The 144,179-nt window shown below is 45.3% G+C and overlaps 1 long non-coding RNA gene and 1 pseudogene across 2 annotated transcripts; both read left to right on the top strand.

Moving 5' to 3' along the window:
• Window positions 1-23,385: 23,385 nt before the first annotated feature.
• Window positions 23,386-88,803, top strand: LOC126504698 (uncharacterized). 2 transcript variants are annotated; one of them, XR_007592684.1, is made up of 4 exons: window positions 23,386-23,700; window positions 28,298-28,520; window positions 79,984-80,226; window positions 85,576-88,803. It is a non-coding gene; the product is annotated as an uncharacterized lncRNA (long non-coding RNA). The 2 variants fall into 2 exon arrangements; XR_007592685.1 differs by lacking the exons at window positions 79,984-80,226; window positions 85,576-88,803 and adding an exon at window positions 33,410-36,224.
• A 12,142-nt stretch (window positions 88,804-100,945) lies between these two features.
• On the top strand, window positions 100,946-101,783 carry LOC126504696 (histone H3.3A-like; annotated as a pseudogene).
• Window positions 101,784-144,179: the final 42,396 nt, after the last annotated feature.

Genomic DNA, 144,179 nt, shown 5'->3' with positions numbered 1-144,179 from the left:
CAGGTATACCATACAATCCTACAGGTCAAGCAGTCATAGAAAGATCAAATCGAACTATAAAGGATATGTTGAATAAACAGAAAGGGGTGGAAAACACCCCCAGAAATAGGTTACATAATGCTTTGTTAACCTTGAATTTTCTTAACGCTAATGAGAAGGGGACAACGGCTGCAGAAAGACATTGGATAATGGAAAAGTCTACTGAACTAAATCAACCAGTTTATTTCAAGGATGTGCTGACCTCACAATGGAAGCCAGGAGATGTGCTGCGTTGGGGAAGGGGTTTTGCTCTTATCTCCACAGGTGAGGAACAATTGTGGATACCGTCAAAATTAATAAAGGTTCGGTATGAAGAAGAAAAGCCATTTGGAAAAGATAAATAACAATTCATTCACAAGGATGGCGAGCATACTGATGGTAAGGAATTCAGGTAGGTTGGGGGCAGGGTTTTTTTTTTTTTTTATCTCCACAGGAAAATACTGATCTTCAAAGAATTTAAGGGACCCTGAATATTTAATAACTGATGGATGGAAAATAGTTACGACCCACTAAGACTCAACAGTAACATGAGTAAGTATTGATTATATATATATTTTCTTTTTTCTCTTTGAACGCTTCTTTATAAATATGTAGAGCTGGTTTTGGAGTTGGACTATGGCTCAGTCCCTCTTCAATTCCAAGCCTGTTGATAAGAGATATCTCAGAGTTTCTGTCTCAGATCAGGAGCCATGAAATGGGACAGAATGAGGATAATTATATACTTGATAAACTTTCTTTGCTTTTCCTCATATCTGTGTCTTTCTTTATATGTCAGAATATGTCCTTGTTGTTAATGTTTAAATTTCCCATAACAAGCAACAAATTTCCCTACAGTAATTTTTGAAGTTTCCAGGATGAAGATGGGGCCCCACAACATCAACTCAACCTGGTTTTTATGACGTCATGAATATTTTTTTTCTTTTTCTCTTTTTTACGCGCTAATATGAGACCTGTTTTTTGGTACCAACTGCACAAGACAATTTCGAATGGTGCACATTTTTGACAACACTCTGGCCGGACCTTCTCAAAGTGCTCAGGGACTAGTTATAATTTTCTTAGGTCAAAGGTTAATTTGGGAATTTTACCATCATTTGCTTTCACAGGAGCCCCTAAGGAGAACATCGCCCCCATGTCAGCTTGAAGCAATCTTAGAGGACGACGTCCCCTCTCCCAACAGAGTTTGCCCTCAGGGTTAGGGACATCTTTTAGTGGTTGGTTTGGGGTTGAGGGGATGGGGAGATGTTTTATGGAATTAGGGGTATGTTCGAAAAAAAAAAAAGGGGGGGGGATTAACTGGTTTGATGGGATGATTGGTATTTGTGAGTTACTGTTTTTAGAAAATTGTATTGGTACTGTTTTCTGTATATTGACATATTGAATATTGAATGTGAGTGTTCCTACCTCTATTTTTGTATAAGAATATGCTTATATTGTATTGATACATCTACCATATCACAATGTACATTTCTACCTCTGATACTATTTATGTAATAACATTGTTTACATTTGATATGTAATGACATTGTTTACAGATGAAGATCATTGTCTTCATATATTGCACAGTTGTTTATTGTTTTAGTCTTTAAGTTAGATAGATATTGAGAATTATATAGATTAATAGTCATCTAAGTTTGTCATTTGTAATTAGACTAATCAGGTTCTTTAGATATATAGAGATTATACTCAGTATAGATAGATAATCTTCAACCTCTTTGGAGAGCTGTAGAATATGGCCTTTAATATAACTCAGAGTTTCGTGATAGTGAGACACAATTGCTCCTGGCAACACCGCTCTATTCCCGAGAGAACGTTGAGCACCAAAGACACTCCACTGGGAGCTTGTCTTCTTGGCAGAACTGGCCTTTGGGTTAAGAAAAGCCCATACCTCAACCACTGACAAAGATACAGAGCGTGCATCAATGGATACAACAGGACTGTCATATCCTGCCAAGACAGGGTAAGATAGTTTTGAAAAGTTCCTTGCCTTTAATAATGGTATGTCAGTTATGTTAGGCCTTAGCCAAAGTTGGTTGACTCAACATTGCAAACGAGACTTTGGGTGATTGCTCAGGTAGTCAGTTGTCTTTGTCAATTGTTACACATTTGGATCGTTTGTTAAGTAATATTTATTGCCTTCTCGGATCTTTGATGGAGTTGAAGATTATATAATTGTAGTTACTCTCTACATTATTTAGACTCCTTGAGATAGAATGTTTAGCAAAACTTTTGATTCTCAATATTGTTTGTTATATTTATTTGTTATTATTGTATATAGTTGTATTTGGTTTAGTTCTGTCTTATTTAGACAAAAGGGGGAGATGTAGGGATAAGTCCCACCCCTTAGGGGGCGTGTTCGCCTCAGGCTAAAGTTTTCCTATAAATTTGGCGAGCGTGCTCCCAGCGCTCGCTTCTGCTTTCCTGGTCTCCGCGGGAACGGTGGTTCTGTAAGTCTATTCCTACATTAAAGCTGTCTATATTTTGACAATCTGTCTGCATTCGCTTACGCCGTTACACAGTATTGTACAAGTGTTGACACCAGTGAGAGGCTTATCCAAAGCAACCCCAGGAATCGCCTGCTTCCCATTTTCAGCACCAGCTGAACACCTCCCACTTAATTAAAATGCAGATGTCCGAAAGAGGCCTTAGAAAAAATTGGAAATTTCAATATGGACTATCAATTAATTAGATCTTTTTTTTTCTAGATGGCAAAAAAATATTTCCCTACCGATTAATTGCCTAATTCTCAGGGCTCTAAACTCAGTCTCAGAGTACATTACAAATGCACCATCACTCAATAAATTGCAGCGAATATCAGCAAAATATCTCTGGCTTATTTGAAGACTGGTGCAATGAGGCCAAGAAAGTGACTCAGTAGATTAAGGGGATCTTAGAATGAAGGGTGCTGAGAACAACCTGAACACACACACACACACACACACACACACACACACACACACATGAGCGCGCACATGTTTAACTTTGAGCTATTGCAACTTTGAGAGATTTTTTTTCCCCTCCCATCTGACTTCCTTTGAAAACTCACATAAGCCAAGTTTTCACTGCAGTTGGAAGCGGACTCCGTTAGAAGAAAGAGGCCAAAGGCTGGGGAAGCTGTGACAAATGAAGCTGCTGGGAGAAAAAGCAAACTTTAGCCACTTGGAGAGCAGAGATACAGGAGACTTGTGCAGCTTGGCCAGGCTGGGCCGGCGCAGACTTACATTTTGGTACCGACTCACAACCAACATTTCATGGTGTCTTAGCATTTATGAGGCATTTTCGCTCACACTGCCAATTGGCCTGGGTTCTCATAAATCTCCACTAGAGTGTGTTTGGTACAGACAATTGTAGTGGGATGTAATGTGTATTATTTTTGGCACTCCAGCAGTTTCTCCCCCATCTTCCCTTTTCTAGAAGGTGACTCAGGCCCGACCTATAACAGTACCCATTCACCTGAACCCACAAGGACCTGTCAGCGTGTCCCCCACCCCGGAATTGTGATATATAGTTGCGTAGTTAGGCACCCACCTCATTGCCACTCTAGGGCACAAAACTAACAAAGAGAAGAGCCATAGAGCACCACAGATTAAGAGAACTTGGTGACTCTTTTAGGCCCGGGATCAATCTTTGCCTAAGACCAGATTAAGTTAGGGTGTCTGAGATAGGTGGGCCTGTAAATTCTGCCACTGCCTCAGGTTGCTTGAGTAGAGCACCTGTCATTTGCTTGGAAGAGCCCTGACTGATACCTTTTATACAAGATAGGATTCATCTTCTCAGCTTCTACTTGGACTGAGGCTTGCTGGAGGCTCCCTGAAGACCCTTCTGACAGCTGAACCACTCACTGACAAGAGCTAGCAGCACAGTGGTGAAGGCAGATCCAAGCTTGCCTCACGTCCTTTCGGCTGTGATCCTGTGGGGATGTCTAACGGAGTCCCCAGTTAGTCAGCAGGCAGAGTTCTGTGTTCCTTTTACAATTTGAAAGACGCTCCTGTAGACTAGTAATGGAAGTAGTGGCCGGGAGGCTACCTTACAGACGTGAGTGCAACGGCGAGAATAGCACTGGTAGAGCCCCGGTAGCATCCCCCAAACCACTTGGAGAGATAAGAACCACATTTGACTGAGGAAGCAGACTGGAGTAGATTGTTTTGGGGGCTACTTGGAAGAGGAGTATGCTTTTAAAAGTGAAATACCAAATGTATGCCTCCACACAGTAATATCAAATATGTGTATCCACATGGTAGAAGTCAAACTATTTTGGAAGATTTATCCAAAAAAAGAAAGAAAGAAAGAAAGAAAGAAAGAAAGAAAGAAAGAAAGAAAGAAAGAAAGAAAGAAAGAAGGAAAGAAAATGAAAAAGCAAGAAAGAAAAAAAGCAAGTTCAGAACTACCCACTCGACTTCCTGTTTCAGGGAGACAATGACTTTTAAATTTTTTCATTATTTTTGGTTTTTTAATATACCAGTCTAACCCACATATTGATTTCCCCCCTTGGGTTTTGTCTTAAGAATTTCCATTAAATGACACAGAAGTTCAACCATTGGTCTTACCTGCTCACCTGGGCACTCAGTGCCAACCATTGGTCTTACTTGCTCACCTGGGCACTCAGTGTTTACACCATCTTCTTTTTTACTTTTAGTTGCATTTATTTATTTAGTGTGTGTGTATGAGCACACACACACATGTGCACCTAGTGTACATGTGGAGGGCAGAAGGCAATTTGCAGGAGCTGGTGTTCTTTCACTTGTGGGTTCCAGGGGTAGCACAAACACCTTTCTTTGCCTGCTGAGATATCTTTCCGGCTCTCACCTCTTTTTTTTTTTTTTAATTCACTGGTATATATGAATCATAATTTTTATTTCCTTAGAACATTTCCATACATGTACACAATGTATTTTGAACATATTTATTCCCAATCCCATTTTTTGTGGCCCGTGCTCCTTCTTCTTGATGTAATTTTGTTACAAATTTGGTTGGATCACTACTGTCCTCACTATCACGACTAGATGTAGTCATTTATTGCTGAGCAGGCAGTATTCAGTATTAAAGACGACCGAGATGGCTCTTCCTGTCCTAACTCTAAGGCTGCCTAGGAATATTACACTTAGGTTCTCTTTACTTGCTTAGGCTTTTACGCAGCTCTTCATTTAGCCCTGTGCTCACCCTCAGTTGGCTACAGGGCTTCTCAATAAGGCCAAAACACTGTGTTTTCATTTGATTAGAGACGTGTTTCCCCAAACCCTCATCTGCTAGTCCGGGAGGGCTGCTCTCCGGTCCCACTGCATAGCTGCCCCTGGTATCCTGTCTCACCACTGGCCTAAGGATTCCTTCTGCCTTGTAGTTGAGCTGGGCTCCATGCTTCCCAAGCCCCAAGTTCCCTCTTTCTTGGCTCACTCTCACAGGTAGTGAAATTTCTTTCACTCCAGTAGTTTTCTTTGTTTTGATGAAATACTCATGGTAAAACACTTGCCTTTTAACCGCTCTTCAGGCACTCATTAATTCTGAGATGCCCCATGAACCAAACACCCTGCACAGTTGTCTTGGGGATGCCGGGATTCTCTGTGGATTTGGATGCCAGCTTAAAAACCCACCAGATTTTTCTGTGTAGCTTGGAAGTCACCATATTCCTAGAATAAACTGTGTTATACTTACAAAAGCCGTGTTGACTGAGGAAGGAGGAAAGGGGAAGGCAGGGGATGCCTGGCTCAGAATGACAGACAGCCCGAGATTAGTGGAGAACTCACTACATAATCCAACTACTTAACCATGAAGATGTGCTTAGAGTATTATACGGTGGGAAATAATGCCTTGGCGTGGATTTGTATGAAAGAATTCATGACTCTGAAATGAGACCCATTCATTCGGGAACCAGACTTAGTAGTGTGCTCCCCTCCATGCCTCTTGTTTTAAAGACATCGCTGCATTGCTGTGAGATTTCTTGGAGAACCCCACAAGGAAAACAGGCACAGTTTCAGCTGAGTCAGATACCGGGGCTGAGTCTACCAATTTTCATAGCACAGTGAAATTTCGCAAAGCAAGTGTGATAAAATGTGGATTTCTGGGCCTCATTCTTAATCCAGTGCATCAGCTTCAGGATAGGCTTTAAATCCTGACCCTGATCCCAAAGACTCTAGGAAACCCGATGCCACTAGGGTTCCATAGCCCAGTCAGAGAATCTGGTGTGGCCAGAGTTTTATCCCAGATCTCTGGGGCTGTGTGGATCTGAAATTTTCTCTGGTTACTGTTCACTAGATAGAGGCAGAAAGGCTGAGAACAGCTTTTATTCAGCGGTCAGAGCTTCAAGTCCTAAAGGTGTTTGGTGACTCTTCTTGTGGTGGTTTCTATGGCCAGACATTGACGATGACGGAGTTTTCTGACCTTGATTGGCCTGCTCTCTTTTTCTTGAGGACATTGGGAATTTATGTGCTTCTTCAGAAAGCAAATGCTATCAGGGTAGAATGTTACTTAGAGCCTGGGAATTCAAACCTGAAAGTTAGGAAAAATGAAAAACAAAAACCAAACACAGGTCGACCTTGCTCTTTGACCCAAGCAGTAGAAACTGGTTCTTTCAGAGTCCTGGGTGGCAGTGTGGAGAAGGCAGGGCCAGGTCGTCAGGCTGTGGTGTGCATCACCTGCAACCTGACCCCAAGAGGTCTGTCCCTGTCCACAGAGGCGCAAGCAATGCTGGCTACTGAAAGTAAGCGTTGCAGACCCAGGTTGTTTAGACCCGGGTGTTGATGTCCCAGGCGGTGTAGACCTGGGTGTTGATGTCCTAGGTGATGTAGATCTGAGCCAGCTGGAGAGTCCCGCTCCTTTCGTGTCCTCCCATTGCCCAGGGCGCATGGGGGCAGGGATAGGGGTTCAGGTTCGGTTTTGCACCTTCCCTTCTACACTTTTTCTTCCGCGTTGGCAAGCGCTGTGACTGGGACTTTGCTCTGTGCATGGACACTGCCGGCCGGTGCGTGGGTAGCGACACTGTTCCTCGTCTCCAGAAGATCATTCCCCAGCCGCAGTGATCGCCTTCGTTCCGCCTGCTCTCGCATAGCCAGGCAAGGGTAGCTGTCTGCTTCTCCCAGACCCGGCTTAGGGATCCTCTCTAGAAAACACACCGGAAGAGGGAGCTTTGGGTCACACGAAGGCTTTTGTGTCCCCAAAGGCTCGCCTTCCGCGCACCTGGTTTTAATAAGTGCCTAGGGAGAAATATAGCCAGGACCCTGATGCCTCTCTAAGAAATTCTGTCCACTGAAGCAAGAGACTTGCGCCGGACTGAACGCGTGTAGACTCACTCACCGAGCTGGCACTTTTCCACTTTCATTGTTGCCTAGAATGAGTGTAGATTCCAGCAATGTTAGAAATGGGATCTAAGCAGCAATTAAACACTGACGAGGAGACTGCGCAGTTGTGCACGATGTATCCACCCCTCCTCCAGTTCTAATAATACAAAAAGGCGCGTTGAAAACCAGCCAACCAACCGAACAAACCCGACTAGCTGCCCCTTCCTGTACTCCCCCTCCTTAAGCGGGGGCACATTTACATAGTTGCAATTAGAAGCACTCTGCATTTCCGTTCCAAATTCTGCAACTAGGGGCCTAAATTACAGCCTCATAGAAGAAAAGTCTTCTTAGAAGTTCTGAGAAGATCTCTCAATGAGGAGCTGACTGGAAATCAGAGGGTTTATACGGCTTTTAGCCTATATCATAAAAAGTTTAAAGGAGACCGGACGGGAAAGGCTTTCAGAACGAGCCTTATGAGATGTATCCATTATCAGTTCCATATATAGGCACACGCATGTCTGTTGCACCCGTGCTGAAGGCCAAGGGGAAATTCCTATTTAGCTCCTTGACCTTTGCAAGCTTAAGGAAGTAACTCCCACCCTACTATGTGCTAGAGTTTTGAGACCATTAAATGTTCATACGCGTTTCCTAAACCCTTAGTCAGCATTTAATGCAGAGGCCTCTTGTTTTCTATCTGTTCCCGCTGTCTGGGATGCGTTTCCCTTGCTTTTGTTCGCTTAGCAGCTCCTTATTCCGATCTCGCATACCCGTTTCCCCGGCCTCATGAAGCAACATTTGAAGCTCCGTCCACCGTTTGAAGTGAATCAAATGGATTCATTTGATTATTGCCTTTCTCCTCAAAAATTATAAATATGCGAATAAATGAAAATGGAGGTTTCTGGAGAAATAAACAAGTTTTATTTGATCTATTTCTTTGTTCTGTTGGAGAACATCTCCACTCCCGCTGTCTGACAGGGTGGACTTTAGTCAACACAGAAGGCTTTGCAGTGCTGAGCGTAAGCTGGGGGGGGAACCACTTCCGTTCTCCGTCCTCTGTCTTGCCCTTTTCACCTGGGTAGCTCAGGCGTGAGTGCGTTTCCACCGGGGTAGCGTAGGCGTGATTGCCCTTTCATCTGCTGGCCTTTCTTCGCAAGCCACCCACAACCTTCTGTTCTCACTCCAGGAACTGGAACCTGGGGCGATTTCTGCTGGTTCTAGACTTTGGACTAAGGAGTAACTGGGGCTCTCCCCCACAGTCTTGAGGACAGCCGGGCACACCGGTCCCGCGACCCTTTAGCACCTCCTGCATTGGCTGTTCACGGGAAGCTCCGAGGTTGGTGCATGGTGGGAGCTGCTTGTCCTGTTGGTGCTGGACTCCAGGTGCAGGGAATAATTAACGGAGCTTGCGCTGTTGAAGTGGAGGCTTTCCTTGTGGGCTGGGCTATAAGGCAGTCTGGCCTGCTTGCTGGCAGAGACCCTGATTCCTGTTGGCTCCGAGGAACCAAAGACTGAAGGTAGGGAAAGAAAGCTCGGAATTTCCCATGGTTCTTCTTGGACTGATGGTTGTTGAGAGCCCCTGGAAGGTACTGATGTGAAGTGTCTGATCCCTGAAGCAGCTCAGGGCTTCTAGGGTCTTCCAGGGCCCCTAGCCAAAGTCTTCTGTCAAGTCGGTGTTTGCAGATAACAGCGCTGAAGGAACCAGATGTTCTGGGAAATGCCAGTAGCCGGCTAGGGAAAAGCTGTTTCCAGTCTGTCCTGCCCAGCGCCCAGCATATGGTGGCTGTTTAATAAATGCTCCTTGAAGCAGGAGACGTGTTTCCAGCCTGGCTCTGTCAGTGTTCTGCTAACATCAGATTTCATAATACAGACCCTGGAGGCTAACGGCCTGGTTCACAGCCTGATCACGTCACTTCCAAGCTGTGTCTGTGGGCGGATGTCCGTAGCGGTGGTGGAGCCCCCAGGGTGCACCGTGAGTAACAGAAGGTGTATCTTATAAGAAGCACTCAGAAGAGCCCAAGGCTCATGGGAATAGAGTCAGTCACCAAAAATAAGCACAGAGTATAGAGAAGGTGAGAGTTACCTCATGAGAGAGGGGAATGGGATCAGGAAGATCTCATGAGATATTTAAAAGACAAAAATGTTGTTTTCATAAACGAGTAAGAGCCTTCATTGTGTTGGGGTCTCATAAATGTTATAGATGTTTGTAAATGTTTTAGCATTTGCTCAACGTGTAGTAAAAATGCAAAAAACAAACAAACAAAAAGAAGAACATGGGATGTACTCACTCATATTTGGTTTCTAGCCATAAATAAAGGACATTGAGCCTATAATTCGGGTTCTTAGAGACGCTAAATAAGAAGGAGAGCCCAAAGAAAACCATATAGGCATCCTCCTGAACATTAACCTTCATCAGGCGATGAAAGGAGACAAGAGACAGAGACAGAGAGACCCACAGTGGCGCACCAGACTGAAATCTCAAGGTGCAAATCAGGAGCAGAAGGAGAGAGAGCACTAGCAAGGAACTCAGGACCGCGAGGGGTGCACCCACACACTGAGACAATGGGGGATGTTCTATAGGGAACTCACCAAGGCCAGCTGGCCTGGGTCTGAAAAAGCCTGGGTTAAAAGCGGTCTCGCTGAACATAGCAGACAATGAGGACTACTGAGACCTCAAGAACAATGGCAATGGGTTTTTGATCCTACTGCCCCTATTGGTTTTGTGGGAGCCTAGGCAGTTTGGATGCTCCTCACCTTTCTAGACCTGGATGGAGGTGGGTGGTCCTTGGACTTCCCACAGGGCAGGGAACCCTGATTGCTCTTTGGGCTGACGAGGGAGGGGGACTTGATTGGGGGAGGGGGAGGGAAAGGGGAGGTGGCGGTGGGGAAGAGACAGAAATCTTTAATAAATAAATAAATAAACAAACAAACAAACAAATAAACCAAACAAACAAAAAACCCCGGCCCTCTCCAGTGTCATATGCTGCCTTTTAGAACTCCTAAGACCACGGAGGCATTAAACTGTGCAACCTGTCTTATTCTTGCAAGACCCTGTAAGGATGTGCTATCTTACTTCCTTTTAATGGGTGAGAAACCAGGTTTGGTATGTAGCTTGTTCAACCACAGGATTTCCCTGAACTTTTCAAGAGCATGTATCCTCCGGCGTGTAAACCCAGCTCTCTGATACAGTGTTACAGACGAGGCCTCCTGGTAAGGAGTCAGCCTAGAGCTCTACCCTTGCAGGCTGTTCTCTTCCGCAGCTGGAGTCAGGATGCCTCCCACCAGAAAGACCAAGACCAGGATGCTGGCGCTGGGTGTCAAGGCTGCAATCTGCCTTTTCTTCCTGTTGTTCTAGACTCCAGGTCCTCATGGGTTTATAGCTTATGGAGAGAGTACAGTGTCCGCTTTGGAAGGCAGGCGAGTGAGGATTTCACATGTGTGTGTGTGTGTGTGTGTGTGTGTGTGTAGGGTTGGACTTTCCTGGTACTTCTTTCTTCTAAAAGAATCAGGCTTCTCCTTTAAAGGCCTGGAGAAGGTGGAGGCCCTCTTTCTATTTATTATAGGTGCTCGGCGGCTATTCCTGTTTGGACACTGGTTCTTTAAAGCAGGCCCCTTCTATTTAGAAACATCATGTGTGATATTGAACACCAGGGCTGGGCAAGCACTCTAGGGGACTTTCAAGGTCACAATTCTAGGAAAATCAAAGGCTCCCTGTATCCCAAAGACATCCTTGTGATTGTAAAAACACTAACAAAATAAACTGGCTCTAAAATCTACCCTTAAAACAGACCTTAGGTGCTCAGTGGGAATGAGAAAGCCAACATTGGTACCACAATCACCATCAGGGCTGTCCATCTCACAAACGCCCTCCATCTTCCAAAGCTGAAACTCTGAACTTATTAAACAGTAACTTCCCATTACCTCCTTCCTCCAGTCATGGACATTCTATTTCTATGCATAATTTGACTAATCTGTATATCTTTATGAACCTTACAAACACATATGCTTTTGTACCTGGCTGATTTCATTTAGCATATTGTTTCATGGTTCGGCTGTGTTATATACCAGATCCTCATTTTTAAGACTGGGCCCGGCTCCACTCTGTAGATACACCATTTGATAGACACTTGGACTTTGCCTTTCCTGTGATCTTAAGCCTGTACCAGCCTTCCAGACACGATGGAGCGTCTTTGTGGATCTGGGTTAATTAGATCTGGGTTGATAGAAAAATGTCAAACTCTCTCCCTAAACCAAGACGTCGAATTGAGTCCGTAAGTTTTTAATTCCATCTTGAAGTTGCCAGGGGTGGCTGCAGTGGTGTACTTGATTGAGACGTTGTGGGAGGAGCTAGGCAGTGATATCTGGCAGAATGCCCACTTCATTCTGGAGGGAAAAGGGCTGTCTTAGGGGGCAGCAGTTCCATGCTGGGGCCCTGTGAAGTCCAGGTCTTGGCAAGGCCTCAGGTATGTGGGTCCAGAGGTTGAAGAGTTAGTTAGACTGGTTGGAAATCCAGGCCTGGACTCCACAGAGGAGGATTTCCTTTGCTTTCCAGAAACATCCTGATTGAGGGCTGCTGTTGGGTCTTAGCTGAATGGAGCAGAGATTGGGAAAAGGCTTTGGCAGAACAGGGTGGCGAAGTGGGAGAGTCATGTAATAACCCTCAAATACCACTTCCCTCAGTGTGCCTTCCCACCAGCTACTTTTGAAGCTCATAGATATTTGATGCCTTGGAGGCTGTTTTAGAAGTAGGCATTTGCTTTTTTTTTATTAGGGGAGACTAGTCTTGTGTTCTGTACCCATGGGTTCCCGCACTGTATTGAGGTACTGCAGGCATGGCAGTAAACACTCAGAGGTGCCGACAGGTCTTTACAATGTTGGAGGAAAACAGCTGCACTCAGCATCTCCACGTGGGATGCCCATGAACTATTGGCCCGAGTAGTTCATAGTTTCAAAGTGAGGTTGTGCTGCATGCCTGTCTATGACGTCATATCTTTGGGATGCTGGGTTTTCAGTGGTTGCCTGATAAGCATCGAGTTTCTTGTAAAAATCAGAGGAACAAGAACCAGAGCAATGGAGGTGACATCGGGGAGTTTCCTGTAGTTTTGATTGGCATAGTGGTTACATGGATATGTGCAAGTATATTAAAGTTCCTCAGACTATAAAAAGGGGAAGAAAAAAAAAAGAAAGAAAAACCAGAGTAGTAGTATTGTGGATTTTTCAGTGCCCAGTAGGTAATTGTGATGAGCAAAGACTAAAATAAAAATACTACTTTGAAACTTTTATATGTACCAATTTTTCAAACAGCTCCTAAATTGTTAGGACATTGATACTTAATTCATTGACTTAACAGTTAGAACCATTCTTTCACCCCAGGGCTTTCATAAAAATTATTGACATAGTAAAGAAAGCTTGGGAACCTCTGCTTTATTCTATCAGAAAATACTCCAAATATTGCATTTACATTTAAGTGTATCTGTCACGGGATTGGAGATAAGATGGCAAGAGAAATCACTTTGCTTAGAGACTTCCTAAAGTAAATAGCTCTGGTGGTTGTGTTAATAGTAAGTTTGACACATGTTTGAATTGCTAGGGAAGGGAGACTCAGTGAGGGATTGTCAAGTCATGCCTGTGAGCATGTCGGTCACACCTGTGAGCATGTCGGTCACACCTGTGATCATGTTGGTCACACCTGTGAGCATGGTGATCAGTCTGTCAGCATGTCCATTATGCCTGTGAGCACTGTAGGTCACACCTGTAAACATGTAGGTCACGCCTATGACCATGTTGGTTACACCTGTGAGCATGTCGGTTACACCTGTGAACATGTCAGTTACATCTGTAAACATGTCCGTGGAACCTTGGCTCTGTTGCACCTGGACATCTCTGAAACCATGTGCTGTAATCTGAGCATGAGACAAATCAAACTTCCTCTACCCAGGTACTTTGTCAGGGTATTTCATCCCGACAGCAGGACAGGAAGCTGAGACCCATATCCACCCTGCGACTTTCTCTGGTCACAGAAGGACTACAGATTGCCTGTATAAAAGCGAAAAGAGACAACATGGACAGAAAGTGTCTCTGTGGTCTGCTCCATCTACCAATGAGATAACTGCTACACCTTGGTGGATATTTTTCAGAGTTTTTCTTTTTTCTGTGAAAAAAAATTAATAAAAGTTTACCAAACTTGGTTGTTAATTTAAAAAATTTTTCTGTCTTAGAGTCATCTTCCCTGTCAAAATGTGTACAGTCATAATCATATGTAACAAATATGCATACTTGAGGTAAATAATTTCTGGGAAGAAAAGACCCATTTCTTCAATCTTTGTTACTGATTGGAGGCTGATTTCACCAACAGTGGCTCGACTCTGCCCCCTTGTGACTAGATGCAATAGTCAACCTTTTCTCTGTGACTTGTGTGAGGTAGGACTTGTGTTCTGACTCGGAGAGTATTGAATGGAACCTTTTCAGGAGTTTGTAGTTGATAAGGAGACATGTGGCATCTATAAATATGTAAATAACTAAAATAAAACGAAAGCAATCAGTGTCACGAGAGCCGCGGTTATAGTTCCATATTGTCCCGACGAGGCTAAAGGCAGGTCTCACAGCAGCAGGAACAGCGGTAGCAGACATTACTGATGGCTGAAGACCCAGGCAGTGCTCTTTGCATTTTTCATTGAAAGAATTTATCTCTTCTAGGTCTTTAGATACTGGTAGGACTGGGGGCCAGAGGGCTGAGAGGATGCTGGGATGGAGGGAAGGACAGTGCTCCATGGAGAGACCTGCTTGTGAGAGAGCAAGGCCGTCTGTATCTGTGGAGAAACGAGCAGGCCTTCCAGATTGCTAGAGGGCAGAGTGAGCAATGGCGTCAAAAGACCTTAAATCTCCTGCTAAAATCATGACCTTAATTCTCTTGACGGGCAGCGAGAATCAGAGATCCGAGCTTTTTGGTGGGCAGTTATGGGATCAGAACTGGGCTTTAGAAGAACACATGTAAGCAGTGTGAAAGACGGGAGCGTCAAACAGAGGACCGAGTTAGGAGTGTACGGCGTGGGCCAGCTGGGCTATCACACAGCTCTGAAGAGGGAAGGGGGATGAAGCTGAAGTTGGTCAGGATGTCAGTGACGACAGTTTGATTGTTCCAGGAAAGCCGCAGTAGCGTTGGGTGAGCTTGAGCGGAGGTCTGATAGCCCAGTGGGCTTGCTTTACCTCAGCTATACCGAACCTTCACCGGTGGTCACGTGCCGCCTTTTCTCTAAGAAAATCGCTGCTTCAAGGGCACCGCGTAGAACACATTGTTTAGCCTCCTGTGTGGGATTTCGCTCCAGAGATCTGGACCCATGGCAGCCAATCTAATCTGTAAGAACAGGCAGGACATTCGATCCCTGCCGAAAGGTCACGGAGGGACCCGGCTCTGCTGCTCTTTCTCGGCTGGGAGATGGCAGCTGGGAAAAGGAGCCACAATGTTGCTCCTTTCCTGGCGTAGATAGCAGCAGGCGTTTCACTGGCCAGGAACAAGCAGGATTTCGATTCCAAGGGTGGCAGAGAACTGGCCGTGTGGTAGAGGAAGGCGTGGCAGCCGTTTTGAGCCATTTTAAAAGATGGCATAGTTTTCCAGGACGATTGGAGTTCCGCAAGCCCTCCAAAACCGTATTGCTTCAGGCTTAATCTACAAATGCTTCTTAATATGCCAAACACCTAGAGTAGCCATGCTCAAAGCAAGACCTGTTCTTTCCCAGAACCTTCTTGATGCCTTCAGCCAGGCCCCAAGGATGTGGCTGACCCTGATGGAATGCAAACTAGATACACAAATCTCTGCCAAGCTGGGAATGAATGCGATCTTTCTCCTAGTTCTTTGTGGTCTGTCTTCACTAAGTCCGTGTGAACATGTCCTCAGAGTATGAGCAGCAATGATGTGCATGGAACTGACTCTACCCATCTGTCTCCCTCCATAACCATCAAACTTTTCTGCCTCAGTGGTCCTTTCAAATGCTGCTCCTGGAGAAACTGCCTTGAGTTATAACCCGTTTAAAAGAGAACCGAGTTGGACGAGCAAGGATATATTGGGTACTTCTAGGGCATCTAGGGTCTAGGATTCATGAGGATTTTCATGGCTTTCACCTCTGAACGTCAGAGAATGTTTTCCCGCGCCTGGGCCAAGAGGTGTGACTGGACACCACACAGAAGAAAGCGAGTTTCGAGTTTGTGGATCACTGATTACCACGCTTGAGTTATCGCCAACTTTGCCAGAGTCGTAACTCAACGCTGATTTGGCATTAGCGTACAGCGGTATCATATTTCAGGCCCTATCAGATCTGAGTTGGGTACTTCATCACTTTTTAACTGTTTAGATGATGCTCCTGTTAACTAGGCTCTACGCTTTAACATCAACAGGCAGAAGCTTGGGATGGTTCACGTCTAGTTGAGTTTTCATGGCTAATTGGGCACACATGTACTAAATTTGCCCCTCTACTTGGAAGTGAAGGATTTTACTAAATATGAGCTTTTTTTTTTTGCAATACCAGGCAGCCCATTTTCATTCGCTTAAGCAGTCTTCGAGACGTGAACCATTTTTCAGCATTATATCTTAACGTGTTAACTGTTCTGCTTTCACAGAGCAGATTTCTTTCAGTGGCTTAAATGAGAATTCACAGAAATCATAGCCTTTTAATTAAAAGCAATCCATTTCCATGCCAGATACTCCGGATAATCCCCGGTGACCCACAGAGGAACACATTTCTGGGCTAGAAGTGTGCATGTGGGACCCGACCCTTCAGAAGCCTGGCACAAGTCCTGACGGAGGCTGTGAAACAGGAAAGAGACAAATAGAAAGCACATCAGGGGCAGTTTTCAACTTAAATGATTTGGGTAGTAAAATCATTTTCTTCATCACAGGATGGCTTGATGGAAGTGCTGAGGTTGCTACATCTAACGCTTATTTGTCCACCCGACTTCCACCCACTCTTTACAGACAGCCCTGGAAAGCTGGGTGTTTTGAACCTGAAACTAGCACAAGTCATTTCTCAAACTACAAGGGGTCTGTCAACTCGAACAAAAGATTCAGATGGTTTTGTTTTAACTGGAAGGATTCTTGAAAATTCTTGATGTCCTGTCATGACAGAGGCAGCTGTTGGGCAATCAAATATTGCCTGGGTGAAACAAGAAGACACAGGACACCAGAAGGTGGATGATGTCTATCTTTAACTCCGGCCTGGCTCTTTACTAGCTAGCTGCCAGGCATATTCTCCCCGTTTCTGTTTCTTCAGTTGTTCTGACAGTGACTCTATGCACTCTAACCAACTCACAGAGCTCTCCCGAGGACCCTAAGGAGTGTGTGGGTGGCTCTCTTTCATTATTTGCATCTCTTTATTTTTCCATTTTTAACAGTTAAAAAAATTAAAGCATCATACAAATCGAAGTGTGTGCATGTGTGTGTGTGTGTGTGTGTGTGTGTGTGTGTGTACCTGTGCATGTGAGTGTGGAGGCCAGAGGTCAACTTGAGGTTATCTTCTTTAGTTGGCTCTCTCTCCAGACCTTACCTTTGCAAGACGGGGTCCACTGCTAAACCCAGAGCTCACTGATTTGTTTAGAGCACCTTGAGCAGGCTCTGGGCCAAAAATAAAACTGACCTGAGCTGAGTGCTCAGGTCCTCCTTGAGCAGCAAGCAGATGGCAAATTGACTTGGAGTAATAATGTGCAGATAAAGACTAAGTTTTTATTCCTTATGGCAGTGTCCTCAACCTTCCTAATGCTGTGACCCTTTAAAACAGTTCCTCATGATTTGGGGACCCCTACTGTAACATTATTTTCGTTGCTACTTAATAACTGTAACTTTGCTGCTGTTATGAATTATAATGTAAATATGTGTGTCTTCCGACCCCTTCCACAAAGAGTCGTGGCCCAGCTGAGAACTACTGGCCTACAACCTTGTTTCATTGGTGAGTTAGTACTTTGGGTAAGGAAATACTTTGTGGGTACTGACTGACTTAAGTGAAGGCTTCTCTTTGCTCTACTTTTCCTTTTTCCTCCAGAGAATTGGGCCAAAAATAAAACTGACCATGTAGCTTGTGATTGTTTGGGAGTTTCAGCCAGGTGCCATGTGCTGGGATCCATCCAAGTCTGAGCTGTGTGCATGGATGCAGTCTATTCTGATAAGGGTGCATGCAGGATGTTTGGGGGGATTTTTCCTGTGATAATTGGGTTGGCTACTGGAACCCCTCTTGTAAACACATCTCAAAGCCAGAGACACTGCCCTTTCTCCTGTCTCTGCTTCCCACTGCCCCAATGTCTCATTCTGCTACCTCGCTGATCTCGCAATAACCCAGGAAGCCAAGAGGGAGAATCTTCCTGTGTAGGAAGGGGGAGAAATTGCCCAATTCTGCCTTTCTTTCAAGAAAGGGAGGTGGAATTTAGGTTCCTCTCCTCTATATCTGCATGGTCAGTGGTCAGTAGATATGAGCCCTGGGTATTAGCGCTTAGATGAGAATTGAGACGACTTCACAGTGCAGCTTGGCCTGCAGGGGAGAGGGGCGGTGACTCTCAAATTCACCAAGACTGACTGAACTACCAAACCATAAATGGTGGTGACCTGGAGGTGGAGTGCCTGAGACTCACTATTGCAGCGGACGGGGACATTTGACAGCGCACAATCAAAAGTAGTGTAGCTGAGTGTGGAACAGGGGAGAGATGCTGCGGTGGGCTTTCTGTCTTCATTTTCTTTGGCCACAAGCAAGTTAGGTTTTACCCATGACGATCAGACTTCAAGACATGATCACTTGAGACCAAAAGAGGGCTTCCTCCCAACCCATCGCCCTTGTTCCCTGAGATACGTAAACTGAAGTTCAGCCTGGAGAAGTGATGAACCCCAGGTCACAGAACTGTGAGTGGCAAGGTTAAGAGCCAGGTCATTTAATTTAGCACCTCATTCTAAAGAGATGGATAGACCTGGTTTCATGAATCTGAGGTGCGTTTTATTGAGCACCTACTGGACACAGTGAACAGTCTATTTACTTTCTTCCTTTTCCTTCCTTCCCTTCCCTACCTTTCCCTCTCCCCTCCTCCCAACCCCTCCCCTTCCCTCCCCTTCCCTTCCCTTCTCTTCCCCTTCCTACAACCCCTCCCCTCCCCTCCCCTTCTCTTCTCTTCCCCTCCCTGTTTCCTCCTTCCCTTCCCTTCTTTTCCTTTCTTTTCCCTTCCCTTCCCTTCCCTTCCCTTCCCTTCCCTTCCCTTCCCTTCCCTTCCCTTCCCTTCCCTTCCCTTTCCTTCCCTTTCCTTGGCTTCCCTTCTTTTTTTCTCTTTTCTTTTCCTGAAAGGTTAATGCAGTCATGACATCCATTTGGGGCCTTAACTGCCGGAAAACCTAACAGCCAGCAAGGGCTTTCTTGGGTTACCCTAGCAAGAGATCTCTGCAAGTCAAACACTATTAACTTTAACGAAGCAGCTTTGATGGCCTGGAAGAGACAGCCGACACCGTATTTCCTTAACAATAAAGCACTCTGACAGATGAAAACAAACAGGCTCGAGATAACGTATAGCGTTTCAGGGACCAGGCAGGGCAGGACCAATAATGAGCAAAGACGGATGTGAGCGGTGTTCCTCTGTCTGCCCTGGAAACTTGTAAAAGGTGGGGCTGTCCCAGCCCCACTGCCTGGGAGGAATTTCAGAAGACACCCAGTTTCATGAAGGGGCTACGGGAGACTCTTCACGGTAGCCACTGGATCTGAGTCCTTTCCCAGGTCTGGAGCTCTTGGTGCACCAGAATGTGACCACGCCTGCTGCTGTCTTCCCTGTGGACTGAGCTTCTCAGCTCTGGAAACTGTCCAGGGACTTGGGACTGCCATGCAATGGAGCTGCCGGGACTTAACTCTGTTTTGACAATTCCTAATGCCGAACTTGGCCGAACCCAGACACAAGAACAGCAGAGCCAGTCGGGGCTAGGCTTAGTGCTAATGCCCCTCGGAGGCTGCAGAGGGAGGCGGTGTACAGACCACCACACTTGATCATTAACTATTAAATGCATACTTCAGCTACACTATGATGACTGGGAATTAAAGAAATTGTTTTGTTTCAATTCCCTATCAATCCAGGTCAATTACAAATGCCCCTATTATATGCTTTCCTTGGGGACGTTTTTTGAGTGTGTGGGAGGGGAAAGAATAGTACAATTGTGCTTTTGAACTTTTGTGCATGTGTTTTGTTTTGAACGCCACAGCCTTTTTTCAGAGGCAGTTTTTCTACGGCTCTACTGGGGAGCCTGAGATCACATGTGTAATAGGCACCAGTCATGACTGAGTGGATTTCAAGGCCCTGGAGGGTGTGTGTGTGTGAGAGAGAGAGAGGTGGGGGGATGGAGAGACAGAGGCAGATAGGGGGTGGCGGAGGAATGGATCATGACGACAGAGCAAGAGCCCATCCCAAACTGCTGGCAGAAGTGCACTGGTAATTCCAAGACCCTTATTTAACCAAAGAGCCGTGGTTTCGACTCAGAGCCTTTAGCAAGATGCTCTGTAAGTTGTTCACTCTCCTGCTTTCCTAAGGGTCTTATGCAAACATTTCATTGAAATTTTACCTTTTAAAAGTTTATTTACTGTGTGTGCACCTGTGTGTGCATGTGCACAGGCCCGTGTGAGCCACAGTGTGTATGTACATCTTGGGGCATCTTCCAGAAGTCAATTCTCTCCTTTCACTGTGCATTCTGGGGTTTGAACTCGGGCCGCCATGCTTGTATGGCAAGCACTTTTACTCAGTGAGCCCTCCCACTGCCTCTTACTTTATCCTTAAAAGACACCCTATACCAGCATCATGGGTGCTGTGGTTACTGCCTCTGTGTGACCAGTTGGGAAATGGAACTATTGAAACATTGGTTTACTCCCTGTAGTAAAAGGAGGAGCGGGCTGCGCCCCACCTCCCGAAAGGGGCGTGTGCCCTTTGTTCTGTCCCACCTGGCAAGCTTACACCCGAAATAATTACACAGAAACTGTATTCATTTAAACACTGCCTGGCCCATTAGCTCTAGCCTCTTATTGGCTAACTCTCACATCTGATTCAACCCATTTCTAATAATCTAATAATAATAATCTAATAATCTAATAATATCACCATGAGCATGTGGCTTATCAGGAAAGATTCAGCATGTCTGACCTGGCAACTTCATGGCAGGCGGCTCTCTCTGCCTCTGCTTTCTGCCTCCCAGAATTCAATTCTATAGTCTCCACCCATCTAAGAGCTGCCCTATCAAAGGCCAAGACAGTTTTCTTTATTCAACCAATGAAAGCAACACATAGAAAGAAGACCCTCCTACACCACTCCCTGCGGTCACACAGCTCGTAACTGCTGTCCCCAGAGTCTACGCTTGGCCTGCTGCACTCTGCTGCTCTGGGTTTGTGCTGGGAGCGCGTGACCAGAGATCAACAGCGGGAGGAAGTGAGGCCTTGAATCAACCAGACTTAGGACAACAAGACAGGAACGACACGTACTGTGCATACTAGCTCCTGTGCTGGTGTCTGTCCACATGATCTCACGTCACCTTGACAGGCTCAGGCGTTCTGATCTGCCTGCCATCACTAACATACATCTAGAAAGAGCTGTTTAGTGTCTCTGAGCCTCAATTTCCTTATCAGTGAAAGGTGACAGTCATAATTCCTTCAAAAGAAGGTTGTGAAGATGAACAAGATAATGCAGGGAGAAAGCCTGTTCTCTAGAGGGAACTCCAGGAAAACGACCACTTTATTATGATGAGGTAAGCTATTGCTATCTTTTCTTTATGGACAAGAAAACAGAGCTCAGAGAAACTGGTCAAGCCCACGTAGCAAATGGAGAAACTGAATTCACTCACATACCTCAGCCACCTCACTGTTTTCAGTCCCTGGGACCCTGCTCTTAGCCGGGAGCAGTGACCCTCCCAAGTGGGTCACAGGTAGGCACTGACTAAAATGTTCAGCCAGTCAAACCTCCAACTGCGTGATAAGGAGATGTTGGGACACATCTTAGAAACCGTGATGTGAATTTTGACATCGGATCCTTTCCAGGGCTACTACTCATTGGTAAGATGTCTGTCCCAAGGTGGTGGCAGGAAGCCACCACACCCAGTCAACCATGCCATCCCCAGACTGAAGAGCAGGTAGCTGCAGGGCGCGGCACAGTGCTCCGTCAGTTCCAGGAGTGTGCCAGCATTTGAGGAGGAAGCAGGCTTTGTATCAGTGGGTTTTGTTCTGCGCTCATGCAAAGCAGGCTAGGCTAAGCTAGGAGGCTGGGCAGGTTGTGTGTGTTAAATGCATTTTCAGCGGGCACTTTAAGTCTATGACGGATTTTTCAGGATGTAACCTCATAGCCAGCTGAAGAGTTTCTGTATCTAATTCAGAGTTCTTATATGGATTACCCCACTATGTCACCCAGCCTCTTGGTGACTCTTGGAAGCCAGTTTACCAACGCTGCTCTCATCTTCGATCAGGTTAGGAATGCGGGGCTTGGGGAGCCTCAGCTTAGGCTGCTATGTGGAAGTTTTCATTGTGCTTGGCTTGGGATAACTCCTGAGTTTGAAAGTAAAGCAGACATTCCCATTGCCCCTTCCCACACCTTTGACTGATACCAGAGTTCTATCTGATGTGTAATTAGCTACAGTTTTGGGTTCAGGTCTCCAGATAGGGCCAGGGGCGGGTGACGACTCAGGGGGCGTGTTCTCTCAAGAACATGTTCTCCTATTGCAATCTGAGGATGCCTTTCAGAGGCCAGAGGAGATGCCTGTCATAAATGTCAGCCCAGGACCAATTCCCAGGGACTCATTGGGATTTCCACACTCTCAGAGTTGTCCTCAAGCTGCTTTGACCCTGGCTGCCCCAGGCTGACACCTGCTGACATTGAGCATGTGAACGTGGGCTGAGAAGGAGGGCGTGTTAGGCTCAGGGTGACTGCTGCTGTTTCCCGTCTTTTCTTACCTGCCACCTGTCCATGCAGGTGAAGTCACAGGACTGTTGAAGGAGGGAGGCGCCGCAGGAGAAAACATTCCCTGGCTGTGAGTAGATCATGGTTAGGGCAGAGGGGAAAACTCTCCTGGGTTTGTTTTTTGAGACAGGAGGAACTGGGAATGCTTGGTATCTGAGCGTCACTCTGCCTCTTCCCATTCTGCACGGAGCAGCCCCTTTCTTGTGTGTGCTGTGATCAGCAGTGACCACGAGCCTGGCTTACACATTTCTCATCCTTCAAAGGCCTTGGCTGATTGGTTTTATGTGGGTTTTGGTGCAGGGGACAGTCATGGACTTTCTGCTCCTTCTGTCAGGGTGATTACTGATGGCTCCTGGCAGTGGCAGGAAGCTGGGCTGAGTTAGCAATTACTAATGGCAAAACCATCTCAAATCACTGCCCTCTAGTGGTTCACTGGAAAACATCCACATAATAGGGCTGGGCTGAGAGGCATTCAAATGCAGACTGGATTTAAACAGGGTGAGTAAAACACTAGGATGCCTGTTAAGGAGGTGACTCAGTGGGTAGAAGTGCTTGATATGCAAACATGAGGACCTGAGTCCAAATCTCTGGAACCCACATAAAAAGCCTGTAACCCCAGTACTCTGGGGGCAGAGACTTAAGGTCACGGGATCTTGATGGGTGGCAGCCTAGCTCCAGGTTTAGTGAAAATGTGCCACACATATATCCCAATCTCCCCCCGTCTGGTTCTCCCTCTGTCTCTCACATACACTAAAATTTCAGAAAGAGCAGGATGGCGGGAGAACAGAACCCCTAATTTTTACAAAAGAGCATCTCCCTTTTAAAGAGCATCTTGTATTTGTTCTTTGACAATTTCATACATGTATACAACATATCCTGCACGTACCCACCCTGACCCCTTCCTCTGATTCTCTTCAGTTCACTCCCTCCTGCTTTAATGCCCCCCCTTTTTGTTACCCACTGAGTCCAGTTCTATTGTCTGCTGGAATGTTGGCTGACCTTGGGCAAGTCTGATGGAGTACCCCTATCTACTCCGTCCCTTCTCCCTGCCCATTGGTGAACTTGGACACCGTCTAGAGTCCCATTCAGCCTGTTCTCATAAAAGGCAAACCAACACAGACCCCCCCTCCCACCCCTCCCACCCTCCACGCCCCCCCCAAAACCAAACTGTGCTCTAGGCTATATGTTCTTCCTCAGACTGTGCCTCTAAAGCCCCTTGACTGTTGCTGCTGTTTGTTCTGCCTCCTGGTGACACAGTCCGCGAGGCCTGCTACAAGCCTCTTTTCCCTACAAAGCATCCCCTGGGCACTGGCATTCCTCACTCTGTAACCAGGATTCTGTTTGGGGAAGAGGATCACTCTTACGGTATGGAGATGAAAAAGCCGTTCATGGTCTATGCACCTTAAGATCTGGCTTTCCCCCATTTCTTCACAGTGAGGACAGATCTTAATTTAACACGGTAAGTTGAACTGTGTGCTCCCTTCCTCGAGATTTTAACTTTACCCTTAAGTTGACTCTTGCCTACTCTGTGACCTTGTGCCCCAATTTTTCCGTTTACTTCCTGGACTGCTTTTGAAGGGTCTATAAATCTCCTCTTAGGCCAGCCCTTTTCTTGAGATGAATAATATTTGTATTCTTGTCGTGCAACACGGTTTTACAACGATGCCAATTTATTATCTTCTGGCAGTCTAGACTTTCGCCATGTTTTGCTTTCATTTTTCTTTTTCAGCACTGAACACACAACTAGTCTTTCTCTTAGCCTTCGTCACGATGATCACTTTAAAGAATGAACTTTTCCCTTCCTAAGGCATACCCAGAAAATGGCACGTGTGAAGGTCTCAGTGAGCTGACCCAGTCTGATATGGGCTCAGAGCAGAACAGGGCTCAGTTGGGGACTATCACATGGAGGGACAGCCAGAGGGGAGACAGGGACCCCCATGAATAGGTTGTCTCCTGGTTCTTCGGTTGGGGTGAGCAGGTTTACTGCCCCCAGCCCCAATGTAGGACCCTGCCTTAATTGAAATCACATACTTTAATGATCTCATGATCACTGACTTCCTTCCAGGGACTTTCAGGCTGCGTGCGGAAAAGTCAGTGAGGCAGAAACCAGCTTCAGTGACCTTGTCCCCGAAGCCACGGGGATTCCGCATTGAGCAGAAGGAGGGCGAAGCAGATAGGGTTTTTCTTCAATGTTATCTTCTAAGCACTTAGCTTCTCCTAGGAGCCCAGTTCCCATGGTACCGTTCCTCCCCTTTATGAAACATCTGATGCTTTGTGCCCATTGTTTGCTCGTATCTTTATAAACTCACTCTGGGGCTGGTGCTCTCTGTTGGAGGTCTTTGAGTTCTGATGATTGATGACCTTCCACAGTGGCAGTTCATCCAGTCCTTGCTAGGGACTCGGTAGAATTTACACATTAGGGTCTTACTCATGAAGTGTCCAGGGCATGGCCCATGTTGACTGTGGGTAGGGGCAGCAAGTGACACAGACAGGCCCCTGAAGCCAGGTGACCTCCTAGTGTGACTAAAAGTCAGATATGCTATTTAAACCTTGAAGTATTTTTTTTTGTATTTATTTATTTATTTACACAATATTCTGTCTGTATCCTGCAGGCCAGAAGAGGGCACCAGACCTCATTACAGATGGTTGTGAGCCACCATGTGGTTGCTGGGAATTGAACTCAGGACCTTTGGAAGAGCAGGCAGTGCTCTTAACCGCTGAGCCATCTCTCCAGCCCCAAACCTTGAAGTATTTTAAAATGGAAATAGGAAGTGTAGCCTGAGGATTGAGGTGCTGCCCATAAAGTCTTTAGCAATACTGTTCCATGAATGTTAGTTATTACAGTTATGGGGATGGAAGATTCATCTAGAGGATCAGTGTGGGCACGCAGAAAAGACTGAGTTGGGCCCCCTACCTCATGCATAGCTGTGTGTTCTGGAAACCTCACAGGATCACCTCAGCTCAAACTTAAGGTTGTCAGGAGGCCTGTATTAGATACGAGGTATCCTAGATGTGGCACATGGAACTTGACATGTTAGCCAGTTCCCCATGCTCTTAGGTCTTCTGTGGTGTTAGATCGTGACTCTAGGAAGTCTTTTAATCAAGTTTCCTTCGCACAAGGCACACATTAAAAAAAAAAAAGAGTCCTCTTGAGTGGGTCCTTCCACCAAGGGCATGCCAAACATTTAGTGCTTCCTTTCAAGGCTGAGAAGGTGTTATTTATTTATTTGTTTTATATATATACATATGTCTATGTATATATATATATGTTTTTATATATGTATATATGTTGTATATTTTATATATATATATACTTATACATGTTATTAACAACCATCAGTTGTTATTTTCCTTCCTATTGCAAGGATAAAATATACTGACAAAAGAATCTTAAGGGAGAGGAGACTTATTTTGGCTTACAGTTCAAGGTACAGTTCATAACGGTTGAGAATTCATAGTGGCAGGAGCGTGAGGTCTCTGGTCTAATTGCATCCAGTCGGGAAGCGAAGAATGATGGACATTAGTACTCGGCTCACTTCAACAGCTGCAGCCCAGGATCCTAGCTTAGGGAATGCTGCCACCACAGTGGTTCCCAACATCGACAAACCCAATCAAGATTATCCTTTGCAGGCCTCTCAGAGGTTTGTCTCATCCAGTTGGTCACCGAGATTAATCCTTACAGTAGGTGGAGTACTTGCAGTTTAAGTTTGGGGACCTGAGTTCAAGTCCCCAGAGCCCACAGAAAGGCAGGTGCTGTAGTGAGCATTTGTATCCTCAGTGTTTCTATGGGGAGTTGGGAGGTGGAGATAGGAGACTCTTGGGAAGCTCAGGGACCAACAGGAGACTCTGTCTCAAGGTGAACGGAAAGAGAGAAGAGATGACTGGATTGTCCTCTGACATCCACAAAGTCACATGACCTGTAGGGTCCACACAACTATTGTGGCACTCAGGTACCAGCTCACATTCTTGGTCTGCTCCTGTCTCTCTCCTGCTTCCCCCAACAAGTTTTAAAACAGAACCTCAAACAAAAAGTGCAATTCCTTTCCAAGATCAAAACTCCAGACCAAAACACAGATTTACACTGTGGATTGTAAATATTGCTGGCTTTTTTTTTTTTTCAACGTTAAACAAATGCACTCATTGTTGCAAAACAATATATGGAAAGTTCTCCTAGTCTGCCCCCTGTAGGATAAAATGTCCCAGTGGGAAGTGGTGCACAACGCTGGTGAAGTTCTTCTGGGACACCAAGTAAGTACTTTGGATGTCCACAACCTCCTTGGAAAGGTGCCATTGCTGTGGTCCTTCCAGGTGTCTTGGTCTCAGAGTCTGCTGGACTGTTGGGCAGACTTCTTCGGGCTTGAGTTCCCTAGAGGATTCTGTTTCTTTTGTAAAGGAAGAAGGAAGCTTCTGGCTGTTGCTTTCCTATGAGTGGTGAGACCAGAGAAGGAGCCCAGTGTGGTGGCAGCTCTGGGAGAGCTCATTGAGTCAGGCAGATCCGGGAGGAGTGGCGACACCCTTCCTGGTGTGAGCGGCGGCCTGCGGCCTGCTCGCTGCACACACACACACACACACACACACACACACACGCTTGATTTACAGTCCCAGTCGGACAGCATCTGAGTCTAATTCCCTGGGTATATGAAAGTTCAGGAGATCTCCACCAAGTTAGCCATTCAGGGGTGCACTTTACCAGAAGCAGATGGGGAAAATAAAACACTTTAGTTTATGAGTATTTTTCTATTCAGGGGAAGGAGAAAGAACAAAAAGAGTTGCCAAATTGATTCTTGTCAAGCGCTAATTAAATATTATTCATGATTAATTTTGATGTTGATGTATTCAGTGTTTTAACAGTGTCGTAAATATCTGGAAGAATGAAATAACTCACTTCGTGTGGTGTAATAAATCATACACACTTCTGTCCCCATGTGGCCTCCTGAGCCAGCCTGATTATTGTTTTTAAAAATAATACACTTGCTAGTGACTTTTCTGGAATGTTCTTCGTGAATGTGAGGAAATAATTTCCTAATCACTCTTTGAAGTCGCCATTTTATCTGCTTAAAGCACTTTTATAATTATAAGAAAATTAAAAGCTTATTGCTTAGTGATGTATCATTAACAGGTGTAGATAAGGTAAGGTCTACTTTTGAAAATCCAGGTGGGTTTGAGGAGAGGCAGGTGGGTGAGGATATAGACGAAACAAGACCAGCCTTGGATGACTGATTCTTGAAGCCTGGTGATAGACGCATGGGAATTTATTGCAATATTCCCTACTTTGATGCATCCTGTAATTATCTGTACTATATATTTGAAAAGCCTTTTGTGAGGATGAGCTCAGGGATTTTCATTGAAAAAATATGGCAACTAGCCCTCATTGAAAGCATCTATTATTAATCATGTTCGAATATGTAGTGGTTCCAGCCTGGGGTTGGTGACTAATGGCGGCGATGAAAACAGTGACAGTAGCTCCTATTTAATTGGATGTCACCAGTGGGCAGTGCCTACAGCAGATCTTTTACATTCTCACGTATTCTCTAAGGCCTGTGGGGTAGCTGAGGGGTAGAGCGCTTGCCTAGCATGACCAAGGCTGCGGGTTCAATCCCTGGTACTGGGAAAATGAAAGGCTGTGATGTAGGCTATATGTAGGTTAAATATTTTGTTCTTACCTTGAAGATGAGAAAACAGAAACTTAGGGAGATTAAATTGTTTGATAAAAGGCAGTCGCTCCGTGGCAAAGTGAGGTCTCTGATGTTCCAAGGTGAATCCTTTCATTTTCATTGAAAAAGGAACTACGTTTACTGACATGGTCGGGCTGCAGTCATTCATTCGAATAATTTGAAGAGGAAGGCGATTTAGAGATGTTATAGTCCAGAGATGCTAAGTCGCTGCCATGCCTGCTCTTGCCCCATGCCTGCGGTGGTAGATTCTACTAATTAAATGTGACACTCACACTGATTCAAGATTCCCTTCAACATAGTGCCTGGATAACTCAGCTAGAGACTCGGAGCTGGCACCTGGCAAAAATCAACCTCTCATTTCTCTTTCATTTTTCTTCACAGCAAACAAGACAATTGAGTCCCAGAAAAAGCCACAACTCTCTCAAGGTCCATGGACGGTCGTTAACAAAGTTCTCACTGCTCTTGATGACAGGTTCTGGGCCGCTTCTGTCTGCGTCTTCTTCCGTATGCTCACGTACATTAACAGAAGCTGCTCGGAACAATGTGGCATCAATATTGGGTATTTATTGCCCAGCTCTCATCTTCTAGCTGTGGCTCAAACCAGGTCAGTTCTCAGAAACATCTGCTGGTTTCCTAAAACAGCAACAGAGCCCGAGGCTGAATTTAGTCAGACAGCTGCATTCACAGGCCCCAAAGCCCCTAGCAACAGAAGTCTACAGTCCCTAGTCACTCTCCTTAGGGACACATGTGGAAGGCTCTATTCTGTCCAGTCAGGAAGGATGACATAAAGCAGACAGCCATTGCAGTCCCTCACCAGCCTCACCGTCCCCCCACACTGGTGGACTTGGGGAGCACTCAGCTGACCCCAGTAGTCCTTCTCCCAAAGGACGTTTAGACTCAGACTCCTCACAGGGTCGTAGGCCCCGTCTTCTGTTCTGAAGATGTTTGGGTCCTTGGATAACTTTGACCCACATTATTTACCTTGGCAGCAGAAATCCTACCTACAGAATGTGTGCTTTACCTAACTAAATCTTAAGTTCTTTGGAGATTTTTGTGGCTAGGGTTCTGTCTTCCCCAAGAGACCCAGAAACAAGGCAAGAATTTCCAGTGGAATTTGTGTGTGTGTATGTTTTATTTAAATACATCTGTGAATTGAGCAGCTAATAGAAACCCATGTAATTTATGTGACAAGTGACAGGTAGTGTGAAAATAACTTACCCATGTCCTGTTATGAATTTGCACCATTATGCTAGGTACCGTCATATGTCACCAGCAGACCATTAAGATGGAGTCGACAGTATTTTCTTAGGTAAAGGGGTCATTATTTTTGCTGTTTGTTCCTAATTTCTTAATTGTCAGTGAAGACCATTAGGGCCAAGGATTATTTCACACGAAGACACAGATCGAATGTGTGGGAGGCAGAGTGACCTCGTGAGTGCTGATAAAAACCTGCTAATGCGAAGAACCTGCTAGCGTGCCATGAGCTCCAGGCTGGGATCTGCGTGTGCGCCTGTGGTTGGCGTGTCAGTAAGATACGTGCATGTGGCGTGTGGAGAATGGGGAGACCAGCAGTGGGTAGTCGGTCTCTGGAGGGACTCGACTTCCCTGTGAGGGTGTGCGTGCCAGCGAGAGAGGCTGGATGGCTTGGAGTGGTTCACAGCTCTTCTGGTTTCTTTTCTAAGCTATGCAGCAATGGGAGATGGTCGAGTCAGGAAAGTGCCTGCTGTACAGACATTCGGACCCCAGTTAAGGTCTCTGTGTCCCTGGAGCTCACTGACCATCCAGACTCACCAAATGGGGAGCTCTTGTTTGAGTAAAAGATCCATCTCCCAAAAAACAAGTGGAGAACAAAGGAAGAACTCACCTGGTGTCACTTTCAGAATCTGAACTTGTGTCTGCATGAATTGTATACATACACACACACCACATACCATACACATGACACACACAGTGCACACACCACACACACTACACCATGCATACACACATACCACACACACACCCCACATTACACTACATACATACACACACCACACACACTACACATACGCCACACAATACTATATCTACACACCACACTCACATACACACTGCACACATACCACACCACACACACATACACCATGCACACACACTGCATACATACCACACACACTACACATACACACCTACCACATACATACCATATACACTACACATACATGTGCACACCACAAACACACACCACAGATATACACCATATACACACTACACATATACCACACACACCACATACACATGCATACCACGCACACCACACAAACCACACACACACTACACACATACTACATACACACTACACACACATACACCACACACACCATACACATGCATACCGCACACACCACACACACACGCACACACACACTACAGCCCCCCTCACAAGACAGCAGGTGAGTTTATAGCATTAATAACCTTCCTAAGAGAATGAGAACTGCATAAAGCCTCCCAGAGCAGCCGACTTAAAGCAGAATCAGTTCCAGTTCCTCCTGGAATTCTTACTGCGTCTAGACATCAAGGCTGGAAGGTGGCTCAGGTCATCTTGGCCTCTCCAGTACAGATGTGTATGGTGAGGGCACCTACAAAAAACAAAGAGGAAGTGGCTGCAGCTTATTTCTTAACTCACGGAAGCCCTCCCGTTGCTGCTATGACTTACATCCCGTGCTTTGTAAAGACACGGCATCTCCAGTCATTTCTAGTTAGTGTGTGTGGGGTGTGGAGGCCAGGGCGCAAGCCCAGGCAACGTTTCTCAGGTACTGCTCACTTATTTACTTTTTTTATTCTTTGAGATAGGGCCTCTCATCAGCCTGAAACTTGCTGAGTAGGCTGGCTAACCAATATCTGCCCTTTTTCCTCCCCAGCGCTGGGATTACAAACACAGGCCACCATGTCAACTTCTGTATGTGGGTTGGAGATTGATCCTAAGTCCCCCCTTGCAAGCACTTTCCTAATAGAGTTATCCTGATCTCTCTTAACATGGAAAAGCTGGCTTCTTTAGAAGAGCCACCATTATTCAGAAGGACAATTTGACTGTAAAAGGAAACCACGTGTCACTTCTTTTCCATCCTACTTAGGATCTTTGGGGTGGTGTGACATGTATACAGCACAGGGAGAGGATCACATGATGAGGTGAGAACTCTGGAAGCCATTCTTAGAGAAAGGGAAGAAGCAGGCCAAAAGGGAGTCAGAGACAGCGGCCTAAGTCTAGACCCAGAGAGGTAAAGAACGTAGTTGGTTTCAGGGAGGTGGTAATGGCGCTGCCTGTGTATGCCGGGCACTGTGACCATATAGCAGTGACCAGGACAGATAGACAGCTGTTTGGTCAGGGTACAGCACTGGGTGGGGGAAGAAATGGGAGAGTAGGGCCAACCCATGGAAGGTTTGAAAGGCCTTACTGAAGAGTTCACCCTTGGCAGCTTGCTTACAGAAGGGTAGTTCCCAAGCTCTGTGGATACAGCTGCCAGTCTGATGAAAACGCAGCATTAGAGCACCTGAAACATGCCTGAGCCAGCAGCCCGAGGTGGGCTCAAGGCTTTCTGGAAGAGTCAACTGCTTTACGGATAGAAGATAAAGAGAGTCCATGAGCACACACAGTATCTTTCCTGATAAATATAGCTATTTAAAACTATGATAACACACCCTGCCATCTGCTCCAGCCTTGAAACAAAAAAAAAAAAAATCTACTTCTCTTGCCCATTCTAGAAGTCAGGCACTCTTTCCTATTTTATTTACTTATTTTTAAAAGATTTATCTATTTTTACACACACACACACACACACAGGTATTTTGTCTGTATGTACTTCTTCACACCAGAAGAAGGCATATGATCCCATGGGACTGCAGTTATAGATGGTTGTGAGCCACCGAGTGGGTGCTGAGAATTGAACCCAGGACCTGCAGGAGAGCAGCCAGCGCTCTTAACCACTGGGCCATCTCTTCAGTCCCAGGTCTTCCAATTTTTTTAAACCTTGCACTTGGTGCTGTCCACTTGAAGAGTTAAAAATGAAAAGAGACTATCTGGTAGACCTCTTTGGACTGCCCAAAGTCAAGATGTAGCATTGCTGCTGGCTAACTGATGACCACGTGTCTCTACGCCTGTCCTTCTCTGCTGTAAGTGGAGGAATGACAGACCTCCTTAGAAGAATTGGGGGGGTGGGAGACTTAATTGAAAGAAGGTGGCAACACTCTCGGTAAGATGGGGACAGCCAGCTGCACGGAACCCTGGAGGGGCTGAGGGTGGCCTTCCAGGTTGGCAGCCGTGGTAACGGCCACCACAGTGCCCAAGGGGTTTCCCAAGCTCCCTCTGAGTTCCGCAGTCACTGACAAGGTAGGGCAGGGTGGTGGGCAGGGAGAGAGCTGCTCAGCTTTCCCAGATTCTGGTTCTGGTTTCTTGGCGTCACTGGGAACAACTGTGTCCTTGTCTCCTTTCTTTCTGCTCTTGGGGATGGAGCGATCAATGGGCTCCGTGGAGCCGTCATAGAGGGCAGAGGAGCAAGAGTTCAGCAAGGGGGGACACACATTTTCCTGCTTCACTTGGACTAGTGCCAAGCCCTTCTGTTAAAAGTCAGGGGGTTTGTTGAAGTCCATTGCAAAGCTGCTGGTTGGCTCCAACTTGACAGCGACGTGGGAAGGCAGGGGTTGGGGGGGGGGCTTGTGTGAAGAAAGCCATTTTTGGGGCTCCAGGAAAGTGTCGAGGGGCTTGCACTCACTAAAAACAATGAAATCGCCCTCTTCTCTAGCAGAGGCCTCTGTGGGCGTGTCTGTGCCACGTAGCTCTCAAGGTCAAGGTTGGGGCATGTGCAGGTGCTGCTTGAGGATGTGATGGACACAGTTGCGCTTGGCCACAAAGATGGTGTCGCATTCCTTGCGCTCAAAGGGCTTGAGACCTTTGTGGCAGGCACCCAGGCCTCGGCTGCAGTGTGTACGCACGTGCATGCGCAGTGCGCGGTAGTGCTTTAGATCCTCACCGCACAGCCTGCGCACGTCTCTTGGGGGCAGAAGGCACTGACCAGCTCCGCCGCACTGATGCCCATATTCTGTTCTTTTCGATGTCCTTCCAGCTGGCCTTGAGGTGCTTCTCGCAGGGGTGCCGCTCACTGCTGCCTTTGACTGTGAATGGGTAGTGAGTGGCAGGCAGATCTCCATTGTTAATGTGAAGTTGACTTCCGAAATATCTAATCAGGTTTGTTTCATTCTCCTAGCGCATATTTTTTTTTAAAGATCAAGATAAATTATCAATTTTTTTTTTTTGCTATAGAAAGATGAGACACACTGTGCAGTAAATCTCTGAGAATTCTTTCCACACAATTATCAATGAGAACTTGACAAACACGGTGGAGCCCCTGAATGGATTAAGGAAGAAGTTACCTTTGGGTGATAGGAGCCCTGACTGTTCCCTCTGGTTAGAAGTAAAGCTAGGGTTAGGTCCCTTAACATCTATCTGTCCATCCTCAGATTTCCTTTGTGAAAGCAGAAGCCGGCTAGAAATGGCTGTCACAGAATGAAGATCCGGTTACCCATTGGACACTGACTGTGGCCCTGGGCTGGGGTATAAGATGATGGCCTTGTAAGATGATACCTCACACCGGAACCTAAGGAACCGTGATGTGGGGCTGCGAGACGGATGTCACACCGGAACCTGAGGAACAGTGACGTGGGGCTGAGAGAGACTTGCATCTAAAATTTTGTTTAAAAACATTGACTTCCATTAGACGTAGGAAATGAGGACGATTATAGTACAAGGTGTGGAGCCTTCTGGGTAAGAGGCCCAATATTTTTGACTTTTTAAAACAACGTTTAGACCTAACCAGCTGGTGAAGGGTTGAAAAACAACTTTTTTTTTTTTTTTTTTTTTTTTTTTTTGGTTTTTCGAGACAGGGTTTCTCTGTGGCTTTGGAGCCTGTCCTGGAACTAGCTCTGTAGACCAGGCTGGTCTCAAACTCACAGAGATCCGCCTGCCTCTGCCTCCCAAGTGCTTGGATTAAAGGCGTGCACTACCATCGCCCGGCAAAAAACAACTTCTTTTCACAACAGCTCAAGCTGACAAAAGACTCATTGAAAACCATTGCTGCGCAGATAAAATCTGAGCTCTCCTGGCAACACTGGCATCTGTGGCATTCTCGTTGGTAGCTGTGTTTCGAAGCCCTTGTTCTTGTCCAATAATATGAGATAAAGGTTGCATATTGGTCTTTTTCCCCCGGATTATTCCCTTTAGCTCCCATAGCACCTTACAGGGTATGGCTACCGCTACCGGTGTCTTACAGACCAAACAACAACAACTTCCAAAGTCAGCTGTAAGGGGTGAGGGAACCACCTGCTCAGCATTCCGATGCAACGGTCTGGCCAAGGGGCATGGAATGCTGGCATTCTAGAAAATATGACTTGAAACTAAAACAACATGACACTTAGGGGCCAGGGACATGGCTCAGTTGACAAACTGTTCTCCGAGTTCAGATTTCCCAGCCTGCAACCCCAGAGCTGGGAGAGCGGAGACAGCAGGCTCCCCAGAGTTGGGGTTAGTCAGTCTCGTCCAATTGGTGAACTCCAGGTTCAGCGAGAGAGCTCGGCCTCTCAAATAAGATGGAGAGCAATGGACAAAGCCCAAAGACACCCATTGCCAACCTCTGGCTTCTGCATGCCGGTGCGCACCTCACACCGGCAGCGCCTTATCTCCTGCTCGCGTAAGGGTCCGCCTTCCTTTATAGCAAGGGTTGGTGGGAGCACGGTGCCCGGTCTATAAACGCTGTGGAACATTGCCTGCAGTTCCTCTCCCACCTGTCCCCGTGCCTCCTGCCCTCCCTCTACACTCCTAGAAGGCCCTTCTTGCCACCTTGCCATCTACCCTCCTCGAGAGACGCCCGTCTTTAAAGGAAACAAATCCAGAAAGTGCATGGATTCTTTCTTGTTTGTTTGGGGTCTTCAGGCTCCAGCTCCTCTTTGGAAATGGGTCTCCCAAGGCTGCGGTGACACCTCTCTGGGACCAGACTTGCTCTATCAATTCTTTATTAAGACCAGCTATTTTTTATTTATAATGCCTGCGGGTTCATTAAAAATGGCACTTTCTGTAGGGGATACCAGCAAAGCTTTTAGCCAGTTTTTTAAAATCAGGTTGTTAGAGTGGATATGAATATTTTAACAGCGAGGAAGAACGGAGCTTCCGACGAACTTAATCAGTTCTGGAATCTAAGTGACAGCCTTAACGGGGGTGCCGAGGAATTCAGTACAATCCGTCCTGATAGTGGAGTAAAGAATACAATTTAATGGACCAGGGAGCTTTCTAGAAGGGCCACAGGGGATTCTTTGGGCTCCAGGACCCTCTTTTCCAGCATAGCCCCAGGCAGCGTCCAGATCCAGTTTCCAGGAAGCCAGGAGAGTGTATTTGCAGAATCTCTTTTTTAACATTTATGGAATTCTTTTCCCCAGCTGCCGTGCTTGTTAAATTATGTACAAAACCATGGATAAACCAGCTCACAGCTGCCCATCACCAGAGTGTTTGTACCTTCAATCTTGATTTAACAATTGTAGAGTTTTTCAATGTAGTTTAAACAATGTCCACTTGGAGGCGCTTTATGATTGAAGTTAAAATCTCTCTCTCTCTCTCTCTCTCTCTCTCTCTCTCTCTCTCTCTCTCTCTCTCTCTCTCTCTCTCTGTAATTTCTCCCTCTAGTTTCTGAAGTTGTTCTTGCCTTTTAAAAAAAGCTTCTTCCCTCCCAGCTGAAATAGTTTATAGATGAAAATAAATAGGAGTAGCTCTGACTTCCTGCTGTTCCTTGCCCGAGTGTTTGCCACACCGACGCAGACTGCAATGCATAGTTAAATAAATGTACATCCCAAAGCACCAGGAAAAGAGACCCTCCCTTGAAGTTTTACTAATATGGCCAATGGCAAAAAAAAAAAAGGATAAAAATCATAAAACCAGATGTCTGAGCAGGAAATTGGAGCATAGTGTTTCCCAGGGTGCCCCGCGTGTAACCCCCCATCCCCCTTTCTCTCTGAAATAGGTGGGCACAGAGGTCTGATGAAGGGCAGTCCACTGCTGCCTGGGCACACGTCCAGATTCCAGATGGTCTTCGGGGTCTACCCACATCTGGACAGTTTTGACATCAAAGGAAGCGAGTTTGGGTTCCTAATTGCTGGAGAACATGGCCACACTATGGATGCTTTATTAACCTATTCTACTATAGAATAAGAGGGAATCAATTATGATCCCAAGATCATATACAAGAGCTACTGTTGGTGCCTACCTGCCCTCAGAGAGGGAGAGAGCAACTGTCCGTGCCCACCCGCTGAGAGAGAGAGAGAGAGAGAGAGAGAGAGAGAGAGAGAGAGAGAGAGAGAGAGAGAGAGNGAGAGAGAGAGAGAGAGAGAGAGAGAGAGAGAGAGAGAGAGAGAGAGAGAGAGAGAGAGGGAGAGACCCTAGGGGAGTAATCACAGAGGAAGGTAGCCCGGCTGTTGTGTACAGCCCGACCTCATCTTGTTTTCTTGAGTTGTGACTGGCAGGGATTTCTTGCTTTTCTCTTCACATGACTCCTCTTTTGTCCTTCACGTAGGGTAATGTCGGTTTTTAAAACTTCTGATTACCCAGGAGTAAGGCAACATGGCCCAGACTTGCCACTGCACGTGAGCATTGGGATGATACCTAATTACCACGCACGCCATACTCTGGCTCTGTGCTGAGCACTTCCGACACCTTGTCCCTTCTACTCTTCTGGAAGTCCCTACTGGGCAGGTTAGATTGGCCTCATGAAGAAATGAGAACATGAGGAAGTTGACATTTGTTCTTCGGTGCCACAGCATTGTGCAACACTAGGGGGCGCCTTTGACACTGCGTGTTGTGTGATCACATTGTGGCTTTGACCAGGGTGACACTGAAGGAGGTGGCAGAGCTGAGGGTTTTTTAATACTGCAAAGCGTGAGTACTTTCCGTGGCTCGATGTAGTCCTGGGCTTCCTTCTTTCGTCTCTACTCTGATGTTTCCCTGTCCATCCCCTGTTCTGTCCCTCATTCCCCACCCTCCAAACTTGCCCACTCATTTCAAGGAAGGTATTAACTATTCTAGAGACGATCTTGAAATATACCTGGAGGCACTTTAACCTAGAATGCTTGCTCTTGCTTTGTAAGTTCATTCGCACTGTGAGATTTAAGAGTGGGGTGCTTGTAACATAAAAAAATACATTTCTGCAAGCATGCAGCCACAATCCGGATTTCATACCTTACCATATTTGCTTCAAATTCCTTTCATCCTCTTAAATCTTTTATTTATTGTGTGTGTGTGCTTGCATGTGTGTGCGCATACATGTGCATACCTGTGTGTGCATATGTGTTTGTGCATGTGTGCCTGTGTGTAGTCAGGAGGAGGGAGGATGCAGAGGTCAGAGGACGCTCATAGGAGTCAGTCATCTCCTTCCAGCAGGTACGTTCCATCTCTGAACTCGGGTCGCCGGGCTCGGCAGCGAGTGCTCTTTCCTGGCCAGCCATCTTGCCAGCTCTCCTCTTCTCCTTTATAAAGAAAGAGAACAGAATCAACGCCCTGCATCTCCCTCCTTTCTTCAGCCTGAAGATGATGCATTTTGCACAGGTTCCCACGCCTTTGTGTGCTTGTCTGCGCTTACTGTATCTGCTCTCTATATGTTAGGATTTCCTCTTGGGGCTCGCAGGTTGGCCTTTGCTGTTGGCCCGCTGCTGCAGCGTGTCTTTCTCCTTCCACAGGATGCTTTTCGAGACTTTCACATGTTGACACATGTAAACAGGTCCTACCATGAAGTCATAGAAGCCTGGAGGGACACACATTGTTGGGGGCAGGGGTGGTTGGGTGGGAAGGACCTCATGACCCTTTTGGCCAAGGGAAAGAGAATATGGTTTTAAAGATAGGAGCGAGGCACACAATCAGAATGCGGATGAGTGTGTGTGTGTGTGTGTGTGTGTGTGTATGCTCACGCACGCAAGCGTGCACGTGTGTATCTGTGTGTGTGCAACACTTGCGTTTGTGTACATGCTCCCTCTGCAGAGGGAGGGAAGGGCAGAGGGAGCAGCGTGTGCAGAGGCCTGGTGACTGGAGAGGATGCTGCGTGTTGTGGGCACTATGAGAGGTACATACACTCAGAAGGTGGAATTTTAGGAGTGGGATGATTAGAAACGAGGCCGGGAACAGCGCCGGGCACTTGGCTATCATGATTATTTGTTGAATCAATGAACGAATAAAAGCTTTCAGTGTTAGAGAGGCAGTCATGAGGCAAGCCTTTAATTAGCTGGAATGCTCAAGGCATTGTTGCTTGTAATTAGCAGGGCTCCCCAAACCTCTGGTTCCAGGCGTGGTCCCTGAGCGTTTGAGGGGACACGTGAGTCGCACTTCATCTCAGCCCAGCTCAACACTCCACTCCGTTCAGTCTTTCAGAAGGGAGGCGCTTTCACGGCTTCTAGGCAAACACGGGACCATCAGAGGTCATTCCCGAAGACCGGACAGTTGATGGGGCTGGGGCAGAAGAGCGAGTCGGATGAATTTGAGTCTAAGACACATGTTGTAACGTAGCTGTTCTTAGGTGGGGTTTGCTTTCAGGAAAATTCTCTTTTGAATTAATTTTCGCATTCTTCCAGTTCAGTCGCCTCATGTTTTTTTTTTTACCAAACAGATCTGTGTTTGCGCTGGAGATCAGGGCATTTGGCTCCTTAAGCTGCCCCAGCAGTTGCTAGTGTGTGTGCTGTTCAGTGGAGGTTGAGACGGGAGAAGTGAATGCCTGACAAACAGAATAACTAGTGGTACCTTAATTTTTACAGTGTGTGTGAGTGTGTGTGTGTGTGTGCGCGCGCGCGCATGCACATGTGTGTATGATGTGTTACTGTGTCTGCTTGAAAAGTCATAGTCATGAGGCTGCGGACAAAGTCTGCCTTAATCATGTCCAAGGCTAGCTCCACAAATGCTGGCTCTTCCAGGCTAGCTCACTCCCCGGCTAACCTAAGTCTTACAACCCATAGCTAATATCTCACAGCAGTTCAAACACGCAGTCTCAAGCAGCTTTAATAGTAGCCGTTCTTCATGTGTAAAATACCCATCCCGGCACTTGCTGGTGCAGCCAGGCCTCTGGGAATCCTCGAGGTTCTTTTCCTTTCCCAAACGCTGGCATCTGTGGCCCTGCTGGGGCGGGGAGAAGGCAGAAATGGGGATCCTACTGCAGCAGTGGGGGTAGTTTCCTTTATCCCAGTCTAGCAACTACTGTGGGCTTGGGGACGGAGGAGAGGATGTTCATGGACGAACTGACAATCCAGTCTTTGGATCAATCAGGGAGAGTTGCCGGGGGGCGGGGGAGCGCAGAGATGTATTTTACCATCTTGGATTCAGATTTATAAAGTGTTTTTCTATGGAAACCCTGTTGCAAATGATATTTATATTTCAGAGTCACCCACAAAATTGTATTTGGCTAAGATTATAATGACGGGAGAAACAGACGACAAGTCTGTGAAGGGCTGTGTTTGTCAGTGTCTTTCCACTCTGTGGGCCTCTGCCCACCAGACAAGAAAGACTAACAGTGTGGGCCCATCCTGGCTGACGCTGGGTTAGGCTTCATGGTCCTCGGTTTGCTTCTGTAACCACGATATCGCCACCCCTCTGTCTGTTCGTCCTTACTGCTCCATCCGGAATTGACTACTTCCGGTTCTCTGGCCATAGGGAGTTCAGCTTCGTGAAGAAAGGAAGACACTAGTTGTGAGAACGGCCTGCTCATAACAGGTTCACTTAGGAAGAATAAGACTGCCTGCCCCACCCCCAAGTAATCTAGAATCATTCAGGGGCCCTTGGGTGGTTCTCCTGGGATGTGTATATTCAAAAATCATTTCAGAAGTTTATGACCTGCGCAGTACTGGAAAGCTCGGAACTGGGTCATCTGGCTTCCCGGACCCCACTCTGTCTGCAGCTGATGGCTGCCTGCTGTGCAGACCGTGTCGTTTTTCTAACACAAGGCTGCAAGCAGATCCAGACATGGGAGGGGACTTCCAACAAGAGAAGCTTGCTCTCTGCACACTCTTTCTTATCTTTAAAAAAAAAAAAATGTGTCTCGTTTCCATTAATGTAGCTGTCTCCACAATTCCCTTCACCCAGGGCTTCAGCCTTCCTTCCGGTCTTAATGAAGCGCGCAGGTGTGATGCATTGGTGCACGAGCGCTTTCTTTTCGGAAAAATGTGCTCTAAAGTTAAATGATCCACTTACAGGAACAACCGCAGCCCCGGAATCCGTGGGATGGGAACCGTAGCGCTGTGTGCAGTTCTGTTTTGGTGACGCTGACGAGTGGTCCTCCGCCCTCGGGGAATGTTGGGTCCTCGTTAGCAGTAAGAACAGTAGTTTCTAGGTCATGAAGGGAATGGGTGGTGAGGGAGAAGATGGAACATGACAGAGAGAGAGAGAGAGAGAGAGAGAGAGAGAGAGAGAGAGAGAGAGAGAGAGAGAGAGAGAGAGAGAGAGCGTTGCTGGTGGCTTTCTGTTGTAAGTCACATAGATGGTGATATTGAGTGTGAACTCCACAGCTTGTCTCAGAAGTGGAGGTTTTAAAATGTTTTTCCTTCAAAATGACCTCATTACCATGCAATCATTTGAATAAATTAAATTGGCCAACAAAACAAAACAAAAGAAACCACTTCCTGGCTAAGGGAAGTAAACCAAGCAACAATAAAAGGTACAAGGAATGACGACCGCTAAGTCACTTGACCTCAGGGTGTCTCTTCACAGTATTACTGTAATAATGGTGGATTACTATCTTCAGGTACTATTTTGGTATGCATTTTCAGTCCTTTATATAAGCGGTTTCTAAAGACAACTCAAAGCCCCCATTGCTCCCGTGTGCCTCCAGGGACCCTCCCAAGATTTCCGTAGGACCCCAGGAACACGTGCAGATTTGCTCACTGCGCGGACAGGCTGCGTGACTGCACCCGCGTGCTGGGCTAAGCATTGTGGCATTCAATCTGGGACCCGTGAGGTAAAATGAGGGGGTATGTACGCCTCTTTCAAACTTGAGGCTGCACAAGACAGCCCCTCACCTTCTGTTAGAAACCGTCAGAAGTGTGGCTGTGAGGCCTTGCTCATTTAGAGGATCTGAGGGGTGGGCCCCTTTCTTTCTCGCCCTCCTCGCCCTCTGACTGGCTGCTGTAGTTTGCGTGGAGTAATTGAGCAAGTGAAATACCAAACGTATGAAGGGTGGCATTATCAAAGGGAATGAACGAACGCTTACCTAGCAGAACTATGAGACATGGAAAAATAGGGAGACAAGTTAATGATCTAGAAATTGTATAGCCTTGCTGGCTTAGAATCGCAGCAAATGGAACACACGGCACTGGGTCATTTTTTGCATTGATATGAAAAGAAAATGAGTTGATTTTACAAATAAATGGAGTTTGTGTTTCTATTTGTTATTCATGACTGTAATGTTTACTTCTCCTGGAATAGAAATATGTCACCTAAATATTAAATATAGGGAAAGATTTTTTTCTGCTATTAATGAAGAATTTTTCTTTGCATGCTGGGCCTTCATGTACTTTAACACATATGTTCTGCGTGTCCTTTAATTTGCTGTGACTTTATCTGATGAGGCAGCGAATAGAGATTTCAGAAGGAGGAGAGGAGGAGGAAGAGGAGGAAGAATCGGTGAAGGGCAAACACGAGAAGATTATTTGCTGGAGGAGGGTTAGAATTTTGGATCAAGGCCTTGCATCAAATGCACGTTATTTCCCGTAGCTTTATGGTACATGCATGGTATTTCCAATTCCCTGTTTTCAGATTTAGAGTAATGCAGAATTTTTTTAAACTTGCTATTAGAAATATACTCTGATTATTGATCATGGTGGGCACTTCTTTTCTTTTCTGTTGTCTCCCCATGGTCTCTTCTGATGGTCTGCCTAGTCCTTATAGGCACCCCACCCCCACTCTCAGTTCATGTGACCCAAAGCTGGCCTTTCCGAGTTCCCAGTCATTGAGTGAGCAGCGGGCTTGTGTCTGAGGTTAAGACCGTCCATGTAGATGATAAGACTTTTGAGACAGAGGATCCTTAAGATCATGGAGTTACTAAGCCAGAGGATGAGCGGTGAGGCTGCTGAAGGCCATCTTGCTGCCATGGGCTGGTGGCCTACATCTGAAGTTAGGGTGTGGGGATCTAGCTCAGGGGCAAAGCGCTTACTAGCAAGTACAAGACCCTGACTTCACTTCTGAGCACCGGAAAACAGAACAGACCAACACAAAACACTGCAGGCCGCTCAGAGAAAAAGTGGATGAGGAAGCCGGGCTGTGGTGATGCACGCCTTTAATCCTAGCACTTGGGAGGCAGAGGCAGGCAGATCTCTGTGGGTTTGAGGCCAGCATGGTCTACAAGAGCTAGTTCCAGGACAGGCTCCAAAAGCTACAGAAAATCCCCTATCTCCAAATACCAAAAAAAAAAAAAAAAGAAAAAAAAGAAAAAAGAAAAGAAAGAAAGAAAGAAAGAAAGAAAGAAAGAAAGAAAGAAAGAAAGAAAGAAAGAAAATTGGACCAGGAACGCAGCGAGGTTCCTGACAACACGGCCTGAATGTCCGCACCCAAAGTCAGATTCAATCTATCAATCTTGCTCTCTCCTTCAAGTTATTCCAGCTCGTTTCTTCTTCCTATGGTTGAAAGAGTCCTTAGCTAATATGAGCACCCTCATTTTTTTCCCAGAAAGCATTTTTTCAGCGCGCAGATCATTCATAATAACTGCTTCAAAGGCTTTCATGCAAAATCTTAGCTAAAGTACCTAAAATGGGGGAAGCGTCATGCCTAAGCAGAAAAGGCAGGTGTTCATGTCAAGTTAGACTTGAAAGGATACCCTGACTCAGTCTCCCACCCAGTAAAGGGCTATTCCCCCCACCCCATGTGCCAATGATCACTCTAGAAACAAATCACTTCATTTCCTCAAGGATGTCAAGCTACTACATCCTTGTCTGGCTTTCAGAATAGACTTGGAGTTCCAGCATCATCCTCCACAATGCCTGGGAGCTCACCGCTTCCTAAACTCCCAAGTCTCAGAAGCGTTGCATTTCGTGGCGTTGAAACGTGGTTGAGTTGTGCCTTGGACTTGGTCCTAATTGTGCTCAGAGTCATGCAGACCAGAGCATGTCCCGCTATAAGATGATGTTTCTGAGACCACAGGGTCTCCCCCTCTTCTCTGCTCTGAGGGGAACAACCTGGCTCCTCTTCTCACCCTTCACAGAGTGGGGGTATCTGGATGGCTGGTGGTGGCTCTCACCTCAAGTGCTTTCTTAGAAAATTCCCCTTTTAGCTGTAGCGAGAACTGAGTTCCTTTGCTCTCCCTAAATAATTTAACTGAATTACAATTTAGGGCTTTCATTGCCCACATTTCTGCTTTGGGAGGAGATAAATTCTTGCTGTGAACCAGTACTGTCGTTTCTTTCTCTTATATCTTTTTTGATGGCCAAACGCTGTATTAGGAGTTCGTATCTGCATCCCACCGTGTTATTTAGCTCATGTGTTTTGTGCCTCGTTAGCATCTTCATTGTACAGAAGGATAAAAGAGAGAAGGATAAAAAAAAAAAATCAGTCACCTTTGCCTGGGCTCCTGAAAGAGCCCATTGACTAAATAAGAATATCCATTTTATCAGGTAAAAATGGCACCAGGTGATGATAAGAAAGATGAAAAGATTGGCAGAAGCATCCATAAAGTGTGGAGCGAGGCAGAACTGCTGTTAAAACTCTGTAAAACCCAAGCAGGTCTAGATTTACTTCCACCTTCTCCAGGTCTGGCTGCCGCTCTCCATGGTGCCTCCTTCTCGTGCACTGTCTGCCTTCCAGACAGAAGGCAGGAAGGACAACCTGCTGTTTACCCAGCCAGAGGCCCCTGGGAGTCTCTTCTGGGAGTTTACCCAGCACGTATACAACATTGGATGGGACCAGCCACGAGGAATTCTGGGCTGTGACGTTTTGTTCTGGATACCAGTGTAACCAGCCAGAACTGAAAATTTTATGAAAGAGGGGAACGGGGAGAAACCACCAACCACGTCTGTGGAAAGTATCACTGGAATATTTTCTTCCTGGCCCCAGAAAAAGAATAATCGTAAGACCTCCTGCTTAGTTTGGACATCGTCTGTCCTTGTTTTTAGATGAACTTTAGGCTCTGTTATGCTTTCATGCCAGAGTTGAAATGCAGTCCCGGTCCTTCCTGTCTCCCTCTTGGCTGCTGACAGTCGGGGTTCATCTGATAGATTTTGCAGGAACAAAGAGGAGAGCTACTGCAACCCAGGACATTTGTGAATTCAACTGAACCTTCTTATTAATCAACAGGAATAAGTTCCGGTCTTTCCCTCCTTAACAGCAGCTGTGATGATAATTAAACTTCGTATAATTTTTATATGGACAGTCCCTGCGTAGTGGAGTTCTGATATGCACAAATTTTAGTTAAATAAAGCAGACCTCTACAAAACATTTTAAATTTCAGTTACCATGAGTCTCATCCCTGAACGTGCCACTACTAGCTCTTCAGGCTGCAACCGGCCGTGTAACTATAAAATGCATATTGTATTCAGTGACTGAATGGGTCACTTCCTCCACAGGCCTTGGAAATGGTCACCATGCCTCTGTTACTCAGGAGATAAACAGAACAGAATGTGCCCCTCCTTCTTTCCCAGTGATAGATTCAAGTGGTGCTTTATATGTGGAAAATTGAATAAGGTAAGTATGTGGGCGGAGGGAGGAGAAGGAGGAAGAGGGGGAGAGGAAAAGAAATTACAAAAAGAAAATGAAAATCACGCTTTTCTCCTAACTTAAAAAACAACAACAAAAAAAAAAAAAGAAAAGGGAAAATGCTCAAAATGAAGTAATAATTGAACATAAATGGAGTTCTAGAATACTTGGAGAAGTTTCCTCCAATCTGAAACATTCCACCCTGCAGGGAACTTCCTTAAGCCTCAGGAGATAAACAATACTCAGAATGATTAGGAAGTAAATGCTCATAAGTCTCAGGAAGGAACCAAAACTTAAAATTCATAAGACCCTACCATCACCACCGCACCCCCAGCAGTAGCCGCACAAGCACTAACAACTGCGGCAGAGAAGAGACTCCCCAATGAACTGAGATGCCCGAAAGTCCTGTAGGGAGCCCCAGGGAGCTGGGTGGGGTTTTTAATGGTCCATCTGCCTTTGAATCACCCATGCTCCTCCTGTAAGTAACCCCAATAAACTCTCTGAGTCACTAAGCTAGACTTTGGCAAAATTTTCACTTTGATTTGGTGAACATATGTTTGTTCTTGAATCCCCAGGAAAAATCACACAACCTAGAAGAAATCACAGGCCATGGGAATATTGACACTACTGCCTTTTGGGAGCCCTATGGTCAGGTCATAAGAGCATAGTCAAGGCAAATTTATTGGTACCAGTGAAGAAACTGGTGGTAATGAAAGAAAAAGACTATTCTAACTGAAAACAACTTTGGCAAAATTCTTCACAACAAGGAATTTTTGGAGCTATCTCATGACTTTGAAAGGGATAGGACACAAACGTAGGTCTCTGACAACCTGCCAAGGCACGGAAGAAAGGTGTCACGCAGCATGGTGTCTTGCTCCACGGTGTAAGTTATGAGGACAAGAAGGCAGTCAATCTCCTCAATCTCCAAGCTAGATAAAAGCTTACAACTGACTCAGGTGTTCTCTCCACAATGCTTATAACATAAAATGAGCAAGCAGTTCTAAGTTTTTGTTTTTCTATATATTTAAGATCAAGAAAAATTTAAAGTTTTGACCCTTCTTTTAAAAGTCAATGAATAATTACGGTATTTACCATTAATTCTTAATAGTTTTACACTTTCTACTTAGATGTCCATTTTTGCAGCCTTAAACACAGTAGAAAGTGAAGATTATGATGATTTAAAATTCAAAGTAATTTTGTAACTTGGAGCAGATAGCATTACTTTCATTATGATTTGGTAAACGAAACTCCCAGCAATTATTTATGTTCAAAATATACAGCTAAAAACCTAGTAGGGTTTGAATCAAGGTGGTTTTAGTGTGAATTCTTTACTCCTTATAACCTGTTACCTCGATACCAACACATTTCCCAATTAGTGCCAGAGAGATGTAAGATATACATGAGGAGAATGTCCTAAATGCTGAGTTCTCAGAGGTCTGCTGCGTCTTATGTCATATGCCGAGGACGGGCAGAGTTTTTATGTAGCACGCAGCAAAAACCCAGTCCAACATGGCAGATTGCTATGGAACGATTTCCCGTGAATAGTTTTTCTTTGAATTCACTGTTTCTGGGGATCCGAGAGTTCCTGAATCCTGCTTCCTATTTTCCTACCTCTTGATGAACCTGGGTTGGCTTTACCTTGTCACTAACCCATATAATGCAGTAGAAGGGAGCTGGCCCATTTTACACTCTTCCTCTCGGTGAATGTTTTTCCACTTGGGTGAATTGGGGTTCTCCACGTCATTGTGTTTTGGATTCTTAAGGAACAAACTGCTCACTTCAGTAGGAAAGGGGATCCACTGGACAGATTTTTTTTTTTTTTTTTTTTAAGATCTGAGGCGAAGCTGAAGAACAGAAGGCCTCCAGCAGGAAGTACTCAACAGTCTTAGCTGGTACCAACCCAGACAGGGTGATTCTCAGACTGTCTCCTGTTCTTAGGCTATGTGGCTAGAGGTGTTCTGGGGGGAGTGGGTCTATCATGAGATTCACGAGATGAGACCTAGGCAGAAGAAACCTCCAGGTTCCCATAAAAATTTGGGGCACTTACTTCCACCAGCAGATCACACACAGATTTGCTTCCAGAAGAAGGCAAAGTGCTGTAAAGGGGAGGACAGTGACTGCTGATGTCTCCGGAATAGCAGCTGCGCACCAGAGGAGCTTCTCTTCTCTGATGAAGATTTTAACACACACTGCACGCCACACAAATACACACACACAAATGTACGTACACATCATACCACATATATAACACACAAACACATACCACACCATACCACATATACGAACAATGCAAACACACACACACACACACACACCACATACACATCACCAAATTTCATAGTAAATAAACTGTGAGAAATCAATGGAGCTTTGTAGTTACAGATGAGCCATCTAATTCAATATATGACAGACCTGGCATCTTTGTCTCAGGGAAGGATGAAAGTTAAGAGGACTTCAGGACTAAGACCTTCCTTTATAGATGAGATGAACCGGAAAAGGGTGAGTTGAAGTCAGGACAAAACCAATGGTAGAACATGGAGCTTCATTAGGAAAACAATCCCATCATGTTAGCTGGATCTGGACGGGATGAGAAGATGGATGTAGTGTGTTGGAAACATGTGTTCTTTCCTTTGGGGGTATCCTGTCATATGCTGGTATGAAGGTTCATTGAGGTACCTCCCCAACTATGTACATTGACCTCCACATCTTCTCTTCAGGTCTCTGGTAGAGCATCTCTTTTCTGGCCCTGAATGCATTCAAGGGTATGTGCCAGACACTGAAAAAATGGGGGTAACTCTCTCAAGTCTAGGGCAATACTCTATCGGTACTCAAACTCTCTTAGAACATCAACATAGCACCATGGCGATCTATTTTCCCTTTCCTGAGTTTTAAGGGTAACTGCATGGAGTGGTCTTTTCACCTTGTCAGCACTGCCAGGTCCTGCTCTCCCAGTCTCCTGCTAGACGGTTACCTAGATCAGACCCTATCCAGAGTGGTCATGGCACCTGAGAGGAAGTAGCCCGTTATAAATGCTGACATTCTGTAGGAGCATGGCCAGATCCCAGAGAAAACACCTTGTTATTAATGAAGATCCATTAGAAGAGATCAAAACAAGGGAACAATGGGAAAGAACGCATTACATTAAAACAACCAGGTAGGGCGTGAGAGATGGCTCTGTGGGTAGGAGCACTTGCAGAGGACCCAGTCTCGGTTTCCAGCACCCACATGAGGTGGCTCATGACCTGGAATTTGAGTTCCAAGGGGACTTGAGTCCCTCCTCTACCTCCAAGGTCACATGCATTAACACCTTCCACATGCATATAATTGTTGTCTGAGGTTTTCTGTCCTTCCCGGTTCCCATAGTCATTAGGTCCCAAAGAAAATCACACAGGAGGTCTATATTAATGATAAACTGATTGACCCATTAGCTCAGGCTTCTTATTAACTCATATAACTTATATTAACCCATTATTCTTATCTACGTTAGCCACATGGCTCAGTACCTTTTTCAGCAGAGCAGGTCATATCCTGCTTCTTTGGTGTCTGGACAGAACTGGGGAGGAATGGGCTTCCTCCTTCCCAGAATTCTCCTGTTCTCATTGCTCTGCCTCTACTTCCTGTCTGGTTTTCCTGCCTATACTTCCTGCCTGGCTAGTGGCCAATCAGCGTTTATTTAAAACATAATTGACAAAATACAGAATTGTCCAGCACCATATAATTAAAAAATAAATCTTTATAAGACAACAGAGTCAGTAGGAAGTACTACAGTGTACCAGATGTAGCTGTGTTTTAATGCTACAAGCAAGTTTTCCAAGGAGTACCAGGAAAACAGCAATGTGGGCATCTCTCGCCTAGTTCTGATCTCTTTAGCGACTCAGTACTATGGGATTGGCTGCTGCTCTATGGATCTTCTGGTTTTTACTCCTCACATCCCAGGGTTTTCTGTTCTAGTAGTAAATTATGTTTTCCATTCTTAAAGACACGTTGGCAAGTAAATAATTTCCCTCTTTCCAGTCTTTTTACACATTACTAGGTATTTTAAAAATTGCTAATAACCTACTTTTTTGTTCATTATGTATCCCTTATTTTAAACTGTGGGTAAACGTTAAAAATCCAGGGAGGGGACCTAGAGTGGGTAATATAAGGTGACTAGAAAGGAAGCGGAAGTGTGCAAAAGGACACGAGGTACACAAAAGAGGAGGAAGATCTGGGGGAAGGGTCATGAAGGAGAGACAACAAGAGGTTGTAGGATTGGGGGAGGAAAACAGAGAAAGACACTTGGTTCAAATAGGTCACAGTGGGGGCTGGAGAGATGGCTCGGTGTTTAAGATAACTGGCTGCTCTTCCAGAGGTCCTAAGTTCAATTCCCAGCACCCACATGGTGGCTAACAACCATCTGTAATGAGATCTGTTATCTTCTTCTGTCGTGGAGACCATTGTATACATAATAAATAAATAATTTAAAAAGTCATGGTGGTATATAACACAGGATTTAAAAAATAAAAACATTTTAAAAAGTGATCTGTGTATTGAAGTCCAACTTTTCTCACTGTAAGGCTTGCTGTATGTAGGCTGTTTTAATAATGTTAAATAAAAGCGGGATTCATGACTTAAAAGGGTCCATCCCGGGAAATACGGGAATCACAGCTGTCAACAGGGACTGCTTTGTGGAGGTTTTTTTTTTTTTCCCTGTGTTTTTTGAAAGACATGGGTTTTGATGTCCCTGCCATGGTTTTGCCTCCTTTAGCAATAATAGCCAGGGTTGCCGTTATTTAGATAGTAGAGACTGCAGAATGGATGTTGGCTTCAAGGTAAAGGTTTTGGCAGATCCGGCACCATCTCACTGGTTACAAAGCCCTCCTGGAAGGCGCGCAATTATTCAGCTTGCACAGCACAATTAAGTAAACAATTCATCTGGCTCTCTATTGATCCTCCTGTGCAGAGGGACGGAGTGGCTTGGGAGATTGCGAGTGGGAGCCGGAGCCTTTTCCCTGGATGTAGGTGGTTTGGAGCGGTTTGTTAGGGTAGTGACCGCAGAGTGCCTCCATCTGACGGCTGGGCAGTGACCCGTGGGAAACAGACCCGGATTTGGAGGCCCATGGAGAGGCAGTTACATCTCCGCATCCAGGATCCCAGCTGGCAGAAATATGTGAGGATTATACTGATCTGATTCCATTCAGTTGGCTCTTCAGTGAAAGTCATATCCTCTTCTTAGCAAAGGGAGCTCCCGTGTGTCGCTTCACGGGCTCCGAGGGAAGGCCTGTTGCACGTTACCTCTTTAGCACACCTAGTTTACCTACTAGGACTTACTGGTTTTAGATATCGTTAGATTAGTGTTCTCTCCATTTTCACTCCCAATTGTGACTGCCATTGCTACTGTATCTGTTCAGGGCAAATGGCTTGAGGAAATCTGGAACTTGATAATGGGATTCTCTCTTCTGTTGGTAGAAAATCATGGTGCAGACTGTTGTCTTAGGTGGGATGAAGTTTCTTGTAAATAAAGCAACTGTGCTTATAGATTGAAAAGCCATTCAGGGGACGGGAGAGATGATGGTTCTGTGGCCTGCTCTTCTAGAGGACCTGGTTTCAGTTCCCAGCTCCCACATAGTGGCTCACAACCATTTGTAACTCCAGTTCCAAAGAATCTAATGCCCTCATCTAGCCTCCACTGGCATTACGCATATGTGTGGTGTACAGACATACATGTAGGCAAAATACCCATATGTAAAAGTTAAAAATAAATAAATCTTTTAAAAAGAGTGTTTTCCAGGCTGTGGTATTTCTTGACCTGAGTATGGGATACTATGCTGACTGACCCCTTGGTCTCCTTCAAACACTTGTTTTTTTAAATCCTAAAACAGGATTTAACAATCATTTCTTTATGTTCTCTCTCTCACACGCACCCACTCATGCATGCACACATGCACACGAATTTGCTATTTTTTTCTAGTTAGAAAAAGTAATCTGGACACAAACTTCAGATAAATACTTTTCCAAAATTTATTAAAGATGTATGTGTGATTATACACACACACACACACACATATTCCTAGGCTATCATAGTGAGCAGTGAACTTATAATATTTCAATATGTTGCCACCTACTAGGAATTCTTTGAAGATTCAACACTGTTGCAATTTGGGCACATAAAGAAATCTTATTAAAATGGCTAATAGAGTCTGGAAGACAGCTTATTGGATGTACAGCTTGCTGTGTGCAGTGAGGAATATAATCTACATCCTAGTACCAAGTTGTGCACAGGTGTGGTGGTCACACAGGTGTAGCAATGCACAGGTGTGCTGGTTGCACAGTTGTGGCATTGCACAGGTGTGGTGGTTGCCTTTTATCCCGGAGCTTGGGAAACAAAGACAGAGAATTCCTGGAGCAAGCTAATTTTCTAGTCTATGTCTCGGTAAATAAAATGGCGAGGGATTGAATAAGACAACTGACATTAAACACACAGACATACCACACACATACATGTGGCAGTGTGAAAGAAAATAGCCCCTAAAGAGAGTGGCATTATTAGGAGGTGTGGTCTTCTTGGAGGAAGTGTGTCACTGTTGAGGCAGGCTTTGAGGTCTCATATATGCTCAAGATAGCACCTCGTGTCTCAGACCACTTCCTGTTGCCTACACAAGATGTAGAACTCTCAGCTACCTCTCCAGTACCGTGTCTGCCTGCACACTGCCATGTTCCACCATAAAGATAATGAATTGAACCTCTGAACTGCAAGCAAGCCCCCACAATTTAATGTTTTCCTTTATAAAACTTTCTCTGGTCATGGTGTCTCTTCACAGCGATAGAAACCCTAACTAAGACACAGGTGCAATGGATAATAAGTTCCTCTTTAGAACTCGAGAGGCCATAGCAGGCCCAGGGTTTGGGGAGTCTAGGCTCTTCTGTGCACCAGCCCATATATCTCTGATATTTAGTTTAGGTCTAAGTGTTTTCCTGAGGATTGGACATTGTGATAACTAATACCTGAAATACCCCTTGAAGGCTTGTAGACCGAGGGTTCAGCCCTCAGGATGGCACTATTAGGAGGCAGCAGAAAATTCCAAGGTGAGGCCTAGTGGAAGATTTAGAGCACTTGGGACATGGCTTTCAAGGGAACGGGGAGATGGCATTGCTTTCTTTTGGTTTTTGCTTCCCAAATGAGGCAAGCAGATTTGCCTACCCATATGCCATACTGCAGCATCTCATCGCAGGCCCAAGGGTAATATGGGAGCCACTGACTAGGTTCTCCAGAATGGATCCCAAACAACCCTGCCTCTGTCATGTTGACTACGGTAGGTGTAGGACCTACCAACATACGTGCCTCTTGTACGGACACCACCAGGGTCTGAGGTCTCTGAATTCTGATTTGCTGCTGGTGAGTAATGTTTTTTTTTCAGATGGCTGCTACCTCTGATTTTTATAAGGGCTTGGGGGTCCTCACCTTTCCATGGCAAGTACTTTATCTACCGAGCCAACTCCCCAGCCTGGCACTACTGTTTCTGCTCTTCCCTTTGCACTGCAAGTGTGCTACTGGGGAGGTGAGCAACCAATTAGCTAATCAGTGGGGGGTGGGGGGGGCGGGGAGAGGGGAGGCTTATGTGGCTCCAGCTGTGGTGCATCTGCCTGTGTTTGTAGAGGATGAAAGAGGTGGTTGCTCTCTAGGGAAGTCCACGATTGGCTGATGGTGAGCAATGCCCCCAGAGTATCACCTCAGGTCGATGTGGGCCCACAGTAGAGTCCAGGGGTTGGTGTGGGCTGTGAAGGTAGGACGGGAAGAAGTGTTGGCTGGTGAACTAAACGGCTATATGGTGGCTTTTTAGTAGTGAGGGGGTTTCTGTAAAAGCAATATTCACCTACTTGGAGTTAGACATGATGCTTTTTTTTTTTATTCTAGGGATGGTCATAGTGAGCTGGAGAGATGGCTCTGTGGGTAAAACTGCTTTGTGTCAAAGTTGACCACTGAGTTCATGGAATCATACAGTGGAAAAAGAACCAATTCTTGTGTGTCCTCTGACCACCATACACACACACACACACACACACACACACACATTCAATATGATCATGGGCTTTTCTTTTCTTAGGGATTCCCATGGCAGCAGAATATTATGCTAAAAAATATTTCTAGAATCCCTTTGCTTTCTCTGTAGAAAGCTCAATTGCACCGGAGAAGGACAATTGTGGCATGGTAGACTTGACTTTTCCTCTTTCCCTTTCCCTCTTCTGTCACGTCTGCTAGTTCCTTGTCTGTGGGCAGAGTTCCTGCATGTAAGTCCAGAGGTGATGTGGAAAGGTGGAGATGGTGACTGCCTCCCTTTACCTGAAACAATGAAATGCCAAGGGCATCCTTGTGCTCTCACTCGGTTAGGGTTCATTACCTAAACTGCAAGGTGTCACTTACATAGCAAACTGAGCACAAGAGTTAAACTGGATCTTTCTGTTGACAAGAACATTTCCCATCCCCTCAGAAACTCGCCAGTGGGTTGCAGGAACCCAGTGGGATATTTCCTCAGCTCTTTTGGATCAGGGCTATGCTGAGTCTCTTTGCAAACTATTTTAGAAGAGTCTTGTCGGGGATTATAGACTGATTCGCCGATTTACAGGGACGCTGATTTGACTTTTATCTCCTGATATCGGCAATAAATGTTTTTATTTCACTTAGTGGAAGAAGCCTGTGTCAGCTTAATCTCTGTGGCACCCAGCTTTTGGGCAGTCATGTATTTTACAGCGAGGGGTGCAGCAAGTGTTTTGGAAGGTATTACCCAAATTGAGCTAGTCATTTGGATATGAGAATGTGAGATCAAGTCAGAGGAGTAACTAGTCTTTCCTAATGTCACATTCGCAAGGGCCCAGCCCAGGCCCCAGCATATGGGACTCGGGAGATGGCTCGGCAGGTAAAGGTGCATGGCTTTCAATCTCTAAGGCTTGAGTTCAGTCTCCAGGACCCGCACAGTAGAAGGACAGAACAGATTTCCCAAAGCTGCCCTCTAATCGCAAGTTAACCGTGGCACGCCTCTGGGGGTGGGGGTGGGGGGGTGCATGTTGGCAGCTATCTTAAAGCAATCAAAATTAATCCTGCCTTTAAAATAGACATACAGCTTCAACTAGCACAGGCTTCCCATAATTTTAGGAAAAACTGGGTAGTTTTCAAGCCAGATTGTTTTTTTCGGTATGAATATGTGTGAAGTTGGCCTTCTGACATATGCAAATGTATTTATAAAGCTTGGAGATAGAAGTCTGTATGAAAGTCTGGTCTTCCTGGGGGCCGGAATATAGTCGAGCATGTTCCTGTGAGATGAGGCCCAATTTGAAAGACATATTTTACATAGATTTCCTTCTGAATTTGTGTCAAAATGGCTTGGTAAAGGGGAGTTAAAGGTAAATGTTGGTAGATTGAGGAGCAGGCAGCCTCTGGTACTGAAATGTCATTTGAAATGGGAGCATTCGGGCTAAAATATGATGTTTTACATTTCTCTTTTCACCTATTACCTCTTTCTGAATTCATAGTCTGTACATTTTTTTTTTATGTTGAAAAGGAGCTGGGATTGGATTTCTAGCATGCGGTGGAGAGGCTTGCTCAATGAGATCTGTAGACTTAGGAGATGGAAGTATTTACGTTTTAATACAGATTTCATTGTTATTTACAGCTTAGTCATGTGGCGCCACTATGAACTAAATAATGGGATTGTTTAAACTGAATTAGAGCTTATTTTGAGTCTAAGTTTGTTTATTTATGGCAAAATAATTTGAGATTAAAATTCCCTTTCCTTGTGGCCCTCCCCACCCCATCTCCCCTTGTCTTTCCCTCCATCTCTATCAGGCGCTCTTGAAAGAATTCAAACAAAAATTTACCCTTCAGTGTGCGCTAGATGGCCACGAATCTTTTCCCAGGGGTTGGAGGAAGGAGGGGAAGCAGTAAAATCGCTGTCGGTGCACACCATCTCTCTGCCCACTCACTCGCATCTGTGCCTCTTGGCAGACCTGCCTTTGAACAGGAACTCTTGCCTTGGTTTTGCTTTTACCAAGCTGTTTAATTCCAGCTGACCAGCTTTTCTGAGTCACACCGTTCTTATGTGTCCAGGTGGCAGGAGATGATCAGCAAGACCTTTCCTTGGTCCTCTCTATACGCTACAGTTTCCCGGGCCTCTCTGGGAACTTTTTACCAGAGTTCATTTCCTACACAACTTATTACTAGTGGACAGTTGCGTCTGTGTCTGACAGAATGGGGGCCAAAAGTAGATACTAGGCTATGAAGGGTTTTTCTCTAGGAAATTGAGAAGCTGCTTTCACAGTGCCGGAGAGGTCACACTGAAGTCTGCTGCTTTCCAGGGTCTTCACGTAGACACACAGAAGTTGTGTGTGTCTGTCTCTTCGCTTTCTCCCTTCTAGTTCTCCACTCTGTTCTTGCAGGCCCAGGCAGCCTCACCTTCATTTACTCACTCAGTCATTCTTGTGTCCCTGGACAGTGACTTGACCAAGCAGGCCATCGTCATCCATAAGTCAAGTTCCCTACCTGCTGGCATGTGCTCTCCACTTTCTGCAGGATAGCAGAGTTATCTCTTGATTACTGCTCCCACTTTACCCTGTGTTCCAGTTGTAGCCTCCTTCAGATCCCTCTGGCATGCCAAACTGTCCCTTTTACCAGGAAGCACTGGGCTCTCTCTCTGGAACAAGTCTTCTCTGGCTTTCACTTGCATAGGACTTTCTCTTTCTGCATACCTCACCTTCCTGTCACCTTTCCAGAGAGATCACGTGGACCAAGCAATTCTCCCCCTCTTTCTTTCTCCCTCGATGAGTTTCTATTTCTTTGGCACCCACTTAAGGTTGTCAAGTATGAAGATAACCCTTTGTAAGATTCAGTTGTGCCAGGATGGAGCCCCCTTCGTTATAAGTGAGCTTCACTCAGCTCAGTAATCCTCGTGGCCTGAGTCACAACTAGGTTAAACTGCTCTACAGTTAATTGACACAGTGGTTGGGAGAAGCATTTCACCAGTTGAAGATAGACTAGATAACTCTAGATTTTCTATGTTTCTGTTTGATACATGTCCTGTTAGTAGAAATGCCTCCCCCCCCCCCCGTTTCTCTTCTTCTTTTTTTCTCAGAGAAATTAAAATTTAGCTGAGGAGTTCATACTGGTTAGTTTGTGTCAACGTGATCCAAGCTAGGGTCATCTGGGAAGAGAGAGCCTCAACTGAGAAAATGCCTTCCTAAGATGGTCCTGTAGGCGAGCCTGTAGAGCCATTTTCTTGATCAGTGGTTGATGCGGGAGGGTCCAAACCACTGTGGGTGGTGCTATCCTTAGGCCCGTTGCCCTAGGAGGGATAAGAAAGCTACCAGAGCCTAGGGAACAAGCCAGGAAGCAGCACACCTCCCTGGTCTCTGCTTTAGTTCCTGCCCCAGGGTCCTCCTTTGAATCCTTGCCTCAATGCCTTTCCTGATGGACTGTGAGCTATAAGATGAGATAAGCCCTTTTCTCCCAAGCTGCTTTTGGCCATGGTGTTTATCATAGAAACAGAAAACTAATACAGTGCTGACATATGCTGAGCATTGGGAGAGAGGTGTCTAATTTGTGCCTTTGTCTGTCATCAATGGTCCTGGTTGAGCTGTATTTGGGTTTGAATAGCCTTCCTCTCCCCAATTCTGACTTATTGAAATATAAGACAAAAGAAGAAGGCACGTGAAGACCAAAATAGCTCAACTCTCATTAGTAAAGCTGATATTAGACAATGCGTGCTACATCTGCAGGCAAGTGAATTTGCTCATCACGCTCCAACCTGCAAAAATGTTCCTAAAATAGTTCCCAACAGCAAATGCTGGAGTTGTTTTAATTAGAAAAGAACAATGGCTGTCTTAATCTTTATTCTCCATGTGTCTCCACTTGAGGCAGAGGAGCTTGGGCCTGGCCTTGTGAAATTCTCCAATACAATTTAGTTATCTATCTATCTAGTTATTATTATGATTATGATTATTATTATATAACTTTATTATATAAAGCTATTTATCGTGTGTGTGTGTATGTGTGTGTGGCCTCAGTCTATATGAATCCTGTAAATAATTGCATGAATGGAACCATTTGCTACACTGAATGTGTTCATTTAACTTTAAAACAGAAATACCAGGGAATGAGAATTATTTTGTAGCTTCATTTGATTTTCTCCTCCCTTTCTTCCTCCTCCACCCCTCCCTTTAGAAACAACATGTGCCACTGTGTGCTTTCTGAGGTAGGTGCCTTTCCAGATGAGCCTCCTGATGGTACCGCGTATAAAGCCCCTTTGCTTTGAGTGGAGGCCGGACTGGTGGCTTGCTGTCAGCAAACACTATATGGAGAAGGTGCTAGATCTTACTTTGAGATGACATGAAAACTACGGTGTCTGTCTTGGACTCCCTCCTCCTCTTTCTGTGTGACAGAATCCAACTGCAGCACTGTGACCTTCCCTGTCAAGAAACCCCCGTGGCAAAGACCTTAGGCCTCCAATGTAACAGCTCCAGAGAAACTTGAGTGACCTCAGAAGTGGAGTCTTCCAACTCAAGTCTTTAGATAAGTCTTTAACTCCTTCCTAAGTTTGTTTCACTTTCTTGAGAGACCTCCCAACTAAGCTCTCTGCACACTCCCCTTCTTGTGAAAACTGAGTTTTAAATTGCAAATTTTTAGGATATTTTGCATTTACAACGACAACTAGTTTTTATTTAAAGATGTAATAATACACCCGACCAGCACTTAATAGGACAAGAGATGGGGGAATGGAGAGGCGGCTCTCAGAACTGTCCTGCTGTGTCCTTTGCAATATTTAGAGGCTAAAACCCACCAGAACATTTGCTGGGCTGCGTAGGAATCACAATTTCATGTTGTCTTGAAGGAGAATGAGGTCTTTGAGGAAGGAGGCAGACAACTATGGAGGGGCAATTATTTTCCTTTCAATAGTATTTACTGTTAAGTACACATACCTGGATCAATTGTTGCTCCTTATAAGAGGAGCGGCATGTGAGGATCTCAATAATTGCAGGGCACATTATTAGAAAAAAAATATTGACACTGAAGCTTGTAGAAGATGACCCTACAGAAATGAGGCCCAGAACATCTGAAAAAGATGACTAAGCAAGTTCAGTGGTTTCAAAACGGTGAGGTCATCAAATTGACGGCCTGGGCTAGTTTCTACAACCTTCAGCCATTGCTGTGTGTTTTGAGTATTATAGCAGCATGTGAAGAGGCCAAGAGAACCTCATTGCCATTGTCGCTAGACCCGAGGATAAGACGATGCACCGAAGGAAGGGGAAACAGAGAGGGTGGGAGCATACGCTGGAGTCAATGGGCAGGATCTGAATTTAGTGTCCACCAGGCTAGTCTAGTGTAGTGCGGCACATTGCTTAACCCTCTGGTTCCAAGTTTCCTTAATTTAAGATCACAACAGTATACTTATGGGGAAGAATACGTACCCATGTAAAGACATATCACAGACTAGGCTGGGTGGCTCACTCTTATCATCCCTGTACTTAGGAGGCTGAGGCAAGAGGTGGGCATCTTGGGATGTACAGCAAGACCCTGTCACAAAAAACAAGCGAACAAATAGATTAAAAATATGCCATGATACTTGGCATATAATGGAAGATTAGCTATTATTAAGCATTCAGTTATAGCACAAATACTGAACATTGTGCACACATATAGCAATATATGACTTAGTAAATGCTTCTTTGCACCCGTTCTCCAACTCTCTAAAACCTAGCCCCTTGTATTTTCTGAGTTATTTTATAGCCCGGTGGGCAACAAGGCCAGGAGACCGTGGCTGTCGTTCATACTTGTTGCTTGTGGAGACTCAAATTTTAACAGAGTGAGCTGCTGCCATTGATTTTGCCCAACATCTTCCTACATGACCCCCTGTCTGAAGCAGCCATGTTCATGTCCTTACAGCTTGGGAAGAAAAAGAAGTTCAGTGTGTCCAGGAAGGTTTGCAATGTCTTCAAAATGACCATGGGGCCAGCCGTTTGGCAAAGGCGGCCTTCTTGGCCTCTTGATCTTTCATTTTGTGGAAAGGCATTCAACTAGATTCTTCTGAAAACCCTGGAACAAATAACTCACCCAAGAGCAGAGAAAGCCTGCCATTTGGAGAATTGCACATCAAAAATATATTAGGACAGAGCAAAAAAAAATTAATCCACGCAAAGTAATGGAAGCACTGGGTACTTTTAATTTTTCAGTGGCCCCGAGGCACCATTATGTGCTTTTTTTCTGGGGAATCTCTCATCATGCAGCTATTGGGGGAAAGGGAGCACTCTGGCCCCTTTCCTGGGAGCAGTCCAATGCAGTATGGATATTAATTAAATTTATTAAACAAATAACACAGCAACTCAGGGAAGCAGGGGTCCATCTGCCAGCGCCGCAGACAGATCTCTGCAGAGACGTGGACTGAATGGTAGTTAAAACCAAGTTGCCTAGCTCAGCAGATGGGCTCTTGTCTCCAGTGGGGGAGATTTGGTGGCGGTCCAACAACTCTTTTCCCCCTCCAGGTTTTTGTTCCTTGCAACTGTGATTGAAGAAGCCCTTCTCTGTCTTTTCCCAGCCCGAGCCTCCCTCCCACCCACCCCTCCCCTCTTTGTTTATGTGAGCAATGTTTAAATCTGAGTGATTTGTTCGAAAAGCAAGTCCCGGCTGATCTCATTTTGTGTACTGCCGCAAAGCTCATGCAGAAAATAATTAGGAAGATGTAATCCCATTGACTTTACATCCACTGTGTGCACTGCTGCAGCCCAGCCTCATGTCCCGGAATAAAGACTCTGAGCCACTTTGGATTTGCCCAGAATCCCCATCCTCTGCCCTGGGAAGATTTTATGGTTCTGAGGTGTAGAGGTGTATTAGTTGTAAAGTGGCTCCTTATACTCCTTTCTGACCTCTGTGACTTTTAAACTCTGTATGAATGTGTTTTGTAGAAATACACCCTTCCATTTTCGGTCCCCATGTCTGCAGAAAAGATGGTGAACGTGAAGCCTGTCTGTACTGCCTTTAGTTGCTTGGTGCTTCTCAGAATTTCATATGATTTTAACTCAAAGTCCATTCAGACAGAACTTAGGTTAATATAAACCTCCAAATCCCTCCTTCTGTCTCCTCAAACTACTGCCAAGAGCATTTTACAGAAGATCGCTTTACCTGGGACCAATGCCTCCCACAGGGAGCCTCACAAACCTTCTGATGAATCTGTGTGTCCTATTGATGGCAAAACTTTGGGCTAAATAGGTACCCACCTTGGACTGAGTCCTGAAATACCCTTACCTTAGAGAGATAGATCTGTTTCTGGCCAATCTAACAGTGGACATATTTGCCAGACATAAGAAAGTCTTACAATCCAAATGGTCTCCCTCCCTCTCCAGCAAACCCACTGTGTTCTGCCAGCAGAGGCCTCGGCTGTTACAGAACCCAGAGATAAGAGTGGATGGATCCAGAATTATGACTTTTCCCAAGGTGTGTTGAGCCTTAGGGAAATAGAGGCAAACCTACAGTTCTGATTCTAAGGACTAACAGGTGACCCCGTTTCACTGCAGCACAGCAGAGCCTTAGCTGGCAATCCTGTCCAGATGGTCGGTTCTGGGCTGGGAAGATGGTCAGCAAGAAATCTCTGTGGGTGTGGAGGCTGCCTGTAATTCCAACCTCAGAAGGCTGAGACAGGATCCTCAACAAGACTAGCCATATCCACAAGCTCCGGGTTTGATTGAGAGACCCTGCCTCAAGGCAAAAGAGGGGAAAGATTCATTGAGGGTGATTCTTGACATCAACCTAGGGTTTCCACATGCAAGTTCACATATATGAAAAAAAATGCTTTCCACGAACACACACACACACACACACACACACACAGAGAGAGAGAGAGAGAGAGAGAGAGAGAGAGAGAGAGAATGATCAGCTGATTTCTGCTGTAATAAACATCATCTTTCCTTGAAGTTGGTCTATGCTTTCAAAACCCAACTCAAAAACCGAATTTCGCTGGGTTTTAGCTGCTGTTGGCGTTGCCTCCCTGAGTGAGAGTCCAGCAACCCCCCCTCCAGGGAAACCATGGCAATATTAATAACGTGAACTTTCAGAACCCAGTGGTCCTCCCATAGGAGCCCTGCCCTAGGTTATTGTTGCTAAGAGACAACATTGTTCCTCAGTTTTTGTTTTTTGTTATTGTTTTTTTTTTTTTAATGGAATTGAAAGGGGCTCTGCTCGAAAGATGGCCATGGGGTAACTGCTGAAAAATATCTGTTTACCTCAGAAGCATAGGTGAGCTGCCAATTTATTTCTCTAATTTGTTGAAGGGCAGGATCTGCAGGGGGGCGGAGCGTGGAGTACATTTGGAATTCATAGGCTATTTACCACACTGTCTGCCCTGCTTCTCCTTCCGCCCTGCAGTACCTGCTTTAATTTTGCTCTCTGATTTAAATCACAATCTAGTTGCTCTGGCATCTCAATTTAGGGGAAGATTGGACGTTGTTTTTCAAAAGGGAATTTGCAAGCATTTCACTCTTGTCTGAAAACAGAGTGAGGCTTCTTTTCCAAGCGTAAGCTCAGAAATTGCATGTAAATCTTGGGGGGGTTTATTTGTAGCAGAATGTTTCCAACCCTCATGTTCACACATTAGTGTTAATGAATAAAACAGAGAAGGCAGGCAGACACACACGGCAGACAGTGTGCGTCTTTCAGACTGGCTCCCAGTGCGAACCTGTCTGCTTGAGCACATTGTGTTGACGTTAGGGCTTCACAGGCTTCATTGTGAGTTTTGTAGGCAACATGGCGATGTGGGACCAAAAGCGCTAAAAAAGCTTCTGATCTCAAACAAAAGTTAATACTACTTTGTAGGAAATCAGAGAGTACTTTTGAAAATTCAGTTCGTTTTTAAATTTGCTCAAAAGGGTAAGCTGCGTTTTTAGACGTTATCTTTACTTTTGCTTCCAGGGCTCAGGTGCAAATTCTCTCTCTCTCTCTCTCTCTCTCTCTCTCTCTCTCTCTCTCTCTCTCTCTCTGTGTGTGTGTGTGTGTGTGTGTGTGTGTATGTGCTCACACAAGTATGTTCAGATTCAAGTCAACCTTTGTGTCATCCCTCAGGTGCCATTTGCCTTATTATTATTATTATTAATTTAAGACAGCGTCTCTCATTGGTTAGGTTGGCTGGCCAGCTCCTAGGGGTCCACCTATCTCTGCCTTTCTAGTAAGCACGCTGCCACAACCAGTTTTTTTACATGAGTTCTGAGAATTTTCTTCAGGTCCTCACGATTGCCCGGCAAGCCCTTTATTGACCGAGCCACCCCTCAGCTCTCCAGTGGAGACTTTTGAAAATACTCAGACTAAAGGTTTCTCTGCACTGTTACTTCCCGGGTGAACGTTTTTGCAAGGAACCATGGTAGGGAACGCCTTTACTGGCCGTCTCCAGGATTAGACACTACAGCTCCTCAGCACATACATCTGTGACCCAGGAGAGAGACTAAGACCCAGGCTCACCAGATTGTAATGGAAAATACCGGCATTTTACAGCCCGGATCCTGAGACAAAGCAGAAAACCTGTTCTCAGATCCATGGTTTTAGCACAGTGCTATTTGGTCAGTGTTTTTCAACATTTTCTCTCATGTGTTGGGATCTCTTATTTTGCAGTGCTTTGGAAAATTGCCTTCAGTTCTTTGAATTTACTCCTCTGGAGCCAAATTGATTGAGAGGTGCAGGCCTGCCCACTTGCCTTCCTTCCTCTTCCTCCTCTGATACCTCGTCTTTCTGTTTTTCTTTGTGTGTGTGTGCGTGTGTGTATATATGAGCATGGTATAAGTGTGTGTGTGGTATACAAACATGCGCATGTGCACAGAGGCCAGATGAGGCCTGGTATGTGTGAGTGTGGTAAACATGTGTGTGTGTGTGCGCACAGATGTAGCAGCTTTCTTGTCTGACTATCTTTGGGCCACCAGCTCTCAATAATGACCCAGAGACATATTATTAATCATGAAATCTCTCCAAGTCTAGACTCAAAGTAGGGCACATGCACAGTTCACAGTAAATATCAAATCTTTGTTTGGGGTTACCTACAGTTTCTATTAATGGGCTCCTTGGCAGAACACAGTAACTTGCTGATAGTGCAGAATCAGCTCTCTTTGATTCTGGGAAATGTGACATATTTTGTTTTCTTCACAAACAAAATAAAACAACAAGGTTCAAATCTGTTCACAGAAAGCCCTAGAGTAATTTTTTAGTGTTTTAGAAATGAACATTTCTTTTGAAAATGAATTATTAATGAGCTTGAATGTTCTGATGTTTCAACTTTATTGCAGTGGGGTTTGATCCTTTTCCCTTTCAAAACAAATTTGTTACTATGGAAGTTGGTCCTAAAAATATAACTAAGGGAGAAATGTTTAAAAAAATTATGAAACCTTGGCCTTAGCTTAGGCTTTTTCCCAACGGACTCTTATAACTTAGTTAATCCATATTTTTTAATTTATGTTCTGCCATGTGGCTCTGTTGTCTCTTCTTAGTACAGCACATCAGTTTTGCTCTGACTCAGCTGGTGAAATCACGCACCTAGATTCCTCCTCCTCTTCCTCTTTCTCCCTGGAAACATTGCCTATCCTCTCCTGCCTAGTTATTGGCCATTCAGCTCTTTATTAAGCTAATCAGACTGCGTCTTAGGCAGAGACATATGTGTATAGTGTAAACAAATATTCCGCAACACACAGAGGCCAGATAAGGCCTGGTATACGTGTGTGTGATATACACACATGCATGTGTACACAGAAGTCAGATGAGGCCTGGTATACATGTGTGATATACACACATGTGCGTGTACACAGAGGCCAGTTGAGGCCATCTGGTGTCTTGGTTTGTCACTGTGCCTCTTCCTTTGAAACAGGTTCTCTTGTGGAACCTGGAGCTCAGCTGTCTGCAAGCCCCAGAGACTCTCGGGCCTCCACCCTTCACAGAACTGGGATTCAGACATTTAAGCACCTTGTTTATTTATTTTGTGTGTGTAGGAAGCACACATGGTCAAGACATCAGAGGACAGCTTAGGAGACGTGCTCTCTTCTTCCACTATGTGGGCCGCGGGATTGAACTCAGGTCACCCGGCCACCTCCCCAGGCCTTGCCATGGTTCGTTTGTTATTATTCTCTAGTTGCTTTAAACTCAAATGTAGAGTCATCTAGCAGGAAGAATTTTTATAAGCTAGGTGGCCTAGTTCCTCCCCAAGCCCACAGAGACTGTGTCTCTCAGTTACTTGAAACAGCAGAGCTGGCCCTCATGGTGGCGGTTTGTTTTGGTGATCTAAACCAGGGCACTGCACATATAATCGGCCACTCAGCTACATCCCCAGCCCTTGGGTTTTTTGAGGCAGGGTCTTCATGTGTAGCCAAGACTGCTTCTGAACTATTGTCTCCCCTTGTCCCTATCTCTCAAGTGCTGGGATTATAGGTGTGGAAATGGTCACTCAACTTGCAAATCTATTTCTTAGTTTATTTGTTTGTTTTTGTTTTCCAGTGAGGCCAACAGTTAGTTTTGATGGGAATTATCAGGAAGTTAAGGAGAGCCAGGAAACATGGATATCCTGAGTGCTGTCAGGAAATTTAAAATGTAATAGACTTACCAAAAAAGGGAGCACATACCTGTCACCCCATCATTTGAGAGACAAAAGAGGGTTAGGACTTCAATGCCAGCCTCAGCTATGTAGTTAGTTTAAGGCCAACTAGGGCTATATGAGATTTGTTTATTTTTAATTTTTTTTATTTTTTAGTAATTTTTTGTTAATTTTTAAAAAATGTATCTATTTATTTTAAGCATTTATTTTCTTGTGTGTGTGTGTGTGTGTGTGTGTGTGTGTGTGTGTGCCTGCACAACTGTATACCAGAGGATAACTTTGGAAGTTGACTTTCTTCCTTTACCCTGTGAGTTCTGGGATCAAACTCAGGTCGTAAGACTCAGTGGTCATCCCCTTTACCTACTGAGCCATCAGACAAGCCCTGGATTGAAAAATTTTAATTTGTGAGTTTTAAAAATGTTCTATATCAGTGTTTTCTTTGTATTGATGAGCTTCAACTTCAGATTGAGGAATCTCAGAGTTCGCTGCCAGAGGTTGTGATGCAGACATGATGGTTGGTTTCACTGTTATTACTGCTTCCCTTTCTATACAGTCTCTTCAAACTCACGCAGCTAGCGGTAACTAGCTGCAGCTGCTCGAGCACTTACCATCACTAACCCTCAAGTAAGCATTTTAAATACATCATGACATTTAGTTTTCACAGCATATTAATATTCTCATTTTAAAGATGAAGAAATTTATGCTCAGGCATGTTAAATAACTTGCTGAAAATCCCATCTAATTAATTGAAACTAATCTAATCTAAAATCATATCTAACAGCGAGGCTTGGATTTGAAACCCAGACAGCCAACTCTAGAATGCTTGTATTAAGTCTCTCTACTCTCGGGTCACCCTACACACACAAATTTGTGATTTATAACTTGTTTAGATCTGACTGGAAGCAGCAGATTCTCAAGTGAAAGTGAACATAAAATAGCATAGTTTAAACCAAATAAATTGATCGATCATGTGGGGGGCCTTTTGGGGTTTTGGGAACTGCCCTGGTAACTTTTCTAGCTTTGTACTTTCTAAGTCAAGCTCACCAGTTCCTTTAACTCTTCATTCACTGTTGGAGGAATGCTGAGCTCTGGACAAAGAAGTCTTTGTGGGAAGGAGCCTTTCTTAATACTGTTGTATGTCTGGTGCTGAACAGCTTGGTGTCAAGGATGTACTGAATAACTGGACCGTAGATGGGGCTGAATGAGGAGGCTGTAGGAGGGGGAGCAGGCAGAGGAGATGGGGCTGAATGAGCAGTCTGGAGGAGGGGGTGCAGGCTCATGCAGATCAAATATGAACTTTTATGGAGAGAGGACTGGGCTTTCTCTTCCTGTGTAGCGTGGAAGCTGAGGTGGGGAGGGGGCTGGGCTTCCTGTGTGCCATGGGAACCATTTTTGATTCTGTTGGATGCTCTTCATCATCCCAGGAACTCTAGTTTCTAGGCTTTTGCCGTAATGACCACTTGGAATTAAAGCAGTACCCACTGAGACTGTCCTGGTGTGTCTCCAAGTGAGATACACAGAGCAGAGACTGCCTTGTCATGTTTATGGCAAAGATTCTCACTTCCACTCATAGCTGAAGACTGTTTGCCTTAGGCAGTCACAAGTACCATAATGTATGTAGTATTTTTCTCATCAGTGAAGACTTTCATTCTTATCAGAAATTCCCCACTCTGTTTTTGTGCAGCTGACAATGCAATTTGTACCTACATTCAAAACTGTACTTTGACCGCTCCTGTTTGTAGTGGGGAAGCAGGTTCAGGGTGGCTAAGTGACTTTCTCTCTCTTGACCTTAATTTTCTTTACCTCTCTTGTAGCCTCTTCATTTTGTGATTGTACCTAAGCATCAGGGTTTTGTCCCTTCTTTTACTTGTTGATCTCATTGTGTTCTTGAATAGATGGTCCTGTTGATCTCATTGTGTTCTTGACTAGATGGTCCTGGGTAACTTATTAAAAAAAGAAACTTATTTCTCACTGTCCTGGAGGTTAAGAATTCAAAGATCAAGGCCCCACTAGGTTTAGCATCTGCTAAGAGCCTGGTGCCCTGCATGCTGCATCCTCTAGAAGAGTGATGTGAACATTGTTCCTAATTCGATTCAAAAATAGAAAAGCAAAGAGAGGGGGCCCACTTATAAAAACCAGGCATTAAACCCAGCCTCTCTGATGGAGCTCTTGTGACCTAAACATCTCCTCAAGGTCCCAACTCCCCCCCGTCCCCAGAACTGATATTTTTAAACACCAATAAAGCCCACTCGTTATAGCAATCATGATAATCTCTTATAATGCACAGATTCCAAGGATTCCCATGTTCCATTTTATAGTGACTGTAGTTTGTAAAGCTTTTCCATTTTCTTCTTATATCAAACAGGCCGAATGGGGAATATCAGAGAGGAGACTAAGCTGGAAAAGCTAAACACTCAAAGACGAAAGCAAAAACAAAACAACCAAAAGATGCAACGTGTTTTCTCCCTTACATGTAGTCATCAAAAGAGTAACTAACAGCCAGCCACGAGCCAGCCATGGTGGTCCTAGTGCTTGGAAGGTGGAGGCAGGAGGATTTGAAGCTTAAGATCATCCTTGGCCACATTTAAGGGCAGCCTGGGCAACATGAGACCCTTGTCCCAAACAAACAAATAAACATAGAACAACTGATAGGTGTGCCAGCTATCCAGACCGGGAATCACAGCAGGTCGGGGGCCACTGTGCTCTCTGGATCATGCTCTTCGAATCTTGTGTGAGTGTGATGATGGCTGAATTGGAACTGGGACTTAGAGCCTGCTAGGCAATATTCCAATACAGAGTCCCAACTGCTCTTAAACTTTCTTCTGCTTTACTTTAATTTTTTACAATTTTGCACAATTATTATTAATTATTACATGTTGATATAATGTACTTTGATCATATTGTCCCATGCTCTTATCCCTTCCCTCTCCTGCTGAAACCTCTCTTTTCCTAACAAGTCCTCCTCCTCCTCCCATCCCCTTTGTATATGTCTCATTACACAGAATTATGGTTGCCTATGCAAGCATGGTGGGAGGTTATGTGCTGGATCAAGTGCCATTTACCAGACTGAGGAGTATGACCCATGCGCTACTACCTTAACTACTCTGTGAAGGATGGGCCTCATGAACACCACTCTGTTCCATGACAGAATGCTGGCAGGCCCAGCCTTGTGCAGTCTTCTACAGGGAGTCACCGCTGCTGTGAGATCAAGGGAACAACAGCCGTGTCATGTCCAGACAGCAGCATTTCCCAGGGCTCTTCTCCACCCTCCAGCTCACACATTCTTTCTGCCCCTCCTTCTGCGATGTTCCATTGGCTTTCAAGGACTTGATTACTTTGTTGTTGTTGCTGTGATAAAATATTCGACAGAAGCAATTCATGAAGGAAGAGTTGATTTTGGATCACAGTGACAGTCCATCACTCCTAACAGCAGGAGCTTAAAGCAGCGGTCATATTGCCTCCACAGCCAAGAATAAGGGAGCCATAAACTTGTTCTCAGATAACTTTCTTCTTTAGACACAATCCAGGCTCCCAGCCCAGGGAATGGTGCCACCCACAGTGGGCTGTGTCCTCCTACTTCAGTTAGTCTAACCAAGGTAACTCCCCACAGGCATGCCAAGAGACCCTTCTTCCATGTGATTCTAGATCTTGACCAGTTGCCAATTAAGACTGACCATTGCAGGGGTGATAGGCCCCACTTAGGACTGAGTGTGTAAGAGTCATGTATTCTCTGTATGAGCCTGAAAAAATGAAGTTGGAAGACTCACTCTCTTCTTTTTCTTATTTTTTAAACTATCTTTTCTCATTTTACATACTAATCCCAGTTCCCACTCCCACCCCTACTCCTTCTTCCACCTCTCCCCCCCTCCCCGCATCCACTCCTCAGAGAGGGTAAAGCTTCCCATGGAGAGTCAAAGAAGTCTAGCACATTGCTTTGAGGAAGCCCAAGGCCCTCCCTACTATATCTAGGCTGAGCAAGGTATCCACCCAAAGAAAATGGGTTCTAAAAAGCCAGTACAACAGTAGGGATAAATCCTGGTCCCACTGCCCCACAGTCTACACCAGCTATACAACTGTCACCCATATTCAGAGGGCCTAGTTCGGTCCTATACTCTTTCTTTCTGTCAGGCCAGAGTTGATGAGCTCCCATTAACTCAGTAAACTGGTTCAGTGGGTGTCCCCATCATGGTCTTGACCTCTTTGCGTGTATTCTCACTTCTCCCACTCTTTAACTGGACTTTAGGAACCCAGCTTATTGCTCTGCTGTGGGTCTCTGACTCTGCTTCCATCAGTTGCTGGATGAAGGTTCTATTGTGACATTTAAGACAGTCATCAATCTGACTACAGGGCAAGGTGGAGGCCTCACTTCTTGAATATAAGCAGTGCCACAGCTATAGAAAACAGCATGGAGGCTCCTCAGAAAGCACAAGCAGAGCCGTGACTCCTTGCAGTAAGTCTACTACGAGGCATGTGTCCATAGGAACTGAATCCACAAGGTGAAGAGATGTCTTGACCCAAGCTAGAGTCATCTCAGAAGAGGGAGCTTCAATTGAGAAAAGGCCCAAATCTGGCCTGTAAGCAAATCTGTGGGGGCCTTTTCTTGATTAATCGTTAATATAGAAGGGCCTGGTCTCCTGTGAGAGGTGCCATCCCTGGGCACATGGTCTTGAAATGTATAAGAAATCAGTCTGAGCAAGCCACGAGAAACACGCCACGAGGAGCAAGCCACAAACAGCAAGCCAGTAATCAGGACTTTTCCATGACTCTCCTTCAGTTCCTGCCTTGAGTTCCTGTCCTTATTTCCTTTAGAGATAGATTAGAAAGTGTAAGGTGAAATAAAGCCTTCCATCCCCAATCTAGTTTTGGTCAGTATGTTTCATCAACAGAAATGTAGCTAGGACAATGAATATATATTTGTGTGTGTTATACACATATACGTACATATGTGTAATATATATGTATGTATATATTCACAGTGTGAGTGTATTCATTGTATATTTGCATCCCTATATATTCATTGTTCTAGTTATGTTTCTGTTAAAAAAACACTGGCCAAAATGAGAATATATATGTGTGTGTGTGACTAATATTTATATATGAATATTATTCAGTCATAAAGGAAATACATTTTGTCATTTGCAGCTACATAGAAATATGTTCCTAAATATGGAAGCTAATATGTTGGTCTGATAGAAGTAGAGGATCGAGCAGAGGTTAGCAGAGCCTGGGCAGGATGGGCCGGGAGAGAAAGAAGATGATGATAATAGTGCAAATCTTGATTGTTTCTAACACACAAAAAAGCTTGCAGTGATGAATATGCCTTCCGCCCCATCTAAGCATCCCATAGTGCACACCTGTATTAAGGTGTAACACTGGGTCTCATAAGTACGTACAATTATGTGCCAATTAAAACATGACTCTAGTTCTTAATACTTCTTGAATGGCAATTAAATTTCAATGGGAGTATGGCAAGGACGAGCATTCAGACCATAGCAGAGGGGAGTTTACGATCCTCCTCTCTGGGTGGGGGTATTTGTAAAATACAACAAACTTCAATGGGTATCTCATATAAAACATTTACACTGAAGTGATTTCCTTTTATCTCACCTTGGTGGACTACGTGTCCAACTACAGGAAGAGAGAGCAGGGAAAAGACCCTGACAGGAGCCGAGTCTAGAAGCTCAGTTGTCCTCATTCTTGTTTAGAGTCGTTGACATCCTAAGAAAATCGTGAAAAGACATCTAAGTGTAATACTTATGCACAGATGCAAGAGCACTATGCGGGACGCTTTGCTGTCAGGAACGAGGAACCAGGCCTTGTAAGGCATCAGCAATTCCTTCTGCTATTGTTTGTCCTGAAAAGGCAACTGCTTTAAAATATCTATTCCGTGCTCTGAGATTCCAGGCAACTGCTCAGAAAATGTCTGAAAATTTTCATACTGGTGATCAGTGGCCTAGTTATTTTTTTATTCTTTTTTTATTTTATTTGTTTATTTTAGACAAGGTTTCTCTGTGGCTTTGGAGCCTGTCCTGGAACTAGCTCTTGTACACAAGGCTGACCTCGAATTCTCAGAGATCCGCCTGCCTCTGCCTCCAGAGTGCTGGGATTAAAGGGGTGTGCCACCACCGCCCAGCTAGTTCTTTATACCACACAGGACAGGGCAATGGACCCATGTATGGCTGAGCATCCCGAAAATGTCGGGAAGCTAAAATGAAGTGTTGTAGTACTATGAAAAAGGTTTATCTGTGCACCCCGCAGCACGGTACAAGAAACAGAGCGCGGTTCTTGGCTGGCCCTTCTCTCCCCTGGGCAGGCTTTTCAACACATGAAGTCACTTTTGCCTTTGTCTAGGAAGATAAACATCTGAGAGAACCTTAGGGAGCAGCTAGCAGGTTGTCATTGGCCAGGACCTTGTTTCACCTTTCCTATAAATCCATGTAGCTGAGAGTTTTGCTCCTAGATTAGAGTGACTTGCTGAGCAAGTCCTGACTCGCACCATAGCTGTGGCCCTTTTTGGTTTCACAACTGTGTCCTTGTCCCTGCTTTGAACTGCAGCATGACCACGTTTTGATTCAGTTCTCTCAAATTTCATTCCTTCAACTTGCTTATTTGAATTGATTTAAATTTTGGCTATGTTTACCTATATTGAGGTCTGTAACCTATCTTGAGGTCACAGCCTTGCTCTAACACTCACTGAAATACTCATTGACTCATCATTGGTCTTTGGAACGCCTGGTAGGATCAAAGAATGCTGTAAAACAGAAGAAATTCTGGTTTCCTGCTCCCAGAAAGCCTCTGTCTGTAGGAGGAAATAGGAAATAATAAAACAGCTATTAACACAGGGAGGTACTAAGGAGTTAGACGGGATGAGTGAGACCTCAGCTAGTCTAATGGTCCTGTAACAAAGCAAGAATCATCACTCCTGAATGTAATGATAAACTTCTGTTCTTGTTTTTGTATTTTGAGATGAATTCTTCCTATGTAGCCCAAGCTAGCCCTGGGTCCTCTGTGATCTTCCCTCCCTCCCCCCCTTCTAGAGACGTGATTAAAATAAATGTGTAATTTAAAAATACTGATAAGTTATGTGTTAGTGGCTAACATATGACTTAATCCAACACCATCACAGAGAAATCTGATGTACTAGGGAATGGTACTCTAGATAGTAGTGTTTTAAATTGGACATGATCTCAGGAAATCAGATTCATACATTATGTTACCTACTCCTAAGCACATGACAAATGCCTTTAAAATGAAAGCTTAAGAAATCAAAAACCCATAGACTGAGAACACGAAGCACAGAAGAAGCCCCCAGCAAGTGAGCAACAGAGCAGGCTGAATTTTCTCTACTTCTTTCACAATGTATTTGTCTGCTACACTGTGGGGGCCAAAGAATGGTAAAAATCATCAGCAGATTCGTCAATAAATTGACCCAAATAATTCGAATTTATCTGGAAGACTTTTACATGGGGACGTGGAGCCACGCCAGCCATGATGGACTCTAACATGAACACTGTATCTTGATGCAATTTGTAGGATTTAGCCGAACTGCAGAATGTTCTCCTGGTAGACACTGCTTACTGCCTGCCCAGCAACCACTCATTACTCCATGCTCAAATGGCACGGGATGTGATGGGAGGACAGAAAGGTCCTCAGAACGCCTGTGTGTCTAGTGTTCATCAATGCCAACCTTGGCCTTGAATTCTGGTAGTGTGCCAGGCATTGTGCCAGGTGTGTTCCACACCCCATCTCCCAGTACACTCACAACCACAGCCAATGCTGTTCGCCCCACACCTTACTCATTTACGAAGTTGAAAGAAGTGAAGACTTTCATCCATGTTCTCTTGGAGAGAAGGGGTGCGGTTAGGGTTTGAACTTCTGATACTTCTCCACCCAAGTTCTTAACGTCAGGTCTGGAGAGGTGGCTCAGTGGTTAAGAGCACTTGCTTCTCTTCCAGAAGTCCTCGTTCTCAACACCCACATCAGGTGCCTCCCAATCATCTGAAACGCTAGTGCTGGAGGGTCTGCTGTGCATTCTCTCTCTCTCTCTTTCTCTCTCTTTCTCTCTCTCTCTCNTCTCTCTCTCTCTCTCTCTCTCTCTCTCTCTCTCTCTCTCTCTTTCTCTCTCTCTCTCTCTCACACACACACATTCATATAGTACATATACATAGGCACATACACATAGGTACACATACATAAACATAAGATTAAAATATTGTTTTTTAAGTCCTTAACCTCCAAACTTTGCACGTTGCTTAAACTTGGTTAATGAAGGACAACCATTTTCCTTCTCAACAAAGCTAAGGGCAGTTTGAGTTACCAGAAGACACACATAGATGTTTTCCTTTAGTGCCTGTATTAGATAAAATACTTGAGAAAAACACCTTTATGGGGGAGGGAGGTACTGGGTTCACGGTTTCGAGGGTGTCAGTCCATCATGGCGGTAGGGTGTGGTAGAGCAGAACAGTTCATATCGTGCCTGACGAGGAAGCAGAGAAAGCAATGCCAGTCCTCAGGGTGCTAGCTTTCTTGTAGCTTCCTTTTTAACCTCCGTGGGATGCCCACCCCTGGGAGGGTGTTGCTCTCACCTAGAATGTGTCTTCCTCTGGAGTTAATTTTTTCTAGAAACACCCTTCCAGACATATCCAGATAGATGTGGCACCAATCTCTTATGTGATTCTAAATCTGTTAAATAGAAAGTGAGGATTGAACATCATGGTATCTAAAGGTTGTGGACATCATCTGTGAGCTCTCTTAGGCAGCACGCACTGAATGAACTCAAGAGCAGACTTCTGTCTTATTATTTTGCTGTTCATTCAAATGAACCTTAATAAAACTCCATGTACTCATTTAAATACTGGCTTCCCAGTAGGGAAAGCAGGGAAGTGGGTTATGTTTAATTAATTCTCCCTGCTCCTCTGTGGTGGGAATTTGGGTCACATGAGCATAATTTGTGCACCAAAGATCCAGAATAATTCTCTGAAGTTCTAGTTTCAAGTAAGTATATTTTATAGTAAAAATGGGCAGAGAGATTTTGAGAGGCAGAGAAACAGGAAGTTTGCTGTGAGACTTTGTCTCCTAGGAACGTCAGAAGCTACACCCATAAAGTCTCACCAACATGGCTGCCTGACATGAACTGAACAAAGGCAACTCTAGGCATGCTAACATGGATGCTGGGCAGGGGTGGGGCAAGCCTTGGAGGCCTTGCCTCTGATAAAGCTGCAGGTAACAACGGGATGCTGAGAGCCAGAGAAAGTGTCTTCCCTAGAGAAGGGCTCTGAGGGTTTGTGGGAAGCTTTGGAAGGAGCAAAGGGAAGGGGGAAGTGATGTATTTATATTATAATCTCAACAAATAAAAAAAATAATTTCCAAAATGAATTTATAAAAGAAATTAATGGAATGACTAATTCTTTGGGTCATAATCACACTTAAAAATAGGCAAAAGTTCAGATTTGTGTGTTAAAGCTTTTTTCCTGGAATAGAAATCAGATATTTTGGGGACATGGCCTTAGTTAGTTCATGCTCTTTCAAGATACTCTTATAGTCGATTAACACTGTAAACCCATACCAAGCCAGCTGATATTCCCAAAAACTACCAGGCTGTTTCCCTGGCTGAATAGGGTGGGATCTAACAGGAACCACTTGGCCTTCTCTCTGGCCTTAGTCTGGTTCCCACCTTGACCGGAAGTCATCTGCCTCTTGGTTTCTACCTGTACAAGAGTGACAGGGATACATTGTACATGCATGTTCATCCTAGCTTCCCAAAAGGGGCGCACCCCCACCCCCACGATCCATATTTCCTCCTCCATTAGCAAACCCAGAGAGCGGTCGGTATTGGGAACTTCCACTGTGAGCTGAGCGTGGCCTCTGTTTATTTAACAGTTCCGGTTCCATCTAAGTGTAAAACACACTGGTGGGGACCTTTTAATTTTTCTGTTAGATTTTTAATTCAACTATAAAGACAATTCAAGTGAGAAACTTGAGCTCGCTGATTTTGTTCCTTGAGTCATTGCCCTGTAATTAGCTGAGCTGGGTTTTAAATGCAGCGAGAGAACATCTTTCTTGTCTGTTTATGTCAGGAAAAAATGGCTAATGAGCACTTATCAAAATGATGAACATTTTTTCATTAGATTAAGTAACATCAAAACAGATTTATAATGTACTATTATGTTTCAGCTTGGAAGAAATTGGGTAAAATAGCTCGTATCTTCACAGCTGCCCAAGAATGTCTCTGCAAGGTGGTATCTGCCTCCCCCCACTCCCCTCGCCACCCTGCACTTAGACTTCAGCCAAGTGCCCGGCAGTCATAACTTTCTGTGTGGCCAAGTATCTTAAAGGCACATTCTCCAAGGGTCTGGAATGACCTTAACATTATCTGTAGCATGCACATAGCTGTGAAGCAGGTGTCATCTCTGGTTGTCATTGCATTATGTCACTGTTCCTTGTGACTTGATAATACAGACCTATTTGATAGCATTTTAGGAATGACTTCTCTTCTTCTTCCCACCAGCATGGGTCAGAATTCCACCCAGAACACTCAGTATCTGCCTTCTTTTCTTCTGAGGTTTTTTTGAATTGCATTGCTGTTGTTTTAACAAAAGATACAACGATGAAGTCTGAATTCTTAAGAAAATTTATAGCAAACATGCAGACTTTTAAGAACCTTCTCAGTAAGCATGGTGGTGTACACTTTTAATCCCAGCACTTGGGAGGCAGGGACAGATGGATTTCTGTGAGTTCAAGGCCAGCCTGGTCTACAAGACAAGTTCCAGGACAGCCAGGGCTGTTAATACAGAGAAATCCTGTCTCGAAAAACGAAGCAACACCCAAAAGATCCTTCTTACTTAAAAACCCATTTTATTTTTATTTGGATCTCTCTCTCTGTGTGCACATGGGTAGAGGTGTTGGAGATCAGAGTGGGTATTGGGTCCTATAGAACTGGAGCTACAGGAAGTTGCGAGCCATTCACTGTGGGTGCTGAGAACAGAACTCTGGGCCTCTGCAACAGCAGCAAGTGCTCCTAATCGCTAAGCCATCTCGCCAGCCCCCGGAACTTTCTCATTTTAAGTGTATCTTGGATGACAGACTATTATTGTCTTCCACTCCACACCACAAGTTTGGGTGGGTTTATAGTAGCCTGTGAGCATGTTTACGGAGATCATCTTGACTGATGACTGATGTGAGAGAACCCAGCTCACTGTGAGTGACGCTATCCTTGGGCAGACGGCTCTGGGGTGAATACGTCAGAGAGAAGAAGCCCGTAAGCAGCATTTCTTGGGAGTGTAGAGCCTTGTATGTTCCTCGACAGAAGCTTGACCTGCTGGTGACTCCGGAGACTCAGTGATGGATGGTGACCTGGAATTAAGCTAAGAAAATCTTCACCCCTTCAAGTATTTTCTGGTCAGTGTTTCGTCAACCCCACAGAGAGACGAACTAGGACCCACGTGTGCTGTTTGATTCATTCCTACATATCTAATGAGCTTGGTTTTCGGCATTCTTGGTCACATGTCAGTATGCTAACGAAGGTGATACTGTTCTGAAGTCCCTGCTTTGTCTGCCTTTTGAGAAGTGTCTTCCCTGGGTGTACAGTGCTAGCTTTGCTACCATTTACATCCTTGAAAGGTATCATTCTTTGTCTTCTGCTCTCATTGGCTAAGTCTTCTTGTCATTGCGTTGAAGGCCTTTTACTTTATCCTTGATGTTTATGTGATCCAGACTGTGCCACTAGGAGCCCCCAAGGAGCGCCTATGAGCTTTTGCAAAGACCAGCCGTGTTCTTTGAACATTTCTGAACGTTTCGGCATAACAGTGTTCCGTGATCATCTTTTACTCTCTCTGCTCTCCTCATACTAGGAGCTGTCATGTCTTCAAAGCCTCTGGTTCCTAGGCGGTGGGCTATAATGGTACTTAGAAATTGAAATTTGGACATTAGGTGCTGTTGGCCAGCCCCTGTATCTGTACTCAGTACATCTAGGATTGATGAGACTATCTTTAAAATCGCCGCCCCCCTCACAAATTGAATCTAATGCTAGACAGTTACTTTTTGTCTTTCTCTTTTATGTCTAATTTTAAAAGATTATTTTTGTTTATGTGTATATGTGTGGGTTTATGTGAAAGAGTGCCATGTGGTTTGTACAGGTGGCTGTGGAGGCCAGAAGATAATGCCAAGCAGAGTCTATGGAGCTGGAGTTACAGGCAGTCGTGAACTGGTCAATGTGGGTGCTGGGAATTGAACCTGGGTCCTCTGAAAGTGCAGTGGATGCTCTTAACCACCAAGCCATATCCCCAGCCTCAGTATTTTTAAGTCCTTTCTCTAGGTGAGGAACCTGGTTCATACTACTCTCACTGTTTTTACTCATTTAGGTTTAGATTTGTAAGAGACTGATTCATAAGTATTAGCTCTATTGCTATAAAAAAATTAATAATCTTAATGTTCAATATTTGTTAACTGATCATTTTGCCCCTAGACTGAGAGTGATTAGCCAAAGTGTTGGTCTGCTTTGGGTGATTCTTTTTACTTGAGAAACCATTGAGTTCATTTGTTTCTGTTTATATTTCATTTTGGATTTTGCATTCTCCTCTACTGTTAATATCATCATTATCCCCAAACCAAAACCGTCCCCAAAACACAGCAGAAACATATATTGCCTTCCTTCCCCCTGCCACCTCTATGCTAATGTGCTTTCCTGAGCTTTTGTTTGTAGGTATAAGTAAGTAAAGAAATGCATTTGCGTCTTATCGCCCCACAGCTCCTTTTAAATATAAAAAGAACATTTTATAGCTGCTCTTTCGCACATTTGTTTTCAGAGCTAGGAATAAACAGGTCCTAGACATCATCAATACCACAACTTTCTCACACTGGCGTGTTTTCTTTGTCTATGCTGATGGCTTTCGTGGGGACATTTTCATACATGAATATCATATACTTTGACATTCTCCTTCTCCCCTCTCGTTATTACCTTTCGTTCCCCCGGTCTCCCTTGTACTTTCATGTGCTATATGCATGTTTTATGTATCTATATCAAATCTACGATTCCAAAAAGCCTTGCGGTATTTGTCTTTCTGAATCTGGTTTATTTCTCTTGGCTTGATAATCTCCAGTTGCATTCGTTTTCCTGCAATAGATGTGATTTCATTCTTCTTTATGGTTGAATACAACACATTTCTGTATCCGTCCATCCTTTCGCAGACACCCAGGCTGATTCTGTGGCTTGCCTACCATGAATAGAGCTGCAGGAAACACTGGTGAGAAGCAGCCCCGTGGTCTGTTGACCAGAATTCTTTGGGCCTATTCTCAGGAGTGGTATAGCTGCTTCTCCCCGTCCCCTCCCCCATATAATGATTTCTACAATGTAAAATTACAATGTGAGCAAATTACTAATTTACATTCCTCCCAGTGTTGTGTATAGGGTTCTCTTATCTCTACATATTTCCCAATGTTTGTTCTTAATTTTCTTAATGGTAGTCATCAGACGGAAGAGAGAGAAAAAAATCTGGGTGTGGTTTTAGTTTGCATTTCCCTAATGGCTACAGTTGCTGAAGCGTGTTTTCATATGCTTATTGGCCATTTGTACTTTCTCTTTTGAGAACTGTCTGTTCATCCATTACCCCTCTTATTAACTGGATTATTTGGTTACTTGGTAGGTAGTCTCTTTAAGTCTTTTATGTTGCATGCATTTTTGAGTCAGTTTATAAATGTGTATTGTTCACTGTGTGAAGAGCTTATCCAACTCAATATGCAGCCAAGGATGACCTTGAACTTCTGATCCTCCTGCTTCCATCTCTTACTACTAAGATGCCCAGCATGCCTGATTATGCCACCCTAGTCATGGAACCCAGGGCTTTGTATATGCTAGGCAGACACTCTTCCAACTGAGCTTTTCAGTTGGGGTCTTAAAAATCTTTTTATCGTGGGAGTTGTCAAGGTTCTTCATGCACTCTGACTACTCTGTCTTTTCACCCACTAGCTTTTGTCCTACTCCTTGAAAGCTGATTTCTGTACCATTAGCACCATAAGAATCTTATTTTCGTCTTCAAGTTTCAACCTCATGACCATTGTGCTTCCTGCTGGGATCTTTCCCATCTCACTCAAGAAGCTCATGCCCCACTGAGTGTCTTAAAAGGAATGGTGTTTAGTCTCCTCCCTCTGAAGCTTGTACTCCTTCTGGATGCTGCTGGTTCTTCCATACTTGTTTATTATAGAATAGCAGGAACAGCACAGATTTGTCCAGGGCTCAGTGGTAGAGCGTTTTCAGAGCATGGTTAAGGTTCAGGGTTCTGTCCCTTGAACAGCAAGGAATGAACAAACAAGCAAATGAACACCACAAGTTCTAGCTTGCAGTTAGATCCTGAGGAAACAATTGGTGGCTAGTGAGTACCTCCCAAAGATGTACCACTGTGCCCCTGTGGTTTTTAAAGCCTACCTTGCCTGTGCTTCCTAATAGCTTCCCACGGCTGTTCTGTGACAGCTTCTCACGTACACAGAAGGTTGTTCTGGTCTGGGTTACTCCATCTTTGCTAGGAGTCGCAGTCATCTTTCCACTTAGCACATTTCATTAAATTTATATGGAAATGAGAGAACACAGTCAAATTGACAAAGCATTTTACAATTGACAGGGAAATTGGCTTGCTCATGCATTGCTAGGGAGGGGACAAATTGGTACCGTCTTTCCAGAGGGTATTAATTTATATCAAAATCCTTAACAATTCATTTGTCCTTTGGCCCAGCAATTTTGCTTGTAGGAATTTATCCTAAGGAAATAATGGTGAATACGCATAAAGATTTATTTAGAAAGATTTCCATCTCATGACCCAAACTGGAATCAAACACTAAATACGCATTCATGTGGGAAGTGATAAATCCTGGTGCATCAATGCAATGAGATATAATGGAATTTAATGCTACCACAGAGGCAGATGAATATGTAAACACATTAGTGGCCTATTGTTCAGTAGAGAGCTCAAAACAACACATACAGTGGGATCCCGTTTTAAAATGTACACTCAGATTTACAAGACTGAAATAACACTCGATAGCACTCATGGAAATGTTTGTTAATAACGGGTATTGGTGCATTTTTTCCTCTTCTAAAAGTGCATTGAGTGTTTTTCTGGAATATATAATTTCTTTAGAAATTGATGATGCTTTTCTTTTCAAAACGTATAGTCATCAGATCCTCTTGATAGTTGTGAGTATTTTATTTTATACTGATGGCCTAAGCTGTGTTTTTATACTCTCTTGAGTACTTTATAGACTTTATTAGATTTTTATATTATTAAAAATACTTTGTAGAACAAAAGAATTCCATACAAGCACAATTAAAACCCCTTCTTTTAAAATTCCCATAAAGGTGTTGCCTGTTTCTGCATCGTGTGATTAAACCTTTTTAGTAAAGAGCCCTTAATTAAAAAAAAATTCACATTTATTTGTGTGTGTGCCACACTGCCCCTGTGGATGTCAGAGGACAACTTTGGGGGAATCCATTTTTATACTCTTTTTCTACCCTGTGGGTTCAGAGGATCAAACACTGCTTGCCAGCCTTGGCATCAAGCACCTCTACCCATTGAGCCATCCTACCAGCCCTAGGAGTCCTTTAAGTAAGTAGCTAGAGTTTATGATAAGGGTTTGGATGATCACGGTAGAGTCATTTCCTAAGAAAGAAAACCAGCATCCTTTTCAAACTAGTGCTCAAAATTGTATGCAGTTGCTGAAAACTAAGATGAGATTTCTCACAGACATTCGTAGCATGGTTGCTTTTTTCCTTGAAGGGATTCTGAATCAGCACTCACTATGATTCCTCGGCTGTGGAGACTACTTCCTAGGAATGTCACCCCTTCCCTGGCTACGTCCTCAGCCAACCAGAGAGCCGAGGATCGCCATCGGCAGCTGGAGGCCTATGGGGACTTCTTGCCCATTCAGAGCAGGTGACAGGACAATGACCAGAATGGCCACGTGAACAATTCTGTGTACTACAGCTTCTTCGACACTCTCCTCGGCAGCTACCTGACCAGGTAGGCACGCATCTCCCTTTGCCCTTGCTGGATGCCCTTGCTTGGGCCTTGGAGTAGAGCGTTCCTCCATATAGACCTCTGCCGCGGAGCAGCCTGGATACTGGGCTCCTCAAAGGAGAACAGAAGGCTGGACATGTGGGCAAGGAGTCTGTTGCTTTGCCTCTCCCGGGGTCTCAGGTGTTCACATATCTCGGTACTCTTTGCACTAACCTGTCAGCAAATGTGTTTATTGAAGCTCAAATAAACACCTACATAACAAACCACATGATGTTCAGATGCTGGGCAACTCGAGTAGATATTAACATCAACCCTCAAGGCCTTTGTGTGAGAGAAGCAGCTGTCTCCCCACAGAGGATGCGTGGTAGTGGGGAGGAGAGATGTAAAAGTTGTTTATTCTATCCTCTGGATGCCTTGACCACTTGATTGCCATCTGAGCAGCATGCTTGCTAGAGTGGTTAGTAGATTTTTGGTCAATTTAATTGTCTACCGGAGACACTCTGTCCTACAGAGAAAACTACATAAACTCTATCTTCATCTTGCAGTGACCTATACGGTTTTGGAAAAAAATTGTTCAACCTTATTGAGTCTTCTATACAAAGAACTCACCTTTATGGTGAGCTTGCACTTTGCACGGCACTGAGATGCATCTCACTCAGTTTCTCATTTGCTCTTACCATGAGAGAGAGTAACAAGAATGCCAACGTACAGCCTGAACCTGCTGGCCCGTGTCCTTTGGAGGCACACTGGGACACATCACCAGCACTGCTGGGCTTCATGTCTTTCTTTGGCTCACAGAACTACTTTTTTTTTTATTAAAAATTTCCACCTCCTCCCCACCTCCCATTTCCACCCCTTCCCCCATCCCCCTGCCCTTACCTTCCCTCTCCAGTCCAAAGAGCAGTCAGGGTTCTCTGCCCTATGGGAAGTCCAAGGTCCTCCCCCTCTCCATCCAGGTCTAGGAAGGTGAGCATCCAAACAGGCTAGGCTCCCACAAAGCCAGTACATGAAGTAGGATCAAAACCCAGTGCTATTGTCCTTGGCTTCTCAATCAGCCCTCATTGTCCACCACATTCAGAGAGTCTGGTTTTATCCCATGCTTTTTCATTCCCAGTCCAGCTGGCCTTGGTGAGCTCCAATTAGACCAGCCCCACCGACTCAGTGGGTGGGCGTACCCCTCTCGGTCCTGACTTAGGTGAACCCAAAGAAAAACATATAGTTATCCTCCTGGATATTGGAAGTAGATAAGATTGCCAGACAAAAATTGGGAACTTGGGGATGGGGTGGGATGGGGGTAAGGGGAGACGGGGAAAGAAAAGTGAGAAGGGGAGGATGGGGAGAGCTTGGGGGAATGGGATGGTTGGGATGGAGGAAGGGTAGATATGGGAGCAGGGAAGTATATATCTTAATTAAGGGATCCATTTTAGGTTTGGCAAGAGACTTGACTCTAGAGGGGTTCCCGGGTGTCCATGGAGATGTCTTCAGCTAGTTTCTTGGGCATCTGAGGAGAGGGAGCCTGAAATGGCCCGATCCTATAGCCAAACTGATGAATATCTTGCATTTCACCATAGGACCTTCATCTGGCGATGGATGGAGATAGAGACAGAGACCCACATTGGAGCACCGGATTGAGCTCCCAAAATCCAAATGAAAAGCAGTAGGAGGGAGAACATGAGCAGAACTACTTTTATAGGCAGACAAGACGTGCTGACCCTTCCTGAGAGCAGGCTTTTGCTATGGGCTGGTGAGACTGGTGTATGGGCACCCCCAACTTTCTCCCCTTCTGACTGCGATAACTTTGAGATGCACAGTTTACATAGACCCCCCAGGATTCTCCACTAGGATTGAACTCCAGCCACATATGTTGATAGTCTTTTTAAAAAATGGAGGTAAATACATGTAACAACAAATTCAGTATTTCAGCCATTGAGAGATTTTTATTTTTAGTTAAGGTATGTGGTTGTGTGTGGGTATGTGCATGTGAGTGCAGGGCCATTGGAGGCCAGTAGAGGGCACCAGATCCCCTGGAGCTGGATTCACAGGGCTGAGAAGCCAACTTGGGTCTTTTGCAAGAGCAGTATGTTCTCTTAACTGCTGTGACATCTCTCTAGGCCTCCATTTCAAACATTTTAAAGTATAAGCAGGTCAGTGAGCTTTAGCATATTTACAATGTGTAACCAGCACATCAAATTACAGAATATTTCCATCACTCCCCCAGAGGAACCCCATACCTTTTAGCAGGCTCACCTGCTGGCAACCATTAATCTGCATCCTGTCTCTCTCGATTTGCCTCTTTTGGACTTTGCACAGGAGTGGGATGGCATGAGTGACTTTGGCACGGGGTTCGCCAGGTTCATCTGTTTGTAGTCTCCCCCAGTACGTCATTCCTGCAGACCAGGACGTGTGATGCGCCACACTTTGTTCATTCACTCATCAGGGGACAGATACTTAGAATGTTCACATTTGGGGGCTAATATGAGCAATACTGCTATTAACATTTGGCGTGGATTGTTTTGTGTGCAGGCATTTTCCAGTTCTTTTGGATACATACATAAGTGGAATTTCTAGGTGGCATGCCAACTCCTTGTGTGATGAGTTGAGGAGCATCCAATGTGTCTGTATTCACTTTGTGTGAGCAGGGCATGAAGGTTCTGGGTTCTCCACTTCATCACCAGTGATTGCTATTACTGATTTTTAAACTAGCAGCCACCCTATTGTATGTGAGCGGCTGTCACATTCCCATTGGTCCCTGGTTTCCGATGACTACTGATACCAAGCACCTGAGCTTGGACAGACCTTCCTTGGGAACATATCTGTTCAAATCTTTTGCTTCCTTTAGTTGGGTGTTTTTGTTGTTGTTGTTGTTGCTTTTTTATATTTTTGGAGGGTTTGTAACAGTTCCATATATATATGTATATATACCATATATTAACATATATCCTCATATATATATGTGTGTGTGATTTGTAAACTTTCTTTCACACTGGGTTTTCTTTTCACTTTTTTTTCTCTTATGATTTACAAATGTTTTAAGTTGAATGAACTGGAGAGAAGCAGTTCATTTTAGAGCAGCCAATGCTGTGCTGGCTGCTTTCTGTCCCACCTCCTTCCTCACTTTAAAGGAGCTTAATCTGTCAAGGGCTCCCATTCAGATCGCAGAGCTCCATGCTAGGAAACTCAGGTTTCTTCTCTTAGCAAGAGGGTATACAGAATAACTTTCTTTTAGAGTCTCTCTCTCTCTCTCTCTCTCTCTCTCTCTCTCTCTCTCTCTCTCTCTCTCGTGTGTGTGTGTTGTTTAGTGTTTGTGTTTATGCACACGTGGAGGTCATAGGCCATCATGTTGGGTGTCTTCCTCAATTTCTTCCCAAACCTTATTATTTGAAACGGAACCTCTCACTGAACCTAGAGTTCATCAATTTCTCTAGACAATTCAACCAACTAGCCCCTGGGATGTTTCTTTCTTAGCTCCACCATGTTGGGATTGCAGCATGTGCCACCATGCCTGGTGGTTTTACATAGGTGCTGGGATATGAACGTGGGTCCCATACTTACCTAGCAAGTACTAAGCTGAGCAGCTTCCCACCCTGGTAAACTGTCTCTTTTCTAGTACAGACTTGTACACTACACTTTAAAAACCCACAGCAAATGGCAAAGACATTATTTGAGGTAATTTGTAATGTCCTATCATTTGTCAAATAGGGAAATTTGATGGCTATTTTCCAACTTGCTCAAGGCCACACACTCTTTCTTAGGAAGAGTCAGCCTTAGGCCTTTCTGGGGTTGCTGTCTGGGTCACCTCACTGTAATTGTGACTTAGCAACATTTAGCTACTGTGACTTTTAAATGTCTCCCATTTAAAGAGGGGCATCTGGAAGGGTCTCCTGCAGTTAATGAGGGTGATGTCCTTGTCTAGTGGAGACTGTGTCTGTGTGACCCCAATTTGTTACAACAGGAACCCCAAGATAGTCCCAGCTAGTTCTGGAGGTAAGGATTCAGATCTGTAGCTTGTAAGGGAGAATTTCTGCCGGAATAATGCCTTGTCTCAGGTAGAACCTTAGGTGTTTGTATTTATTTATTTATTTATTTATTAAAAATTTCTGTCTCCTCTCTGCTTCCCACTCCTCTCCCCCTCTCTCCCCTCCCCTCCCCCTCCTTCTCCAGTCCAAAGAGCAGTCAGGGTTCCCTGCCCTGTGGGAAGTCCAAGGTCCTTCCCCCTCCATCCATGTCTAGGAAGGTGAGCATCCAAACAGGCTAGGCTCCCACAAAGCCAGTACATGAAGTAGGATCAAAACCCAGTGCCATTGTCCTTGGCTTCTCATCAGCCCTCATTGTCTGCCATGTTCAGAGAGTCCGGTTTTATCCCATGCTTTTTCATTCCCAGTCCAGCTGGCCTTGGTGAGCTCCCATTAGATCAGCCCCACCGACTCAGTGGGTGGGTGCCCCCCTCGCGGTCCTGACATCCTTGCTCATGTTCTCCCTCCTTCTGCTCCTCATTTGGACCTTAGGTGTTTTTAAACACTGATTTTCCATTGGTGGCAGGACCCTGACTGTTGGACCTAGGGACGTTTCCGCCCCTGCTTTAGTAAAGAAGATGGATTCACCTTTAAATACTTAGTAAGAGGAGGAGCTGGGAGATAATCCAGTCAGTAACGTGCTCGCGGCCGAATGAGGGTGAGGACCTGAGTTCAGATCCCCAGCACCCATGTAAAAAGTTGCGCCCATACATGTGCCCGCACGCACAAACACCATCTCCTAAGGGAACACGACACTTTCATAGGATGCACATAGGCTGACCATTGGGAGCAATGCCAGCACCGCATGGCAGAGGGACCAAGAGAAAAGGCTGACACTGCTTCATTTTTCAAGTACCAGGCACGGCATCAAGCCTGGCCGCTGCGCAGCCTTCTCTGTAGATGTTCCAAGGGTAGTGAGCACTGCGCATGCGTGGGACGCTCAAGGCCTTCTCAGCAACATCTTTGCCTGAAACATGCCTTCAGGAGGCGGCTTCCTCCGAGAGAGCGGGTCAGGGAGTTGTGGAGGGTTTGCCTGGAAGAGGGAGGCCGCAGTTTGCCCATCACTTTGACACACGGAAGGGGTTAAGTCATTCTTGAACAGTTTATCGCTCATCAATTGTAATTAAATGTGTTTATATTAAATTATGTTTTGTAATTAATGTAAAATCCTTTAGCCTATGCCGTTATTAGAACCAGATGCTGAAGTACCAACAATATTTCAACATGACTGTACTGCCTCGCCAGCTGTCTGACTGTAATTACTTTAATCTCAGCTTGTTATCTAATTATCACCTTTGTAAAGGGAAAAGTACTCTCTAATGCTTCCTGATTGTTTCAGATGCTGATGAAGAGCGGGGAACAGCTGTCAGAGATCGGGCCCTGCTTACCACAGCGGAGGAACTTATCCTGAAGTGTGTTCAGGGCCAAACGGTGGAGGAGGCGTGCCAGGCTAGAACTGGGGACTGGCCAGTGAGGGGAGACAGGTGGTGTACAACCCTGTGGGTGAACTGTGAGGTGACACCCGCTTCTTCCACCGGTGCCTGGGGGACAGGGGCTCAGTTGTTAGAGACTCCGGACCTTGTTGGCGATGGTTTTACTGTCCTGAGGACCGACCACACGAGTTAAGTGTGGGTGATCCCTCAAGGGGGCATTTGACAATATGCATATACTTGGTATTTGTTGACTGTTCACCCTAAAACACAGTCACTTGTGAGTTGGGTGGGGTGATGAAGTGCTTGCAGGGCAAGCAAGCTCAAGGACTAGGAGCTGAAATACTTAAAAGCCCAGCAAGGCTGACAGCTTCCCCTGCCAGAATCTAGCCATCCCTGAGCTCCAGGTTCAGTGAGAGACACTGCATCAAAAGATAAGATGGAGAGTGATGGGGAAGAGCTGAGGTTGACCTCTGACCTCCACACGTGTGTACACACACACACACACACACAGAGAGAGAAAGAGAGAGATCATTTGCATTTTCTCCACTTCTATCTTATCCTTGACAGTCAAATCTGAAGCAATTTAAATGGAACATTTGAAGCTAACAACTTGACTGTTAGGAAGTCCCCCAAAACCAGCCAGGAGACCAAGTTCTGTATGTAAAAGCAAAGAGCATTTATTTTTTTTTCTTGCTACTTTATGCCAGTTTCCTGGTTTCTTGATCCTTGTTCCAGAAACTTCTATTGTTTACAAAGCTGATTCTAACCTAACAGTACAATTTTTTTTTCTTTTTTTTTTCCTTTCTTTCTTTCAAGAGCATTTATTTTATGCAAGTTTGCAAACTCAGTCTCTCCGCATGCCCAACATATTGGAATAAACAGCGAGCCCCGAGCTCAGTTAGAGTTGGTTTTTTTTTTTAATAGTAGTAAAGGTGGGGGTGAGGGGTTTCTGAGGTTCAGGGCCTCTGATTGGCTGACATTTGTGTAGGGATGTCCTGGTGAGTGTGTGCCGGCAGGTGATCCTATCTACAACTCAGAGTCCTACTCTGGCAGGTGGTAATGGTTGGAAGTAAAGAACTTCCTTTGGGTGGTCTGTTTCTACTTAGCTCCTACATTGACATTGTCAATTTGTTTTCTAAACTCTGTTTAAGCTTTGCCCTTTAGCCTATGGTGTTATTAGAACTGAGGCTGAAATGTACTTGTGCATTAGTTACTCTTAGACAGTTTCATCAAACCGTCCGAGAGTGTGAGTATGGGCAGGGAAGCCGGGAAGCCCCTGAGCTTCAATGCTCTTGGTTTTGGAGTCTTCTCTAGTAGTTGTATGTCAGCCCCAGCTGAGGCAACCCATCTCTTCCTAAGAGACCCTTACAGCAGGGTCCCCTAGGGCGTCTCCATCTCTGGGAGCTGCACCATGAGAGTTAGACAGGAATTGGTGAGGTGTGTGAGGATGAGGCAGAGTGAAGTGGACCAAGCTAACAAGGAGTTAGACCCTTAAGAGTTAGACTCTCATTGCTGAGATGAGGTTAGACCACTAGCCCAGGTGGACTAGGTCAGGAATAGGAGACTTTTTTAATAGGTGGCCTCTCATCTTAAAAGGGGGGGGAGAAGGGAGAATAGGAGACAATAAAGGAGAAGAACACATCCCAAAGAGTCCAGGACAGACCCCTGCGCGGAGAAGAGCGCAGAACGAGAGGAGCATGGGGTGCCGGCTGCTGTGGTGGTGCCTCAGCTTTTATCAGATACACCTGCGCCAATAGCCCTGTGGTCTCAGCCTCAGGGTTTTTAATTCATCCTAAAGATTGTTTTGTAGCGCCATATGACAAGTGTGATGGCTGACTGTACTGTCCACTAAGTGCAGAGATGGTCAGCGCAGATGTCCCAAAGCCAGAGTAGATGGATGGTCGGAGGAGTCGGCAATTCCTGAAGCGTCTTTTCTAACAGCTACGGACGTGACATCTGGAATGTGTCAATAAGGACCAGGCAGGAAAACACGATCCTCTCAACATGGAGATTTGATGATATAGGTGTTGGAAGGAGTCAAAGAGCAAGAGGAGCTAGCAGTACTGTGCGGGGATTAGCATCTATAGTGTTCTTGTGTTTAGGGCTGGAGACTGATACAGAGTGGCCAGGAGTATGGAGGACGGGAGCCCAGATGGTGCTGAGATACTGGAGCACCAAGGACAAGGAAACTGCCACAGGTTCAGTCTGGGTGGGATGGAGAAACCTGTAAAAGCTGTTGTAAGGCCTGTGGCAGAAGGGTAGCAGACAGAGCTCGGAGAAGGAAGAGTTCATTAGGAAAGGAAAAGCCTTGTCTCCAATCCTCCTGCCTTCTAACCATCCAGGATCGCCCGCCCAGGAAACCAAATGGGAAGAATCTAGAAAAAGAGTCATGTTCTGGGACTCCCAGAGTCAAGGCAGAGCATGGAGAGGTGGGACCCAGGCTTGGGATCCGCAGGAGGATGACAGCCCAGTGGCACAAGGTGGTTTTGCATCCTGCAGTCTCCTTTGCAGCACATAACACCTCCAGAGAGTGTCGTTAGTCACAGGGAGCATGTCTCTCCTTCCTTGGCTAGACTCCTGCCTCTGCTCATTCTCCAGGCTAAGCTCACCCTTGCCTGACTGTTTCACTTTGTTCAGACTTCTCCTTACCTTTCTCCAGGCTGGGACAGGGGAAGGAGGAGGAACAGGCAACTTGTTGACTTAATCTGAACCTGTTTGCTTTGTGTTTTTCCTAGCATGGTGTGTGGATTGATTATATCTATATTTTATTTTACTTGTTAGCAGAATGTAAACAAACAGAAGAAAATCTGCTTTATTTCGCCTACGGGGAGCCGCCTTGCTTCACCGAGAGACAGCATGACCGCTCTAGGCGGGCCATCTGCTCCCTGCTCTTTCGTTAGCTTTGTGGCTCAAAGAACATGTTCTCTGCCTCAGTTTCCTCACTGGATTAAAAGAGTCAAGAAGAGTGAGCTTCACTGGTGATGACCAGTGTTTTTTGGTGATGAAGCAGAGTCCGACCACATCCTAACTTGTCTTTTGACTCAGGGGAATTGAATGGCTTACTGTTCTGTTACAACCTGAGAGATACGGGGAAGGGGGAGGGAGGGCTAGGGATGTTTGAGTGAGCCGCTCATCTTTCTGAGTCTTTCAGTAGGGAGATGAGTGGATGAACATGAAGCCTAGCTGGAATAGAGTTTGCAGATCCCGTTACTGTGGCTGCAGACACAGTGAGTCATCAGAGTGGAGACCATAATAATCGCCATCGTTTAGACTGTGATCTGTCCCCCAAAGATCCATCTGTTTGATCTTAAAAGGGGTGAGGTGCTGGGACCTTTAAAAGGAGGAGTCCAACATGCTCTCTCCCACTTCCTGGCTTGGCATATGCTCCAGTTTGACATGGTGCCCCCCACCATGATTTCCCCACCAGAGCTGATAATGTCATCCTGCCATGACCCGACTCTCCAGAACTGTGAGCTAAATGAAACTATTTCCTTATAAAGCTACTCAGCCTTGAGTAATTCATCACAGCACCGAAAATGGGCTAATTAACATAGCCCCACTAGATTATATACCCCACCTCTTGGTGTAGTCTTTAGAGAGCCCCAGAAGGCAACAGTTCCCCGACACTGAATCCTGTAGCTTTGGTATCATGTTCAGAAGCCACCCACATAGCATCCGATGCAGAAAACAAGAAATCCACCCTGGAGAAGCCAGCACACCCCACGACAGGCACCAGAATGATGCGCTTGAAGGTGGGTAAATATGAGGGGAGTAGAAGACAAGAACACGGCAGCGTACAGAGGGGTGGCCGTGGGATCCTGGGATGCCCAGCAGTGAAGAGCATGGCTTTGATATCCCCGTGGTTCATGAGAAGAAAATCAACATGACAAACTCAGTCCTTCACTGTAAGATATGTGTCATGCTCTACTGATTCTCTTTGTTATACCATCTTTGGGTCTTGATCAAGAGAAAGAACACACAGGTTGTGTGGTGGTTAATTTTTAATTGTCATCTTGACACAGCCGAGAGCCCCCGGGGATGAGATCCTTGACTGAAGAATTGTCTGGATCAGGTTGACCTATGAGTGGGACTGAGAAGGGTTGATTTGATTGTACATGACTTGATTGTAGGAAAATCCAGCCTACTGTGGGTGTCCCAGTTCCCTAGGCAGGGGTCTTGAGCAGTGTGAGAGAGGGGAAGAGTGCATGGACCCGCTTCTCTCTGCTTCAGCTACTGTGATGTGAGTAGCTTCCAAGTCTTTGCACTGTGACTCCCTGCAGTGATGGGCGGCTGCCTGGAACTGTGAGCTGGAACAAACCCGTTCTCCCTATGTTCTTCTTTGTCAGGATGATTTTTTTTAGTTTTTTTTTTTTTTAATTTTTATTTTACATACCAACAATAGTTCCCCCTCCCTCCCCTCCTGCCACTTTTCCTCCCCCCACCCACCCAACCCCATCTCCTCCTCAGAAAGGGCAAGGCCTCCCACGGGGAGTCAACAAAGTCTGGCATACCAAGTTGAAGCAGAAAGCAAGCCCCTTCCCACTGAATCAAGGCTGAGCAAGGTTTCCCTCCATAGGGAATGGGCTCCCAAAAGCCAGTTCATGCACTAGGGATAAATCCTGGTCCCACTGCCAGTAGCCCCATAGACTGCCCAAGCCACAGAACTGCCACCCACATTCAGAGGGCCTAGTTCAGTCCTATTCATGTTCCTCAGCTGTCAGTCCAGAGTCATTGAGCTCCCACTAGCTCGGGTCAGCTGTCTCTGTGGGTGTCCCCATCATGATCTTGACCCCTTTGCTCATATAATTCCTCCTCCCTCTCTTTGACTGAACTCCAGGAGCCCAGTGCTTAGCTGTAGATCTCTGTATCTGCTTCCATCAGTTACTGGATGAAGGTTCTATGATGACAATTAAGGCGGTCATCAATCTGATTACAGTGCGAGGCCAGTTCAGGCATCCTCTATACTATTGCTAGGAGTCTTAGCTGGGGTCATCCTTGTGGATTCCTGGGAATTTCCCTGGCACCATAATGCTTATCTCTCTCAAGATATCTCTTTCCTTCCTCTCCCTCTCTGTCCCTCCCCCCAACTCAACCATCCTATTCCCTCATGTTCTCCTCCCCACTCCCCTTCGCAATCCCACTCCGTGCCCCCAATTGCCAGGTTGTTTTATTATAGCAACAGAAATGACAGGAGGACAAATAGACCTAACAGAAATGCTTCCTGTTGCCTCACGGCCTACTAATTCCTTCATCTTCCCTTCCTTGCCTGCAATAGGATGTGATGCGTAGGTCCACAAACGCCACAGCCTTCCTTAAACTCCAGCTGCTAGAACATTCTAGCTCCTGATCTTTAGCGGTGTGGCTCATTCCAGCCTTTTGTGACCTCCCAGCTGCCTTTCCTCAAAGACGATTTTGCCCAGTTTCGCCTTTGCACAGGACTTTAGATTTTCCAAATCTGGGATCCACATACTCTTTACATCAATCACAAAGAAACTGGCTATCTCAGACCCCATTCCGACAAGGAAATTTGAGCATGTCCAGCCAGCTTTGTCTTGTCGCTTCCCTGCTTCTTCCACTTCATCAGCACATGTCAATGCTTCAGCTAATGCAGTAGGGATTCTTCCATGGAATTCTTATGTGTCTTGCAATTTTTCCTGAAGTGTTGGTACACCGTCCTAATCTGAGCATCTCTAGGACGGCTGGAACGGTGGTGTCTCAGCCCAGATTCTGGCCCCCAGCCTTCCAAACCCAGCAGAGATGAGACGCAATCGCCTGGTAGGTGGTTTGCTGTGGGTCAAAGGTGAGGACCTATGAGAGGTTTGAGATCGCAGGTATGAGCGCCAACCTGATGTGAGCTGCAAGAGTGCAAGCAAGAAATGGGGCGTCCCCTGGGGGTCTCCAAGCAGCCTGCAGAGTGCTTTCCTTGGTCAAGACTGGCTTTCGAAACATTCCCTTCTTTTGTTCCTCCGACCTTTTAGCCTCCAGCTCTCAAAGAGAATTTGTGCCTCAAGGACATGAGGATGTGAGACTCTCTAAGCAGTCTGAGAGATACCCTGGGCTGGAGGCAAAGGCTTTTCTCTACCTCTAAAGCGAGGTGCCTGTGACAGCTCAGGCCAAGCAGAGCAGGCTGGCTGCCAGCCTCAGTGACAAAATATCAGGAGAGATGGACCACAAGTGATCCTCGCCAGTGCCAGTGCTGCTGAGGTGGAGATGGGGGATGACTGGGGACTGATGGCTCGGCAGTGTGGCTGAGTCTATGAGCTCTAGGATCCTGTCTACGGTGGAAAGTGATGGAGAGAGACGCTCAATGTCAACTGTGATCTTCACATACAGACACACCTACAGACGAGCACACCTGCTAGCACACACACACACACACACACACACACACACACACACACCTCTCTACGGTGGGAAGAGATGGAGAGAGACGCTCAATGTCAACTGTGATCTTCATATGTAGGTTCACACACACACAGACGAGCACACCCATTCACACACACACACACACCATAAAATGGAAATGCTGGTAGAGCTTCCCGTGAGCTGCTTAGAAGAGGGTCAATGTGTCATGCTCAAATGTCTGTTAACAACATGTACTAAGTAGCCCATCCCCACTAAAGGGTTTACCAAAAGGGCTTTCACAGTTCATACCTGTATCCCTTTTTTTAAAGATATATTCATTCCAAAATGAACTTAGCATAGATTGCCAAATATAACTCATTTAAGCAAATGTTTTTTTATTAGAAATAGAAAAGCAAGAAAGTAGAAAATAAGGGAAGTAACAGAAGAAACTCATGCAATGCTGTTTCTGTGATGGAGTATGGCATTGATCTCTGGACTTTCAAACAACAGAGAAAATGGGGGGAACCAGATGGAACCTCACGACTGTCACCTTGTTAAAAAGAAATTATTTCTTCCAAAGAACTAGATTTCCCCCCTTTATTTAGATTCTAATAGAAACATAAAGGAAATGTATGGCAGAATTTTGAATGCTATAACCAGAAGAACATAAGGATCAGGAGTGCCCTTTGTCTGTCTGGTACCCAACCACTGTCTGGTGCAGGTGAGCTCCTGGTGAACTCCACAGAGCCAGGACCCTGCCTCAGATGACTGGGGACAGATGTGTCAGGTTAGGCACTGGGGATCTTTGAGAACTGGGAAGCAGATGTGAGGACTTAAAATACCGTCCTGACCCTACTGAGCCTCTTCTAGTTCTTTCCAGGATTCTCTTTACTGTTTGTCCACCCCAGACTTAGCTAGCAAATTCTTTATGTCGCCCCTGCTACGGGAACAAGTCAGAGCCAGGCTACTTTCCTGTGGACCTCAGCTAGGGTGGGGTGACTTTGGGATCCTGCAGAGAGGACAGTGTGTCACAAGGCACCATCTCTATGTCTCCTGCTAAGCAGTGTCTCCACCCCTCCCTGCAGAAACACACTTCCCCATCAGTGCACCTGTGTCTCGGGGGCTGAGTTAACATGAAGGTACCACCCGATGTGAAAGTCTCAGTTAAAATACTGTGATCTGCCTCCCTGAGCCCAGGGAAATCTCATTACATATAACGTAATCCCATTGGCGAGTGCATTCTGACCCACAGACTGCAGAACCTCCGGATAGCGTTAGCCTGGGAAGTCGGGCTGTCAGATTAATACATGGTGTGAAAATTGGGGCCGGAGGTCACCAGCCTCCTGATACACAAATCTCCCTCTGAGAATCTCATTTCAGTCAGACTATCAGTTAGATTAGAGAGACCCTAATTATCCCACTGAAATTAAATTACCTTATGTTAGGGCGATATAATGAACAGCCATAAAAAGGATATACACAACCAATCATCTGATTATTCACAGCAAGACCAGAGCATACACTAAAAGGACCTTGCTGATTATTGCCAGCTAGTCCCTGTCACACACAAAAAGGGCAAGCGCCAGAGGAGAATGGGATTCGGTGCTGGCTCAGCCTTGGGCTGCTCTTGGGTCCTTTCCTATCTTTCTGGGACAGGTGTTAGACTCCCGTTGTACTCAGGCTGACCTGCTAAGAGGTTCTTCCTAGAGTCATCCCCATGGGTCCCAAAGAAGGTAAGAGGGATGCGCTACCTACTGCTTTTTGGATTTTATTTAGCCATCTCTCCCGGGGCCTCATAGCTTACAGCAGGAGCATCCATCGCCCTGAATGTCTTCAGCCTTGTGATCTTCACAGTGGAATCAAGTGAATGGCTGTGTGGCTAGGATATTTGTCCTCCACACAAATGCTCACCTCTACCGGTTTGTTAAAGGCAACAGCACTAGGTGCTGCAATGGATTATCCCCAGAGCTCAGTGACTTCCCACAGTGGAAACTTATTTCTTGTTCAGCTCCAGGTCAATGGGTGCCGGCAAGAGCACACTGCTCCTCTGATCCCTGCAGTAACTCAACAAGCTCCCCCAGAGCTCGGCACCATTGGGTGAGGTTTCTCTTTGTCTGGCTGATCCTTCATGTGGCGGGGCTGGTCTGTGCTGTGAATGATATATGGCTCCCTTGGTCTCAAGCAGTAGACGCTAGCGGCACTTCTTCTCTTGTGAGACATCCAGAAATGTCTCCAGACATTGACAGTGGTCCCCAGGACAGGGGAATGGAATGCCCTGGTGCAGAGCCAGTGCCTAAATCCTTGAGAGTCTTCTTCATTCATAGGGAGGGAGGAAAGACAGCGAGGGGGATTTGACAGAGAAATGAGACCTGTGTTCCCACCCACCCTCTGCTGGGCAGAAGTCACGTGGCCTCCTCTAAGTGAAAAAGTACCCAGGGAATTATGTCCCCAAAGGGAAAATGAAGCTGTGTGCTGATCAAGTACCATGATATCATGCAAGAAGAAGCTAGGATTCATAGGCACCTGAGAGCTGATTCTTCCCTTTACCGGTTACAACTTGGCCCTGCTAGCTACAAATGGGTGAGGGTGACCACCTGGCCCTGGCTTTTTATCTGTCCATCTCCTTTCACCCTTGTATTTAAGGTGCCCTGCCTTCAGTTTGAGCAAAGTCCTGCTGTGTAGCTAAGGCCCGTAACCTATGGGGCTGGAGAGATGGCTCAACAGTTAGGTCTGCATGCCGCTCTGGCAGAAGACCCAAGCTCATTTCCCAGCACCTATATTGGGAAGCTCGCAACTGTTTGTAACTTCAGCTCCAGGGGAATCTGATACCCTCTTCTGGCATCTACTGGCACATGGATGGTATCATACGCACATACCACACACAGACACATAAGCACACACATGCTTTAAAAGATAAAATGAACCTTAAAACAAAACAAAACAAAACCCTCCAAACCAGTCCATGCTGATGTGGTCCAAGGACACTCGTGGGTTCATATGCAGCTCCTGCAGGAGTGTAATTAAGGCTGTGTAGAATGTTTAAAGTCGCAATCAGAGGGGAAGGTGGGCTTGTGAGCTCCTCTGGTAGTTGGAGGGCAAGGGGCAGAGAGGCTCTGGTGGGCCATACCGACATAGAGGAAACACTGATACCAGTGTAAAGTTTCGTGTTATGTGTGATCTTGGGAAGATATGGACTTCCCAATGATTGTCAAATAGCAGAATGAGAAGCTACTTTTAAGTGAATAAATTGCCACAAAATGTGAAGTCTTTTCCAGGGTTGTCCTCAGACAGGTGGGTTCTTTGAGTGGCCAGGCCTCAGCCATACCAACCAAACATAGTGCAGAAGCGCTGATTGGATGCTAAATTGTGGGATTTTTTAAAAAATGTCCATTCTTTTTTTTTGTTGTTTGTTTTGTTTTTCGAGACAGGGTTTCTCTGTAGCTTTGGTGCCTGTCCTGGAACTAGCTCTTGTAGACCAGGCTGGCCTCGAACTCCCAGAGATCCGCCTGCCTCTGCCTCCCGAGTGCTGGGATTAAAGGCGTGCGCCACCACCGCCCGGCTAAAAAGCCCATTCTTAAGCTTCTCTCATAGGCAGAAGGAAGGTATGAAGGTAGAAAAAGTGGGTGCTGACAACCCCAATGCTGGAGCTGGTACTGTGACTCTGAATATTGTCAGTGCTGTTGTCTGGGTTGGTGGATGGGCCATTTGCCAGACAGGTTGGTCTTAGGGTGTGCCCTGGCTGCCCAATGTACTCCTCTGGTGACGTCACTCCTTAAAATGGGAACTGTTACTGTGCAAGAGGGAAGAAGACCGGTGACCTGAATGACCAACTTGCTTGCATCATTAGCTCTGTGATTCTGGGTTGTGGGACAGGCACTGTTTTCAACACCTTGCTTCTTTTAGTTTTTAAATAGGTTTTGGCAAGCCACTCATGGTCCTCCAAAACGGCATCCATGATGCAGCCAGAGGGATGTTGCACAGTCTCCTCCTCCTGTACATTTCCCATGGCATAAAATTTACATATAAGGACAAAATTCCTTTGTTCTCCCTGTGAAGCCTAGCTTCAGGCTTTCGGAATTACAAAGCTTCCTCTGTCTCAGTGATTCTCAACCTTCCTAGTGGTGCAACCCTGTAATACAGCTCCTCACGTGGTGGTGACCCCCAACCCTAACGTGAGTTGCTAAATCATAACTGTAAGTTTGCTACTGTTATGAATCATCACGTAAGCATCTGATGTGCTAGATATGTGATATGAGATCCCCAAAGGGGCTGTAACCCACGGGTGAGAAATGCCACTCTATCTGTTTCTGTTCTACATGTTACTCCCGTCTCTACAGGGCTTTGTCTATGCTATGCCCTCAGTTTCCAGTATGCTTTCTCTGTCCTGCATTTCCCAGTTCTTAGCTCGAGGATGTCTTCCACAGGTACCGACCATGCCTAACCCTCCTCTGTACTTCCTGAGACCTCATGAACGAGAACAAGTCATTTTCACATTCCTTGTGTTAGCTAAATTCATAGATCTGGCTTCCGCGGTTTGACCTTAAGCAACCCAAGAGCATGACTGATAGCCACACATGGTATTGTGTAGTGCCTGGCTCCTAGCAGCTGCTGATACATTATTTCTGGCCACCATGAGAATGTTTTTGCTATCTGGCATTCAGCATGCCTCCATCTGTGTTTTTGTCATTTCTTCTGAAAATCTTGCATGGTTTAGAACCCTAAAGTTTTTTTAATCAAAATGTGTATACTTGGGTGTTGTATAACTTCCTGGGAACATGTTAACAATTACCTATTTAAGGTCCTACACAGCACCAACTCCTGGGCAAAAACTGACTGCATCTAAGTCTAGTTTGGCAAACCAATGAGATGGTTGGGGTGACTTCTAGGAGCACAGGCAATGCAGCCCCAGCCTTGGTGATGACTCACAAAGGCGCCCTGCTCAACTTCAAGTCGAGCTCCTGGAAGAGTCTCCGTGCTCTGGCGATTGCAAACTGCTCTGCTCAGATAACCTTGTGGAGGGGCTTCCAAGTCTAGTACTTTCTAAGTTTCCTGAGTTGTGTAACTGCAGTAGCTTCCTAAGTCTTAAGACTCTCTCTCCTCCCTCCACGACAGAGTGCTCCCTCTTGGAGACCAGTGTGCAGCTGGTAACCCGAGGGAGTAGCTGCAGGACAAGACAGATTGTAGGTAGATAACGGCGGATGGAGGAAGAGAAGACATTACTCTTGGGGCAGTGACTATGGTGTCTCTCTGTGCTGAGATGTGTCAGTCGGGTGTCTGAGCCCCAGGAGTGCTTTAGCCTCTTAGGATTCATGGCGTGTGCCACTTTTCAGCCTTCAACAGAGTGAGGTATGAAGTCATTTTCAAAGCAGCATCTATGAAATTCCATTACACGGGGCTTTTCAATTTGAGGGGAAAGACCTTTGCTGAAACTCATTTGCAGCTGCTTTAATCACAGAGTGCAGACGGCGGGCACAGGCTGTCCTCATTGCTGTGGCTGAGAGGGTTCAGCCTGGTCCTGTAGACAAGCTCCTGCCCCCACCTCTTTCCTGCCTCCTTCTCTACTTATTGTGCATCCCCCTTGTTCTTGCAATTCTTTTTTTAGATGAAAAGTAATTATTTCCATCCCTCCTAGTAACTGCAAATGTCTTGCACTCAAAAATCCTTTGAAGACACTGCTGTAAATCAGAGCAAGCTAGGTGCATTTCAGATTATCTTGGGATGTCTCACCGGCCTCTCCTGCCTCTCTGGGCTCTCCTGGGTTCTTTTGTTCCCTTCACCCACTGATACCACTGGGCTTTTCTGGACTCAAAGAAGGGCAGCTAGGAACCACAGAAAGTAAAGAATATTTAGTTGGAAATCAAAGAAGTAAGTTTAATCTTACTTCTCCTATTTTCTAAATTTAGTCCCTTGACAATTTTAAAAAATGAATCCTCTGTGTGTGTGTGTGCGTGCGTGCACACACACCCCCGCACATGCACAAACAAAACAGCAAGCTAAGGAAGTGCATGTGTGCCAGTAAGTTGTGTTTCTCTATGGTCCTGCTTCAGTCTGCCTTAAATTCCTGCCCTAGCTCCCCTCCATGGTGGACTGTAAACTGTAGGAAACAATAAACTGTTTCCTCCACATGTTGCTTTTGGTCATGGTGTAATCTCAGCAACAGAAAGCCAAGTAGTTCACACCTGTAACCCTAGCACTAGGAGGCAGAGACAGGAGAGTCCTAGGAGATCACAGGCCAGCTAGTCTGCCTTTGGGGTCTATGGAAAGCCTCTGTGTCAAAAGATAAGGTGGAGATTTACAGAAAACACACATAACCAACCTCTGGCACTCATGCAAACACACACACATGCTCAAAATTAATTTTTAACTTACCTGCAGGCCAAGCTGATTGAAGTAATTTTTCATCCGAAGTTTGCTTTTTCCAGATGATTCTTGTTTGTGTCAAGTTGACAGAAAAAGAAAGAAAGAGAGAGAGAGAGAGAGAGAGAGAGAGAGAGAGAAAGAAAGAAAGAAAGAAAGAAAGAAAGAAAGAAAGAGAGAGAATCAATGCAAGGTGCATGTCACTGTGCCCTGCTTTTAGGTGTTTAGGATCCAGGTACTGTAAGACTTGGGTAACAAGAACGTTACCTGTTGAGCCATCTCTCTGCTCTGACGGCTTCATGAAGCTTTTTAGAGCATCCCATCTATGAGCTATTTTTGAGATAAAAATTATTACTGCTTACACTGGAGATCACGTGGGTTTAAAAGACAGAGAAGGTAAAGTGTGAGAAAGCATTTAGGTTTCACTCAAAGGTCTGGTTGTTAGGGGCTGGTGGTATCAGTTTACCCAGGGATATTCATTGAGAAGCAGTTGTCTCAGTCAAACTACAGCTGCTTGAAATCCTTTGGGGAGAAGGTCTGTGGTCCCTGAGATTGCCTGTGAAGAAAGGAAGGTTTGGGAAGAATGGGGTAACTGACTAAGCCATGTTGCGTTTTCCATTGTTAGCACAGACTTATCAGATAACCTTTGGTTTCCTTGGAGGGAAGAAAGAGATGCTGAGATGTGGTGACAAGTAGGTTATAGCTGGGAAGTTCTGGGGCGGGGCTTCAGGGCCAGGTGATTGTGGAAGGTGAACCAAGTAAAAACCAAAAGCAATGTGATAGTTTAGCAATAAAACACAGTGTGCAGTCGACAGAAGTCTTAATTATTTTTTTAATATATAAAGACCAGAAAGACAAAGGCATATGGAAAAAAAATTGTGTTCAAGTGGAGAGGCTGAATAATACAAGAGAAAGCTTCATTGCTAGAGAGGGTTTCCTGAAGGGAAGGAGAGATGGGATCCAAAGCAAAGTAGACTTCACCTGGGAGCACAAGGATGCCGTGGGTACCTCCTTCCACCCTCCAGTCAGGTCGGCCTTTGAATTCTTCTGTCCTGGAGTTCTTCTTGCTTTTTGGAGAGTTAATTGCTTGGGGTACTTTATTTTATGCATTAAGGTATATGTGCACACGCACCTCACATTCGTGTGTGTGTGAGTGTGCGTGTGTGCGTGTGTGTGTGTACATGAGGGGGTGAGTGGGGGTAAGGAGGAGAGATCCACCACAGACTTGGAATAAAATAGTCTCAATTTAAACCCCAGCTACTATGTTTGTCAGATAGCTAGCCTTTGGGAAAATGAATACAAACCATGTTTACAGCATCCATTTCCTCTGAAAATGGGGACATGCATAGACTAACAACCACGGGGGCTCCTGGGAGGATCGAATTAGAGAAAGCATGGAATGGAAATCACGGTTCCTAGCAGGTAGTAGGTGCTCGATAAATTGCAGCTACCAAGATTCTCTGCTTAATAATTAACAGCCTAATCGTCATTGTGATCACCTCCACCATCCTCCAAGAACCTTTATTGATTAAATTAAAATGCTCAAACAATTCCAAAGGTACTTTTGCATTTCAAAGTACATCTCCATTTGAAGCCAGCACGTCCTTTCCTTTCCAGCCTGGCCAGGCGGCTTGGAGTCTAGAGGGGAAGTTGTGGGTGCTGCTTTTCAATGGAAAGCCACCTGTCCATCCTTTTGTGTTCTCCTCAGAGAAATCTGTTGTTCCGGGAGGGTTTCCCCTCACATGGCAATCCGGCCGCCCAAACGAAGCCAGGTTTCTTTCTGTCTGCCTGTACACTGGTTCCAGGGATCAGCACAGAGGTCGAACAGCTTGTCTCCAGCAGGGGATGGCGGAGTGTCCTGCTGGTGGGCCCTTCGAGAACAACACCGTCTGTTTCCGAGCCGCTCCATGAACGTGTGCTCACGTGTGCGCACACCTGTGCAGTCGCAGCCTTTCCTCAGGGTCCGATTGGAACCTCGCCTCTCAACGTGAGATGCTGCATAGCTCTGTGTCACAGAGGCAGACTGGATTCTCCCCCCCACCTCCGCCACCCCGGTCTGGCCTGTCTTGGGACTCTTCAGTTTTCTCAAAAAGGTTGCAAGCAGCAGCAGGTTAGAATTCCAGAGACTCAGTAAGGCACTCATAGCTGCAAAGTTTGGGCAGCCCTAACCCAGAAGGCCTACTGGTATGGAGAATATATGTGCAGATATTGTCAGCTGTCCGTCTCAGCTCTAACCCACGGTGACTGTCACTTTGGACAAGTCGTGGCTCTGAGTTCCAGCTTCTGTCTGTCATGTAAGCACTGGTGTATGGCCAGTGGCTAGTGAGTCACTGGTGGGGTGTGTATGGAGTGCCCTGAACTAGCACAGCCTGTGTTGATTCACCTGGATGCTGTGCAGGGCAGGACCAGTGGGGAGCTCTGTCAACTCCCTGAAGCCTTAGTTCTCCGAGGTTCGGTTTTTTCGTTTGGAAAGTGGGATTTAACACTGGGTAAGATTGCTATGAAAACCAAGTGAAGAATTGTGTTCGCAGCCGTCGCCGCGCCGCCGCCGCTCTCTAACGCCAGCGCCGCCTCTCGCTTGCCGACGTACAGCCTGAACCTGCTGGCCCGTGTCCTTTGGAGGCACACTGGGACACATCACCAGCACTGCTGGGCTTCATGTCTTTCTTTGGCTCACAGCCGAAGGAGAAGGGGGGTAAGTAAGGAGGTGCCCATACCATGGCTCGTACAAAGCAGACTGCCCGTAAATCCACCGGTGGTAAAGCACCCAGGAAACAACTGGCTACAAAAGCCGCTCGCAAGAGTGCGCCCTCTACTGGAGGGGTGAAGAAACCTCATCGTTACAGGCCTGGTACTGTGGCACTCCGTGAAATCAGACGCTATCAGAAATCCACTGAACTTCTGATCCGCAAACTCCCCTTCCAGCGTCTGGTGCGAGAAATTGCTCAGGATTTCAAAACAGAGTGCAGCTATTGGTGCTTTGCAGGAGGCAAGTGAGGCCTATCTGGTTGGCCTTTTTGAAGATACCAACTTGTGTGCTATCCATGCCAAACGTGTAACAATTATGCCAAAAGATATCCAGCTAGCACGCCGCATACGTGGAGAACGTGCTTAAGAGTCCACTATGAGGGGAAACATTTCATTCTCAAAAAAATTTTTTCCTCTTCTTCCTGTTATCAGTAGTTCTGAATGTTAGATATTTTTTCCATGGGGTCAAAAGGTACCTAAGTATATGATTGCGAGTGGAAAAATAGGGGCAGAAATCAGGTATTGGCAGTTTTCCATTTTCATTTGTGTGTGAATTTTTAATACAAATGCAAGATGTAAAGCATTAATGCAAGCAAAATGTTTCAGTGAACACATTTCAACAGTTCAACTTTATAAAAATTATAAATAAACCTGTTAAAATTTTCTGGACAATGCCAGCATTTGGATTTTTTTTAAATAAGTAAATTTCTTATTGACGGCAACTAAATGGTGTTTGTAGCATTTTTATCATACAGTAGATTCCATCATTCACTATACTTTTCTAACTGAGTTGTCCTACATGCAAGTACATGTTTTTAATGTTGTCTGTCCTCTGTGCTGTTCCTGTAAGTTTGCTATTAAAATACATTAAACTAAAAAAAAAAAAAGAAAACCAAGTGAAGAGATGCATAAACTTCCTCACATGTAGAAGGAAGTCAACCAACAACAGTTCCTCTGTCCCCTTAGGAGAGAGATTTGTTGGGGTGGGGAGGGGCAGTTATGCACATACAGGGTGTATCTGCTGACCGTAGGGCAGTTATGAACATACAGGGTGTATCTGCTGACCGCAGGGCAGTTATGCACATACAGGGTGTATCTGCTGACCGTAGGGCAGTTATGAACATACAGGGTGTATCTGCTGACCGTAGGGCAGTTATGAACATACAGGGTATATCTGCTGACCGTAGGGCAGTTATGAACATACAGGGTGTATCTGCTGACCGTATGCACTGACTTCTGGGAGTAGGAAGCCTGGAGTGATTATTGTTCATCTTGACAATAGATTAGGAACACTTCCACTCTGGGGCTATTCTGGGATTCAGGTAGGAACATGTTTGCCATCCCAGGCAGGCCTTGAGGGAGGCTCCTCTTTGATTGTGCCACAGGTCCCTGAATCGTCCCTGGTCACCTCTACAATAATCAGAGTGGGACTGGACGTTAAGTGAATGAGGCGTCAAATAAAAGCCTCATGAACGAAGAGAAAAGGTTCTATCCCTTTCCCTTCTGTTGCACCCAGGACACACCCCCACACAGACACTTCTGTCCCTCTATGCCTGCTGTCTAGATTTCGAGAATTTTCATTAGGCTCTGGGCAAGCTAATCCTTGGCAATGCAAAACTATTAGGTATATGCTCAAAAGGAAATCCATTTCATGCTAGTATTTGTGAACAAGTGATTTCCGGTCGCCTTTTCTGCCCAGTGGAGGCTGGAGACTGGGGAAGTGAGCGCTCAGCCTGGTCTCACCATGCCCTCCTGCGCAGCCGCTGTTTCCAGCAAGACTCCTAGGAGCCCAGACTTCCTGGCGGAGTCTCTTCCCAGTGCTAACTCTGAGCCGACTGAGCAGCTCCATGGTCACTGAGGCCCACTTAGTGGGATGATTCTGGATACTTGAGTTATGTCCACTATCCTGGACACATGCAGAAGGGTAATACAGACAACATGTCTTCAAAGAATGAGAGGGAGGTGGCACCTTTGACGGCGATACCCTCACTCGATCCTTCCCATCCCATGACAAGGTAGCCAAATGTTATTGCTAGTAAAAGGACATATGAAGAGTAAATTTTCTATCAATACTTATATCTTGACAATAATAAGCTGAGCCAAAAACTCCTGCTTGGTTTAGTACTACTCAGTATGCAGTACTTACTTAGCACTGGTGCTGATACATAGCGTTTAGTGCTTTTTCTCAGAGGACTTAGTATTAAGCCCCTACTTGGCACTAAGACCCGAGTAGGGATCCAGGGAGATGGCTTGTGGGTTAACAGTGTTTGTTGCTTTTCCAGGGTAACCAAGTTTGATTCTTAGCATCTATGTTAGGGTGGCTCACAATTGACAGTAACTCCAGCTCTAGAGGTAATCGATGTTTCTAGCGTCCACTGGCACCTACGCTTATGTGCATATACCCACACAGAGACACGGGCACAACTAATTAAAATATTTTTTAAAGATCTATTTAAATGCTTAGTAAGTCTAGATAGGTTAATGAATGGAGGCCTTCTGTTGGTCAGGGTTCTCAGAGAAATTGAACCAATAAGATAGATAAATAGATGGGTTGGTGGAATAGGCTCATGTAATTATGGAGCTAATAAATAGAATAGGATAGATAGTATATAGATAGATGGTTGATGGAATTGGTCTATGTAATTACAGTGTAGATAGATGAGCAGATATGTAGGTAGGTAGATGATAGAATTGTTCTGGTGGTGTGATTATGGAGGTAATAGTTAATTAGCAGACAGATAATTGACAGAAGCAGTTTCTGAGATTACAGATGTTGAGGAGTCCCAAGATAGGCACTGATTGGGAAGATAGGGGAAGCCAGCGGTGTGACTCTGTGTGCTTCCGAAGATGTAAAAACCAGGTCACAGCTGGTATGCCTCAGGATTTCTGTTATAAATATGTGAAGGCCTAACGATTTAGATTTCTGGTGTTCAAGGAAAAGGAGATACAGGTGTCTTAATTCTAGAAGAAAGAGGAAATTCTCCTTTCCTAAATTTTTGTTCACATGAACACTCAGCGGATGCATGGTACCTGCCAACATTGAATAAGGGCATGTTTTTTTGTTGACTTAGCTGATTGAGGCTAATGTCATTTTTCCTGGGAACACCTTTCAGACTTAGACAAAAATGATGCTAAGCTAGCTAGCTGTGCGTCTTTAGTACACTCAAGTTAACCCAAGAAAGTAAGCATCGCAGGGCTCTCGTCTCTTAGATAGCTGCTAAGATACTTTTCTCCACTTGTGCTGGGTAGACAAGAATTGATGGAATCACAAGCCTAGGGTTTGGCCTAGACATCAGCTAGACTGATACCTGTCAAAACATGATGCATTCTGGGCCATGTAGCCCAGCTGCTGAGGATGTGGAATAAATCATTCTCAATGCTGTGCTGGGCTAGAATGAGGTTGCCTAGCAACAGTGAGCACTCGTTGACCAAAATGACTGAAGGAACTTTTCTTGACCACAAGTTCTAGAAGAATTGGCCATCAGGGCCCTGACAACTGGCCTAAAACTCCAGGAAGTTCGATGATCCTCATAAACTCAACACAAGTTGAACGGATGGCTAAACATTTCCTCTCCCGTTTTTGGAGAACAGTTTTCGTAAGTGACATTTTGCCTCAAAGTCTTGTCCATCCATCAATCCGTGTCCATCCTTCTGTTGCCTTCCCAAGTCAGCGGTGCCCCTTCCCAGCCCACCTGGCACCAGATGTTCTGTCAGCCACCGCGGTGTGTCCCGGGTCCTCCGAGTGGCAGAATGCGAAATCTCAGGCGACGTTCACCTGGAAGCGCTTAGCCCTCAACAGCTGCAGCCCCTTGATTACCTTGCCTGCCTCGGCACCTCCAGGCCGCCACCGTATCAATTGCTTGTCAATTCAGTTTAGCAATGACTTTGACTGACTGGGATGAGGGGAGTGGAAGTGGGGTGTCGGCGAATGGTTAAAATTAATTGCTACATAGGAAAAAATGGAAAGATAATTATTCCTGCTTTCCTGTCACTGCTCGAGGGTAGATGACCTCATTAACTTGCAGCTTGTACACAATTCAATTACTAGGAGATGGGAAATACATTTTTAATTACCTCAGTGGCCTGCGTACCATTCATCTCCATTTGCATGGCTTTTAATTTTTTTTTAAACTGTTGTGCTTTGAAGAAGAGGCATCATCTCAGAAAGGTTGCCATAAAGGCCAGCTCCTTGCCCTTATTATTCTTGCTTAAGTTAGGATGGCAAATGTATGTGATTAACCCTTCCATGTCAGGGGAGCTGCAGGGAAGCCTTCGCTCTACTAATGTGTCTTTAATTAGCTGTGGTATTGAAAATTCCCAACTCCTAGTCAGAGGGAATTAAGGAGGATAAAATTGTATATTTGGTTTCCAATCACCGAGAGAAGAAATTAGAAGCTATGGAAATCAGGAGGGTGCGTCGATAGCAATTTCCATGCGGACCCCAAAGGAGAACTCTTCTGATCTTATTTTGATGTTTGTTGTTTCTCTGATTGAGTTCAATGAGAGACTCCATTATTTTTAGTGCATCCTTTGTTTTTGTTTGTTTGCTTTAATTCTGGCCTAAACTTGGAAAACTGCCTATGCTGTAAATAGTCTTGCCATTTTTAATAACAGCTCCTGTAAGTGACATTTGGTTTCAGAGTCTTGTCCATCCATCAGTCCTTATCCATCCATCTGCTGGCTTCCCGAGTCAGCGGTACCCACTCTTCCCGCGTGTGCAGAATCCCTGAGTGAGTGTTGGCTCTTACCGCTACCCCATCACCTGTGTTCTGGAATGTAATGGTCACCCTTCTGCACTTTGAATCACTCAACCCAAAATGCCCAGAGCCTGGACTCCCAAAGCCTCTGAAACACGGAGGATGGAACACTCTCTGGACAAGCAATCCGTATGGAACCTGCTCTACCACATACAGCCACAGAGCTCAGGACAGATTGCTTTCCCCCTATACCTTCAGTACCTGAAGAGTCAGGCGTTTTTACATGTAATGAATCTGACCTCTACATCTGGGGCTGGGGAGGAGTCCTATTTGCAGAGGAAGTTCATTTGTGTGTATGAACCCAACAGATATTCATCTATTAAGATAATGATGATCATGTGTCTTATATAGTAGGAGTAACATATATAAAATGTGTTCTTTAAAGTCTGAGTGACAGTGTATGTATGTGTGTGTATGTGTTCATGCATGTGCAGGTACATGTGCATGTATATGGAGGCCAGAGGTCAACCACAGGTGTACGTTCTCAGGATGCTGTTCACTTTTGGATCATTTTACTTGTTTTTGAGCTATGGATTTCTCACTGGCCTGGAAGTCAATAATCCAGCTATCTTGGCTGACCAATGAGCCGTAGTGATTTACCTGCCTGTCTCTGCCTTCGAAGTGCCGTGAACAAGTGTGGCTTTTTCCATGAAGTCTGGGAACTGAGCTCAAATTCTGTACTTACACAACAAGCCCTTCACTAACTGAGCCACCTCCCAGCCTTAAGTCTGGACGACCTTTAACACTGACTCACTATTATATGTATTTACATGTCACAATCCAAACCTTGCTCCTTACCTATATAGCAAATAGCCAAATAAGACAGGAAATGGGCCTGAAGTCAGAGGTGTCAGATTTGTAAAGGAGAGCTCCCCACACTACTTCCCCCTCTACCTCCCTCTTAGGAGGTCATAGTTCAAGGACTGAGCGAAGGGTGAGCATGAACCATGCTGGTTTCGTAGTGCCGGTGCTCATCGTTGGAGCTAGGTACGTGAGTCAGCAGTGATGGTGGAGTACACATGTAGTGATATGCTGAGCATGCACACACCACCGAAAAGACGCTGTAGTTAATAGTTCTCAAGGTTCCAAGAATGTTCTGGTATAGAAAGTTGCTTTTGCATTCTAGCTCATGTTCAAGGGAGTTTCGAAACTCCAGAGTGATCTGTGGCGAGCTACCTAAAAGACACATCCAGAGCCTGAAGCATCTTTAAAAGAATGGGGACGAAGGCATATTTTTGACATTATTTAGGCCTATTTATCACGTGACTTAAAACAATAAGCACCGTTCATAGTGTTTCTGTTAGAATGTTTCCCTGTGATGTATATAGACTATAAATCAATATCTCATATAGCTTCCTTGATGCTGATTTTGATGTGAGTGTGACTTTTTTTTTACACAGGAATTTTTTATTTTACATACCTTATGAAGCATACTAATTAAATCTATTTCTAGATTCTGTTTTCTTTTAGTCTGATTTTAGAGAATAAACATCTCTTAGCTTCTCATACTGTTGAAAAACCATCTCATGATCTCATGCATATGTTAGCTATTAGTAAGTTCATGTCTATATACCACAGGAAAATATTAAATGTCATACTACCCGAGTCAATAACTTAGATATTTTGGTTTGTGATAGTGATAAGATATTCACAAAATATTAAAATAAAAAGGCCTGAAATGCTGCTCTTCCTGGAGTTTCTTGGGAATCCCTGAAGAGTTGTCCTGAAATAATTATCAGATTAAAGTGGGGATCTATCTATGCAATGTATTTTAAATTTTCAACAATTCACCTTATGGGGAAAATGATTTATTATGGTTTTTACTGATATAAAAGATTTAAAGCTTATAACTTACAAGTGAAGATGAAAACATGTAACACGTGTTACTGTAAACCTTTTGTCATTTGATGACAAAATGCTTTCGTTGAGTTTCGCCCGATTTGTGTACCCGTACCCAGCCTGTGGTCAACCATAAGATCATGTTTGATTCCAATAAGATTCAGCAATGAGATGTCTGTCTTCACAACATGAGTGGCATAGGAAAGCCACACATCAGAGCACCATTTATCTGCTTCCTTAGTGGAGTGCGTAACAATAAAAAAGACGGCCCCTCTGGTGTCTCATGTAATAGCTGAGAAAAAGAGAAAGAAAAGGCAAGAATGGCACCATTTTAGGTTTAATCAACATTATTAACATTTTCTTCACTACTCTTTGAAGTCTGGGGACAAAAAAAACCCCAATAAATCAAGTGCTGTGTGTCTGTGTGTGGTATTTTCCATTTGCATGGTGTAAATATTTCAACCATGGCCAGTTCCAAGCTACCAATGAGACGAGCATGCAGAGGCAGGAAGGCATTGTGCCATGCACATCAATGAGACAAACATGCAGAGGCAGGAAGGCACTGTGCTGTGCACACCAATGAGATGAGCATGCAGAGGCGGGAAGGCATTGGGCTGTGCACACCAATGAGATGAGCATTCAGAGGCGGGAAGGCATTGGGCTGTGCACACCAATGAGATGAGTGTGCAGAGGCAGGAAGGCCTTTCACTGTGCACACCAATGAGACGGGCTTGCAGAGGCGGGAAGGCAATGTGCTGTAGTCTCACTCCATGCAGGCATGAAAGAGCACAGTCAATAACATAAATGTGTATTAAGAAGTAAGACATTTTGAGTACTCTATTGCTTTTGTTTTTTAGTTTTAATTTTCCTGTTTTATTTAAGTATAATTGACAACTTAAAAACTATGTGTTCTTTACAGTGCACAGCATGTTGTGTGGCTACATGTGCACACTATAAAGTTATGCCATGATTAAGGTAATTAGCATATCTATCTTCTCTTTTGATGTAATTTGGTTCTCCCAACTGTCATTGATTACCTCATCTCTGGCCGTTTCCTAATCGGAGGGTTTTCATACCAGATCCAAGTCTTTGGTAAGATCTTTTTTAACACGTAGGAATTCTCTGTAAATATTAACAGGTGAGTCTCCTGGAAAGACAGAGCTATAGGCATAAAAGAGAATGGATATAAAAAACAAAAAATATAGAAAAAAATCATAGTTTTTAGAAAATATATATAGTGAAGACTTTGAAAGCAGACAGACTTGTCTATGGGGTACTGGGTAGGGGCGGTGGTGGCTTTTATCTTGGAATCTCTGCTTTTGGCCTGGAAATGGTAGTAATGGTAACTAACTCTCAGTACCCAACTTCTACACTTATAGAAGGGCAAGTGAGATAACTACAGAGTACTTGGTCTAGAGTCCTTCTTCAGAAAATGCATAATAAACAGTGGTCGGTATTAAAGTGTAGCCTAATGCAGTAGATATAATAAATAGTTGATTTTTTTAGTTCTTTTTTTAATTGATTTTATTGAGCTCTACATTTTTCTCTGTTCCCTTCCCTGCCTCCCCCCTCCCCTTCAACGTTCTATATTGGTCCCTATGCTCCCAATTTACTCAGGAGATCTTGTCTTTTTCTACCTCCCATGTAGATTAGATCCATGTATGTCTCCCATAGGGTCCTCATTGTTGTCTAGGTTCTCTGGGATTGTGATTTGTAGGCTGGTTTTTCTTTGCTCTATGTTTAAAAACCACTTAAGAGAAAGTATATGTGATAACTGTCTTTCAAGGTCTGGGTTACCTCACTCAATATGATATTTTCTAGTTCCATCCATTTGCCTGAAAATTTCAAGATGTTATTTTTTTCTGCCATGCAGTACTCCATTGCATAAATATACCATATTTTCCTTATCCATTCTTCAGCTGAGGGGCATTTAGGTTGTTTCCAGGTTCTGGCTATGACAAACAATGTTGCTATGAACATAGTTGAACACATGTCCTTGTGGCACAATTGAGCATCCTTTGGATATATACCCAAAAGTGGTATTACTGGGTCTTGAGGAAGGCTGTTTCCTAATTTTCTGAGAAATTACCACACTGACATCCAAAGGGGTTGTACCAGCTTGCATTCCCACCAACAATGCAGAAGTGTTCCCTTTACCCTACAGCCTCTCCAGCATAAATTGTCATCAGTGTTTTTGATCTTGAGCATTCTAAGATGGAATCTCAGAGTTGTTTTGATTTGCATTTCTCTGATGGCTAAGGATGTTGAGCATTTAAGTGTCTTTCGGCCATTTTAGATTCTTCTGTTGAGAGTTCTCTGTTTAGGTCTGTATTCCATTTTTTGATTGGATTATTTGTTATTTTGATGATCAATTTATTGGGTTGGCCCTTGGTATTACAGAGCAGCCTAACACAGTAGGTGTGAACCGAGCTCTATATTCCCCTCATCAAATGAGTTAATGATGAGTTAATGATGCAGTGGAGATGCTGAGAGGTCTGTGTTCTCTGCTTGAGAACAGCACTTCTGACAACCTGCCATTGAGTCTGTGCCTAGGGATGAGTTGGTCTTCACAGAAAGCAGGGATCATAGACAACCATGCACCTACTGCTGGATTTTGACACTGGTCAGGAAATATTTACATGAACTTGGTGTTGCTTTAGAGAAAAAAGCAATAAATGCTTATTGTAAAAACTTTAGGAAATAGTAAGTCTCTGACTGAATGTGGAGCTCATCAATTCAGCTTCATGACTGGTCAGAGAGTTCACACCTGTCTGCCTTCATAGCTCTAAGGTTAGAGGTAGCTGCACCCAGTGTTTATATGGATGACCAGGATCCGAACCCAGGTCCTCATGCCTGTGCAGCAGACTCTTTACCCACAGAACCACCTTCCAAACCTAGACACTTACTTATTTGTTTCTGTACATTATTTATTTACTTTTATAAATATGAATTTTTTAAATACTGGTTTGATGTGGGATTCCCCTCTGTATGCTGTGAATGTGTTTTGTTAATGAATAAAGCTGCTTTGGTCCTATAGCAGGGCAGAATAGAGCTAGGCCGGAAAACTAAGCTGAATGCTGGGAGAAAGTAGGCAGAGTCAGAGTGTAGCCACCTCAGAAGACAGATGCTGGACAGAAACTTACCAGTACGTTACAACCATCTGGTGATACACAGATTAATAGAAATGGGTTAATTCATGATGTACGAGCTAGCTAGGAATACACTAGAGTTATAGTCAAGCAGTGTTGCAATTCATACAGTTTCTATGTGGTTATTTAGGGTCTGGGCAGCTGGGAAATGAACAAGCAGCCTCTGACTGCAGATTGGCGCCCAATGTGAATGGCTACATCCGTAAAACCTGAGAGACCTTGGAAAGGAATTCTAGGCACAAAAGAACAGAGTTAAGCATGGCTTCTTGGTAGCTGGCAATTTTTTTTTTTTTTTTTTTGGATGTGCTCTGTTTGCTGGCAGCGAACAGGAGCACTGTGGCTCAAAACCACACAGCTTCTTAAGAAACAGGAGCTTCCTGGTTTGTGCTAGTTACAAGTACTGCTCTGGCTCCTTTAGGGAGCCAAGCACTTAAATGGGGTCTGTGAGCAGCGTGTTACAAATTGCTTAATGGTGACACAGACCCACTGCAACCCTAGATCTGGGGCGGAAAGAATGGCGCTCAGAGGCAGTGAATATGCCTCCGCCAACACTGTCTCATAGTTTAATTTCTTTTGCTCAGTGATATCTCATGATTCCCTCATGACTAACATTTTTGTGAGTATTCTCCAACAATAATTTCTATTACTTTTTTTACTCTCTCTCTCTGTCCTCTGTCGTGTGTGTGTGTGTGTGTGTGTATGTGTGTGTGTGTGTACATGTGCCACAGCATGCACATGGAGTTCAGAAAACAATTTGTTATAGTCAGTTCTTTTCTTTTGCCATGTGGGTTTCTGGGATTATCAAATTTAAGTTGTCCAGCTTGGTAGCAAGAACCTTGACCCACAAAGTCACCTTGCTGGTCCTCCAACAAATTTAATGGCTCCCTGCTGTGTGACTGTGGGAGACGACTTTGGTCTATTTGCCAAGGACCCTTTCATTGGACATTTATGTTAATATCAAATGTCAACTTGATGAGTAGTTCTAGAATTATCTGGGAGATGGGCCTCTGCACACACATCTGGGGTTTATCTTGACTGAGTTAATTGTTGTAAGAAGACTCACCCACGTGGGGGGGCACCATTCTCTGAGCTGTGATCCTGGACTGCATAAAAGGAAGAAAGTGAGTTAAATACAGGCACTGTTCATCACTCTCTGCTTCCTGACTGCTGAGACAGTGAGCAGCTCCCTCCTTCTGAACTGTGACTCTACAACCATGAACCGCAACCCCAAACTCTGACCCCAAATAAACTCTCCCTTCTTCACTTTTGTTGGAGTATTTTACCACAGAACCTGGAATAGTAACTAATACAATATTTTAAGGTTTTAATTCAGTTCTCTCTTCTTCAGAAATAGGAAGTCCGAAGTCAACAGGAATGCTCCATTCTGCCTTATTTCAAGCCCCTCTGAAGATCAGGTGTGTTCACTCTGGCCCGTGAGAAGGCATTTCAGACTCTTTGAGCTGCAGGTACAATGCTTGTTCTAGACTCTATCCGCTTCCTCAGTTTCTCCTTCTCAAGACTTCAGCTTAACTAACAGGGATGGCCAAGGAAACAGAAGGCTAGCTAGTCAGATTTTGGCTGCCAGCCTGGGGGTTCCTTCTGCTTGCAGTGCCCCTCAGTGACACTCTCTCTCTCTCTCTCTCTCTCTCTCTCTCTCTCTCTCTCTCTCTCTCTGTGTGTGTGTGTGTGTGCGCGCGTGCACGTATGTGTGTATGTGTGCATGTGTGTGTGTTATATGTGTGGAGGCCGGGGGTTCCTTCTGCTTGCAGTGCCCCTCAGTGACTCTCTCCCTCTCTCTCTCTCTCTCTCTCCCTCTCTCTCTCTCTCTCTCTCTGTGTTATATGTGTGGAGGCCAGAGGTCAACGTCAGGTATTGTCCTCTTTTGTTCTCCATCTTGGTTTTTGGGATAGGACCTCTCATCATACCCAGAGCTCACCAGGAATCTTCTGTTTTTACCTCTTAGTGCTGGGGATTACAGGTACACAGCGCCACACCTGGTTTTTATGTAGATGCCAGGGATCTGAATTTGGGCCTCCATGTTTGTGCAGCAAATATTTTATCTATTCTACCTATTATTATTTACTCTAGCCCTATTCTTTTGACTTACGATGATTTTTGTAGCCCCCTTACCCACCCACTCCACAAATTTTTCTCCATTAAATGTCATTTAATGAATGACATGAGCTTTTCTCATGGTTAAAAATATGTCCCACTTTCTCTAACATGAAACTTCAAACAGCACAGCCCATTTCATGTAGTTAATTATTCTTGTCTAGTTTTCCGTGGACCTTACTAGAATTGCCATATTCATACAGTGTTAAGTCTACTTCTCCTATCAGTTGGAATGTAAGGAGCATGAGAGCAAGGCTACATTTAGTGTCATTTCTATTTTCCCAGTGCTCCTGACAGACTTGTGCAGGAAGCACTGCACACCGTGAGTGAGTGATACATGGTTCTTTATTTGGTAGACTCTGTGGAAGGTTTTGTTTTGTGGACTCTTTGGTAGGAACACAAGAGCTAGTTCTCTGAAGATAGAGAGGGGAATGAGCCCACGAGCCCATGAAAACTGCAAGTTACTCACATGTTTCAGTCAGAACAGAAGTGGGAGGTGGAAGAATAAAGCTTAACACTGCAAGATCTGGAACACAACTGTCTTAGCTCCTTTTCTGCTGCCATGACAAAACACCATGACCAAGGCAAGCTATACAATAAAGCATTTCATTGTGGCTCATGATTTCAGAGGCGTGGAATCCGTCACTAACATAGTAGGCAACGTGGCAGGCTGGAGCTGAAGCAGTAACTGAGAGCTTACATCTGGTTCACAGGCATGAGGCAGAGAAAGCCAACTGGGAATGACATGAGTTTTGAAGTAGTCATGGCAACTCTTATAAAAGAAACCACTTGATTGGGGCTGGCTTACAGTTTTAGTGGCAGAGAAACTGTGTGCCATCAGCACACAGGCAGCTATGGTGCTGAGAGTTCTACATCTGAATCTGCAGGCAGCAGGAAGAAAGAGTGATGCTGGGCTTGGAATGAGCTTTTGAAACCTCAAAGCCCACCCCTAGTGACAAGCTTCCTACACCAAGGCCATACCTCCCAGTCCTTTCAAATAGTGCCACTCCCTGGTGACCAGGCATTTAAATCTATGAGCCCATGGGAGCCATACTCATCCAAACCACCACATCAAGGCAGCTTATAGAAGAGAACATTTATTTGGACTTATAGATCTAGGGGGAGACTCTATAATAGTGGAGGAGGCGTGGCTGGTCCTGGAAACTGAGAGATCACATCTTCCACTGTAAACACCAAGTAGAGTCTGTGAGCTGGGCATAGGGCCAGGCCAGAAATCTCTCCAAACCTCCCCAAGCAGCATCACCACTGTGGACTGAGTGTTTAAACAGGAGCCCGTAGGGACCCATCACAGTGTGAGACTTTTAGAAGATGTACTTAATTTTACCTACCTCCCTCCTCTCTCTCTACTTTCCAAGACGAGAGCTCACTACGCAGCCCAGGATGGCTGAGAACATACGGTCCTCCTGCCTCAGCCTGCTGGGTGCTGAGATAACAGGCATGCACCATCATACTTGGCTAGAGATGTACTTTTCAAAACATTTCCATAATACACAAATTGTTGCACAATAAATATGGACTAGTTTTTATAATCAGAAGGAAAGAACCAGAGTTTTTCCCTCTAATGTATTAAGCAAAGGCGGATCATTGTTTGCAGAGAAAATGGCATGTGTGGTTGGTGAAAACAGGAAGGCATGGTCTCCGAGCTACTACAGCACAGCCATGCTATACACAGGGGCATGCAGTTGTAAGCGAGGTGGGCCATTCCAGCCATGTGTACTAGGTGGGCATCTACACAGAGGAATGGTGGTATTTGACCTTAGCATTGAAGGGTGAGCGTGAGTGAGGTGTGGAAGATGTCCTGATGGATACAGGCAATGGTGCTGAGCTGCAGCTGAGGTGCTGGAGGTCTCTTTCTACATGGAGGTGCCCCAGGTTCTCTCAGACTGGAGGATTTGCTTAGATCTGTCCTCTGTTGAAAACTCTACAGGACCCTAAATCCCCATCACTCTAGTGCTTAGTAAGTCTACAGGACCTAAATCCACATCACTCCAATGCTTAGTAAGGTTCCTTGGGTTGGATGTGGGAATTACAGTGTTTCTCGGAGCATGACCTCACAATAGGTGTTAGATTCTGTTATAAATGTGCCTTTTAGAAATTATGCCATAAAGCAACACGATTAATGGCTTCAATGTGGAGACCATGAATATACATGTAAGTTATAATGAAAGAGATAACAGTTATAATGGTATGTGAGCGTAATACTTGCCTGGATTCAGTCCTGTATTAGCAGCATATGAAGATTCAGAAGTGATGGCTCTCAGATCACTTAGGTGGAAATGAAGTTTTTTGGAAAACCAATTCACATTAAGTGGTCCCAAAAAAAAAAGCATTATAAAATCACTACTTAAAGAAATGGAGGAGGCATTTCTAAATAAATAATAGCTATAGAATCTAATATATATAAAGCAATTTAAATATGTATATGTAACTAAAATTGATTAAATATTTTAATAAACACTTCTCTGTGATATATATACACATATAGATACACATATACGTACATGTGCATACATATGTAGTATACACACACATATATACATACACATCTCTTTCTCTCTCTATACACACACACACACACACAAACATACATATACTTTTCTCCCCGTTTTCTCAGGACAAAAGGGACTTTGGCATTTAGGGGTTTGCCTTGTGTTGAGACAAGATGGTGTTTCTTGGGTTTAGTGTACATATTATGTTATCTATTTGGGTTAAAATAGTGACCAATAGGAACAAAACCTATGACTCTGCCCCATATGGAATGTGTGGTGTAGTTTTCCTGGCTTCTGAACTTTGTCTTTATGCCTCATGATAACCCCTTAGGGCAGATGTACTAGCTTGGTGTATGGTTGCTGTAGCAAAATACCAGACAACATCAGAACTTTCTCATCTCACAGCCCAGAAGTCCTGAGATGAAGATGTCAGAAGGGCTTTTGGTTCCTGCTAGGGCTGTGGAGGCAGATCTTCTGCCTGCCTTTCACTTGGTTGCCAGGAGTTTGGTAGCATTCTCAGCTTGTGGAGCAGTGCCCCACCCACCCCCCATCTTCCCATGACATTCTCCCTGTGTGTGACTACTTAATTTTGTAAGTGCATTTCTCCTACACGAGAAGGCCTCATATAATGGTGTTATTTACAAACAGCTGCCTCTGCCCAGACCCTATTTCCACACAAGGCAAGGGTCCCGTATGCTGGGGATTTGTATATCAGCATGTGATCAGGGTTCAGGGTAAGACGCCTAACAGTATTGCCCTTCACAGACGAGAAAACGGAGATTGGAAATTGTGCAGTTAGAAAGGGGTAACAGCTCAGAGCTGAACTCAAGGATGTCCTCATCCAGCCCTCTGGCGGCTTTGCACCAGCGCGCTGTTTTCTCATGCCTGCAGTGGACTTACAGAAACTCTGCTTCATAGATGTTCTCTCTGCAGTCACGGGGGATACTAAGTTTCATCTGAAGAGCTGATGCTACAGTTAAACTCTTTGATCCCAATAGCTTTATGCCCAGTTGTGGACCAGAACACAAGCTGATAAGCTTTCGTGTCCGTATTTCATTTTCTGTGTTAGGAAACGCAGTGGCTAAACCCAAGGTCTCTCTTCTTTGTTCATTTACTATTGTATTAAGCACTTGCAATAAAGAAGTAATGCTGAGAAAATATTAAAAAGGTGGCATGCTGGCTCTCGTTCCTGTTACTAGCCTGGGCTGTGCACATACAAATTAAAATTTAAATATGTGAGCACAACTTTGGCTTAAAACTAAAGTCAGGCCTTTTGAATTTTAATTAATTTTAGGGATGTAAGTCTACCCTGTTTCCAGTGAATTATGGCTTCCTCCATGTCTGTGGTGCTTTGACAAAGAACAGAGGGTTTGGGGAGGGAAACCCAGCACCGTTCAGGAATCTGAGAGCACCAGTGGGCTCTTACTCACTGTAAAAGCGGAAGGGCTGGTGGCCTTCCATGACTGGGAGCTTCTCATTCAAGGCCTCACTTCATTTAATTCCCGCAGCAATTGGATGCTTAGTGTCATTTACTCCCTCATCCACAGGCAGAAACAGTTTGTGGAGCTAAAACAAAGGGCCAGCCATTCCTTCATGCGACATATTCCTTCAGATGATACTCTTCAGGCATGGAACACATACAAATTAAAATTTAAATATGTGAGCACAACTTTGGCTTAAAACTAAAGTCAGGCCTTTTGAATTTGGTTGGTGAGATGATATCTACCACCAGAGCTCATGTCCTTAACCAACGTGGGACCAAGAAAGAGGGATAAAGGTTATTCAGGTCAGAAAGATGCTAAGCAGGACCATTTCAAGTGCAACCACATGGCTAGGTTTTCAAACATCCTGTCTTGTCCACCATCCCTACAACGCTGGGAAACTATAATCCAACACCTCCACAATGCTGTCAGTGGGGTTCAGAAAACCCCCCTATGCAAGGCGTGGTCACATTCTGCCTAGCGAGAGTAGGATGGAAGGCTGGAGTTTGTCTGCTGCCAACTGTTGATTGCCTTCTACTCTAATTAGCATTATTACAGAGCTTGGAACCACAGTGCTACAGTGCATCAGGGAAATGAGGTTCAGCCACCCTGTTTCCATTAGTACATTATCATTAAAATTATCGTCTCCAAATATTGTTTCTTTCTTCTGATTTTATTGCGGTGTTTCTCAACCTTCTAGAAGTCTTTGCGGCAGTAGATTCTAGAATGTTTAGCACTTCGCCGCATTCCAGGAACACATCGCATCCCCTAACTGTGACCAAAATATTTTCTGGCTTTGCCAAATGTCCCCTGGGGGCATAATTGCCCTCCAGGGGTGGTTTTGGGAATTACAGCTCTCGCTTTATAGTGCTTTGCATTAGGAAACAAGTCAAGCAGCCAATATTTATTGGGTAGGTGACAGAAGACACAGGACCCACCCTTGTGTGAGTGGTGTCATGCTGGGAGCTCCCTCTACCAGTTAGATGAAGGATCTGGGGTAGAAGAGAAGAGCATGAGCAGTCACTGGAACTCCCAGGTTTATATGTTGAAGAGAAACAGAAGGGATGGTGGAGCAGGTCAGCTTGGACCGGGAAGTCTTCAGCTACACAGATGGAAGGAGCAGAGAAACTCAGTTTTCTCAAGCATTCGATGCTTCTTGTCTAGACTGAGATTCATGTCCAGAGATGGACAGGGATGTGGAGGAGTCGCCATCATCTTTAACTCAAGACCTCTGCTTTGGTGCCTAGAGTTTGAGAGCTTCACCTCTGTCCTCAGGGAATTAAATGAATGCCACTGCTCTGGGGTACCTAGTTGTTTCCTCCAAAGTGAGACACTCCTTCCTAGAGCGGAGAGGAAGGCGCTCATGACTCGGGAAGTTAAAGAAGCTCAAAGGTCCAGAAAGCTCCAAAACTAAAAAATTCCCAAGACCTCTCCCCAAAGTTATATGTTGTGGGGGGGGGGAGTCTCTCAGGGTCTGAAAACTGGGCAAGGAGTTAGAGAGATGCAAGGTACGTGAGTCATCATCCAAGCTGGCTCAGGCTTCCAAGACACAAATGCCTCTGAGTCACCCTCGTCTCAGCCATGCTCTTGTGTGTCATCCAAATAAACTTACTGGTCCCCAGCTAGACCTGACCATTATCAGGTCTTTGGTTTGTCTGTGTTCTATGCGAAGTGAACAGGTGTTCGTCCCCAGCTCCTTAGGAAAAAGAGCCACGCCTTTCTTGCTTTCTGCATTGGGGTGTGTGTGTGTGTGTGTGTGTGTGTGTGTGTGTGTGTGTGTGTTATTCTGGCTCCTGGCCTTCACTGATGCTCTCTCTGGAGCTTGCTGTCTATATACTAGAGGGTGAATGAATCTGATTGGCTTAACTAGTCGCTGTTATTCTTGCTAAGTTGTCTTCCTGCCAGCCACTTCACAGGTCCTAGTCAGCCTAGCATCAGACTGATTTTGAGTTGGGTGTTCAGTCACCCTCCAGTCTGTGACTGTCTTGCCTTAGGTTCTTTCCCCCATTAAGGAGGGTCATAGTGACCAGAACCATGGTTGACACATCTGGAGTGACAACCTAAGGAGTCCAGATTTGAATTCTACATTCAACAGTGATTTGGGGGCTCTGCAAAATGAAAGCAACCCTTCAGGACTGGAAGAAAAAGTCTTCTGCGGCTGTACTGGCTGACCTGATAATTGCACAGTTGGAATTGGAACCCAGGTGGTCTGGCTCTTTTGCTACTAGGTTATGCTCCCTCTGGAGAGCCTCCTGTGCTGACCCATCATGAGAACTTGCTTCAACAGCCACGAATGGGTTGTGGCTGTTGAAGAATCTCCATCTTGCCATGGAGAGACAAAAATATTTTACATCACAAGTATGTGATCCCAAGCCAAAGCATGAAAATGGCACTAGATGCCAAATAAGCCTTGAGCAGCCTCTGCCTCGCTTGGCATGCGTGCTTGAAGTAGATTGTTTTCCTTTCCTTTACTGTGTGATGTGTTAGTGTTCCAACATTCACTTATACTCTCTCAAATGTATTGTGAATTCCTTAAGCGCCACTTTCTCATCCTGAACTGCTTCACGCCATGGTCTAACCACCACCGTTTGCAAGCCCCCGTGAACCCATTAGCCAGAACTCACAGCATCTTTGATCCATTGGTTCTATTTGCAGACGCTGTAAATATCCTGAGCGTCTATTGTGTGCAAAGCCTGCATCTAGTCAACTATTCTATGAAAGCGACTAAGTGCAATGACAGTCAGAACAAAGAAGTTAAGACATGAGCTATGTGGCAATGTCGTAAATGGAGGGATTATTTCTGCCTGGAAAGAAGGGAATATTCTGAATTCAAGGAACAGTAAAGCGTTGGGGAGGAAGGCCAGGTGCTTGCAAGCAGGAGAGAAAACAAAGTCAATCGGGACTAAACCGTTAGAGGACCTTCAATGTCTGTTGAAGGCATTTAAATATTTCCTGTAGACAGTCAGAGAACTACTGAAAGATTTTGTGCAGAGTGATAATATACTCTGCTTGTTGTCTAGGAAGAAAACTGCCCCCAGGATGAGGGTGACTGGGAAGGAGAGATGCATGCTGGGAGGGCATCTCTTAGGAGGCTACTTCAGTGAAGGATGAGGTGTTCCTGCACAGCAGTGTGGAAGAGGGAATGGGATGGCGAGGTGGAAATGCCTGATGTCATGAATGAGTTTGACTTGACCCAATTTCTGATCATCTGACAGTGGCAACAGGAATGGATGAACTTAAGCGAGGGAGGGGCTTCCATCAAGAAGGCTTTGTGATGATGAGGAGTAGTGGAGTGGACGGACCACTGTCCTTCCTCCAGCCTCGCTCTCCCCAGTAGAAGCCTGGTGCACATGGCTGCAAACAACACATTTTGCCATCTTGTCTTTTGAGGAACATGGGCTAGAGAAAGCTCTCCGGGCCTTTCCTCCTGAAGTTGAGCTAACCAGAGGCAGGTCATTATAGGACAAGGTGGATTCTACCAGCGCTAAAGGCAGAAGGGAAAAAGCAGTTGGGAATGGGGGTTAGGTGAGCGGTTCTGGATGAAGCTATTTGAAGAAACAAATTTAGATGCTGGGAGAAACATGATTCAGAAATGTGAAGGCTTCCCACATTAAGCTCACTGATGAGAACTGGACAATAACGGATGTGTCTGTAGCAGGGGATATCCCTAAAGGTGAAGACCTTTCTGAGTCCCTTGGGAGCATGCTCCTCCTCTACCTGAGTCTGCTGCTTGGACTAGTATCTATGCACATGGTCTACCTTTCTCCTTTTTGCAATTCAGTGCTCAAAACTGTTTTGAAGTTTTGAGTCTCCGGACTGACAACATGTGGAGACAGAAATACACCCTCAGGCTCTAGAAGAGGCAACAGCCCTGGGAGGGCTACCCAAGAGATACTAAGAGAAAAAAAACCAAACGAGAGTATGGTTAACTCATCCTGGAGCCTGCTGAGGGTCTAGATCTGTGGCCTCGATAATACCAAAGTGCTTACTGGAGAACTTGGAATAGAGCAGACAATACTGTGGGGACGCATTTCAGGCATGGGCAGCAACGCAAATGAAACACATTAGCCCCTGTGGCTGTCCAGGGGATAGGAAGGAAAAGCACGGGAGGGAGGAATTGCTACAGCATCACAAATGAACTTGAGCCATGTTCTAGTCTAAAGCCAGGCAGTGGGAGAGGCGTGATTACATGTAAGCTTGAGACTCCAGGGTGGAAGGAGGTGGGTAGTCAGGGAATACAGGGTGCTATCATGACAACCTAGACAAAGGTAGTTGAAGGTTGCCTTTCTGGTCCTTGGTTATAAGTAGCTATCGAAGGGGTCTGGCTTTCAGAGCTTGTTGATGGAGGGCTGGAAAGACGATAGGTCTGTGGCCCAAGTCACTCATGGCTGGTAGATAGCTCTCTGTGTTCTCAGCCCATTTTATTTCTCCTTAGGGTGCAAAAGCCACACCGTGGTCACTCATTAGACTAACGACCATTCTGCCCTGTCCCCCGCAGAGCTGAATAGCCTCTCCTAAGCATACAACCTGAACAAAAGCCGGCTTGTTAAACTGCCACATGAAAGGGGATTTCATTTCCATTCCACAAATTAAACTTGCGATTTCAGGAGGGCTGTGTTTCAGCTTGTGCCTGGCTGAGCCATCAGGGCTAACTTTTGTCGTGATAAAGAGGGCAGGACCAGCCCCATCGGTGGGAGCATTTAACAGGATGGTATTTTGAGGGAAAATGATGTGGAGGGTGGAGTGAGGGAGATGTCAAAAATCAGGAACAAAAAAGCTCAGGCACAGCTCCAAGCCTGGCTGAGGGCTTGCCAGGAGGCCAGGTGCTGCTGCTGGAAGCCACTCTATGCACTTGGCATTGCCTTCTGTCATGGCGGCTGCTTCCTGTGTCTGTGCTGGGAAAGGCATCTCTCCATGGGTGTGTGTTACAGCAATGGACATGGAGGAGCTCACTGAGGTAGGAGTGAGAGAGAAGGTGAAAGGGAATGAGAGGGGAGAAAGAATAAGGGGGAGGGGGAGAGAAAGAAAGAGAGAGGGGGGGGAGAGAGAGAGAGAGAGAGAGAGAGAGAGAGAGAGAGAGAGACCACTCAGGACTCACAGGGGATGTGGCACACGCCTGACTTCTCCATTTCTCACACACTTGGCCCACTCAGTTCTGCCCCAGGAAGGAACACTACATTGTAAGGCCTGAGGAAATCACCCTTGGCATGGAGCTTCTGAAGCCTCCTCAAGGACAACTTCTGAGTGTGAAACACTGTCTTAGGATTGGCGCACAGGGCTGGGCTTCCTCCACAGGTTGTTCCTTGTGTCTCACAAGCTGCTGTTGGTTCTCTTTCGTCTCTGTGTAGAACTGTGAGGCGAAAATGTGGCTCTTGTTTCAGCCACGTGTGTTCAACCCCACGTGTGGAAACGCCTCAACTGTGGGTCTCATATCTCCCGGGAAGAGGACTCCAGTTTAACCAGGTCTCTTGAGGGCTTCCTAGCCATGGAAACTCATTCTCAGTAAACTCTGGTGGATTTTAACCCAAGCCAGGGTAGTTGAGTGAGAACAAACTACAACTCTGCCAGTAGGTTGCTCAGCTAGCCCTGGGTGTCCCTAGATGCTTGGCGCTACAGAACATGGGCAGGACATAGTGCAAGACAGTGTACTACCACAGGGCAGTGTGGCTTAGCCTCTGACTGCTAACTACCGCCTGCATGGCTAAGGGCAAGTTGTCCCTATATCGAAGACTCTCTAATCTCACGAAGAGATTAGAGCAAGAGTCCATGCTCCTACTTGTGAATTTGCCATGAGCATTATGTGAGACCACCCACATCAAACACCAATTAGCTCTGTGTCGGGTGCCCTGTACAGGCTGATAAGTGGCGGCTGCTGTCTTATTTACTTCAGTATCGCCTTGACAACAATATCTGACTGACGACTGACGCAGCTGAAGGGAGGAGATACTGGTTTGAGCTCAGGATTTCTGACGATTTGGGTCCATCCTGATGGGGAAGGTGTGGCGGAATGGCCCATCTCATGGTGGTGGAGACTGTGAGAAGCCATTCTTGCCAGAGCCTGACAGGAACCGGAAACTGGGGATCAACTGCAAAGGGCCATGCCTAGGGATCTGCTTCCATCTCCTGGGTCTTCCCTGTCTCCCCTCCTACAGGCCCCACAGCCTCCCCCCAAATCATCATCAATCAAGGAATAAGCGTTCAAAACACAAGCCTGTCAGGGGTGGTTCAGAATCAAACAATGGCTATCGTTCTGAAAGAAGTTAGCACTAGGCAGTGCCAGAGGACCAGAGAGGGCTCTGGGATGCTTTGCCGGGAGGACCCAATAAACCTGAATCCTAAAAACAATAAGCAGCAAGGAGACAGGGAGGGGAAGGGAGTGATGGCTAGAAACATCCATTTGTGGAGGGCTGCAGTGAAAAGCAAAACAAAAAACCCATCTTGCCCACCAGCAGCGTGACACTCACTGACCAGTCCCAGGGACATGATTAAGTGTTCTCTAGAAGGTCTCAGGGCTAAATGCTTTTCCTTTGGGGGGAGGGGGGGACGACAGCTACAGTGTTTGTAAAATAATGAAGGGCCCAAACTGTCACAAAAGCTGATTCCGGCTTATAATCTGCACTAGACACAATTACGTTTCTGAAACATCAAAAGACATATTTGTGATCTGCGGAGAGGAGGCCCTACACACAAAGGCAGGTCTCTCTGGGTCCCCTGCCCCATTAAGTGACAATTATGGCGCCCGTGTTAAACATCTTCAAAGTGAAATAACTTGCCATAGCGCTGCCGCTAATGCTTGGAATAATGGCACGGCCTCCCTCTGTTGAATGGATGTCAGCATTTATGATTCTAAATAGTAGCACAGAAGAGCCCAGAAGGGATCTCAGAACTCTTTGCCTGCTTTCTTTGTTACTCCAACTTACATTTGAGTCTTTTTTTTTCTCTTTCTTGCTCTCTCCAATATCCTTGAATCTGCCACTGGAGGAGTAGAAATGACCACACGGAGCAGAAAATCCAAAATAATAGGGCTGAAACATGATCGTGACGTTTAACGTATAAGAAGTCCAGAGAGGTGTGTGTGTATGTGTGTGTGTGCGTGTGTGTGTGTGTGCATGTGTGTGTGTTGGTGTGTGTATGTGTGTGTGCATGTGTGTGTGTGTGTGCGTGTGTGTGTATTTAAGAAGAGTCCAGGGGTGGGGTTGCTATGATGGGAGCAGAGGCCTCCCCAGTCTTTCTCCCACATCATTTGATGACATGGCTTTCACTCCTTTGCCCCAGGAAGCAGAGAGTAGGCCATGTTCCCAGAGTCCCCTTACCTGGGTATTGTTTTCTAGCTGAATTACCAGGAGGGAGAACCCCTCCCCATTGAACATCTGAGCATCTGAACATGGTCAGAGTGATGGGGAGGGTCAGGGTACCAAGACAGCAGCCTGAGGTGTGGAGAGGAGGAGAATGACGAGGTGGACGAAAGCACAGCCATCAGCGAGGACACACAGGAGGGGACGACTCTCTGAAACCCTAGGTGGGGACTGTACACAGCGCTGTGCTTATGTTGACGGGAAATGACAAGCAACAGTAGCACGCTGCCCCTTCCCTTTTCTCAAAGCAGAACGATGCGACTGTTAGACGTTCCAGAATTTTCATATTACTAGGACAGTATTGCAGCTAGCAAGCACTACGGTTCCATTCGTGGCATCACTAAGCACCTTGCTGCCTGCCCTTCTAGACTTCGCTATGCTCACGTGCACACACGTGCTTCTGACAACAATAGGATTAGGTGGGGGGGGGCACTGCTTTATTCCATGCTCTTTGGACTTGATCTTGAAGAATGAACGTTTTGTGTATTGATAAACGCGGGTCTGTTTTAGACTGCCAGTATTCGGGACTAGTCACCACAAATCAGATTAACTGTCAGTCTATTACTGAGTGTGTTTCTGGCTTTCCATGAGTTAATACTGTGATTAATGTCTTTAGAGTTAAGTCCCTAAACACATCTATAATTATTTACTTGGTGTAAGTAAATAGATCCCAGGAATGTAGGTGCCCTGAAGACTTTCGGCTAGTCTGCTGGTATCTCCAACGGTGTCACACCGAGGTCTCTGGGTGGTCACATTGGATCCCCAGAGCTGCCATGTTGTGTCCGGTAGATTTATATTGCTTCAGCTCCTAGCCCCTCATCCGTGGTGGCAGTGGGGTCTGCAGACACGGATTATGCGATGAGAAATCCTGCAGTAATGAGGTGAGGGAGGAGAGGTACCCATCACGTGGGCATCACATGACTCAATAGGACTGCCCCTTCTGTCAGATGGTGTGAGGGAGCCACATTCATAGGAGAACCGGTCGGGCAGAGTGTAACGGGGAACCCGAGACTGAAGGCAAGCGATGGAGGCTTTCAGGAATCTCCTCGGTCCAGGTGAGAAAAACCCTAGCCTGCTTCCTGCTGGTCTGGGCCCTAAGCTACTGTCCCCACCCAACTTCCAGAAAGGTCGTCAAGAGCCTCCATCTGGCCACACTGTCGTAGCTCACACAGAAGTGACTTTACCAGTTCATCCTGAAACCCACCTTTCACGGACCTCTGTCACAAGAGGCACGTTCTGAAGACCTCTGTACCTTTACTGAACTGTCCTTAGATGTGGGGACAGCCCTCTTACTCAGTGACCTTTCCCTAAATGACCACATGTCCGCCACCCTCACGGTTAGCACGAGGAAGGGACCATGTCTATCCGGCTAAACGTGCTATTTAAGGACAAGAGATAATGACCAGTAGATACTGAAGGGCATTTATCATTTTTCCTTTGTCTTCTAGGAAACTCAGAATTAGATTTGTTTCATGGATATGGTAATCACCTTACCCCTTTACTGTTTTCTTTCTCGTTATATTTTGAATTTTTATTATTTTGGTGTGTTTGAACAGCACAAGTTGCCCAGAATACATACTTTTAGGGAACTGGCTTGGCTGTGTCCTGCGACTGGATCTTAAATGGAACAAACTCCGTCTTCCCTGGAAGGCAGAACTTACTGAGCTTCTCTGTGCAGCCGGAGTGCCTCGTCCTGGTCCGCTTGGCCTGGCTCCTGGCTGGCTGTGGCACCTCAATTGTCCACCCTGGCCAGCTCCCTCAGGAAGCTACACTCACTCCGAGTTCCTCTGCCTCTGGTCCCTGGCCCTTTTGGCTTGAGATGTTTTCTATCGTTTCTATATTTCAAAGCTTTGTAGTAAATAATCAATTCAAACCAGCACCGAGTCTCTCTTTCTGTAATTCTAAAAACCCATTAAATTATATTGTTGGAAGAAAACAATAGCCGTGCTAATCATGCCCTGTGCATGCGCATCTTAATTTCCCCAGAGGCCTGAATATGAATTTTTACTAACATGTTAATTTTGTGTGTTAATCAGTAGCTGTAGGCCGAATGAATGGATCGACTATGTAAAACTGTTTGATATTGAAACAACTCCTTTTGACCCCCTCAAATTGGCTTCATTCCCCTAAAGACGGTTAAAGTTAATTAAGCACTCAATAGGTTTATGGTGTTTAAATTAAAATATATTACTCCTCATTGTGTAGTCATCAAGTGAGAAAGACATCCTCCTCCTGGCTGCCTGGCTGGCTAATGGGCTTATCAAAATTCATGATGTAATAAGAAGGCCGACAAGTGCATAAGCGGGTCTGGCTGTCACTCAAGGAAAAACCCTGACCATCTTTGCCCACTAGAGGGCAGAAGAAAGCCACAAATGGTCACCCTGGAGCTCCAGTTTGAGGGATGGAAGGAGGCTAGTCCCCTGTGGGCCAGTGTCTGGCATCTGTAAACAAAACATTTTGTTATCATCCCTACCCCCACCCACTGCAGAGCCCCGACCCAGTTTCTCCAATGTCCCTACTTCTCTGTTTATATGTTACATCAGTCTATCACCATTCCAGGGTGTCCGATGTCATCTTCTGGCCTCCCAGGACACCTTGCACACATATGGTGCATATATACACACGCAGGCCTCCACACATACACACAAAATAACATGAATCTTTTTAAAAGATTAACGGCAGGATGAGGCAGAAATTAGGCACACTGACTCACAAAAACCCATCATTGCTTCCTAAATCAGGACAATTTTTCTGTAAACTTTTTATAATGATGGTTTTTGGTGAGCTGCTGATGGCCCATGTTCCCAAGAAAATAGCTGCTCTGATGCAGAGAAAACATGTAAAGTGATTCTCAGCTCCTCTGTCCAGAAGAGCACATGAAAGCAGTTACTGTGTCTTCCAGGGGCTGGGTGTAACCTGCATGGTTTGCTTTTCCATCCTGGGCAGGAGGTTTGTCCTGCAGAGACGCAACTGGAACCCACAAAAATGCCCACTGTGCATGGAATTTCAACCAGGCCCTGCACAATGCCAGTCCCTCCTCTGTCCAGCAAATAGACCGTCACCTGTGGTCACTTTCAGAAATGGTAGTGTTAATGAGGGCTATTGGGGCTCTCAAAGAGTTCTGGTTAACAAATCTGTGACTCATTTTCTTAGTCTTGTTTTGAGAAAATTACATTTTCATCTAGTTCCTAAGGTTGCCCCCACCCTGTGTGTGTGTGTCTGTGTGTGTGCGTCTGTGTGTGTGTAGGTGTGTGTGTGTGTGTGTGTCTGGGGGTGTCTTTTAAAGGATCAGTATTCACGAGGGTTAGACAATAGGAGACCAGGGTGGTGACAGACCCAGTACAAGCAGAGCTTGAGTGGCCCATGTTGTAAGAGTCTCTGTTTTTTAGAGACAGAGCCAGCATCCACATGGACAGGCACCAAAGGTCCCTGTCATAATCTATCTAAATTATAAGAAAAAGCAGAGGATTCGAGTTTCAGAACATCCCGTTTGGAAGAAGATGGTCCCATGGATAAGACAAAAGAACTCAGGCAGGAGAATTGCAAAGCTCCCGGTCCATTGTTGGCTTGGAAGGCTCCATCTGAACCTCACAGGTTATTTGTCTTCAGTTTCTCAGGGAAGAGGATGTGAGATTCAGTGAAGTCAACTACACAATGAGAGGCAGAATTGAGCCTTAAGCTCGGCTCTTCGGACACTGGACGGCAAGGCCCCAGTCTGGGTGAGGGTAAGGACCAAACCTGCAGCTGCAGCAGGGGTCTGGCCTGTGCCCGACCTCGGGTGACCTGAGAAGAGCCTTCAAGGTCTGACTAAGCAATGGCACAACCTGGAGATGGAAGAGGCCGAGCAGGAGGGGGCAGCATGGCCACTGGAAGAAAGAAGATCCTTCTGGGCCTCCAGGGACCTTTAGACAGGAACCTGCCCTGGACAGTTTTCATTTGGGGATTGAAAATATCATTCCAGTCCTTGAAGAAACTGAGTCACACAACTCTAGCAAACTCGCCAGGTTTTTGCTCTGCAAATCTTAGAGCCCAATTGGAAAAGGACCATTGGGAAATGATTGACTCTGGGGAGAATCCTGAGCGATCAGCACCACTAGCACCATGTGCTCAGGGCCCTGTGCTCAGGACAGTCCTCCCAGAGGCTTTCATTCCAGATTGACTCAAAGACGGACATCACCGTCTTGTCTCATTCACTGGGCTCGCACGCCACCCTCCCACTCAGAGCATCCTCTCTTTCTTAAAGTTAACCAGTAACTGGTCCTTTTGCTTCCCAGGCAGCTCTTTCTGGAAGCACTTCTGATGTGTGTTTCCTTTCTCTCAGTCTTCAGAATGTCCCTTTGAGTCCCCGCACTCCCCACCGCCACCGGGAATGTGCCAGCCTGCTTGTTTTTTCTCTGTACTACCGACAGGGCTCTAGACATCCCTCTCCAGTTACTTCCCTGACAATCAAATGGCCCAGGAGATTTGGGGCTCCTCTGACAAGCCATGCTTTCTGGTGACTCTCTGGGGGAGGGAGTGGCACTTAGTGGGAATAATGGCATCTGAAGTTTGTGAGTTGTTCGTTTGTGCAGTTTTCTTCCTTTGTGTGCTCCCCCCACCCCACCCCGCCACACACACACACACACACACACACACACACACACACACACACCATCCGCCGCACCAAAAGCTTACAGCAGGACCAGTAAACAGCAGAAAGCCTACAGAACCAATTGGCTGGAAAAGAAATGACAGGCGAGTCTCACGACGTCAAGCCTTCAAGCACCCACTTAAATTAAATGTACAAAATTCTCGCAGAAATTTAACTGTGTGATTTGCCAGAGGATTTTTCTACACAAACTTTGTTTTCAATCTTCAGAATATTCTATACCCTACATGCTCCTTTCAAAACCAGTCCCAATGTTTTGATCACAATGTTTTCCCCACAGGGGCCAGAGGTGCCCTTAGGAAAGGCCATATTCAAGGCTGTGGGGCTAGAGGACTTGCCATCTGCAGCTTAGGGGAGCTCTGATAGAGCACCCTTCCTGCATCATCTCTCCTAATTTGTGTACTTAATTGACAGCCTGTTAACAGTTCATTAGGAACACCGACACCATGTGGCAAGAACAGATCTATCTAGCAAAGAATATGCAGTCCTTCTTGTTTATTATTTTTTCAAAAATTGCCAGAAACAAAACAGTGAAGCCCAAGGAGCACTCAGCCTCCTATGCAAACGAGGTTCTTCCTTCTGTCCCTAGATGCTGAACTCACCCCTGGCTGGGAACCCATGGGACATCACAGTGTCCTTAGGGCACCAAAGGGAACACTCATCCATCCGTGAAGACAGATGGACCACCTTAGAGGCCCTGGGGATTGGGGCTGGCAGAATGCCCCTGATCTTCCCAGCCCTCCCACTTGCCCCATGTCTCCAGAGACCTTTGTGGGAAGTTCAGGTGAGGCCATTGCTCTGTAATGCCCTCTGCCTTGCCCTGCAGGAGAACTCACTTCTCTGCTCCGCACTCCTCTGAGACTACATCAGCTGTGGTTGCTGAGGAATCTTTCTCCATCGCCATCACAGGGAAAACCCAGGGTGAGATTTTGGGGGTATCTCATGGTTGTCTAGAAGCATCGCATTCTCAACCACTCCCTCATCCCCATCACCCCCTCTTCCCACTTAGTTCCAGCCATTCAGAGGACTCGCATAACACAACAAAATATCCGAGACTGATCTATGTGTTGTGATCACCTTGGCTTCTATGACATGAATTTTGCTCTGATTTCAGTGCATCCAGTGTAGCAAGCCCCTGCTTTGTCCGGAGTCGTGTGCACACACCAGTGAACAGACTAGAAGGCACAGCCTCTGCTTGGGTAGATGCCAATGACTATTGATTGCCAACAATCGCTGCAGATTATAAACTCGGGAAGAGTGCTTCATCTTTTAAATAAATGGGGTATTTTAAAGTGCCCCGGAGCAGAAAGACACTGAGGGACATACTCCAGCACCAAGAATTAGTCTTTTTCCAGAGTATATCACTTTAGCCCCAAGTCCTTTATGCACATGGGACAGGCCTGTCACCAGAAGAACGTTAAGGAAAAAAATTAAAGGACATTTCACAGCAATTTGACACCCTAGGCTTCCGGAAGTCATCTTACTAAATGTTGGGAGGTATTGCGCAGCTTCGTGCTCCCCCACCTGTACCCGCGCCATCTTTGCGCTCACTCTGTAGCACAAGCTTTCCGCATAAAAATCTGTCTGTAGTTTTTAACTTTTCTGAGACGCTGATTTTTTTCATATCTCTGGTTTATGTGCAGACCTCTGCTCGAGCAATCTAGGGGGTGCCCTACCCTTATGACAGTTCTTTGGACTAACTGAAGTTAGTTTACAGCGACATGGCTGAAGCTACTAGAGAATTTAGCAATTTCCTAGTTAAATACGTGTACACCTGGCAAGATAAAGAAACAAGCTCGGATGTGTCACGTTGATGGTGGTGGACATCTGTCAGGGCCTCTGGGTGTCTGCCCCCAGCTACCTCCAAACCTGGATTTTTCCTTCACAGTATCCAGTCTTCCTCAGATTTGGCTGTATAGTTTGGCTTCTCCAGCTCCTGAGGTGGCCTAGACCAATTAGAGAAGCAAACAATCACCTACAATGATTGGTTTAGAGATGCACATGTGACCCGGGACTGGCCAATAGCAGAATGTGAACCCAAAGACTTGTGGGACCCTTGTGGAGCAGGCTGTAATGTCTTATTTATTTATTTATTTATTTATTTATTAAGATTTCTGCCTCCTCCCGGCCACGGCCTCCCATTTCCCTCCCCCTCCTTCATCACCCCGAAGAGCAGTCAGGGTTCCCTGCCCTGTGGGAAGTCCAAGGACCACCCACCTCCATCCAGGTCTAGTAAGGTGAGCATCCAAACAGCCTAGGCTCCCACAAAGTCAGTACATGCAGTAGGATAAAAACCCAGTGCCAGTGTTCTTGGCTTCTCAGCAGTCCTCATTGTCCGCTATGTTCAGCGAGTCCGGTTTTATCCCATGCTTTTTCAGACCCAGTCAAGCTGGCCTTGGTGAGTTCCCGATAGAACATCCCTATTGTCTCAGTGTGTTGGGTGCACCCCTCGCGGTCCTGAGTTCCTTGCTGGTGCTCTCTCTTCTTCTGCTCCTGATTTGGACCTTGGGATTTCAGTCCGGTGCTCCAATGTGGGTCTCTGTCTCTGTCTCCTTTCATTGCCTGATGAAGATTAATATCCAGGAGGATGACTATATGTTTTTTCTTTAGGTTGTCTTATACTAGACAGAAGCTCTCTGGTGCTGAAGATCTTTGAGTCCTTACACATCTTTGAAATGCATGTGGTATTTTCAGGTGCCGTTAAGGTGACTGCTTCAGCTTCCTGTGTGAACCCTCCAGATCTGGAGGCTGACATGGTGCGCAGTACCCGTTCCCTTGGCTCGGGATCCAAGCGCCTTGGGATTAGTGCTTAGCTCAGTTGCAATTGAAGGCTCCCTAATGATTAATTTGATGAAATGCGAAGTGAAAACCCATTGTCACCAGTAGGTCAGGGATTGGTGACATACTGGATTAGCCGGACGACACACCTGTGGAAACATTTGGGCAGGACTGCACAGGGTGGTGGAGCCGGCAGCTTCTTTCCAACACTCTAACCAGAATTGACAGCGGACTCCAGGCTAGGGGTGCTTTTTGGGTCTTGTAGGCCAGGGTGCTGCCCCACTCACATACCGGTCATATTTTATGATTCTGAGCATGTTCCTTGCCTGGCATAGAACAGTCCATCTGTGTAAAAGGGCAGCCCAAGGCAGACTCCACAACTTTGGCAGCTGGATTTTTAACAATCCGCTTCTGAGGTTTGTCCCGTGTGAACCAAGATGATGAAATCAGCGAGCAATCAGACGGTGAGGACGGACGATCTCTAGTCTGGATTTGCTTAATATGTTTTGCATCCAGACCCAGTGTCAGGACTAGTCTAGGACGTTCCATGACACATCCCACTGTGAACTGGGATGTTTTCTGTGTCTCAGCCCAGTGAACTGTTTCTACCTAAGGTGTTGCACCTACTGTTTGCTGATATATTTGCAGTGGCTCTGGGCCCTCTGCCATGCTGTATACTTCTGAAGGTCAGGGTTCACACAGCCCTGGTGTATCGTCTGACACAATGTACCAAGACAGACAGATTAGATAGATAGATAGATAGATAGATAGATAGATAGATAGATAGATAATAGACATTTGCAATGCTGGAAACTGAACCCAAGGTTGTATGTGTGAATGTGGAAAAACCTTCTATCACTAAACTATACTCTCAGCCCCCCCCCAAAAAAAAATTTTTTTAAAGAAATTAAACAGGTTAAGACTTGAGATTTATGTAGGTAGCCATATGGACATATGGACATTTTTTTTTTTTTGGTTTTTTGAGACAGGGCTTCCCTGTAGCTTTAGAACCTGTCCTGGAACTAGCTCTGTAGACCAGGCTGGTCTCAAACTCACAGAGATCTGCCTGCCTCTGCCTCCCGAGTGCTGGGATTATCTTTGCTAACTAGTGGGCTGTTTTAGTCTCCTTTGGCCTATTTAGAGAATGGCTTGATGATACCCCCAAAGCCTTTTTCTTTCATTCCTATTTGGGGCATTTTGTTTGCATCAGATCCTTAGCTTGGTGCTGGGATTCAACAATGTAAAGTGCTTAGTTTCGTCTAACATATTTGCACAGCATGGACACATCTGCATGTGCATCTATGCATGAACGACCCTCTTGTCCTTAATGTTCATGGCCCTCTGTTCAGCTGTTAGCGAAGAAACTCTGCCTCCCTGCCTCCTTGGAAAGGCTGAAGAAACCGCGTGTGTAAACATATTTCCTTGCCCAGTCCTGAAACGAAGTCGATGTCAGCTGAATTCAAGATGCTGCGTCTATGTCTACCATTCTTTTGGAAAGGCAACTGTGCACAGGCAGGTGCTTCCGTTGGCTGGGTTGTCCAGATCTGCCCACACTTTACAGCTTGACATGGACAGATGACTGAGCATCACAATCATGAGAGCTGGGGTAGCACATCCTGCCTCCCAAGAATTTGAATGAATCTCCTACCTCCTTCACAGCTTCAAGCTCAAGGAATTGGATGGCGTGGGTTATCTTTTAAGAAGAAGCAATTAAAACAAACGTAGTGATTCTTAGCTGGATCTTGTAAATTGCCAGCTTCCCAGGATGGCTATATACACAGTTTTCTGGACGGGAAAGCGGTAGGTTTGGGCACGGATGTGATAGGCTTTATTTGTTTGAGAGCTTTGAGGAAATCAATGCTCCATACTTACTTTCAAAGTGCATTTCAAGTTTGACATTTTCTACAAATCACTTCCGCAGTTAAACAATTCAGTGTAGCTTGTCAGGGAAATCCTGGGCATCGTGGATGTCTTCATCAGTGTCCTGGTAGTGCTCACGGCACCAAAATCTCCAGAAACCTCGAGCGAGAACCAGGTGTTTACTTCCCAAGGAGAGATGTTGGAACTTGTAGCTTTCTGGTTCACTGGGAACGCTCACCAAATCAAGAGCTTTAGGGATGACACTAAGAAAGATTGACAGTTTAATAAGAAATGGCATCGATTCCCAAGATCAAATCAACTGCTTCTGTCATTTTTTTTTATCCATGCCCAAAGACCTAAAATCAACCCCAAATTCGTTTTAGAGGCTCATTCTTTCCTTGCCCAGGACTGTCGGTCTTCCTTGATTTGCTGGTTTAGCCTCTGCCCATTTCCTATCCAATCTGTCAGTTTCCAGCTTCATGACTGGGTGGACACACTTTTCCACCCTTTGAGAAATCCCACTGAGAACACGGTTTTCTCAAGTAAATGACCCTGTCTCTGATTTGTGGCCTCAGAATTCTTCCTTTTCCCCAGGTAATGTTGTTCTGATCTCATCCCAATGCCGTCTTCTCTTCTTAGAAGATGCGCACTGTCCTCATTAGGGCCCAGAGCTAGACGTGATGAGCTCAGAGCCTGTCATCAAGTGTTTTCTCAAGTTTGGAGCCTAGGCTGTTTAATGATCTGTGTGTCCGTGCACGCGAGTGTATGCAACGGATAGAACCTAGGGCCTCGTGCATGCTGGGTGAGCCCTCCCTGTCCATCCTCCTATCTTTTCTTACACATCGATTGTCAAACTCTATGAGATGCAAGGGGGGTGGCCTAAGAACTTTTGCGAATTCTGAGATAGAGGTTTTGCTTTATCCTGTCTGGTCACCTCACAGTTCCTGCTTGTCTGCATGATCTGAGCTATAAAATGTTTGCTTTGTTGTAATCTTTCTTTTTCTTTTTTTAAGAATTTGTTTTCTGTGTGTGGGTGTTGCTTGTATATATGTCTGTGCACCATAGATGTGTCTGGTGCCTGTGGAGGCCAGAAGAGGGCGCCAAATCTCCTGGAACTGGAGTTAAGCTACTAGTAAGCCACTGTGGTGGAACTTGAACCCAGGTCCTTTGGAAGAATAGCCAGTGGTGCTCCTAACCACTGAGCCATGTGTCTAGCTCATCTGTCTGTTTTCTTGATGGTAGGCAATCTGTCTGGGGTACGGCAAAATTCTTACTGTACTTTTGGTTTGCATTTCCCTGATGTCTAAGGATATTAAATAGAAATGGCTAGTTTGATGGCCCATTTATTGATTGGGTTTCTTTTTAGTATTTTGTCTTAGGCCTGTTTGTTATTTTTATGAGCACACATATATGCCTGTGTGAGTTTATGTGTATCACTTGCATACAGAGGCCTTAGGGAGCCAGAAGAATGTGTTAGATCTCCTAAAATTGGAGTTACGGGTGTTAGAGGCACCTGATGTGGGTGCAGGGCACCGAACTCAGGCCCTCTGAAAAAGCAGCAAGTGCTCTTAATCTCTTGAGCCATCTCTCTAACCAGCGTTTCCTTTATAGTATTAGCAAGACTCTGTCTCAATATAGAGCTGAACAGCGGCAGCCGGGGTGTGTGCCTTCTGCACTTGTGGACTCTGATGAGGGCTGATCATTGTCTCAATGCATTGAGGTCCATCTGTACTACCCATGGGCCGCTTTTGTGAGTGTTGATTTTTATGCATCTGGGAGGACCTATGTATAGAAAAGATACAAATATAAAATTAGATCCAAAGTCTTGAAGGGAGCCCCACTAATGAAGTGGCCCCAAGTTGGGCTTCAACAGCCTCGTGTAGGCAGTCTCTCCTCTCCCAAGGATGAGCTACGTAAGACATAGAAAGAACTGACGTCCTGGATGGGCACCTTAAGTCTGAGTCTGGTGAAGACTGTTGTCCCCCCCCCCCTCCAGTGGCTGTGCACTTGGCAGAAAACTGGGAATCGCAAAAGATGAATCTGAGAATGAACACCAAGATGTTTGCTAATTATAATTTGTGTTTCATTACACTGCACAAAATGTCAGTGCTAAAATCACTTTTAAGTTAATAAAAATGCCAAGAAGTACTACATAATTTGTTTTCCATGTGCAATTTATCATCCTTCTTTAGATGCAGTTAGTGCCATATGTGGTCTTGCAGAATAACTTGCAAAGTATTCATAATGTAACACAGTATTTCACCCTGGAGCATGACTTCAGGGTCACCATGATTTTTAGAATACTGACAGTGTTTCTGCAGAGGACAGAAGAGAGCTGTTTCTGTGAATTCTTAGAATAGCACAAATAGCAGGAAGCTGATTGAAAGTATTTGTTCAAACTCTAGTTTTCAAATGCCTTATTTGACTGCTTTAATTTCCATGCTTCTATTGGCAAGTTAATTGCTATCAACATCTTTTCAACTACTTTTAAATTTTGGATTGTATATTTCTCTTCAAGAACAATTATATGTGGATTCTAGAGTCTGGAGCTTCGAGTTTATTTTGGCTACTGTAGAAGGCTTTATTTATTAAAACACAACTGAAATGTCACTGCATACCCCCCTTTTATCTAAAATAAAAAAGAAGGCTATAACTAATATAATAAAACTATATACAATAAGTAAAATGACTATTTACAATATATGCAGGCAATAAATACATCAACACTGTCTAGTCTGTTAAGAATGATATTCATTTTTCTCTTTGATACATGTTCACGGTAGGACATTTTGCTAAAGCACCAAAAGATTAATTTGGTTTTCAGGTCAGCACTGGGTCCAGCTGTCAGAAAACTATAAAGTAAGATCTCCCTTCCCCTCCTCCTTCCTTTGGACATCACTTCTGAGATCTGGTCTTGTGAGGACCCCACTGAACGGCAGTAGTTCCAGCCTGGATTCTACCCCTGTGCTCCAGGATGCTGGCTTACACCCATTGTAATGTACAATTAGCACCGAAACTCATTCAGGTAATAAGAGAATCATCAGAGAGCACTAAACAGAACAAATAACACTTCAGGCTTGATTTAGTCCAAAATCACCTTACACTCAGAATGAGGGAGGCGCAAAAGCCCAAACGTCAAGACAGTGCTTCATCTTGGTCTGGAGCGCTGGAATTATGGATAGAAATCTCTGTGTAGACACACACTGTTCAAATCCAGACATTGTCGAGACTGCATGCAGACTGGGTAAACATTATCGGAAAGCTGCAAAGAGCTGGGGTAAAAAGGTAAGCCTTCTAGGCTTAAGCGCAGACAAACAGTTCCCGGGGCTGGCAGGTAGCAAGAGGGGCATTCCGATAAGGTGGGAAGAATGAAGCCCCCAGGAGTGTGGGACTCTGGGAGATTGGGGAGAACCTTAAATAGTAGAGGACAACTGTGATTTGATCTCTAAGCTTCACCTTTGTCACTTAAGGTGGGGAGGAAGTACAGGTAAAAATACTATGGCCTAGGGAGATGGCTGTTAGCAAAATGATTGATCCGTAAGAATAGCACCTGATTTGGATTCCTCAGACCTGTTATATAAAGCCAGGTGTGTTGACATGGAATTCATTTGGAACCCCAGCTCTGAAGAGGAAGAGACTGGTGGATCTTTGAGGCTGCCTGGCCAGGGATCTCTCACCACCACCACCTTCGTGAACAGTCACGCATATCACATAATAAATTCTTGCACATGTTCCTGGGGTAAGACATCAATGCTTCTGCTCCAGACAATAAACACTTTAAACTTTCACGGCTAGGGGTGAGAAAAGGGAGGAATCACACGCTCAAGTTCACAAAGGCACAGAAATGCGGAACGAGCATCCATGCCGTTGTTACACTCTGAGGATGCTCTGTGCACCCCTGTGCCTGGCCCTGGTATGCGCTTCCCCCAGGTATCCTTCCACCGGCATTTTCAGAGGTTGTTATCCTAGGGGTTCCTTAGAGTGCTTCTGTTCTTCAGTATCTTGTTCACTGTGCCAGGCACCCGGGAGAAGAGGCTGAGAGAAGCGGGTCTAGCTGGCTCAGGCACCAGCGGTTCCTCTGCTCAGCTGGCACTGTTGTTGGGGCCTTGGGTGAGGAATTTTCTGTTTTGACCGCACAAGATACAGGCAGCCGCTTATCTTACTGCAGCTGGAAGAAAAGAGATGGCAAGGGGTCTCAATATCCCCCACTCCCACCTAGGGCATTCTCCAGAACGATCTAACTTCATTCTACTAGGCCCCAATATATGAGCCTTTGGGAGATAGCCACCCGCCCAAGCTTCAAGCTACAAAAGCTGACATGTGGAAGCGATCTAGGTTTGGGGGTTAGAAAGAGCAGGGACAGTTCCGTCATCAGAGGAGGAACCGAGTTTCCTTGTATAAATCCAAGCCCCTTGGTCTAGAGATGTGTGTGTGTGTGTGGGGGGACTTAAGAGCATGAGGGAGAGACGCAGACAGGGACAGATGCGTAATAAATTGATTCCAGTCGCTTTCTCCTCCCTGTGCACTCTCTGCGGCTGCTAGCAGGCCGAGAGCTGATGCTTTATTAATTACATTTCCTAATGGAATGGAACCTAAGGGGTGGTTTTCTACCCCAAATAGACACCGAAGGTGCAGAGTCGCTCAGGGGTCAGTAACTGACCTCATTGTCTTCATCTTTCCAACTAAGCTGGAGAAGGCTGCCGGGGGCGGGGACGGTGGGAATGACTGGCAATACTCCTTTATAGCTAATTCCAGCCTCGAAACGGCAATTCTCATGCGATTCCATCCAAAGGAAACGACAGCTCAGGGATCTGTCCTGTTGGTTTCTCTGTCTCTGTCTCTCTCTTTCTGTGTGTTTGTGCATGTTGGGGTCTGGTGTGTATATATGTATGACGTGAACATATGTGTGCGTGTGTGCATTCATGAGTCCATCCATAGGCCAGAAGAAGGGATCGCGTGTCTTCTTCTGTCACCTAGGCTTCATTTACTTGAGGAAGGGTCTTCCGTTGACCCTGAAGTTCACCCTCTCAGTGAGGCCAACTGGCCAGTGAACTCCTAGAGTCCATCAGTCTGTGCCCAGCCTCTGCAGAGGTTACAGGTGCATGTGGCTGTGCTCATCTTTATTCATTTATTTTTGGTTAGGTAAGTGCTGGGCACCTGCGCTCAGGTCCTTCCTTGAGTTTTCACAGCAAGCCCCCTTACCCACTGAGCCATCTCCCCAGCTCCTCCAGTTCACCTTAAACAGAGCTCGATGGGGGTGAGGTAAGGACGCAATCCTTTGTTTTGTAGCTAGACCACTTAAAATTGTACATGCTAAACGGTATTGCCAGTGCCCGGAGGGTGCTCTTTCTCCTGTAGAGCTTCCTCGAACCTGTAAGCCAGATGGGACTTGAGCACATGGCGATTTTATACCCAAAGTAAGTGGGTATTTTGCAAGGCTTAAATGTGTGGGAGGGTGCCCTTTGCATCATTTTTAAAATCTCTAATAAGCTTGTGAACTTTAGGAAGCAAATCGCTGGCCTCCAGAGGTTGCTGGGAGCTATTTTCGTCTGCTCAACATGACGAGAGCTAATCCTTCATCCCGCACATCACTTCACGTGTGTTTCCTCCTCTTGGCATTAGGGTATTAGTCCTCAGCACAATGCATTGTTATCAGCTCCTTTTCCAGGTCTCATGGTGTGTGTTTTAATGGGAGATGGGGATTTTCTGATGATTACGAAGAAAATAGAGCGAGAAAAGTTCTTATTGCATACGATGAATCTTTGTGTATACAAAGAGGATTCTCTGAGGATTAATTGGGAAAAAAAAAACAAATAGGAAGTAAATGTTCTAAACATTTACAGGTTCAACATTCCACAAGTGACTGGGAACCAGGCCTCCCTGGCAAGCTCCGGTGGCTAATTGCCGCAACACCGAAATGCCATTTTCCCCAGGGACATCCATTCGCACAGGGATAATACTTACCCTGAGAGAAGTGTCACAGTGGGGACTCAGCGTAATTTGCTGATATGATATCAAAAATAGCATTAAGGTAATTACATTTGGCACTTGTAATATTTCACAGGCAATAATACCGTAGAAATTGCACTTTTTATTTTATTTTTAGTAACCTGGTCATTTAAAAATTTTTAAATGGAATTGCATCGAATCTGATATATCCAATGGGTTGTTGTTTCTTAAATGCATGGTCAATTTATAAATGCATAAATGCAGCCATTATTTCAACCATCTGGTTGGAGTTAAAAGGCCTTGAGTAGTAAATGGGAACTGTTTCAATAGACATAAGAATAAAAAAGTCTTTTGAATTAATAATGGCATAAGAATGGAAAGGGCTGAGGGGCTCTGCCGCAGGGCAGCTGAGGCCGCAGAAGCACTGCTTGCAGAGGGGGAATCCTGCCTCTCCTCTCCCCCTTGCTGTGTGAGCCCCTGAGAGTTAGAAAATCCCTCCTAGCTACTGCTTCAAACAACGCTGCATGGACTGGTCTCTCTCAGGCAACCACACTTGCAATGTTTATGATAGAAGTGAGAATTCAAATATTCCGTTCTCCTAACTTCTTCCAGCAGTCCTGGGGATTGAACCTAGGACCTTGTGCATAGGCAAATACTCTGCAGCTACAGCCATATACCGTATAACATTTTCTTTTTTCTCATTGCAATGACGGATGGCTGATGGAACCAAGAGAATCTATTTCACTCACGGTTTCAGTCTGCATGGTGAAGGGTGTGACAGAAAAGTTCATGTCACAGTCAGACAGGAAACAGACAGGGAGACAGAAAGCCCAGGATAAGGTATAGCTCCAAGGATACACCCCTGGTGACTTACTTCTTCAAGTTGGGCCCCACCTTCTCAAATTTCTAGTAACTTCCCTGACAACATCATCAGCTGGGCACCGCTTCAGTGTATGAATGAACCTCAATGGGTGGGGCTTATCATATCCAGACCAGGAAGAGAATATGACAGCCCTCCAAATATTGAAGGTTAGACTATATTTTAATTTTATGAGGGCTTATTTCACAGCATCTGGTATTTTATTTAGAAAGAAATAAAATGAGAAGATTAATAAAGGTTTGAATAATTGACTGGCTTCATTAAGAGGTTATCTTGTGATAAAGTGGCTCAGTAAACTCATGTATCAGCCCAAAATCTTTGTCCCAAATGTATAATCATAAGAAATAAATTATTAAGTAGGAAACCAATGAGGCACAGAAAGTATAGCTCAGCAAGAAATATCCATGGGCCAGAAAAGCAACATGAGTAGGGCTGAGTCTTTTGGCCAACACAACTTTGGGATAGCAGCTGACAGTGGCCATCAAAGGGACATCTGAGAGATGACAAGGATTCCCAGTGCTCACCCAGATCCACCGTGCTGCAGAACTCTGGGGACTGCAGTGTAGCTCCCTTACCTATGAAGAAAGGCTGAACATCCCTAGCTACTCCCGGAAGTAGCATGACAAAGTCCATCACCATCAGGACTCTGGGCACAGGAGACGGGGTTATTTCATGGAGTGTGGCTGCCCTGGATTTGTGTAGACTGTTGCTCCCCATCCCTGGCCCTCCTCGGTCCCTGTATGTCAGGTTTCCAGCACTGTGATAAAATGCCTGAGAAAAACAACTCACAAGAAGGAAAGGTTCGTGTGGGCTTATGGTTCCCGAGGTTTTAGTCCATTTCCCTCAGCCCTGTCACTTTGGCCAGGGTGCTACCCAGCACCATGGTGGGAAGGACACAATAGAGGAAGGCCACTTACCCCATGGGGGCCAGGAAGTGAAGAAAAAAAGGGGGGCTGGGAACAATGTGTACCTTTCCCTGACCTACTTCCTCCAGGCAGGCCACACCTCATAATAGCCCATTGGGTTAGTGTCCTCTTGATCCGGTCACCTTCCAAAGTATAGCAGCCCCAATCAGGCCTGTCTTCATTGCTTTTCTGTTGCTGTGATAAGGCACCGTGGTCAGGGTAACTGAGAGAAGAGTCTATCTTAGGTTTATGGTTTTGGAGGATGAGTCCATGATCATGATGGCAGAAAGCACGGCAGCAGGCAGGCAGGCAGGCATGGTGCTGGAGCAGTAGCTGAGAGCTTCCATCCTGATCCACAGGCACAAGGCAGAGGGAGCTAACAGGGCATGGCTTGTGCTTTTGAAACGTCAAAGCCAGCCCCCAGTGACACGCCTCCTCCATCAAAACTGTACCTTCTAATCCTTTCCAGACAGTTCCAGGGATTGGGAACAAAGAACTGAAATATATGAGCCTATAGGGGCTGTTCTCTTTCAAAGCATCTCGAGGCCTTCAGATTCAAATTGTAACAAGTTGTAACAGCCAGACAGCTATCCTCTAGGGGACAATCAGTACCACTGGACTGAGCACAGAGACTCATGAACAGTTCTGCCACGTCAGCCCCTGCCTGGTGATGGGATCAGGGTCTTTCCCCTGCCAGACAGGGACAGAGCCCTAAAATGTCACTGGAGAGCAGATTGCAGGCAACCTTCACAGAGTCCATTGCAAAATTGTCAAGCAGGAAAGGGGGGGCTGGCAATGAAAGGCAAGTGGACAAGCGAAATGAGAGCCAATTAGCAACCTCTGGAACAAAGCAAGGGAAGTCACCCAAGCAGGGGAAATCAATAGGCTAATCATGTGAAGAGCGAGTGCCTCGGAGGACAGCAATGGACTCGCTCAGCAAGCAGCACACACAGAGAGAACGTTACACCAGAGAAAACAGTCGAGGTTTTCTTTTTAAAAGCTGAGATATGGAAACAGGTGAGAGGCTCCAACAAAGGAAACAGCACAGTGCAGCAGCTGACAAGAGTGAAGACAGATACGGACCTTTAGACAGGGATGCATAGTAAAAGTTTAGAGCATAGGGATGGGGACACAGCTCCATTGGCAGAGGGCTTGCTGGGTGTCTTAGTTAGGGTTTCTATTGCTGTGAAGAGACACCATGACCATGGCAACTCTTATAAAGGGAAAACATTGAATTGGGGTGGCTTACAGTTCAGAGGTCTAGTCCGATATCATCATGGGGCAGCATGGCGGCATGCAGGTGGACCTGGTGCTAGAGCTGAGAGTCCTACATCTTGATTGGCAGGGAACAGAAAGTGGTCTGAGTCACTGGGCATGGCTTGAGCATATATGAGACCTCAAAGCCCAACTCCACAGTGACACACTTCCTCCAACAAGACCACACCTACTCCAACAAGGCCATACTTTCTAATATGGCCATTCCCTTTGGGGGTCATTTTCTTTCAACTCATCAAACCGACCTTGCATGAAACCTTGAGTTTAATCCCTAGAATCATACTTTTAATTTAAAAAAAACTTCAGTGCATGAAGTATCATTACTCTTAAACAATATTAAAGGCTAGCAGATGCCAAAGTATTGAAGGAAAGTCACCATTAACCTTGACTTTTTTAGCCAATGAAAACATCTGAAAGTGAGGACCTGAGAATTTTTCTTATAGGACCAATTAGCAAATACTTTGGACTTTGGGGCTATATAGTCATTTTCACACACTAAGATTTATATTATTTTCCAAAGTAATATAGCAATACTGAGTGTTTTGAAAGAATTGCTGTGCAGATATTATATATAATTAAGTAGGTTAAAATAATATGGATCAAAAAAATAGAAATATACTGTATAGTTTTAAACCAAAAACATAAACTCATACCCAGGGGTTCACAACCTCCTCTCAGCTCCAGTTCTAAAGAATCTGGTGCCCTCTTCTGGATATGTCAGGTCATTGCATGCACGCAATGCACAAACTCACACAGGTACACACACACAGTAAATGAAATGAATGAATAAATAAATACATTTTTAAAAAGGGAAGGAGAAATAAGTCAAGCAATGAGTCATCTAGAAAAACACAAAATAAGACACAAATAGCTCAGTATCTCAAGATGTCAGACAAATCCATTAAATGTCAAACACTATTTCATTAGATCAACATAAAACACCACGATGCCCAGAGAAGCATTGGCACAGAACCCTCCTAAAGGGCTGTCTACAGCAACTGGATTGGAAGTGACAGAGCCGAGATTATTTCTACACTGTAGCTAACAGCCAGTTCCTGTGGAAGATGTTTTTTATCTTCCTTCGGGTTCAATTCATATATGTCAGTCCCCAATTTTTGATGGTTTGATACACTATTCTGTGATGTTCTGATGTTGCAAACCTGAGACATGGTCAGTACTAATTATTCTCCAAACTCTGAATCTTGGTCTTTCCCTGAGCTAAAGATAGCTGAGTCCTCTCTCAAGATGCTGGAGAGCAGCTATCTCCTGGATGAACCCCCGTAACTGTGGAGCTACATTGTGCTGCTTGCTCAGCCAGAATGCTTGGTAGGTGAGACACATCTATCCCATTTTCAAATTAGTGGTGTCTTCAATTTATGGGCAGGTAATCAGGACATAACTCCCTTGTAAGTCGAGGAACATCATGAGTCCCTTCCATGAGCGGATAGCCCAAAAGGGAAGAAATTGAATTGGAAGAGAATTAATGTATTTCAGCTCTAAGGTTCCAAGATTTAATGTTCCTACACACACGTGACATCTTTGTGGGCAGGGTTTGTGCCAGC

The sequence above is a fragment of the Alexandromys fortis genome, unplaced genomic scaffold (assembly GCF_014885135.2).
Source record: "Alexandromys fortis isolate MF-2015 unplaced genomic scaffold, M_Fortis_MF-2015_v1.1 scaffold_12, whole genome shotgun sequence".
NCBI lineage: Eukaryota > Metazoa > Chordata > Mammalia > Rodentia > Cricetidae > Alexandromys > Alexandromys fortis.
The sequence above is the reverse complement of the archived record's forward strand: the minus strand, read 5'-3'. Positions and strand labels throughout refer to the sequence as shown.